General features: G+C 50.2%; 2 protein-coding genes and 1 long non-coding RNA gene across 10 annotated transcripts; 1 reads left to right on the top strand and 2 right to left on the bottom strand.

Annotated features, from left to right (window-relative positions):
- Positions 1-9,758: 9,758 nt before the first annotated feature.
- Positions 9,759-18,404, bottom strand: LOC102406860 (cytochrome P450 2D14). Of its 2 annotated transcripts, none has more exons than XM_044942480.1 (10): positions 18,252-18,404; positions 13,840-14,130; positions 12,943-13,114; positions 12,256-12,408; positions 11,991-12,151; positions 11,427-11,603; positions 11,125-11,266; positions 10,721-10,908; positions 10,159-10,300; positions 9,759-9,998 (listed from the first exon to the last, which is right to left on the bottom strand). In XM_044942480.1, the coding sequence occupies exons 2-10, from the start codon at positions 14,026-14,028 to the stop codon at positions 9,919-9,921; spliced, it is 1,404 nt and encodes a 467-aa protein (XP_044798415.1). In that variant the 5' UTR covers positions 14,029-14,130; positions 18,252-18,404; the 3' UTR covers positions 9,759-9,918. The 2 variants fall into 2 exon arrangements, with proteins under 2 accessions (XP_044798415.1, XP_025138544.1); XM_025282759.2 differs by having other exon boundaries at positions 9,759-10,059; positions 18,252-18,403.
- A 2,902-nt stretch (positions 18,405-21,306) lies between these two features.
- Positions 21,307-115,623, bottom strand: TCF20 (transcription factor 20). 6 transcript variants are annotated; one of them, XM_044942479.1, is made up of 6 exons: positions 115,472-115,623; positions 65,896-71,604; positions 36,279-36,372; positions 29,422-29,471; positions 28,279-28,406; positions 21,307-22,590 (listed from the first exon to the last, which is right to left on the bottom strand). In XM_044942479.1, exons 2-5 carry the CDS (start codon positions 71,566-71,568, stop codon positions 28,323-28,325), a joined length of 5,901 nt encoding a protein of 1,966 aa, XP_044798414.1. In that variant the 5' UTR covers positions 71,569-71,604; positions 115,472-115,623; the 3' UTR covers positions 21,307-22,590; positions 28,279-28,322. The 6 variants fall into 6 exon arrangements, 5 of the variants coding, with proteins under 5 accessions (XP_044798414.1, XP_044798410.1, XP_044798411.1 ...); XM_044942475.1 differs by lacking the exon at positions 115,472-115,623 and adding an exon at positions 73,042-75,075; XM_044942476.1 differs by lacking the exon at positions 115,472-115,623 and adding an exon at positions 73,042-75,075 and having other exon boundaries at positions 28,279-28,373.
- On the top strand, positions 114,973-120,250 carry LOC112584435. Of its 2 annotated transcripts, XR_003108593.2 has the most exons (4): positions 114,973-115,111; positions 117,732-117,823; positions 118,527-118,637; positions 119,508-120,250. It is a non-coding gene; the product is annotated as an uncharacterized LOC112584435 (long non-coding RNA). The 2 variants fall into 2 exon arrangements; XR_003108594.2 differs by lacking the exon at positions 117,732-117,823.
- Positions 120,251-142,397: the final 22,147 nt, after the last annotated feature.

Genomic DNA, 142,397 nt, shown 5'->3' with positions numbered 1-142,397 from the left:
GACCATGTCCCTGTCCTGCTCCCGAGGGGCCTTCGCCTCCCAAGTATGTTACTGCTCCTTGGCCCGTGCTGGCGGGAGGACCGACTGCCCAGAGGGACCACCGATAGAGTTCTCCGTGTCCCTCACTTCCCACTGGTGCACTCAACACACACTCAGAATCACCCACTCATAAACCACATTTACACACATTCGCATCCTGACTAGCCCACGCTCACATGCATATCTACACACCCACACAACCCCATCCATGAGTCCTGGGCAACCACTTTCCCCTCGGAGACCAGCCCCAAGGGCTCCAGTTCTCAGGGGCTGCCTGGACTCCGCCGACCTCCCTGGCCCTGGAGGCTGCTCTCGGTGCTGCCGGCACCTGCACCTAGCTGGCTGCTGCCTCAGTTTCCACCTGTTGTGGCTGAGGGAAGTTTGAATCTGGGGCTAGGGAGGCAGCAGCGTTGTTTTCTAAAACCCATGCATCCTCCCAAAGCACAACCTCGCAAACTACCCCCTCAGAACACAGATAACCAAGTCACAGCCTGCAGCAGTGGTCTTCACATATTTGCTTATATCTTCTGAACAGCTGTCCCCTCACTCATTGTAAGCTAATGTCTAATGTCGTTCATCACACATCAAAATACTTAAAAATATGCCATTCTGCCATATTGTAAACACCGACATTTAAAAATAATTGTTGCTTTTTAAATGTTTTAACTAGTCTCTCCTCGTCTACCTGCAGGCGTGGTGCACTACTATTTTCAGGGGCCTTTGGGGAAAACAGCCCCTGCCCACGAGCTCACTGTGGAGTCAGCACAGGTGGGCCTCTGTCAGGGGCTGAGGGGACCGCCTCATGTAGCGCAAAGAGCAGTCACACTGCTGGGTTAGAAATGCTTGACCAACTGTGCGTGTGTGTGTGAGGACTCTGGAGAAATTCCCTGTGTTCTCGGCAACTCGTCAAACAAAGCCCCCCCTACACCCCCATGCCCGCCCCTCCACGGGCTGGCTGTACGGTCACCTCAGGGCTCTGAGGCCATAAGCTCATCTCAGGGCTCCCTGGCAGGAACCTAGACGGACCGAGAGGAACAGATGACATATGTTGCTTCCATTATGTTTTTTTTTTTTAAGTTTACCAAACTTTCATTTTAAAAAGCTTTATTGTCATCAAAGACATGTGTATACATAGTTTGATGAGTCAAAGTTTTAAGACTTGAGTAGTCTTGGAATATGGTTCCACATTTGTACGTGAAGGGGGTGGTGGTGAGCAGGACGCCTGCCTGGGGTCACATACCCTCGTGGACATTGCAGGTCCAGGGACCTGTGACTGAAGCCCCCTCCCAGCCCTCTGTCAGGAAAGCACACATGGAAGCTGGATGGCCACTGGGGGCCGCGTGCCAGATTAGGGGTGCCCATCGGTGAAACCTCAAAGCCCCCAGCAGCATTTTGTGCGTGTGTGTTGGAGTATAGCCAGGAAACATGACAGTTTTGGGTGAACGCTGAAAGGAAACTTTGTTTTGTATTGGGGTGTAGCCAATTAACATGTGACAGTTTCAGGTGAGCAGAGAATGGGCTCAGCCATACATGCACGTGTATCCATTCTCCCTGCCTCCCACCAGCAGCTCCCACTTTGTAGAGGAGGAAACTTAGGCTCCCAGAGGGACAGTGACTGGACCCAGGCAGCCCAAGGTGACATGTTAGAGTCACATGCCTGGTCTCTGGAGGCCCCCTGCTCTCCCTCTGGCGCTACTGGGAAGAGAGGAATATCACGGGGACAAGCAGCTTCTCTGTGACCCAGCAGCATTGGAGACATGTGGGCTACGTAGTTAGGGAGTGACTGTCAGAGGTTGGAGAGCCCCTAAGAAGGCCCAGGTGGGCAGGTGCCTTAGGGCTTCCCTGATAGCTCAGTGGGTAAAGAATTCACCTGCGGTGCAGAAGACCCCATTTTGACTCCTGGATCAGGAAGATCGACTGGAGAAGGGATAGGCTACCCATTCCAGGATTCTTGGGCTTCAATTGTGGCTCAGTTGGTAAGGAATCCACCCGCAATGTGTGAGACCTAGCTTCGATCCCTGGGTTGGGAAGATCCCCTGGAGAAGGGAAGGGCTACCCACTCCAGTATTCTGGCCTGGAGAATTCCATGGACTGTATAGTCCATAGGTTTGTAAAGAGTTGGACATGACTGAGTAACTTTCTCTTTCAGAGACAGTCTTATGTTGCTTCCATTATGTTTTTTTTTTTAAGTTTACCAAACTTTCATTTTAAAAATCTTTATTGTCATCAAAGACATGTGTATACATAGTTTGATGAGTCAAAGTTTTAAGACTTGGAAAAAATCTGTTGTTTGTCCCGATGCTCTTCACCCACAATTCTCACAGCCCAGGGTGGAAATCTTTCTAGCTTCCAACTTTCTAGCTGAAGCGTTTGATTTTGCCTCCACTGTTCTAAATAGAAAGCTTATCCTGCTTTGTCTTGATTGTTCAGATTTAAACAGTGTCATTAGATACATTAGAATTCTTTCAAGAAAACATGAGGATTTAGCTCTGACAACAACTGAACACTTTATGCCATCTCAAACACACATTTCACCTCTCTCTAGTCTTCCACTATAATTATATCCTAGGTTTTGGCATTCTAAATGTTTTGAGTGATGACATCTTTCAGTGCAGTCGCTCAGTGGTGTCCGACTCTTTGCGACCCCATGGACCACAGCACGCCAGGCCTCCCTGTCCATCACCAACTCCCAGAGCTTGCTCGAGCTTATGTCCTTTGAGTTGGTCCAACCATCTCATTCACTGTCGTCCCCTTCTCCTCCTGCCCTCAATCTTTCCCAGCATCAGGGTCTTTTCCAATGAGTCAGCTCTGCATCAGGTGGCCAAAGTACTGGAGTTTCAGCCTCAACATCAGTCCTTCCAATGAATATTCAGGACTGATTTCTTTTAGGATGGACTGGTTGGATCTCCTTGCAGTCCAAGGGACTCTCAAGAGCCTTCTCCAACACCACAGTTCAAAAGCATCAATTCTTTGGCACTCAGCTTTCTTTATAGTCCAACTCACACATCCATTCCTGACTACTGGAAAAAGCATAGCTTTGACTAGAGGGACCTTTGTTGGTAAAGTAATGTCTCTACTTTTTAATATGCCGTCTAGGTTCGTCATAACTTTCCTTCCAAGGAGTAAGTGTCTTTTAATTTCTTGGTTGTAATCACCATTGTCAGTGATTTTGGAGCCCCCCAAAATAAAGTCTGACACTGTTTCCATTGTTTCCCCATCTATTTGCCATGTAGTGATGGGACCAGATTCCATGATCTTAGTTTTCTGACTGTTGAGTTTTAAGCCAACTTTTTCACTCTCCTGTTTCACTTTCATCAAGAGGCTGTTTAGTTCTTCTTTACTTTCTGCCATAAGGGTGGTGTCATCTGCATATCTGAGGTTATTGATATTTCTCCTGGCAATTTTGATTCCAGCTTGTGCTTCTTCCAGCCCAGCATTTCTCATGTTGTACTTTGCATATAAGTTAAATAAGCAGAGTGACAATATATACTACTTTTCCTATTTGGAACCCATCTGTTATTCCATCTCCAGTTCTAACTGTTGCTTCCTGACCTGCATACAGGTTTCTCAAGAGGCAGGTCAGGTGGTCTGGTATTCCCATCTCTTTCAGAATTCTCCACAGTTTATGGTGATCCACACAGTCAAAGGCTTTGGCATAATGAATGAAGCAGAAATAGATGTTTTTCTGGAATGCTTGCTTTTTCGATGATGCAACTGATGTTGGTGATTTGATCTCTAGTTCCTCTGCCTTTGCTAAACCCAGCTTGAACATCTGGAAGTTCTTGGTTCAGGTACTGTTGAAATCTAGCTTGGAGAATTTTGAATATTGCTTTACTAGCGTGTGAGATGAGTGCAATTGTGTGGTAGTTTGAGCATTTTATGCCATTGCCTTTTTGGGGAATGGAATGAAAACTGACCTTTTCCAGTCCTGTGGCCACTGCTGAGTTTTCCAAATTTGCTGGCATATTGAGTGCAGCACTTTCACAGCATCATCTTTCAGGATTTGAAGTAGCTCAACTGGAATTCCATCACCTCCACTAGCTTTGTTCGTAGTGATACTTTCTAAGGCCCACTTGACTTCACAGTCCAGGATGTCTGGCTCTAGGTGAGTGATCACACCATAGTGATTATCTGGGTCATGAAGATCCTTTTTGTACAGTTCTTCTGTGTATTCTTGACATCTTTAGTTGTTAAAAATTAAGTATCATTTTTGCTTTTTTTGCTTTTATATCATTGTGGCTTTTAAATCCCTTTCCCTCACAGTGGGCACTTTTTAATTCATTTCTTAAAAATTAAGGAGCTATTCAAATAGAGTGAAATGCATTCTTTTTACCGTACGGATCTCTGAGTTTTGACACATATATACAACTGTGAAATTGCCAGTACAGTCAAGATAGAGAACAGCTCCAGTCAGTTCAGAAAATTCCCCCATACTCACTAATACTCAACCCTTCCCCCGCTCCCAGCCCCTGGCATCCAGTGAATGGTTTTCTGGCCCCATAGTTTTGCCTTTGCAAGATGGTCGTATCAATGGAAACATGCCAGTACCTAATCTTTATTTATCTGCCACGCAGCAGGCTTGCGGGATTTCAGTTCCCCGACCAGGGATCCAGCGCGGGCCCCCTGCAGTGGAAGCACAGAGTCCTGACCACTGGCCACAGGGCAGTGCCCAGGATGTGGTTTTGAGTCTCTCGCTGAGCACAGGGCACCTGGTTGTGTGTCAGGTGGTTTGTTTCTTCTCATTGCCGAGTAGCTGTCCCGTGTATGGATGTACCGCGGTCTATCCGCCGACCGGATAAGAAGCATTTGGATTGTTTCTGGTTTTGGCAGTTTCGGATAAAACCACTATAATGTTCATGTACAAGTTTTGTGCGAACATAGGTTTTCCTTTTCCTTAGGTAAACACCTCACGGGGGAGGAGGGGGGCGCACGGAGGGGTGGTGGGGTCACGTGATAATGTGTACTTAGTTTTCTAGGAAACTGTGAAACTTTCCAAAGTGCTGGTATCCACTTTGCATTCTCACCAGCAAAGAATGAGAGGATCCGTTTGATGCACATCACTTTCGGCATTTTCCTTTTTTAAAGTCATTCTAGTAGGCTTGTGGCATCGTTTTGTTTAGTTCAATATTGAGGGTTTACATTTTAAAACTATGTAAACAGTATTCCTGAGTCATGTAGTATATTATCATCAGTCTTTGTGGAGAATTTTGCCTTTTTCCTCTTTTTTAAACTTTAGTTTTCTCTGTACCTATAATACATCTAAACTGTCTATTAAAAAGAATTAATCTCCTTTCTATACACTTAAGACAAGTTAGGTTGTTTATCAATATGATCATTTCCCTGGGGACATATTTCATGGGGCCCTCCGCCCTTTTCCCTCCTGGACGCACGTCCTTGAGGTCGGAGGCTCAGCTCTCCTGGGACCTCCCTTCACCGTCATACTGGTGAGTATGTCACTTTTTTCACGTGTGGGTGCCCACGTTATTTTATTTTGGAGGGAGCACAACCTCCAGTTGCTTCCTGAGGGGTAGTCCTGAGATATTATTACCTGTCTGAAAACGTCTTACTGCCTATTTAACTCAGTGTGACTAGGTACAGAATTTTAGACTAGAAATAATTTTCTCACAGATTTTGAAGATCCTCATTTTCTTCTTGCTTCCAAGGTTGGTGGTGAAAAGTCTGATGAAACTTAATAGACTTCTTTCTTCATGTCTCTGGGAGTTTTTCGGTTCTTCTTTTCATCCTAGGTGTTTCAATATTTACTGATGACATCATCTGGGGTGGGTCTCCTTCATCCACTTTCCTGGACACTTGGCGATTCCTTCTCTCTACAAACTCAGGTCCTGCATCTTTGGGAAAATTCTCAATAACACATGAATGATATTTATTTGGGATCTTTCCCTGCCACCCCAGTTTGTTGATTCTGTTCCTTCTTTCAGAAAGATCTATGATTTAGCTGTTGGAGCTCCTGATCTCTCTATTCTGGGAAAACTCTTTTTCAATTTTATCTTGTACACTCTGATTGGATTTTTAATTCCCATGATCATATTTCTGTTTTTGAAGAATTAGAAGTTGTAGGGATTTCCTGGTGGTCCAGATGTTAAAAATCCACCTTCTAATTCAGGGGATGCCGGTTCGATCCCTGGTCAGGGAACTAAGATCCCACACGCCATGGAACAACTAAGCCCATGGAGAGCAACTACAGAGAAGCCTGTGCACTGAGCTAGAGAGAAAAAAATAAAAAGCTCAAGCTCCAAAATGAGGAGTCCATGCACAACGCACCCAATGTAATCAAAATGCAAAAAAAAAAAAAAAAAAAAAAAAAGAATTAGCAATTATTGTTGGAACATTTTTATCTCAGCACCGGTCCTTGTTTGTGAATGCAGCGTTTTGTGTCTAAAGACATCAATCATTCGTTAGTGTGAAGCTTCCTTAACTCCCCGTAGTCTTCGTGTCGGCAGCGTGCACTGACAGTGGACCATGCATGACTGAGCCCTTGACGTGTCACCTCAGCCTTCTCTCTTTCTCCTGGTCATACAGCCCATCGGGGAGACCTTAAGGCCAGTGTGGGGGCCGATGGATAAGTGCTACCCCGTGACCGCTCAGGTGGGTAAGGGCTGGGGACTCCTCCTCCCCTGGAGTGGGGTGGCTGCCCTGGGCCTCCTTGGTGGGCACACACAGCAAGAGGATGGGCCAGGCAGGGAAGGACCCCCGGGCACTCTCAGCTGTATGTGACGGCCCCTGTTTCCCTCTGTAGAGACGCAGAGTCAGGAGTGGGAAGAAGCACGACTCTGAGGTAAGTGAGGCCTGGCCAGGAAGGGCCGGGGGCTGGGGACTGTCACCTGTCAGGGCTCCCTGAGACAGGAACCCTGTCCAGCACGTGGTCGGGGCCCCTGAGATACCAGGGGGGCTCCTTTAGGACACTTACAACCCGACCACACCTCGAGCTGAAAAGGGAGGGGCTTCCCTGGAAAAATAAAGAACTACACACTCCAAGTGTGAACAGAAGCAGGGGCTATACACTGCAAGTGTGCACAGCAGGAGGGGATACACACTGCAAGTGTGCACAGCAGGAGGGTAGGGGTAGGGCATCAGAGGGCCTTTCTGCCCATATACCGCCCTCTTGCCCCTCCTTGCAGGCCATGGGAGCACCAAACGATGCTGCCCCCAAGGAGGAGACTGCTGTCTTGTCTAGGGAGGAGGGGCAGGTGGGGCCCCCGGGGAAGGAACCAGCCAGCCTCATTCCTGGTGCGAAGGGGGTGACTGAGAAGGAAGAGGTAGCAAGGACCTCAGGATGGCAGGTAAAGAAGCCTGGGGCTCAGCTGGAACACTGTCCCCGTGTGGGTCCTCCTGGGAAGCCCCCGGGCTCTGCAGGGTGGAGTGCAGAGGCCAGGCCCATGCCACCATGGCAACGGTGCAGGGAGGCCAGGGCACCCCAAGACCACTGAGTCAAACTGCCATCCCGGTGGAAGAACAGCTCTGTGTGGAGCTGAGAGGTGCAGACACGGTCTGAGCAGCGAGTGGATCTGAACCCTGGCCTCCCCCGATTTCTTGTGAAGTGAGGCCTGTTTCCCCAGCTGCACAACGTAGAACCCGCCTCATCTGACCCCGTGCCCCTTCTCCCTTCCTAGGAGAATAACAAGGCCCGAAAGGAGATGGCTGTGTACGTTTCTGGTAAGACAGCAGACCCCAGCTGTGCAGCAGGACTGCCCTGCTCCCTCACCTCAGGGACCCTGCAGAGGTCACAGATAGCTGAGCTCCTCCCTGACCCTCCAGGACCAGGGAGGGGGCGGGGATGAAGCCCAGGTAGCCCGATGCCCAGTCTTTCCTGAACGAGCCCCTGGGTCCTTCTTCCTTCTTGGTTTGGCAGGACTTGAGGCCACTCCCCTTGGCCTGGTGGAAGGTTTCCGCCCTTTTAGCAATGCTGACCTGTTCTCCTGGCAACAGAGGATACCTTAGCCCTGGGCAAGGTTCCCTCCAGCAAGGTATCCACAGGGTGTGTCTGATTGTGCTTTTTATTTATTTATTTATTTTTTACTTTTTTTTTTTTTAAATTGCTCAGTTATGTCCAACTCTTTGCGATCCCATAGACTATATGGTCCATGGAATTCTCCAGGCCAGAATAGTGACGTGGGTAGCCTTTCCCTTCTCCAGGGGATGTTCCCAACCCAGGAATCAAACCCAGGTCTCCTGCATTGCAGGTAGATTCTTTACCACCTGAGCCACAAGGGAAGCCCTGATTGTGCTTTTTAGAGGCTTCCGAGGAGGACGTCATGGAGGAAAGGCCCGGGGGCTGGGTCCCCCAGCTCTTGAGGAAGCTTTGGCTGGGATGGTTCCCCGCCTCTGACATCCCCAAGACTCAGAGCCACCAGTGACACTGCGTCCAATAAATCCACACTTGTTGCTTCTGCAGCCCCGTTTCCTCCTTTCAGGGCCCTCAAGTTTCTACAAACTCAGTGTGGCTTTGTCCACCGCCCCTGTCCCAACAAGCTGCAGGAACACCACCTCCTGCCATTAAGCGCTTGACATGGGTATGCTGGAGACTCAAGGGGCCCTGGCTGGTTTTCTGAGTCAGTGCCAAGGGACAGACAGGGCTCCCTGAATGTCGAGAGCTGACTGTCATGAAGGCACTACTGGCTTGATCAGGGGCTTGGGTCTGACCTGTCTGGGTCTCCAGGCTCTTAACCTCAATGTGCCAAGGAGTCTGCCTAAGACTCAGGTGACCAGAGAGTCATTGGAGCCCTTGGGTGGTGTCTGTGTGAGCTCAGTCCAGACCAGACTGGGGGCTGGAGGTGGAGGATGGGGGTCCCTGCCCTTGGCCGGGGCTCCAGGCTGAGAAGGTCACAGCCTCAGAGGCGGCGCAGGAAGACAGGACTCGGCTGCCATCAGAGGCAAACCTCCTGCTGGCTGAAAGGGAAACACAAGCCCAAGGTCACATGGTGTCATAGCACAGCAAGGACGAGAGCAGGGTGTCCTGCTCTGAGCTCTGCAGGGCTTCCTTCTGCTCTGCCATCCCACTGTCACAGGATCCAAAGTTAACCCTGCCCCAGGGCACGCCCACCATCCACAGGGGCTCATTTCCGGCCCCTGCCTAGGCTCCTGAGAGCCTGGCCTCACCTGGCCACTCAGAGGATTGAGCCCCAGGTTGGAGCCAAGCTCTAGCATGGCTGTGAGTGGCAACTCCTACTGGGCAGGGGCTGGGGGATGAGTGTCCTTAAGGGGCAGGGAAAGGGGGCCCATCCTATAAAGAGGCCCAGGGAGGTGGCTCCCTCCTGGGAAGGGCTCCTGCTTCAAAGCTCTGAGCGCTGGGGGTTACCCGGCATATCACTTCCCAGTCCTGCCCCCATTTTCTGGAGCCGCAGACTTGAGACACTGGCTGAGGCTTGTAGAGCCAGGTGGCTATGGCTAGGCCTGAAATGTGGGTGTCTGAGCTGATGGGCCCCCTTATCCCATGGGGGCCTGAAATCTCTCCCCCAGCCTATGTGAGCTCCTCCCAGCAGTTGCCAGGACCTGTTTATATAGGTTTGGTCCTACGTCCAGTAAGGGAGGTTGGGTCTCCCAGGGTGTCTGGGTGTAAGCCTCAGTATACCCATCTCACAGTACACCCTCGTACACTCTGAGCCTCAGTACACCCATATGTTAAATGGGGTCAAATGCCAGGTAAGGATGAATCAGGCCGTGGGGTGGGGGCTGGTTTTGGGCAGACTGCTGAAGCCACATGACTGCCAGGGGCTGGTCAGGTGTCCCAGGTGGACTCAAGTCACGATGGAGCCACCAGACCCTGGTTTATTGACCATCAGGGCTATGGCTGAGGAGCGGCTTGACGGCTGGATGCCTGCCTCTAGCGGGGCACTGCACAGAGCTGGTAGGGGGCTGGGGTCACCAGGAAGACAAAGACACCGTGGTCGCTGGGGCGGGACTGCCCGGCAGGCACCGAGAAGCTGAAATGCTGCAAGAGGCTAGTGAAGAAGAGGAAGAGCTCCATGCGGGCCAGGGGCTCCCCGAGGCACGCGCGGCGACCTGTGGGTGGGCACGGGGGCTCTGTGAGCCTGGGTCTCCCCCTCCAAGACCCCCTCAGGTTGGGGAAGCAAACTGGGCACCCCCCCACCCGCAAGGTACCTGCAGAGAAGGGTATGAAGGCCTCCTGCTTGACGAAGCGGCCCTGGGCATCCAGGAAGTGCTCTGGGTGGAAGCGGAAGGGCTTCTCCCAGACGGTCTCGTCCTTCAGCACTGACGAAAGGTTGGTGATGAGTGTCGTCCCCTGGTGGCAAATGTCTGGCATGGGTGAGGTCTCGATTGGTGGGGGGGTGCCCAGACCCCTGCCACCAAACACACATGGGCACACACACTGCCTGGCACACACCTGGACTCTTCAAGTAACCCTCAGCCCAAGACGTTTCTCAGCACCGTCCCTGTGCCCATGGCAGGGTGCCCTTACTTCTCCTCAGTGCCCGGGCTCCTCCAACACTGTGACATGTTCTAGTTTGTCTTCCTTGCCCGACCAGGGGCTCTTGAGTGGACAGAGCCAGCCCTGTTCTACTCTCCTGTCTACGCCCACCCAGGCTGGGACATTCAGTACCTGTGGCCATGAGGACGGGGTGATTTGGATTCCAGTCCTGGCCACACCTGGCGACACTCACTGCGGTACCAGGTGGCAGGTGGTGCGGAGCCGCAGGCCTACCTTGGGGACGTGGAAGCCCTGCACCTCGATGTCACGGGATGTCATGTGGGGCAATCCCAGGGGGACGATGTCCGCAAAGCGTTGCACCTCATGGACCACGGCCACGGTGAAGGGCATGAGGGCCTGATCCCCCATCTCTGGTCGCCTCACCTGCCCTATCACCTCATCGATTTCCTGCTGGACCCGTCCTGGAAAACAAGTATCCTCGTGCTGGTCAGACCCAAGGGCTGGGACCCGCCTCCTCCTGAAGCCCGGGTAGCACTGCATCCACTCAGAGGAGGCGCTGCGACATCTGAGCTGGGGCTCAGCCCCTGCACAGAGCTGCTGCTGGTGGCCAAACCAACTGAGCTCAGAGGCCTCGGGCTGTCCTCGTCCTCCCACCACCCACCCCGGGCTAGACTCACGCTGCACATCAGGGTGAAGGATCATGAGGAGGAGGGCCCAGGCCAGTGTGGTCGAGGTGGTGACCATCCCGGCGGAGAACAGGTCGGCCACCACCAGGCGCAGGTTCTCATCATTGAAGCTGCTCTCGGGGTTCCCCTTGGCCTGGGTCACACCGGGAAGGTAAGCTCAGGGACAGAGGTGAAGTCCCCACATGGCCTCGCACCCTGCTCCGGTCAGCCCAGGTGCCTGATCCCTGGGTGATACAGAGGCCTGAGTTTGCCTCCTGGGCCCTCAACAGACATCCCTGTCCCGATCACCTTACCTCCTTCACCTCATCCAGGAAGGCGTCAGTCAGGTGTCGGGGTGGCTGGGTCGGGTCCCGGGTCATCTTCTGCTCAGCGATCAGCTCATCAATCAGGGCCATGAAGGCCTTCTGCGCCGGGAAGACCCTGGCGGCCAGCCCTGGGATGCGCAGGAGCACTGGCACAGCTTCCACCACCTGTGCGGGTCACCGCCGTGGGGCCCTGGGAACCTGGGACCTCCTGGTGCCCAGGCGCTCACCAGTCAGGTCCCAGCCTCCTCCAGGGTCCCCATCATCAACCTTGTTGCTCCCTAAGTTCAGACCTGCCTCTCTCCTGGCCCTGGGCCCAGAAAGATAAACCTAAAATGTACATCTCATGGTGACCGGTCCCTTGCAGTGAAGGGGTACTCCCACCCCCAAGCGCACTGACCCCCACCCAGCCTTTCCGATCTACGCTGTCTGCCATCTCCCCACTTCCAAGCCTTTTCCTTGCAGGTACCTTTCCCGGAAAGCCCTTCCTCCTTCGGGAGGGGGGATGGGCCGTTGGAGGACCGAGGCCGCCTTTACGGAGCTCTCTTTCCTCACCTTGCGCACTAAGTTAAACTCTTCCTTCAGCCCATCCTCCGTCAAGTCCAACAGCTTGATGATGCGAGGATCGTTGTACTCGAAGCGGCACCCGAAAGTCAGGGAGGCGATCACGTTGCTCACTGCTTTATTCAGGAGGTCCACGGGGCTAAAGGGACGTTCTGGAAGGGGACGGTGCAAGGTAGGGCGACGCCTCCATCTCTTCTCTCCTAGGCCTCTCCAAACCCCCAGACCTCCGTGTCCCTCAGCCACAGCACTCACTCACCGGCCTGGTCGGCGAAGGCGGCACAGAGGCACGAGGCCTCCTCGGTCACCCACTGCTCCAGTGACTTCTTCCCCAGGCCGAAGTTGCGCAGGGTGGATAGGGAGAAGCGCCGCTGCTCGCGCCAGGCGTCCCCATATCGCGCCAGGATCACACCTGGGGGGTGGGGCGGGCACGTGGGCGTGGCTCGGATCTGGCCCCGCCCCTCCTGGGGATCTGCTCACAGCCCCGCCTCCATGGGGGAAGTTCTCGGCGCTGCCCGCCCACACTGGTCTCGCCCTCCAGTCCTAAATGCCGCCCACTTTCACACCCACTTCAGTCTGGAGACTGCTCCCATTCTCTGTCGGCCCACACTGTTCCCGAGTCTCCCCTGCTAGGCGCCCGTCTTGGCTCCACTTTTTATTTTGCCCACGGAGACCCCGTTTGCCACGTGGGGAAGGTCCTGGCCTACCCCGACATTGTCCTCTTTTCCTGCCCACACCGACGTCCTCTTCGGGTTCGCAGTGGCCCTGGGCCGCCCTCTCTTAGTAAGGCCCCGCCCTCTGCCTCATCCAATTTCTCCTCCCCCAATGCTTGGCACAGTCTCCTTTCTCCACCTGCCGCGCCCTCAAATTCGTTGGCTCTTTCCTGCACCGAAAATCCGCGACCCTGCCTCCGCCTGCAGGGACGCGGCGTGCCCTCTCCGCTTGCCTTCGGCGTGCGGCCCGTAACCCAGGTGCTCGTAGACGGCCGGAGGTGGACGGTCGGCAGTGTCCTGGCTGCGGTACACCAGCGCCTCGCGCACAGCCGCCAGCCCGTTGAGCACGACTACCGGCGTCCACACCTGCTGCAAGCTGAACACGTTCCCGAAGCGGCGCCGCAGCTGCAGGCCAAAGGTCGAAGGTGTTTGGCAAGCCCAGGCCCCGCCAGGCTGTGGGCCGAGTCTCCTGGCATTAGCCTCAGGGCACCTCTGGGTCCCCTCCAGCAGCGAGCAACTGCAAGGACTTTATCTAGTCTTGTGAGCCCAGGGGTTACATTCTCTGGTTTTGAGGCTCTCCGGTTGGATGAGACCATCCTACTCACAGAGCCAGCTATGGCTGTGCAAGTGCCACGAAAGGGTCGGCAGGCCAAGTCAGCGTCCTGTTTCACAGGTGGAGAAGCTGAGGTTCATAGAGGGCAGCAGGGAGGCCCAAGGCCTCCTGGAGGCAAAAGATTTGAAGCAGATCACTGTGCCTCTCTCAACCACAACTCTCCTGATTTAAAAGGGCTCATAACCAGACATCTCCCCCATCCTCAAGACCTTTCCTCCAAAGGTGACCCTCAGAGAGTCATGTTCACATAATTTAAGAGATGGCCAGCTGAATCCCCAGCCTGTTGCCATGTTGTAAAAACCCCACCCCCGGCCTTGTCCTCTCTGACCTCTGTTTGGAAACTCCAATCTGTTCTCGGGCCCTGAACAGACGCCCTCCCTCAGGAAGCCTCTCGGATCCGCCTCCTCTTCTTGGCCTAGTTCCTCTTCCGGCCTGCGGCTTCACCCAGCGCCCACTGTCCGCTGCTAAGTGGGGCCCTAGGACCACCGCTGCGCACTCCCCACCCCTCCGTCCTCACCTGGTTAAAGCTGGGACGCGGGTCCTCGAAGTCCACCTGCAGCAGGTTGCCCAGCACCGGCAGCGGCGTGGGGCCTGGTGGGTAGCGTGCGGCCCAACGTGAGCGTCGGTGCATCAGGTCCAGCAAGAGCAAGAAGATGAGCACGGCCACAGCCAGGGTCCCCAGCGTGTCCCCAGACAGCAGCCCCATGGCTGCCTCCGTGAGCGCTGGGTTCCTCACCGCGCCAGCACCCAGGACCAGGCCAGCAGGGCACTCTCACTCCACCTCCGGGGCTCCACCAGTCCGGGGCCTCTGTATAAAGGGAGCGGAGGACCGGCCTTTGGCCTCTGCCCTGAGCTGTCTTGTCGGGGAGATTGTGCTGCCAGAGGGTACAGAGAGGGGTCAAGGAGAGTCAGGCGCACGGGCGGTCACTGTCCCTCACGTGTGCTCTCCAGGTGCTTCCGGAAGGTGGCTGGAGAGCACAAGAAGTCCCCCTCCCGCGGCCTGACTCCCCAGCTTGGCAGATTCGACAAAGAATCCGGGGTCTTGGGAATGGGTTCTGCCGCCACCTGTCGCCTGTCAGCCTCTAATGCAGCCACAGCCCTGTTCCCAGACCTTGTCCCTGTCCTGCTCCCGAGGGGCCTTCGCCTCCCAAGTATGTTACTGCTCCTTGGCCCGTGCTGGCGGGAGGACCGACTGCCCAGAGGGACCACCGATAGAGTTCTCCGTGTCCCTCACTTCCCACTGGTGCACTCAACACACACTCAGAATCACCCACTCATAAACCACATTTACACACATTCGCATCCTGACTAGCCCACGCTCACGTGCATATCTACACACCCACACAACCACATCCACTTTCCCCTCGGAGACCAGCCCCAAGGGCTCCAGTTCTCAGGGGCTGCCTGGACTCCGCCGACCTCCCTGGCCCTGGAGGCTGCTCTCGATGCTGCCGGCACCTTCACCTGGCTGGCTGCTGCCTCAGTTTCCACCTGCTGTGGCTGAGGGAAGTTTGAATCTGGGGCTAGGGAGGCAGCAGGGTTGTTTTCAGAGTTCCCTAGTCACACTGACCATCCAGTTTGGTGGCCCAGAGGCCCTTTCCTAAGTTTGTTACAAATTGGTCCTTGGACTTTCCTGCTCTTTTGGCCTCAAGGTGATGTATCTCCTCACGTAGGTGTCCATTTCCTGACTTGGAAAAATGTAAGGTGGGTAGTTTACTTTGTTGACTGGGCTGCCAGTAAGCTCAAGGTATTAGGGTGGGTTAGCATAGGCTGTGACTGTCCTTAGAGAAGTGGGCCTGCTTCCTCCTCATCGATTTGTCCTTTAGTTCAGTCGCTCAGTTGTGTCCGACTCTTTGAAACCCACCGACTGCAGCATGCCAGGCCTCTCTGTCCATCACCAACTCCTGGAACCTGCTCAAACTCATGTCCATCAAGTCGGTGACGCCATCCAATCATCTCACCCTCTGTTGTCCCCTTCTCCTCCTGCCTTCGGTCTTTCCCAGCATCAGGGTCTTTTCAAGTGAGTCAGTTCTTCCCATCAGGTGGCCAAAGTATTGGAGCTTCAGCTTCAGCATCAGTCCTTCCAATGAACAGTCAGGGTTGATCTCCTTTACGATTGACTGGTTTGATCTCCTTTCAGTCCAAGGGACTCTCAAGAGTCTTCTCCAACATTACAGTTCAAAAGCATCAATATTTTTGGCTCTCAGCCTTCTTCATAGTCCAACTCTCACATCCATGCATGACTACTGGAAAAACCATAGCTTTGACTAGACGGACCTTTGTCAGCAAAGGAACATCTCTGCTTTTTAATATGCTGTATAGTTTGGTCATAGCTTTTCTTCCAAGGGGCAAGCATCTTTTAATTTCATGGCTGCAAAATCATCATCTGCAGTGATTTTAGAGCCCAAGAAAATAAAGTCTCTCACTGTTTCCACTGTTTCCCCATCTATTTGCCATGAAGTGACGGGACTGGATGCCATGATCTTAGCTTTTTGCATGCTGAGTTTTAAGCCAGCTTTTTCACTCTCCTCTTTCACTTTCATCAAGAGGCTCTTCAGTTCCTCTTTGTTTTTGTCCTTGAACATCAGCTGTTAAAACTTCAGAAGACAAGGGAATGGAAACCAGACGGGGATGTAGTTTCTTGACCCTCTCACAGGCCTGCCGAGGACCTCAAGGAATGGACTCCTGGGCCTCCCTCCTCTCTATGGGTCCAGTCCACTCTGGCTCCGGCCCCATACCCTCCGACCCTGACTCTCTGGTTCCTTCCAGTCCTCCAGCAAAGGTGCAAATACAAACCTTGGTACCACCCTGCACAAGTACGTGTCGCCTCCAGACTGGAATTACGGCTACCAGGCACTTCTTCTTGGTCAGCCTCTTGCCTCCTCCAGGCAAGGGGTTGGTCACATTATGCCAGGGTTCTGCTAGCCTCAGAACCCTCCAACAACTCAAGGGGTAAGATTTGAGGTTGAGAAGCTGATGGGAACTCAGAGGCCCAAACCCATTCAAATGTAAAGGCATGGGAACTCAGAAGGAGGGGAAGGGGCATTTCCAGGGCAGGCCTGGTCAAGGCCGCTGCCCCCCACCCATCCCCGGAGTATGTGAGGCAACCTTTCTTTCTGAACACAGCTGGAGTCGTTCAGGGTCCTGGAGGCTCTCCCCTAGCTTACTGAGACCCTGGAGGAGGCACTCTGCCCTCCTGTACCCCCTCTTACCCTGTTCCCTCCCTCGCACCCCACCCCCAACAGTGAGAGGACAGTTCTTCCCAGGTTGCCTTCAATGGGACAGAGTGCTTGTGGTCTCCAGGTGGGGGTCGTCAACATTTGCAATCCCTGCTTGGCTTGTGCAAGCAGCTCCTTCCCCTCCAAATTCCCACATCCCCACTCTCCTGCCAGGCCCGGGGCCAGCGGGCGGGGCTGGCTGGGGCTCAACTGGCCCTCTTCAGCTTATCCAGCCTTTCCTGCGTCTTGCCTTGGCCAAAGCTGGGGGGAGGGATGGCGAGGGTGGGCCCCTGCTTCAAAGTGCTCACAACCAAGAGGAGGCGGGGAGCCAGGTGACACCCCAGGCCAGCAGTTGCAGGGATGGCTTTGAGGGCTGTGGGGTCATTTCCCCAGGCTGGAGTAGACTTTCTGGGTAAACCTCCTGGAGGTCTTCGGGTGGCTTGGGACTGCAAACAGGTAACCTGACTGCGGGATTAAGGCACCGCTGCAAAGCAGCAGGACGGTGGCAGCTCCAGGTGGGGCTTTTGGTCTGGCAGAGGACTGGATTGTGGGAAACTTGGGTTCTTGGGCCTCAAGGAGGCAGGGAGACCAGCTCTGAGGCCACTGAAAAGACCAAGAGGGGAAGACCTGGGGGGAGCCCTGGGGACTTCTCAGAGCCAGCCGGTGGTCTCCCATCGGCCTCAGTCGAATGTTTCTGTCCATTGGCAGCAATCTTCCACCCTGGACGGGCAGAGTCCGGTGGCACTGGCGGGGCTGGCAGGATGGTCGTCACAGCTTTGTCACAGCGGCCCCGTTACACTGCCATCTACCCTTTGTGTCATGCTCTCTGCAGTCACTCTACTGGGCGTATGAAGGGCAGTGACAGGTAGCTTGTAATTCAGGCAGTGCCTTCCAAACACCGGGGATAGGGGCTCTAGTCCAGGACAGGGTGGCCTTGGGGAAGGCCTCAATCGTGAGGCCAACGCCCTGTTTCAATCCTTGTGCAATGGTAGCCTTGGATTACCCTGCACTCACACACCACGCACTGCTGTTCACGCCCCATGCTCCCCACCCCATGTAAGATCGGCGGCTTTATGGTTTCCAAGGCATGGAGTCTCAGGGGTCACAGCAGTGGGTCAAAGTCACAGAGCATCATTAGGGTCAATCTCAAAACTCAGGCTCTGGACCACTGCTCTACAGCGGAAATACACTTCTATGAGGCCCGAGGGCCAGCATTTAAGTTCCTGCAGGCTTACTATTTTAGAAACACGCTCAGGCGGCCCTTGCTGGCTTCTGCTCTGGTGAAGCGGAGGGTGTTTGAGGGAAGGGCACCCCCCCACCCCCACCCCCGCCACGCCCCGCACACCTCGGGGTCGCAGGTGTTGGCCCCGGCAGGGATGGGAGGGCGCCTCCGACCCCAGACCCGGCCTGAGTCCTGAGTCCGGGAAGACGTCAGCAAGATGGCGGGTGAGCAGCGCCCGGGGCCCGAGCCCCCAGGCACGGAGTCCCGGCCCTGGGCCCCCAAGGCTACACGGAGCAAGCTCCCTGGAAGCAGGTGGGCAGCTGCAGTGCCCAGCGAGGGCGCGGGGAAAGTTGGTGGCATTTCGCTCGCCCCCTGCCCCGCCCCCGCGGCAGACACCCCCCTCAGTTTCCGCTGCTGCCTGCGGGGCGGGAGGAGTGGGAGCCGGCTCTGTGGTCGGTGTGGGGGTTCCCGTGGGCCCAGAGGTCTCACCTGACTCCGGTACCGCCCGCTGGGGTCCAGGCTGCAACCGCGCTTGCAAGTCTGGCCGGCGGACAACGGAGGGGCGGGGCCGGGAGCCGCGGGGTGCAGGCAGATTCCTCCCGTGGTTTTCTGGGAACTGGGCTGGGCAAGACGGGAAAGTTCTGGGGCTTGCCCGCACAATGTGAACTTGCCTCAGGCTTCCCTGGTGGCTCAGAGGTTAAAGCATTCTGCCTGGAATGCGGGCGACCTGGGTTCGATCCCTGGATCAGGAAGATACCCTGGAGAAGGAAATCGCAACCCACTCCAGTACTCTTGCCTGGAGAATCCCATGGAGGGAGGAGCCTGGTAGGCTACAGTCCATGGGGTCGCAGAGTAGGACACGACTGAGCGACTTCACTTCACTTGTAAGTTAAGGTGGTCACCTAAACCTTGTGTTTTTGAACCGCGGTTTAAAAACTTAACTCTTACAAAATACACCAACACTGCACACTTATCATAGAATGATCAAAACCCAGAACGCTGACACCACCCAACTCCGACAAGGGTGAACTCTCATTCCCTGCGGGTGGGTGGGAATGCAGACTGGGGCAGCCACTTTGGAAGACAGTTTGGCAGTTGATTATTTAAAAAAAAAAACCCTGCACACTTGTGTTTATAGTAGTTTTATTCATAATTGCTAAAGAGTGGAACAACTGTCTTCCAGTAGGTGAATGGATAAACTGGGGTGCATCCCGGCAACAGAATATTCAAGAGAAGAGAAACTGAGCCTCTCAAAGCTGAGAGTGAAAAAGCTTAAAACTCAACATCCAGAACACTAAGCTCATGACATCTGGTCCCATCACTTCATGGTAAATAGATGGGGAAAAGAAACGGACACAGCGACACTTTATTTTTCTTGGGCTCCAAAATCACCGCGGATGTGACTGCAGCCACGAAAGTAAAAGATGCTTGCTTCTTGGAAGAAAAGCTACGACAAACCTGGACAGTGTATTCAAGCAGAGACATCACTTTGCCAACAAAGGTCCATATAATCAAAGCTATGGTTTTCCAAGTAGTCATGTATGGATGTGAGAGTTGGACCATAAAGAGGGCCAAGTGCCGAAACACTGATGCTTTTAAACTGTGGTGCTGGAGAACAGTGTCTCTTGTACAGCAAGGGACCAGTCAGTCCTAAAGGAAATCAACCCTGATTATTCATTGGAAGGACTGATGCTGAAGTTGAAGCTTCAATACTTTGGCCACTTGATGTGAAGAGCCAACTCATTGGAAAAGACTCTGATGCTGGGAAAGATTGAGAGGAGAAGGGGATGACAGAGGATGAGATAGTTTGATGGTATCACTGACTCAATGGACATGAATTTAAGCAAACTCCGGGAGACTGTGAGGGACAGGGAAGCCTGGGGTGCTATAGTCCATGGCATCACAGAGTCGGACCCTGAGCAACTGAACAACAACAAACAGAAATGAGCTATCATGCCATGAAAAGACATGGAGGAACCTTAAATGCCTATTACCAAATGAAAGAAACCAATGTAAAAAGGCTACATACTGTGTAACTCCAACCCTATGACATTCTGGAAAACACAAAAACTATGGACACAGTAAAAGATCCGTGGTTGACAGGGTAAGAGGAGGGAGGGTTAAAGACAGGCAGCACAGAGAATTCTTAGAGCAGTGAAGCTGCTCTGTATACTGCTGGTATGTACATGTCATTATGGGCTTCCCTGGTGGCTCAGAGGTAAACAATCTGCCTGCCAATGCAGATGTGGGTTTGAACCCTGGGGTCGAAAGATCCCCTGGAGAAGGAAATGGCAGCCCACTCCAGTATTCTTGTCTGAGAAATCCCATGGACAGGGGAGCCTGGTGGACTACAGTCCATGGAGTCACAGAGTTGGACAGGACTTAATGATTAAACAACAGCAAACCCATGTCATTGTACGTTTGTCCAAACTCAGAGCGCACACCACCAAGAGTGAACCCCAACGTAAACTATGGGCTGTGGATGACCATGATGTGTTGATGCAAGTTCACCAAAGAGAAGGCACTGCCCTGGTGGGGAGCCTTGACACTGGGGAAGGCTGTGCATGTGTGGGGGCAGAAGATTCATGGGGAATCTCCGTACCTTCTGCTCAACACTGTGATGAACCTAACACTGCTCTAGAAATAAAGTCTGTCCAAAAAACAGAGAACTCAAAAGAGTGGCAGGAGCTGAAATGCCCATGAACAGTTGAGGCTTCTTACAGAAGTTGGAAAGCTAGAGTTGGGAGTGAGGCGTGGAATAGGGCCACTCCCCAGTGAATGGTCATTTCAGGAGCCAGTTTGAGGAACCATCACCAGGGTTTTACTCAAAGTATCATCAGCCCAGTCAGAAGAATTTAAAAAAGGCAAAATGAAGAACCAACCATCTGCTGTCAGGAAAGTATTTTCCTGAAGATATGTTCAAGGTTTGTGGTTTAAGCCCAACACCTGCAATCTCTCAATCTCATCTGAACTGTGTTAATGCCAAGACCAGACAGGATGCCAAGGAAATAAAGAACCATAATTCCTATGCAGGTTCCGTGGCGCACACAGCACACCCACCCACACCTCCATCCTGGTGGAGCAAAATGAGCATTGGACCACACTGATGGATGCAGCCATTGTAACCAAGCTAATCTGCCATTTCTGCAGCCTCAAACTGATAAGCACACCAGAACTAATTTATAATTGCTTATTTCTACTTCACAGCATTCCTTCCAGTGTTTCTGTTCTTAAAAAAACAAAGTCCATTAACATTGCATTATTTTTTTATAAGCTTTAAAATTCACATTGATTGGAATTTTGTCCTCCTCTCAAGTAATCTGGCCATCTTCACACACGGCTGAGTTTGACCCACCAGGCTGAGCGGCTAGAACTGTCCTTGGTTGGGATCATTCCAGGGTCTGCTGCAAGGGCCCTGGGCCTGTGGGAGGTGTAGGTGGCTGGGCCAGTCTGATGGCAGCCACCTCCGCAGCAGAACCAGAGCCAGCCTGACGGCTGGATTGGGAGGAGAAAGAGACGCGTTTGCTTCAAACAAAAAAGGAAACAAGGTTAAAATGAAGTTTATTATTTTTTTGATTTTTTTTGTTTTGTTTTTTAAATAAAACTGTTTGTGAAACAGCTATTTTATCCCCACGGCAGAGTGACCCCTGAAAGATGCACTAACCCCTTCTTAAGGCCTTAACAAGATTTTTTTTTTTGTACTTTTTTCTTTTTTTAAAACTCAGATATTTAAAAATTATACAATTTACAAAACAAAACAACACAACATAGAGAATCATGTAGCGGGGGGCTGCTCAACTGGCAGGCTCCCTTTTCCTTTATAAAAGTGAAAGCAAAGAAGAAAGGGTGGAGTGGGTGCTCCTGGTCAGCTTACCCCCGTGAGCACATCTGACACTGTCCTTCCCTGTGTCCACTCTTACGGCCTAGGTTCATCCGTCTGCCCTGGGGGTCAGGGCACAACAGCTGCCTGGAATGCGCCCGGGGCGGCCATCCCTTGATCCTGCCGGCCAAGCCGCTTTGGTGGGACCCTCGGGGCTCTCACCGGCCAAGGACCCAGGACACAGTTGTGACCGTGGGGCCTCCGCCTTGGGGCATCCGCCAATGTCCCCTCCCCCGAAAAAAAAATAAAAATTAAAAAAATAATAAATAAATAGTGTTTCTGGAAATGAAAAAGATTTATTTTTGTGTTTAAACATCATTCTCCCATTCTTGAAAACATGGACCATCCCCCACTCCCCTCCCCCTCAACCTTCCCACTTTGAGACAAATTACTGACAAAGACATGGTTTGGTGTGGTTCGTCTGTTCCTCTGACCCCGGGTATAGAGTCTCTGAATTGTGTGAGCTGTGCCAAGGATCTAAGCCACCCCTGTCCTTGTGAGATCAGAGTTTGTTCGGTTCAATTTCACATTTAAATTTCACGTTATTGGAACAAATTTGGAGTTCTTTAACTAGATAATTTTAAAATAGAATCAAAAGGGATAGCGCACCTTTCATTTAAACAAAGTCTTTCCAGACTAAAAATAGATTTATATATATATATTTTTATCCCTCCCTTTTAATTCCCCCCACCCTTTCCCATCATCCCACCCCTCCCCCCTCCCCCCACACTGTCACTATGGAGATTGTGTCCATGGAAACAGCCATTCCAACGTCTTGGGTCTTTCTTTCCTGTGGTGTCACCGGTTTGAGAGTGATGTAAGAACTTAGGAAGGAAGTGCTGGCGCGGGCAGGCACGCGGGGTGGGGCGGGGTGGGGTGTGGCTGCACAGGAGGACCGTTTCCATTCCATCACGAGTATCCACCACCTTCTCATCTCCACAGTCTCACCTGCAAGACAAGCAGACACTGGGTGCTGGGAACCTCTGCATGGCGCTGCAGCCCACAGCCCCTGCTCTGTGGTGGCGCGACTCTGCAGGGTCTGGCAGCCGGCACCGGAGACACCCAGGGCCCATGGCAGAGCCGGCTGTGTGGCTCTGGGCCTGAAACAGGGTAAAGGCAGCAATGACCTGACCAGCTGCACTGGGTATGGACTCGGAGTGTCCCTCCCCAGTGCGTGGAGGGAGCCGAGACCAGGAGAGACTCCCCTGACCCCCGAGGTGGGGCTGCCTGGAGTGGGGCAGCTCTTGGGGTGACCCTTGCTCAGGATGCTGCCCCCTGGGGCCTATAGTGGGACTCAGCACGTGGGCCCCGGGACCTGTCCTCACAGAGGTGGCCAAGCACTCAGCTGATGTGGAAGAACCTGCTCAGGACCACGCCCGGGTCGCCTCCAGCCGCGGGCGGCGCTCTCACAGCTAACAGAGAACACTCCTGGGAGCTCCAAGGGGAGGGCGGCTCTCAGGTCACTCTCTGGGGCTCCCCAGGCCCTGCTACTGGCGTCTGTCTCTCCTTCTGGCCCGGGCTCCAGGCTTAGGAAGGCTCTCCTGGTGACCATCGAGGGTACGTGGGCTTGTACCAAGGGCCTCCTCAGGATACTTCATGGATCCTTACGTGTGCAAGGATCTCAAGAGACACAGCAATTTCCGAGGAATTCAGTCCAGAAAAATTAAACCAAGAGCCACGTGTGGTGACACCCCTGTGTGTGTGTGTGTGTGTGTGTGTGTGTGTGTGCAGGGGCTCACCTGGCTTCTTCCTCAAACCCTTTCCGGTGCCCTCCACCAACCGATAAACCTCAGGAAAACCCAGGCATCACCAGTCCCTTTTCTGCTTCTGTAAAACTTACTAATACACAAACTAGTTAAGGCTAGCCTGTGTATACAAGCTAAGAACAGACATTCCCGCCAGCCTTTGCCAAAAAAGAGATTCCTAGCTGCTTGGCAGAAAACATGAATAACAGTAAGGGACTTGCAGGGCAGCAGGACAGCGTCGCCACCCTCAGGCAAAAGCAGACCCTGCGCCTCCGGCTGCCAGGGCCAGGAGCTGAGCCACCCTGCCATGGGCCACAGAGTGGCTTCCCCCACACCCAGGGGGTCACCCCAGCACCCCCTCCCCCAGCACGGACTCTCTCCACTCTGGTTTCCTGAGGCTGAGGCTGCCAGGAAAAGGGGAGAAGAAGCAGCCTTCTCTGGTGCAGGGACCAAAGACCCTCTATCAAGGCGATGCCAGGGCAGGGCTGCCAGGGGGCCTCAAACAACGACCAAAGGGGTCAAATCTTGCCTGGGATGTGGGCCACGGGCGGGAACAGAAGACAAGTGCCCGCACATCCTGCAAAGCTCAGCTCATGGAACGAGGGCCAGGGGCACGGTCTGCCTCTCCCCAGCACTTGGCAGTCTTCGGCCTGCACCCTCTAGAATGCAGGTGGTCTCCGCACCAGGGTCTGCCTGGCTGGAGGGCTCCGCAGGCCGCTGGCCTGGGCTCCTTCCCTTGGTGCCACTGGGGGGCCTGGTGGTCCGTCCATATCCCCTGCCAGTGCCTGGCCTTCCGGCCTTTCCCACAGGGACCTCCCCAGGGTCTGATACCTGACTGACCCTGAATATAATGGGGCCCTAACTTCTCCGTTATTCCTAAAAACTATTCCTTTAGTAGGAAGAATGGGAAGAAAACTCTTGAAACATCTAGTAGGGGTCAGGCACTATGCCAGGAGCCCTATAGACACTTCTTCACTGTAACACTGTGAGGCCTGCCGTCCCTGCCCCCATCATCTTGGAGACAAAGCCCTGAGGGAGGGGACCTGTGCAGCCCAAGCCCTGGGCTTGTCAGGCTTGGGGCTGGGGCTCACGGCCAGCAAGCTCTCCTGACTGGGCCCCTGGGACTCTGCCTCGGAGCCTCCATCGCTCAGGTCTGTCCAAAGGTGCCAGAGGTGGCTGAGGAGGCAGCACCCGGGCAGAGCCGTGGCCCGTGAGCGAGCGGGCAGCCCTCTGTGCTGAGGCCGCTCTCTACCGGCCGAACACGCCGGTAGAAAGGCACCGGCGTGTTCAGCTCTTGGCGAACAATCGGGCCTTCATCCCAGGCCAAAGCGTTCCCATCAGCCTCTTCCTGCTGCCCTTCAGCTTCACCTCGGCCGCCTGGACCTGGGCGGGACCCCCACCTGGCTGAGGCTGCCCTCACCTTTGTAAGCTGAGACCCAAGCCTGCTGGGGAGCACGTGAGGAGCCTGCACCCGCCCGACGCCATCAGGTCAGCGGCCTCCTCCCTGGGCCACCCCATGAGGACAGGAACTACCCTGCATGCCTTCCTCCCCCCAAATCCTGGGCCAGTGCATGAAGAGGCCGAGACAGCCGTCCCTGTCCTTGTGGGAGGACAGTCTGGTGGAGACTCAGACGGTTCATGAACATACCAGCGACTCGAAACCGTGGTGACGCCAGGGAGGTGGCAGAGTGGGGACAAGGGGACTGGGAAGGCTGCTCTGAGGACGTGCCCTGAAGCTGAGACCCAAAGAGGAGACGGGGCACAGCACCGTGGCCTGGGAAGCCGAGTGTGGGCACAGGACCCCTGAGGGAGGCAGCCAGGCACTGAGGAGTCAGAGAAGGTGACCCCAGGGCCCTCGGAGGTGAGCTGAGGAGCTGCACTTGGCCCTACAGATGGCGGGAACCTCAAGTCAAGGAGAGAAAGGAGCTGGTGCAGAGCGGCACTGCATGCGGGGCCGCGGGGTGGGCGGGAAGGGGGACCCGGGACATGACCCTGGGCACTAACCTGGCACCCAGGACAAGGCAGAGCTGGATGGAGGTCACGGCTTCCCGCCACTGGGTGGGCTGGGTGGGAATGGGGCCTCCGTGTCTACAGCCGATGAGAACGAGGGACGGGCAAGGAGCCTTGTCCAGTAGCTGCCTCGAGCCGGGGAGAGGGCGGAACTGGCTGGCCAAGGCTCCTGCACCCGCAGACCCGGGAGGGGGCCGCCCACTGACCTTTCCTCCCTGGCACAGCTGGCCTGGCCAGGTACCTCACGTGGCAGAGGGAGATGAGAACTCGCATCTCCATGCCCTCAGCCCTGGCGTTTTCTGCCAGACAGGGCTGCGCTGGGCACGGTGGAGACATTTCTTAACTGCATCCTCACAAGGCTGACCACTGTTAGTCCTCTTTTCACAGAAGGAGGAACTGAAGCACAGAGATGCTAAGTGGGCTGACGCTGTCACACAGCACTCTCCACACCACAGGAATAATCGCTGCCCGTTCCCCACCTTGTGATGGTGGATCTGCGCCCCCAGCACAGACCCCAAGGTGAATGCTCCCTGAGGGGAGGGGCTGTGTCCGCCCCTCACGCTGGGGCTTCTCACCACCTGCAGAGGGCGGGCAAACCCAGGAGAAGGGCCCTGCCTTGACAAGCACTTCAGGTGCACGAGACGGCGCTCTGTCCCTCCCTTCCCTCCAAGAGGGAAAGGTCTGACCTCAACAGACTTGAAACAACCCCAAACGGAGGGACAGGCCACTCGATCACTCAGCGCCTCGTTTCTTTGGTATAAACATGACAGCAACACCCACCGTGTGAGGAATAAACCATGAGGCTTGTCATCCTGTGAGAGCCGAGGGCTCTGGCAGCTGGCAGAGCCCAAGAATGGGCAGAGAGGAAGGCGAGGATGAACAAAATTAAAATTTCCAAGAGGAAACTGGGCCCAGACTTCCTATTTTTCTCAAACACAGGCTGGGATTCCAGGACAAGAACAAAAGGCCCCAAGTAACTCATGGTTCTCTCCCAACCAGCTCTTCCCGGACACTTCTGGGAATACTCCCCATGGCCTCCGCTCCAAGTGGCTCTAAACACTGGGGCCGGGAAGGTGGCAGAGCCGCTCAGAAACAGTGACACCATCAAGCCCAGGGACACGCGGAAGGGCCAACAGAAACAGGCCTGGAAATCCCCCGGACTGCTGCTGGCCTGAGGGTCACTGGACCCTGCAGGTTCTAGACGCGGAGAGCTCCACGTGATGGCCAGCCTCCCGCCCCCACCCCCGCGCCCTCCATTCCCACCCCCACCCCTGGAAGAGCAGGAGAGAAGAGAGAGAGTGCGGAGTCCTCACTGGACACCTTCATGAGAGCACTGTAACCCCCACGGGCTTGTTACCCAGCCGAGGGCCTTCTCTGGAGGCTGGTACTGGGATCCACCTAAGAAACAAGTGACTTCCCAGATGAAAACTGCCATGTCCCGGGATGAATTTTAGGCAGACTCCCATCCCTTGTAACACGGATGCTCAGTCGTGTCTGACTTTTTGCGACCCCGTGGACTGTAGCCCTCTAGGCACCTCTGTCCATGGGATTTTTCAGGTAAGAATACTGGAGTGGGTAACCATGCCCTCCTCCAGGGGATCTTCCTGATCCAGGGATTGAACCCAAGTCTTCTGGCTCCTGCACTGCAGTGCAGGTGGATTTTTTACCCGCTGAGGCCCCGGGGAAGATTTGTAACAAGGGGGAGGGAACATTCCAGAGACTCAGGCACACAGTGCTGCCCCAGAGAGCCAGGCCTTGCACACCAGTGTGTGGGTCGCAGACGCCTGGAGTAAACACAGATGCTCTCACCTGATGAATCCCTTAATGAACATTTCTGAGACAACTGGCCGCCCACCCCATCCTGTAGAACCAAGTGCTCCAGGTTAGTTACATTTTGCTTCTTCTTCTCATAATCTGTTTTGCTTTTCCCTCAGTGACTCAGTACGGACGGGGAGGATGTGGAAGGCAGGGTGGAGGTGGGCACTGCGGGCCCATTGCTTCGAGAGACCCAAGTCATATAATCCTGCTTTCACAGGCACATGCTACCAGCCCCGACCACGAACCCACAGACACACTCATGGAAAGCACAACTCAATCTCCTGAGAATTTTAAAAGGAAAATTAAATGTGGTGCTAAAGTCTACTGAATCTTTGAGGGGATTTTCTTCCCTTTGTACTTATATGAAAGGAATCTTTCATAGAACCGGGAGGCAGGGGAAGATTTCACATAACAAAACTTGGGGAATTTTTTGTTTTTCAAAGGAGAACTCACTCAAAGGTTTAGAGCTGTGGTGGTGGTGTAGTCGCTAAGTCGTGACTCTTTGCGACCCCATGGACTGTAGCCCACCAGGCTCCTCTGTCCATGGGATTTCCTAGGCAAGAATACTGGAGTGGGTTGCCATTTCCTTCTCCAGGGGATGTTCCTGACCCAGGGATGGAACCTGCATTTCATATACTGCAGGCAGATTCCTTCTGGCTGAGCCACCAGGGAAGCCCAAGCTTTAGAGACATCAAGCAAACTAAAAAAGAAAAGATCTCTGGTGAGAAGCCTTTCTGAGACGGGGAAAGAGCGAGGGCTGCAGGCAAAAGCACCCCCACCTTAGAGGCTCCGTCCCAGAAGCCAGCTGCCCCCAGGAGCCCCACCTAAGGCCTGCCTTCAGGAACAGCCCCCTGATCCCTAGTGGATGATGGAACCATTTTAAAGCCCCACATTATCTTTCTACACATATTCTGGGGGGCTAAGCAACAAACAGAGAAGTGCTTTATCCACCGGGTGTTGGCCTCATGCAATTAGATACCCAGGTGCCGCCTGGCCAGGGCGAGCAGGAGGCAGAGGCCACGACACCCCATCACAGTCCGCAGGGGCGGCGGCCCCGACTCACCTGTGCTTGCTGTACTTTCCATTCCCACGAGCACACTGCCCCCCTCACCCCCGCTCCGACTGCTCTGTGCTGAGGCTGCCTTTCGCTGTCTTGTTCTGCAAGGGGGGGACAGGGCATGGGAGGGGAGGCTGACGCCAGCAAAGCCAAGGAGACGAGACAGGAGGGACAGAGAACGAGCGTGCGGGTCAGGGTGGGCGGAGGTGAGGCAAGGAACGCACATGGAAAAGGAAAGAAAAAGCAGAGAGTCAGTACTGAACGACATACAGGAGATACTCAAGACAGGGTTTGCTGATGCAAAATGTAACCCTTCAAAAAGGGAAGTTTAAAAAAATAAAATATAAATGAAGTAAAAAATAAAGAGAAAATTGTAAGATCCAAGGATCCATTTCGGGAAATAATTTTTAAAGAAAAGCATCAGTAAGCATCCTTCAGAAGCAATTTGAGAGCAGACTGTCAAGATGACCTCTTTCTAGTACCTTCTGGCCCCACTGAGCGGAGACTGAAGACTGTGAGCACCAGAGAGTGGCCACCAGGGGTCAGTGTGACCTCAGCCAGAGGAGAGCCGCCGCTGCAGGAGCGCCAGGTGGAGGCCTCCACCAGCCCAGCCCTTCCCGGGGGTCCCTTCTCCACACCCTCCCCTCCCCACACCCGTGAGTGGTGTCTTGGAAACAGGCCATTCACACACTCCGCCCACATCTTCCTTCCCTTCCTAAATTTGAGAGGCGACCAAGAGACCAACTCTTGAACCAAATGCAGACACCATGGGCTGTACCTGCGGAAGCAGAACCTGGCGGGGATGGCGTTTCCCCGAGAGCCGGGCGTCAGCTCTCTCTAATCGGGGAAGACGCCTCTGCTCTGCATCCAGGCCTACAGCCAACCTCACCCCACGCCAGTCTGTGGTCTGGGGTTCCACTAAACTAAGGCGGAAACCAGGAGTTTCGTGCGTTTCTCTTAACAGACAAACACCTTCTCCCCAGCTCCGCCACCACACGGTGCTGACCCCACATCACAGGGCTCCCTCCTGTCTGCCCCTCCACCCACTAAGCCCTGGCCTGAGACTGAATATCAGGTCTCCAGGTCTTTCGGGAGGAGCCCCCGACCCCCTAGTCCTGCGGGGAGCACCGGCTCTGCAGGCTGACTCACCTTGTGCTTGGGGCACCTCACCGAGAAGTTCTCCTCGTGGAGCAAACAATCTGCAAGACAGAGGGGACAGTCAGGAGGAGCCTGGCGGGGGCACAGCCCGAGGGGCGTGGGGTGGGGGTCACACATGGAGATAGAGGACCCCGCACTGTGATTTCTAATAGGAGAACATGAGAGACACCCCCAAATAGCCTGTGGCACCTCAACATGGTGGACTATCAGTCGGTTAGACAAGGTTTCAGAATAGGTAACAGCATGGGGAAACACGATACACACTGCTCGGATACACACGTGGGCAAGTACAATCCCATTTGTCACAATGTTTATATGCATGAAGGACAAAGGAGATCTACCAAAATATGACAGTATCCAAAATCTTACTCTTTGGATAGTAAGGTTATAGGAGACACTAATTTTATTTTTTCTGTATTCCCATGATCATATCCTGTTGTTTTAACAATCTCCAGTAAATGTTCTTTTTAGAATTTCTTATCCTAGGCTAAGCCCACTCCACAGGCCCACACCAAGGCTTCCTTGTGAAAGCGCTAAATCTGCAGGCCTCTTTCCTCCCGTCGAGTCACAGGTCAGAGGCGGAAAGGAGGCCAGGCCCAGCACTGCTGCCTGCCGCCTTCTCCCCCGAACCATGGAGATGCCGGAGAAGCTCCGCAAGCCACGCTAGGGCTTCAGGGGAAAGTGAAACCCCATGAGGGGCTGTGACTCCTCAGCCCCAGAGCCAGAGGTGGTGGCAGGATGTTAATACTGGTCACGCGTTCTCAGAGAGCTCCCGGACACCATGGCAGGGGGTGGCACGGTACTTAGCCTTGTTAAATTTACAATTTAACTCAGCTTTAAAGCGAGGTCCAGATGAGCGGCCTGTGTAGCCACAGATTTCAAGTGAAATAATAATAAGCAAGGGGATACACAAATGGAAACTTCTGAGGCCCTCTACATTTTATACAAATCAACGGAGACCCTCTCACAATCTGGCTGAGCCACCTCCCCTCCGGAGTCCCAGGATCCTCAGACTGGGCGGGTTTAGTCCTCTCAGCCCCAGGCAAGCCTGAGGGCTTGGGAAACAGCAAGTGCTGCTCATCTGTGCCTCACCCCACACCCCCAAGCAAACAGCACAGCAGTAAATGAAAAGTGCTAATTTACAACCCACAAGTACACGGTGTAACCCAGGCTCCTGCCGCTCCAGTTGGCCAGAGAGCTCCCGGACAGCAGGGACGGACAGCTGGAGCCTGAAGGAGGCGCCTTTGCCTCACCTGGGCAGTGGCCACAGCATGCCAGCAGAGATGGCACAGGCCATGCGGGGCGAGGCCACCCTCCCACCCCAGGGGTTTACAGAAATGAGGAGGGGGTGCGTGAGTTGGAAAAGATACCATCAGGAAGGCAGAGGTCTGAGAGGGCCCTCACACAGCCATGAAACAGTGACCAGCAGCAATGAACCATTAGTAAAATGTGCTTCTAGTTAGGAAACATGTTCCCTTGAAGTTAAAAAGCAGAAAAGAAATAAAACAATAGAAGTGAACGCTAAAGGCAATTTGGAACTAGTCCCTGGTACTTCTGGAAACGGAGTGTCCTGAACCAATCTACGAAACCTTCTCACAAGGCCTCCCACGCGGGCAAAGGCGCTCCTCATTCTGGTGAGGTCACAGGCCCACAGGACATGCACTTCCCCCTCCTGGCAGGACGAGAAGCACAGCTGAAGAGCGCAGACAACTGCAGGGGCCTGGGAGCCTCTTCTAGACTGCCTCCCGCCAGCCTCCACCAGGGGAGAGTGAGGAGGGGCGGGAGGCTCGCAGCAGGCGCCGGCAGCTCGCTGGCTCGCTGGCTTCCGTGAGCCCCTGGCCTACCCAGTGCAGAGGGCCCGGTCAGCACCTTCCCACGGTGAAGTCAGAGCACCACACAGGCCAGCAGAGACTCACCAGGCTCCCAAGTCAGCAGGGTGGCTTCCAGACACGGACGCCAACACCCCAGGCCGGCGCTCCGCTTTGAGAGTCCTCTCTAGGTGTAGGGGCGGAAGACTCTGCTGAGCTTCTCGCCACAAGCTATGTGGAACCTCAGATACCCACATGCACCCACATACGCTCCAGCTAGGGTGGTGAGCCCAAGGAGGGAGAAAACGGAAGGACGTCTCATGTCCTTGGGGTCCGCTGAACCCCAGCAGCCTCCAGCTCAGCTACGGTCTCTCAGGGCTACACTGAGTGCTCACACTGGCAAAATCAGGCTGGGACTGGGGGGTCCGCCAGCCTCACCCCACCTCACTGAGCAGCCTCACCGAGCAGCAGTCTCCTGGGGCCGGAGGAAGGGGGAAGAGGGCAGAGGAAGGCCTTGAACTGGCTTCTGTGATGCAGACAGCTCCTTTCCAGGGAGTGGCCAGACCACCAGTCATTTCACAGAGCCCATCAGGGACTCTAAACCCCCTGCCAAGATCAAAGTCGGCAGAGAGAGCAGCTTTAAAATGCTGCAGGAAGGGGGGCCGCAGGTGAAATTCCCAGCTGTGTCTCCTCATGAAGCCCCTCCAGGCAAGACCGCTAATGCACAGTGGGATTACTGCCGAGCCACAGCAGGCCTTCTGTCTCTGGCCTCTGTGTCGTGGCTCGCTGCGGTAAATATGTTTCATCTTTTTCTGTTTTAACTGGTGCTCATGCCCTTATTATTGCCTCTTCCTCTGGGAGATAAATCTCGTGTCTGTGACGTAACAAGCAGCACAAAAAAGCGAACCACTACGTCACGAGTGTGTGACCGCGGTTAGCTAGAGCCACAGATCCTCAGGTTTCCATGGAGACGTGCCCAGAAGTAAAAGTTTTCCCTTCACCACCAACGGCTCTCTAAGGTTTGGGCAGCTGGCAGGAGGGCAGAGATGAAAATGCTAAACTGTTCCTTAGTCTACACAGAGACGGGGGACTTGACTAGAGGACTTATTTTTATTATAATTAGAAAGAAAAGAAATCAATGAAGGCTTTTCCAGACACAAAGACTCACCACTTACAGAATTCCTGGGAAGACTGTGGATAAATCCAGGCATCAGTCCGCACAGTGACACAGGCTCTAAGTCACTATGACTCAGGTCATCAGAGAGACCAACACATGCCCCAGACATGGTCACCCTGCGAAGCTGCTGCTCTGGGGCCAGTCCCACATTGAGGAGCAGTGTGTGCAGCGGCTGGGGCAGCAAAGCCAGAGGGCCAGGGCCCCAACCCAGACAGCCCCCGTCTGCCTGGACACTCGGCCACCAACTTCTGCCAAACAGAGATGTTACCAGCTTACCTGGCAGGCCACACCAGACAGGCTCAAAGAGAGCAACGAGGAAGTCATTGACTTCCTAACCCTCAGCTGGCAAAGTCGGCCCTGCCTCCTCCATCAGAGGGAAGAGAGCCCAGGGCCTTTCCCAAAGAACCCCCAACGCCCGTCTTGACCAAGGTGGCTGGGCCTGTGCTGCCAGCCACCAAGGGAAGTAAGACAAAATAAAACCTCAGTCTCTCCCTTCCACTAGCTATCTTCCACGCGCTCACACATGGCTTGTGGCTGCTGCATTGGACAGTACAGGTCTAGAACATTCCCCCACCGCAGCAAGTTCATCGCGCAGCACTGCTCAATCCCTGGAGGCGCTGCCTGGATGCAGGTGCCCAAGCGCGCCAGGAGCACGCCTGCAGAGGCGAGGCGGCCTGCCCGCGGCCCGCCTGGTGCTCCTGCGCAAAGCCCTGTGCAGGGACCTCCGGTCACTGGCCACTAACGGGAGAGGTAATTCTTGCTGCCTCTCGCCCATAAAACTTACAAACCACTGCCCAAAACCCGAGACTTAAAAATCTTCATTTAAAGACCACGAAGCTTAAACTGGAAAAAGAAACAAAACATTCTGACAGAACCCTGACTGCATCATGAAAATGAGCAAAGGCAGTGGTTGGCCCTGAGAGAGAAGGGTTTAGCGGCTGTTCTACAGAACACCCCAGACCATGGTCCAGGTGAATTACAGCTCAGATTCAACCTGGAAACACACAGAGGAGGACAGGACGGAAGGGACGGACTGGAACCCAAACTCCCTGAGCTGACATTTCAAGGCTCTCTTCTCATGCCCACTTTCCCCTCTGGCCACACAGGGTCCTGGCCACCAGCTGCCCTTCAGTGTGTGCAAACACACTTTCACCAGAATCTAACTTCAGCATAAAGTTAGAGCATTATCTTTCTCTATCTTTCTTGTTTTTTGGCTGTGCCATGTGGCTCGTGGGGTCTTAGCTCCCAACCAAGGACTGAACCTGGGCGCCCGGCAGTGAAAACCCAGAATCCTAACTATCCTGGACTGCCAGGGAATTCCCTTTCTTATTCTTTTCAGCTGCAGCCCCTACAGAAACCTGGAAAGGAGAGAAAAGGGAGGGGGAAAGGAGGGACAATGAGAGGCAGGGGGGCGCGCTTCAGCAAGTGTAGGTGAGCGGGGTGAAGTGTGGTCGAGAGGAACTTGGACTCCTCCTTGCCTGCCAGATCCGACTCCAAGTGCTCTGCGCTCTGCATGGCTGCCACCTGCTCAGCCCCCAGGCTCCGTCAGCACTCTCGTCTGTCTGCCCCTTTTCTCTTCCTCCATCCTGACTGCCACATTATGAGCAACCTGCTAGGTGAAGGTATCAGACCCATCTAACACTCAAAAAGGAACTGGTGAAGACAATCAACAAAGAGCTATGAGTCAGGAGAAAGAAAGAGGATTCTCCCAGGCACTGAAGCTCTGAGTCAGACTCAAGTCTCCTGCACTGCTCACCGGATGGCACTTCTCAGACAGAAGGGATCCTTCTTTCAACACTTGTCGCAGTGCAAAACACCACTCTGATTACCTCAGAGAACTGGGAAAATGTCTGACAAAATCCAACACCAGTTCATGATAAAAACACACATCAAACTAGGAGCAGAAGGGAACCTCCTCAGCCATATCAAGAACGTCTCTGAAAATCCCACTGCTATCATCATAAGGGGTCAGAAACAAGGCAAGCGCACCAGTTCTTGTCACTTCTACCCAACGTTATGTGGAAGATCCAGCCAGAGAACTAAGGCATCTATCTGACCTGAAAAGAAGTAAAATGGCCTATTTGCAGGTGACATATCTTGTCTATAGAAATCCACTAAACCACTATTAGAACTAATCAATGAGTTGAGCAGAGTTCCAAGATCCATGATCAATACATATATCTCAGTCAATTATACGTCTATACACTCACAGTGAACAACCTGAAAACTGACTTAAAAAAACAATTCTATATATAATTGTACTAAAAATAATAAAAATACTTAGGAATAAATTTAACAAAGAAAGTGCAAAATGTCTACTCTGAAAATTACAAAACAGTATTGAAAGAAATTAAAGACTGAAATAAATGGAAAGACAGATACCTCATGATCATGGATTGGAGGATACATTATTACCAAGATGGCAACACTCCCTAATTGATTTTCAGAATCAGTGTAATCACCATCCAAGTTTCAATGGCTGTTTCCTCTCTCACCCACAGGAATGGACAAGCTGATCCTAAAATTCAGCACTGAACAGCAAAAGATCCAGAAGAGCCAGAACAATCTTGAAAGAATGGAACAAACCTGGAGGACCGACACTTTCCACCTTCAAAGTCTACTACAGCCCGCATAAGCAGGACGCGCGGTGCTGGGGAGTCCAGAGAGACCTATGCACCTACAGGCAACTGGTTTTCGACAAAGGTGACAAGGTCAGTGAATGAGCAAAGAGTAGCCTTTTCCACAAATGGTGCTGGGACAACTGGGATCCTTGTGGAAAAAAAGGAATGAACTGGATACCATATACAAAAAATAGCCAAAACGGATCAGACTCGAGTAAGGGCTAAAACTAAAACATAGATATAAATCTTGGTGATTTTGGATTATGCAATGGTTCTCAAATGTAAGAAAAGCAACAAACAGCATAAGCAGGAAAAGAAAAATAAACTGGATTTGCTTAGCGTCATTAGCCACCAGGGATGTGCAAAGCCAAATCCCAAAATGAGATGCCACTTCATGCCCACGGGGATGGCCACGGTGAAAAAGAAGATAAAACAGGTGCTGGTGATGATGGAGGAACCGGAACCCTCACACACTGCTGGAGGGATGTAAAATGACTCAGCCACTTTGAAGAATGGTCTGATCATTCCTCAAATGGTTAGAGTTACCACGTGACCCAAGAATTCCACCCCCAGGGGTATGCCCAAGAGAAACGAAAACACTAGGTACACACAAAGCCTCGTCTGTGACAGTTCACAGCACTGCTGTTGATAATAATAAAACAGTGGAGAACCTAAATGTGCATCAATGGAATGATAAAATATGGTGTAGCCTTACAATCCAATACTGTTTGAAAATAAAATGAAGTACTGACACACGCTGTGATGTGGATAAATCTGAGAATCATGAAGCGGAGTCACACAGAAGCCCGTCATGAAGACCACATACTGTGTGATTCCACGTACATGAAATGTCCAGAACAGACAAATCCATGGAGATAGAAAGTAGACTCGTGGTTGCCAGTGGGCAGAAGGCAAGAGAGACCGCCAATGGGCAGGAGTTTAAGAGGTGATGAAAATGCTCTAAAATTAACTGCGATTTGTGCCTGCACCACTATGTGAATGCGATGGTAAAAATCACTGAATTGTACACTTAAATAGTTGAATCTTTTACGAATTACAAAACTTATATATAAAAAAAATCACCCCATTTAATTCATTTTTAGTACCTTCTCTGCATTCCTTCAGAATTTACAAATAGAACAGGGTTAGATGAGACAAAACAAACAATAAAGAAGACAGAGAGTCACAGTGCATGTCCTACCCTTCAGATGTTCTGAACAAGGGTCCGTGGTCCCACCTTACCTGCGTCAATGGCACACGGGTAATGGTATCGGAAGGAGCAGCCTTTGTTGTAGCAGCCCAAGGTGGCGCCTGCCTCCTGGCAGTGGGAACATTTCTGCAAGGGAGGAAGAAGTCAGGCGTGTCAGCATCCCAGACACCCTCTCCTCCAGGCCTGCCCCAGACCCCGTCGGTCAGACCTCAGCGCGTGTCTCTGCGGTTACTGGAGTCTGGCGGCAGGACGGGCTGTCAATTTCTAACCGCCACTCGCTGACCACATCGTGGACGCCATCCAGCAGCAGCATTTCAGGCCAGGCCTCCCGAACGTCCACAAATAAATCAAACAGAGCGCACAGGCCCCCAGCCCTGCCTCTGGTGTTCCTGCTGCCCGCTGCCCGTGAGTCTGCTGCCCGCCCCCCCACCCTCACCGCTTTGGTGAGCTGCTTACAGATCCTGCCTGTCTATTTCTGCTGTGGAAGTCTGGGGTAGGAGGAGACGGTGAGATAGTAGAGTTATATATAAGTCTTTTAGAATTAAAAGTGGAATTTGGTTTCTAGTTCCTATTTTTGTAAGAAGAATTTATTTTTATTCTGCTTATCCCAAATGCCCAATACAAGTATATTTCTCTTTTCAGAAAATACGGGCTCCTGTGTGCACACGGTATTTTTACACCCAAATCCTATTTTAAAGGCACTAGGAAACCTGCCATGAATTTCTGGCTGAGACATGATCCTGTAATTGAGACGCTCCTCCTCCTATGCTCAGGTTTTCATGAAGTGGGGCACACCTCTAGCGTGTGATGCGGTTGCCTGTGCGTGCTCGTTCTGTGTCAACAAGAATCACATTTGTGAAATGAGCCCCACTGGCCCCACTGAGCAAAGGCGCAGACTCTTCTGGTGGCTGAGGCCACATAGATGAGGCTACCTGAACGAGGTGGACGCTTGTTCTTGATTCTAGGAAAAATAAAAGTGCTCCATAAGCAGTTACACTTGTGGAAAATGGCCCCCCCCCAACACACACCGCACCCCTCCAGGGACAAAGGGGACCAAAGGGCACCCTTCCATCTTTGCTCTGTTGCCTGGGATGGCAGCCCGTCAGGGTCCACATGGCTCACAGGCCTGCAGCAGTCGGGAACGCCTCATAGAGCGGGGTTCGTGAAGCCCGCCTGGACAGAGCCATGGAGTGGACGCCCCTAACCCACAGCGGCAGCAGTAGGGTGACAGAGAGCTGGATCGAGTGCCCCTGATGCTGATGCCGACGGAGAACTACACGGATGCAGCCACAGCGCGGCCCAAGTCGCCCTGCACCGTGTGGCGGCCATCGCTGGATGTGCCCCGTCTGGTCATAGCCAGCCTGTGACAGCCCCGCTCTCAGACGAGGTGCCTGGAGCCTCAGAAGGGGAGAAACCCGCACCCGGTCAGAGCCGGTCCTGGCTGACCACACCTGGCCTCCTCCAGAGGCAACTGGGGCAGGAACAGGGTGCTGAGAGAGCCCTGGAAGAGCGACATCCTTCCGGGTGCTGATAACCACGTGCCCTCACACCCTTGCCAAGAAATAAGACTTCCTGGCCCAGGGTAAACCAAGGGCGGTTGGCAGCGTCTCAGGCAGCCCTTGTCAGTGCCACAGGGTCCCTTCAGAACACAGGTCTCAATCATCAGCCGGAGAGAAGGAACGTGGCTAACTCCTTCACGGTCACCCACAGGCCTTTCTGCTACACCCGTTCTCCTAAACGAGCCCTGAACAGTCAGCCACCCAGGGGGCTCACGCTCCGGGCCCTCCCTGCCCTGGTGGCCATTGAGGAAGGGGTGTGTCAAACATTTCTGGCAGTAAAGTCTGAAGAGAACAGAATTTCTGAGAAAGTTTAGGCCTCTACCAAGGGACAGGAAACAGGACAGTCAGTCGCCTCCTCACTCGCCCTCTGTGAGGAGGGGATGGTGAGCTCTGTCACACCATCTCGTCACCACAGGGAGGCAGCCCGGGAGACAGAGCCCAGCGTGCTGAGCGCTACAGCCGGACAGGGCGGGCAGAGTCTGCATTTCTGGAACATAATTGAGCACTGGACCACCTTGTGTCCAGACCTGTTGAGGAGGAGGACACTTTTCTTAAAACACACACACACACACACACACACACTCTTTAGTTTAACTCTGTAACTTGCAGTCCAAATATCCTGACAAGCAGGAAGGGACCCCAGTACTCGAGGTCTGGCTGTATTTGGCTACAGGTGTGGACTCTGGAATCCAAGTCACTCCTTAGTTAAGTGACTCGACTGCTGCCCATCTTTGTGCTGTTCTTGGTCACAGTCCTAACCTTCGTCTCTTCAGTCTGCAGACGTGGACCTGCTGGTATGATCTACCTCACCGAGATGTTGGGAAGGTTGAATGTGTTAATCCAGGCTTTTAACAGTGGCTGGATCAAAAGTGCTCAGCAAACCTGACCCAAGACACCCATGTGCCAGACACAGGCCGACAATGAGCTACCAGCGGAGCAGCCTTGTCATCCCCTTGGGTCTGAACACTGTCCATTTCCTTCCCACCTCAACACATGCCCCTGTGTCCCTGGCAGGGCTTCACAAAACTTCTTGCCCAGAACCAGCCCACAGGCCCCATTTTTCTCATTAAAAAACAAATTAAAAAATCAAACTCCCTCACCAGGAAATGACATCAGTAAAATGATGCTTCTAAATTAAAAAACAAAACAAACAAACAAAAAAAACATGCAATTAATTTACTGTATTACTTCCAGAGGAGAAAGATCCTGCAGGGCCTATTCAGGCCTTAGAGAAAGGACCTTATAGCATTTAGTTCAGGGCTTCTTAAAGTGTGGTCCCTGGACCGGCAGCGTTGGCATCACCTGGAAACGTGTTAAAAATGCAGATTTTGGGATTCTGGGCAGACTATAGAGTAGGCAGCACCGGGAACCTGTCCCCACGCCCAGACAGTTACTGCACTGGTGGAATCTATCTGGTGGAACAGCTCCAGAGCCCTGGAGTCTGCTGAAGGCCTGCGACTTCCCAGAGAGACGTGGATGGAAAATGGCAGTTGATTCTGCCCATCTCCCACTCCCAGCCAAGGGCAAGCAACCTAACTTTATAACTTTGTAAGTTAAGGAACCACAAAAAGAACAAACTAAACCCAAAGCTAGCAGAAGGAAGGAGATAGTAAGGATTGAAACAAAGATAAACGAAACAGAGAAGAACAGACTATGAACAGAGAAAGACCAAACTGAGGATGTCACTACTGATTCTACAGAAATAAAAGGATTAAAGAGAGTACTGTGAGCAACTGTACACCGGTAAGCTGGATAATACATGAAATGGACAAATTTCCAGAAACACAAAATCTACCAAGGCTAAATCACAAAACTCCCGAAAAAGAAACGCCCTGGACCCGATAATGGCTTCACTGGTAAATTTCACCCAGTGTTTAAGAAAGAAATAATACCTGTCCTTGTGAAACTTCTCCCGAAAACTGAAGAGAAGGGGATATTTTCAAAATCATTCTAATGAGGCCAGCACTAGCAGATACCAAAGCCAGAAAAAGACAAACACACACACAGAGACACACAAACCCTACAGACGAATATCCTTTATAAACACTGATGCAAAAATCCTCAACAAAACACTAGCAAACAGAATTCAACAGCACATGGAAAGATTATATATCCTGACCAAGTGGGGTTCATTCCTGGACTGCAAGGATGGTCCAACAGACCGAAATGGATCAGTGTACACGCTACATGCCGTCTATGGGGTCACGCAGAGTTGGACACGACTGAAGCGACTTAGCAGCAGCAGCAGTATGATGAAAACACTCAACAAACTAGGAATAAAAGGAAACAAAAGAAACATATGAAAAACCTACAAGGAACATCATATTTAATGGTGAACGACCAGCAGTGTTTCTTCTAAGATGAGGAGCAAAACAAGGACACTGGCTTTCACCACTTCCAACCAACAGAGTAAGTTCTAGCCAGGACAATTAAGAAGGAGAAGGAAATGAAAGGGGTTCAAACTGGAAAGAAAAAGGTAAAATTATCTGCTTGAAGATATGAATCTTATGTTTATAGAAAACTCTAGAGTTCACACACACACATAAACCCCTAGAACTAATAAATGAATTCAGCAAAGTAGCAGGATACTAAGTTAACACAGAAAAATCAGTTGCCTTTCTATACATGAACAATCTGAAAAGGAAATAACAAAAACAGTTTGATTCTTGATAGCATCAAAATTATAAAATACTTAAGTATTAACTATGGAAGTGAAAGACTTGTGCAATGAAAACTACAAAACATTGCCAAAAGGAATTAAAGAAGATACAAATGGAAACACATCCTATGCTCATGGATTAGAAAATTCAGTATTATTAAAATATCTATAGAGTGACCCACAGAGTCAACACAATCAAAATTCCAACAAAGTTTTTTGCAAAAGTCAAAAAAGCTATCCTAAAATTCATGTGGAATCTTTTTTGTTGTTGCTGGGCCTCATATCTTGCAGGATCTTAGTTCTCTGACTAGGGATTGAACCTAGGCCCTCAGCACTGAAAGCATGGAGACCTAACCACTGGACTGCCAGGAAATTCCCATGTAGAATCTTAAGGAAACCTGAATAGTCAAGACAATCTTGAAAGAAAAAAAACAAAACTGGAGGACTCATGCTTCTAACTTCAAAGCTACAGTAACCAACAGCACGGCATTGGCATTAAAAACAGAGATATTGCCCAACAGAAGAGAATAGAGAGCCCAGAAATAAACCCTTCCATATATGATCAAACAATTTTTGACAAGGGTGCCAAGATCATCCAATGGGGAAAGGACAGTCTTTGCAACAAATGGTACAAGGAAACCTGAATATTCACATGCAAAAGAATGAAGTTGGACCTTTTCCTAACAGCATATACAAAAATCAACTCAAGATGGATGAAGGACCGAGATGCTATGCTATGCTATGCTAAGTCACTTCAGTCGTGTCCGACTCTGTGCAACCCCATAGACGGCAGCCCACCAGGCTCCCCTGTCCCTGGGATTCTCCAGGCAAGAACACTGGAGTGGGTTGCCATTGCCTTCTCCAATGCATGAAAGTGAAAAGTGAAAGTGAAGTTGCTCTGTCATGCCCGACTCTTAGCAACCCCATGGACTGCAGCCTACCAGGCTCCTCCGTCCATGGGATTTTCCAGGCAAGAGTACTGGAGTGGGGTGCCACTGCCTTCTCCAGAAGGACCTAGATGTGGGACCTAAAACAACAAAGCTCTTTGAGGAAAACGTGACACCAATGTTTCATGACACTGGACTGGCAATGATTTTTTTTTTTTGGTTATGAACCCAAAGCCCCACATAACAAAAAGTAGACAAATTAAACTTCATGAAAATTTAAAAATGTTGTACATCAAAATACACTGTCAACAGAGTTAAAAGGCAACCTACAAATTGGGAGAAAATATTTAAAAATCATGTATCTGATAAGGGATTAATATCCAGAATCTATAGAGAACTCCTAAAACTCCACCAAGTAATAACAACAAAACCCCCAAGCAAAGCAAAAAACCCCAACCTATTTCAACAATGGGCCAAGGACTTGAGTAGATACTTTTCTAAACGAGGTAGACAAATGGCCAAAAAACAGGAAAAAATGCTCAACATCACTCATCAGTAATGAAGTGCAAATCAAAACCAAAATGAGATACCACGTCACACTCATAACTACGATCAAACAGGAAACAACAGTGTTGGCGAGGCTGTGGAGAAACTGGAGCACGTGGGCACCACTGGTGGGCATGTGAAATAGCACAAACACTGGAAGACTTACAGCAGATCCTCAGGAAATTAAACACAGAATCACCATGTGATCCAGGAGTCCACTTTGGAGTGTGTATCTCACCAAAATGAAAGCAAAGTCTAAAAAGTATCTGCACAGCCTTGTTTGTAGCAGCATTATTCACAACACCTAAAATGTGGAAGTAACTCAAGTGTCCACTAATGAATGAATGGATAGTGAAGTTCAGTATACACATACAATGGAATATTATTTGGTCATAAAAAGGAAGGAAATTCTGACACACGCTGCACCTTGCGGACATTGTGCCAAGTGAAGTAAGTTAGTCAGCAAAAATCAAATAACACGTGACTCAACTTATATGAGGTATTTAGAATAATCGTAGTATACTGGTGGTTGCCATGGTCTAGAAGGAAGAGAAACTGTGGAGTCTTGTCTAATGGATACAGAGATTCAATTCTATAAGCTGAAAAGAGCTATGGGAATGTATGGTGGTGACCAGTGTGAAAGTATTTAACATCATTGAACCATGTACTTAAAAACAGTTAAACCAGGACTCCCTCGGCCATCCAGTGGTTAAGATTCTGTACTCCCAATGCAAGGGGTGTGGGTTCAATACCTGGTCGGGGAACTAAGAGATCCTGCATGATGTGTGGCACAGCCAAAAACAACAACAAGAAGTGGCTAAACCTACAGCTAACATCAGACTCAGTGGTGAACAGCTGAAAACATTTCCTCTAAGATCAGGAACAAGACAACGATCCCCACTCTCTCCACTTTCATTCAACATAGTTTTGGAAGTCCTAGCCACAGCAATTAGAGAAGAAAAAGAAAAGGAATTCAGGTTGGAAAAGAAGTAAAACTGTCACTGTTTGCAGATGACATATTAAATATAGAAAATTCTACAGATACTAACAGAAAATTACTAGAGCTCAGCAGTGAATCCAGTAAAGTTGCAGGATACAAAACAAAATTAAGACACAGAAATTTGTTGCATTGCTACAAATACACACTGACAAAAAAGATCAGAAAGAGAAATTAAGAAAACAATCCCACTTATCATCACATCAAAAAGAATAAAATCAGGAATTCCCTGGTGGTACAGTGGTTAGGACTCCATGCTTCCAATGCAGTGGGCATGGGTTTGATCCCTGATCAAGGAAGATACCACATGCCTCGGGGCAACTAAGCCCATGTATCACAACTACTGAACCCGCACGCAGAGTCTGTAAGCACAGCTACTAAAGTCACTTGCAGCGGGGCACAGCCACAAAAAAAAAGAAATTAGAACATTATCTAACACTATATACAAAAATAAACTCAAATAGATTAAAGACCTAAATGCAAGACTGGATACTATAAATATAACTCCTAGAGGAAAACATGGGCAGAATACTCTTTGACATAAATTGCAGCAATATCTTTTTGGATTCGCCTCCAAGAGTAACGGAAATAAACAAATGGGATCAAATTAAACTTAAAAGCTTTTGCACAGCAAAGGAGACCATAAACAAAATGAGAAGAGAACCTACAGAAGAGGAGAAAATATTTGAAAACGATGCAACTGACAAGGGATTAATTTCCAAAATATACAAACAGCTCATGCAGTTCAATATCAAAAAAATAAACCACCCAATCAAAAAATGGACAGAAGCTCTAAATAGTCATTTCTCTAAAGAAGACATACAGACAGCCAATAGGCACATGAAAAGATGCTCAACATCGCTAATTACTAGAGAAATGCAAATCAAAACTGCAGTGAGGTACTAACTCACTCTGGCCAGAATAGCCATCATAAAAAAAAAAAACTGCAAATAATAAGTGTTAGAGAGGATGTGGAGAAAAAGGAATCATCTGGTGGGAATATAAATGTATAGCACAGGGAATGATATGTAATATTTTGTAACAATGTGTAAGGGGAAAAAATGTAAGAATATATATATATAATGTATATACACACACATACAATATATAACTGAATCATTGTGCTGGACACCTGAAACTAACATGATATTGTAAATCAACTATACTTCAATAAAAAATAACAAAAATGGTTAGTATGGTAAATTTTATGTTGTCTATTTCACCACAAAACAACAAAAATCCAAATTCTCAAGCCCCGTGTCAAGCCTCCAGGCAATTCTGATGCTCCAATACAGTTTGAGAATCACTGGTCCAATTTCAACTCCCAAACTTTTTAGATGAGGGAAAACAAAGATGCTATGACTGGCTGAGGTAGAGTTTCAGGTTTCCTGGGTGCCAGTGAGTGCTTTTTCCATTATGCTTCTGCCCCTTGCAGACTCATGCAGACAGTGGGCCACAAGAGGTAGACCGGACGCCCACAGATTTCTGACCTCATCCTCAGAAGCTCGGCCTCATGGCCACGGACCCTGCAGATGTGGTTCAGTCAAGGACCTCAGATGGGGAGTGTTTGCTGGATTATCCAGGTGGCCCCAATCTAATCACGTGGGTCCATAGAAGGAAAGAACCTCTCCCAGAAGAATCAGCATCACAGGTGCCAGGGAGATGGCAGTGACGAGAGCAGGACCAGAGAGATGCAGCCCTGCTGGTTTTAACAGTGGAGGAAGGGGCCGTGAGCCAAGACGCGGGCGGCCTTCAGAAACTGGAAAAGACGAGAAAAACTCTGGAGCCTCCAGAAAGGAGCGCAGCCCTGCCAACACCTTCGCCTGAACCTAGTGAGAGCGTGTGGGACTCATCACCTACGGAACTGCAAGATAACACGTGTGTTCAGCCACTGCGGTTGTGGTAGTACACTGCAGGAGTGACGGAAACCAGTGAGGGGCTCTCCTGAGAAATCACAGCAAGACAAGTGACTGTTTATTTTCCTCTTACGTTCCTCGATGGAACAAAGTTTCACTCACGTTTTCTTAGGCAAATTCTGGCGTCAGATCAGTGACACTGGAAATATAAGGGGCCCTGGGTCTGTCTTCAATGACTTTTTTTTTCCTGGTTCAAGAAACAGACTAGAAGCAAGATGACCTGCTGCGGATCACATAACTAGAAGTACCAGGCTCAGAACTGAAGATTCTCTTCTTCTGAACTGCAAGTTCAACCACTCTTTATACCACACAGTGCTGCCTTCCAGTCCCCTTCATTTACTCAACTACCTAGCATTTGAAAAGTACTTCCTACATGCCAGGTGCTGAAGACAGAAGATAAAAAATTTCTCTAACAGCTTCTATGTCTGATCACCCTTTCTATCCTAAAATCAATACCCAAGCCAATACTGCTTCCAACCGGATTTTTATTCTTCACTTTTTACCTGAAGAAGTTAGGATAACATTCTCCCATAGTGCAAATAATGTGATAACATCAGTGTACAGCTAAATGTCCTTGTTTTTGATGCCACTGTTGTTACAAGTTTAATAATATTCATTCCTAGGAGAGTTAAGTCCACACAGTACTGCTCCCCACACAGGGCAGACACACAGTGGGACTCTTCAGTCATGGTTGCTATTAATAACTCAAAGTACTTTTTCAAACAAGCAATGGTCCAATTATTTCAACAGTCACTCTTTCATTTATTTAGCGGGTAGAATAAAGGTTATTTTTTAAGCAACTCCGCATTTTGTGATACTGTAAATCTTGGGAAATAAACTATAAAATATATCCTTAGCTTTAGGACATGTTTAAACAAGAGAAAGTGGCCAAACACCCTCCCTAACCCTTTCGCCAGCGCTCGTCACTGCCCAGAGGCAGGGCTCATTGACTGGAGGTGGCAAAATGCAGGGGCAGAATCTCAGAGGGAGAATTTTACATGCCTCTCCACTCATAGAAACGTCTTTCCTGTGAGATGTACCAGTGACCTGAATAATTGCTTTGTTTTAATGAGCATCTCTGAGCAGCCTCTGTGCACCAAAGCATTTGGGTCAGGGTCTTATTAGTGCTGACGACAATCGGTTCTATTAGAGCTTCAAAGATCACATAGGTTGCCACTACTGTGCCCAAATGGCTTTTACCCAGCACTGCACATACTTCTGCTCGTGCTTACAGCATTAACCTCTTCATATCCGCCCACCTCCCAGAAATTGCGAGACTCATTCTTGTATCCCCGGGGCCTGGCACACTGCAGGAACTGTGAATGTGGCCAAACGGAATGAACACGATGCCTGACACACTTGAGCGTGGAGAAGACCAACGAGGCTACTCTTCAACGGGCTACTCTTCAACATGAACTAAAAAGCGGCTGCTGGTAGAGCTGGGAACATGTGGAACATGGTACATGTTAATTTCTGGCCACCAGTGAGAGCTTCCTTTCCTCTTAATTCCACCTTCTGTATCTAGGACAGACGCCTCTGCCCCTAGCAGTCAACTCCAGCCACGTGGCAGGACAGAGTCCACCTGCAAGGAGCTGCCCTCTGTGTTTTGGGTTCTTGCTTCTTCGGAGTTAGATAATCTCTTTATGTTCCCCGAAAGCCCGTGAGACGAGCTGGGAAGTTCTGCGGCCACTCACCATTCTCACAGATGTGGATGGAGGGCGCGGCACCAGCACCTGGAGCTCACCCCACGGCCCAGAGCGCCATCAAGGCTTCTGCCCGCCTCCGAGGGGAGAGACACTGGGTCTTTCCACGTGCACTTACTCCATGCTACGAAGAGGTATATATTACAAAGTAGCATCTATGTCTCATACGTGTTCCAGCAAAACCATTACATCTTGAAAAAAGTCTGACAATACTAGTTTAAATGCCATCATTCATGTCAGCAACGTGCACTGGCTAACAGCTAACTGTGTGCCTTAAGACAAGAGCTTCAGGTCCGTCTGGCTTTTTAGAACAAACACAGATGGTCTGATGAAAACACTACCCACGTGTGAAGCAGCACAGGGGCCAAAGGTGTAAAAAGCCAAAAAAAGTTACCACCTCAATTTCATCATCTGCAAAGTGGGGATAACAACACCGCTGACCCTTGAACAAGTCAGGTTTGAACTGCTGGCGATTATATGCGGATGGTTTCGACAGTAAACACTACAGAATTACACAGGCCACAGCTGGTTGAATCTGCAGAAGTGAAGACACCAAGGATGTGGAGAACTGACCATCAGCTACACTGAGGTTAACCCCTGTGCTCCTCAAGGGTCTACTTGTCTTCCTTTTTATAAAGTTGTTCAAAGTAACTGTGACAGTGCTTCATAAACTAGAAAGAGTTTATATAATTGTTAGGGCTTATAAAAACAAGTCGTCTATAATGTGTCATGTTTTTGGTAGTTACGTCAAAAATAGACATAACATACCAAGTAGATCCTATTAAATTAAGACAAATTAAGTTTAAAAACTGCTTTTTGGAACGAATTTTTTCCTTTAGAATACTGCCTGAAACAAGCAGACCCTGGGTGGTCCTAAGTGTCTGCTGTCAGTCTTTCTGTAACTTGATTTGCTGTGTGTCTGTTTCCATAGTATTTCACCTCTGAGCGTGTGTATGAGCAGCTGTTGGCCAAATCTCTGAACACTGCATCTCTTAGCTACTATTAGCTATTGGTGGAGGGTTAGTTGCTAAGTCGTGTCCGACTCTGTGTGATCCCATGGACTGTTACCCACCAGGATCCTCTGTCCAGGGGATTTTCCAGGCAAGAATGCTGGAGTGGGTTGCCACGCCCTGCTCCAGGGGAGCTTCCCGACCCAGGAATAGAACCCAGGTCTCCTGCATTGGCAGGCAGATTCTTTACCACCACCAGGGACTCTCAGTATCAGCTATGATTTTCATTTCATTTCTCTTTCTACTTCTATCCTTGAACAATACAGATTCGCGGGAATTTTAATGTTTTGTGAAGCACTTCTGCACTGGAAGGGAAGGTGTAAATAAACAAGGAATAAGGCAATCACGTACAAATTAAGCACTAGCAGGAAGCCACAGTGTCGTAAGCTGAGCGCAAGCGCCGTGAGCAGGGCCCTCAGGCTGGCCCGCCGCCTGTGCCAGCGTCACAGGCGCCCCGCCACGGGTCTCCAAGGCCGCCCCGCCCTTGCCATGCAACTCCCTCACTCACCTTAGAATAATCTCATTTCCGCCACTGCTTCTGGATCCCTCACTAGGATGGGCTGAGGCCCAGCAGGCAGTCCTGCTCCTCTTCATGACGCTCCTGGACCTGGCAGTTCATCTCCCCCCACCCCCAGGACAGAGTCCTCTGCTTCCCCTGGAAACCAGGAGTGAAAACACACACGCACAAACTCTCTCGAACCCGACTGTGATCCTTCAGATAGAAAAATCTGGACTGAAACTATTCATTCAGATTCCCATTCCCCTCCCATAAAAATCCAAGTCAAAATGAATGGTTCTGCCGCTGAAAATAATAGTTTCTGAAAAATATTAGTTTCTCTGAGAAAGCTTTTTAAACCACATTATAAACCTAGAAAACATGTGGTTGAGTGGGGTTGGGGGCGGGATGACTGGCCTCAGAAGTGGAGCACAACACCGACAGCGTGACCACGGCCAAAGTCAAAGTGCGGCTGTTGAGGCAGCGTCTCCCAGCACCGCCTGGCCCCTGTTCCCTGGGTTCCCTTCCTGCTGTCTTTGCACTTGCAGATGGGTTTACACCGAAGTTACGATGCTTTGGATCATGGTACGAGGTGTGAGATTTAAGGACTGTTTTTCTGTCCTTTCTTATTTTTTTGCACTTCATCTGCTGAACAGAAGAGGCCAGAATTTACCCTCAACCTTGAGCACATGAAAAATATTACAGTGCACACGCTTTTCTATGACGGATTTGTTCACTTTATCATTTAGCAAGCAAATAATGAAAACATTAGGGCGCAGCTGGGGAAGGATGTCTTTTCTCTAGAAGATTCTATCACACACCTATCTTTTCTCGTGGTTGCTGTTTCACAAGTCTGATTCTCACGTGTCAGGTGTGTTAGAAGTAAGGCACACCTGTTGTACTTTCATCAGATGCAAAGGTCAGTAACCACTGGCTGACAATAAAAACCCAGGCTGGTACTTCTTTACAGAATCATGAAGTACAAGTCACTCTACTAAAAATGAAGAAAGGATTCTGACTTCCTAATGAGCTGCTCTTGGGACTTTTAATTTGCCTTATTAACATGTCAATTCTGCGTCTACAGCGTAAAACTGCAAAGCCGAGAAACTGGAAACACGGGTTGGAAGAAAATTAGTAAGAACCCAATTAGTTTAGTCTTTACTGGCTCAAATGTTCTCTATTCCTTATCTTTCCCTCTAATATTTCAATTGCTCTAAAGGTTGAAAGAGACTCTCAAGGTGCCTTTGATTATCAGTGGCCTTTGCTTTGATATTCTTCTTAAATGGTATGAACTTCAGAAATATAATCATTTTTCCTTTCTATTCTTTCAACAAATTTTACCTGCCTGCGTGCCAGGGAAGGGGGCTGAACAGAAAATCAAAAGCCTGCCCTCGGGGGGACTTACAGAAGGGCTTGCAGGTAGGACTCCAAAACTGTGATGTGTCAAGATATAAATAGTACTTTAGAGCTTAGAACTGGGGTCCCTGACTTAGTGAGGCAGGTCAGGAAAGCACTCAGATGTCAGGGCAGAAGGAACAAACTGCCTTGTAGGAACAAGCACTTTCGCGTGTGGAGGGCTGACACAGTGGAGCAGGTTCTGAAGGGGTGGAGAGCTGATGAGCAGAAAGGTGGGATCAAAGATGGCCCACTGTTGAGTTAGGGGTGTCATGGAAGAGTCTAGGGATGGGGGATGGGGGATGGGGGTGGAAATGCATTCAAGAGGCTGCATTTGGAGATTTTGAGATAAAACCAATAGGATTTGGTGATAAGTGACAGCCATGGAGGTCTGAGACAGGGGTCTGAGATGTGTCTCGTGGGTCCTAGGTGTGTGTGGAGAAGTGGGGGTACCCTCCCTGGGCAGGCATGGTGGAAGGGGAGCCCTTCCAGCATCTGTGCAGCTGGATTCTGAGGAGGGGAGGACGCAAGGGGCCTTTGAAAAAGTCCATTTAAGAAGAGAATGCTTTGGACTTTGGAATGATGAGGAAAGGGTTTAATTCCACATGACATTTTCTGGGTAACTGAAGGTAAAACTAGAAACCTTTCTGGAACACATGGGTCTACATTATTTTGAATTAAACTGATTATTCTCTATTGCCCCAGTGACGATTTTATTATTAGGGACAGTCTTGTAAGGTATAAGGTAGAGACTAAGCTTTTTCTTTTTAATCAAAGTGACTCCCAGATATAACTTAAACCTTGCTTTTAAAAATAAATCCCTGCTAGTAAGCTTTTTTCCTGATCATTTTCTTATTTATCCTAAAGTGGAAGGAAGGGAAAAAAAACCCAGTTAAAGACATGTTCTGGTTCGTTGCTGACATCTCCTGGATTTGCCTGCCTTACATTCAACGGGCTCTTTCTCTCCATTCCTGCCTCAAACACAGGCAGCCTAAAGACAGACAAGACACAAAAAGAGAAAAATGGAGAGACAGTGGGCGAGGAGAGGAGGCTCCAAGCTCCTTCCTGGGGTGAGCTGTGCAGGGAAGCCGCGTGATGGTGGGCTGGCAGGCAGCGAAGGACTCCGCAGGAGAGGAGACCAGGGCCACCGGCCACCCCGCTCCTCCGCAAGACCAGCCTAGGGCCAGGTCATTAGTTTAAGCCTCAATTCCCCACCGCCACCCCCCGCAACAGTAAACTGGGAACAATACCCAGATGGGGAAAAAAGGAGGAGGATGGAGAATCTTTCAAGAAAATTAACAAGAAACACAAACCAAAAGTCTCCCCAATCAACTGAGAACATGATTGACAATGAAGGGGAAAAAAAAAAAGAGTTATCTGTTTAAATGACGTGGAGGGGATTCCTAAGACACTGTATAAAAACAGAAGGGAAAAAGAAGGCCCAGCAGCGTTCCTGGGACAGCCCTGAACAGGAGAGCCCTGTGGGCCGGCCTGGGAGGCTGGGCACGCGGCAGTGCAGACGCCCGGGAGGAGGAAGCCTGTGAAGCACCGCGCTGCCAGCGCCGGCACCCAGCACTGCTGCCGTGTTCATGCTCTGGCTTTGAACATTTATCTTTTTATTACAATAGCATTTTTAAAAACCAGCCAGGCACATTCTTTTTCTTAACCACTTTTTTTTTCTCCACCGATAATGTTCTCTAAACATGTACTAGTATTAGTACAGGTCCTAGTAATTATTTCTACCAAGGCGCCCACAAAGTTGAAAGTTTTAATTACCACATGTGGTATATGAACTTCAAATGTGGCTGTGGTGGGCACAGATACTGGCCGTTCACTGTGGGTTTTAAATGCTCTATAATTTCCTGTCTAACTCTAATTCTCTTGTGTTTATAGTCTCCAGGTTCAGCAATAACACATTTACAGAGGCAAAGTCAAAGCAATACAAAGCAGGTTTCCCAAGAAAATACATCCACTCACCACGATTTAAGTTAAAACCAGTCTTCATCCCCACCCCCTTCTAGAATATTAAAGTATATAAAAGGCTGGGTTTAACCATTTTTCTCCTGCTCTTGAACTGTATATTGTTACGTTAACATGTATTCTTCATAACTCCACTTAAGAGAAAGTCAATACTGGCCTCACTAATGAAGTTTCTTTGGTTTAACCAGACTTTGGTTTTTTCCTGAAACATAGTTTGCATTTTTTCTACCCACAGGTACATATAGTCCATTAAAATAATTCTAATCAGAGGCTTTCTTTGATATCTGGAGAAGAAAGCTGTAACTCTGTCGAGAACATTATATAGTTTGTCTAAGGGGAGTCTCCACATGGTAGGAAGAAAAGGGATGTGTGCCCTTTAAGAAGTTAGAAAGGAGGTTTGAGGCAGTAATTAGCACCTTTGCTCTGAACTGCAGCTGAGAACCTGAGAAAGGCCAGCCCAGCGGGAGGAGGAGCACTTGGCAGCCCAGTGAGAAGAAAGACGGGCTTTTCTCTAAGTGCACAGATAAATGCTTATACACAGAGTTTAAAAGAAGACTACATACTAGCTTATTTTTTACCCCTTGCTCAAAGAGTGGATTGGCTCACAAGGAGAAATGACTGCTTTCTGAATCTAAAAAGGCATCTTTTAAAAGAAATTACCTGTTAGGAAAGTGACTCCCACTCCTTTCCAAGGTTCCTCCAACCCAGGAGTTGGGTCTATGCATCTAGAGAGGTGCTCGTGTTTACCTGTTGTATCATTTCAGCGGCAGGAAAGATGGCTTCCTTTAACAACATCTCAAACCTGCCCAGCTTATCCTGGAACTTCTATCTCCGAAGACCTTCCAGACTCTGGGAGATCTTCCCCCTTATTCACGGCCTCTCTCCCTACTTGCATTTGTTTTATCCCTTCTTGACCAGATCTGTCTCTACCTCGTCCATCCCCGAGTCCCCAATAGAACAACGGAGTTCTTTCTGCAAGTCCAGATCTTGCCAGGCAAGGCCACCCTATTCCTGGAAGCAGCAGGTTCTTCAAGCGGAGGGCAGCTTGAACAAGCACAGAAGGCATGGGCACTTGTACACAGGGACACAGTGCCAGCAGAAAGGAATTTTAAAAATGGGGTCATCTTGGCGTATTTAAGCACATTGCTGCTGCTACTGCTAAGTCGCTTCAGTTGTGTCCGACTCTGCGCGACCCCATAGACGGCAGCCCACCAGGCTCCCCCGTCCCTGGGATTCTCCAAGCAAGAACACTGGAGTGGGTTGCCATTTCCTTCTCCAATGCATGAAAGTGAAAAGTGAAAGTGAAGTCGCTCAGTCATGTCTGACTCTTAGCGACCCCATGGACTGCAGCCTACCAGGCTCCTCCAACCATGGGATTTTCCAGGCGAGAGTACTGGAGTGGGGTGCCATTTAAGCACATTAAGCCGGTGTAATCATCCACAGGGTCACTGGTCTCCACATCCAAGAGCCAGATCCCACCAACCCTCTGAGTGAGCTGCACGGGGCCACTTAGTGAGACAGGGCCTATTCTTCCCAGAAACCTTGCACTTGAAGGGAAAACTTGGTCCAAACCTAGCACGGAAACTTTGCGACCGAGTTAGTCGACCAGCTTACGATCGAGCTTTAGTCAACTAGCTAAACACTGAGTTTTCAGGGTTGATTCCAGTCTGCCGCCTGCCCTGGCATCACCACCACCCAGAAAGACTGAACGTGCAGCAGCCCAGTGTTTCTTCCACCCAAGGAAGTCCAACAGCTATTGGCTAAATCCACCTTCATGGATGTGGACACTTTACTTCTTCAAGAGCAGGAAGATACTCAGCAAGAAGCCACTGGTCACTTCAGCAGATGGAAGAAATGGGAACTTAGAAATTATATGTCCAGGGTCACAATTAGTTAAATTCAACAACTACCTTTGCCACTGCCATTTTGCCATTTTTTAATGTCAAGTGACTGCTGGACATATTTTATCCCTACAACAATCTGACAAGGTAGCCCAGTTTCTACCTCCACTTCACAGGTTAAGAAATGAGGCTGGCAATGGGATTTGCTGTATGGCTCAGGAAACTCAAACAGTGGCTGTGTGTCAACCTAGTGGGCTGGGATGGGGAGGGAGACAGGAGGGAGGTTCAAAAGGGTAGGGATATACGTATACCTATGGCTGATTCATGTTGAGGTTTGACAGAAAACAGCAAAATTCTGTAAAGCAATTATCCTTCAATTAAAAAATAAATAAATTTTTAAAAATGAAATGATGGGAGAAAAAGACTAGAAGAATAATTAGGCTGGGATAGGCTAAAGTGACTTGTATTCTGTTATAATTTTCCAAGAACTCAATCCTTATCAATATTTGGATGAAGGAAAAAATGAGATCTACAAAATTCTGTAACCATTAATGCTCCCCAACAATCTCTTTCCGTGTTTTCAGAGGCATCAGTGGGGTAAATCCGAGAGCCTCTTCCATTCTCCACTGGTCCCTGTTCTCGGGGCAGCCTGTGAAGTGATGTGATGAACAGCGATGCGATGAAACATGGTTCCACCACATATACGGGTTTTCTTCCATGAGTGAGATTACAAAAAGACAAGAGAAAATGGGGCTTCGCAATTCCCAAGTCAAAGTAAGGAGCTAAAGGCAACAACTGGTATTTGCTGCCTGTGTGTATGTGTCTCTCTCTCTGTGTGCGTTTCTGGATCATTTCCTGGGCTTCTGAGAGTTAAATGGGAAGGCTGTGAATGGAGTGTCTTCCAGAACTGAGCGATGAGATCTTGTTGGCATATTCACCTTAAAAGGAACTCTCTTTTTTCCAAAGTGGGGGTGGGGTGGAGGAATTCCCCTGCTGGAGAGGCAGTGCCCGGAGGGGAGGGGCTTTCCTGAGGAAGGGGTCTGCGGCGCTGCAGGGCCTTGCCTGCCAGGAGGCAGCAGCAACTCACAGGGACGCCACCGGCAACCACACTGTGGCTTTGGTCCCGTTCCTCAGGGCTGCCTTTTCAAGGCATTAATATATTTTGATTCCTTCCAGAGAGAGCTCTATCAAGAAACAAGCAAAGAGAACCATCTGGCAATTATCCTATTCCGTACCTTAATCAGTTTAAAGCAATTTTTGAATGAAAAAACGAAGTCACTCTCAAGTAAACCAAGGACCTACATCTGACACCCGTCTGAACCAAGATTTAAACTTCTTAGACTATTTTCCAAGTCTGGAACCACCTGGCATCTCCACGGAGCCAGTCACAGGGAATATGCCTGACAATTGCTAAATGAACATACATTTTCCTAAAACTCTTCCACTAGCTGCTTAGTGAAACAGAGAAGAAATTAAATGCCTTCAAAGTTGATGTCACAGGAGAAAAGGTAACCCTCCTACACTGTCTGAGGGAATGTGAACTGGGGCTGCCACTTTGGAGAACAGGATGGAGGCTCCTTAAAAAACTAAAAACAGAGCGACTATATGATTCAGCAATCCCATCCCTGGGCACATACTCAGAGAAGACCGCAACTCGGAAAGATACACGCACCCCAATGTTGACAGCAGCGCGATTTACAACAGCCAAGACACGGAGACAACCAAAGTGTCCATCAACAGAGGAATGGATGGAGAAGATGTCACACACACACACACACGGAGACAACCAAAGTGTCTACAACAAGACGCCACACACACACACACACACACACACACACACACACGGAGACAACCAAAGTGTCCATCAACAGATGAATGGATGGAGAAGACGACACACACACACACACACTCACACACACAGTGGAATATTACTCAGCCACAAAAAGAACAAAGTAATGCCATTTGCGGCAACACTGATGGACCTAGAGACTGTCATACTGACTGAAGTAAGTCAGAGAAAGACAGGTATCGTGTGATATCGCTTATAAGAAGAATCTAAAAAGGTACAAGTAAACTTCTCTACAAAACAGAAACAGTTACAGACGCAGGAAAGAAACTCGTGGTTACCAGGGGTGAGCCAGGGAGATACACCAGAGATGGGGTTCGACATACACGCACTGCTATACATAAAACAGATAACTAATGGGGACCTACTGTGTGGCAGAGGGAATTCTATTCAGTGTTCTGTAATGACCTATATGGGAAAAGACTCTAAAAAAGGGACTATATACACACACGTATGTGTGTAACGGATTCACTTGGCTGTACACCTGGAACTAACACAATGTCGTAAATCAACTATACCCCAAACGACAGAAAGGCTGGCATCGCTGCAGTCACTGCCCTCAGAATGCACCACTTCAGACTCCAAGTCTGCTACTCTGCGGGCCCTGGCTCAGGCATCTGCTCTGTGGCAGCTCCTTACTTCCGTTCCCGCGAGCGCATTACTTCACAGCAGTGTGCTGTGGATATATTCACATCTCGTGTCAGCTGTAAGCATATACAGACTGCCTGGCTTCCTGGGAATTTTCTCTTCAGGCTGACTTCTACCCAATAAGCTTAATGACAGGAACACATCTTTACTAAAATGACGCGGGGCGACACCTCCTAGGACTGACATCAGCCCACAGTACTTGTTTTGTCTAAAAACCACAACTCAAAAGCCTCTAGGAATAGTCTGGAACCCACCAAGGAAGCTACCTGATCTCCAGCGAAGTTAATTTCACCCCAACAGCCCTCGGTCATCTTCCTATTTATAGTTGAGAAAACCATCTAAGAGCCTTCCTAATGCCTCACTCAGGTGGCGCTCCTGAAGAAAGGGCTTTCACACATCTGACATTTCCAGGTAACCAAAGTTATTCAGACTGGGGAAAAGATGCACAGAAAAAAGGCACCACCCTGAGGAGAAACTTTAAAGTTCTAAATTAATGATCATCAGGCATAAAGCTTTAAAGCAGGAAACAGCCATACCACCAATACAAGAAATAAAATTAAAAAGAATAAATTTAAAAATTTTAAATATCCAATGTCATGAGACTGTAGTGAAACATACACTCACATGGATGAGCAGTTTGGTATGATCCTCTTCAGTTAGACCACAAGATGATGCCTATCAAAAACCATAAAATGGCCACTTTTTGATTCAGTAGTGGACATCTTAAAAATTTCCCCTAAATAAACCTCTATGAATAGAAATGTATACTCATCTGTTTGCATAACAGAGGAGCCTGGCACGCTGCAGCACATGGGGTCACAAAGAGACAGACAGGACTCAGCGACTGAAGAATACAGACAGTAAACTAACCAGAAACCTCAATGTCCAACAAGAACACTTGCAGAAATTACAGCACATTAAAACAACAAACAGTAACACTGCTATTATTTACCTTTATGTAGATAAGTAACACCTTTATAAATGGTATTTCATACGTGCACAACAGGGGAGTAAGGCTGGGAACTTCGACCCCAGGGACCCTGCCAGGTGCCTCCTCCAGGCCCCGAGGCCAGTCTGCCCGGTTCTCTCTCCGGCTGCCCTCCTCCATGTCTCCTGTGAGTGCAGCTGCCTCAGACCCTCAAAAGGCAAGTGTCCGTCCGTGGACAGAGCCTCGGAGCCCAACAGACCATCTGGTAAGGTGCATGCACTCTGTCTAGTCTCAATTCAATACAGAAGGCTTAAGCTACATCCTGGAACCCTGAGAATACGGGTGCCTCCATGCACCACAGAGCCTTTTTCAGACCCATCTATCAGCCAGCCCTTTCTCACCGTAACTATATGCAATTCGGTATTCCACTGTGCTGTCCATTATGTCAGTATCTCGGAAAAAATTATTCAAAAACCAAAACCAGCAAATTTCCCCTTCTGCCCCATCCCATCCCTCCGCAATCATATCTTAGGCAATGATTACAATGATAAGCTTAATTTCTTTCTTTGACTCCTTTTCAGGGTTCGCTACATGAGATTTTTAAAAAATGACACAGATCTCATGATTTCCTATTTCCCCTCCACTTTCTTGCAACTTAGATTTAAAAGTTTCCTAGTTTTCATATTAATTCAAAAAGCTAAATACAATCAACAAGTCTTTATTAAAGAGGCCTAGAGTGCTGACTCCTGTGAACTGCTTTCGTACCAGTATCTTCGGTCTGCATCAGACCGCCCTTCTCTTTCTCAGCCTCTCTGTGGTTGCTGCCCTGCTCACACTCACACGCCCACTGAGGTCACTGTCTCTTACCTGCCAGGCTAGTCAGTTTCTAGATGCTATGAACTTTAAATTCTAAAACGTTGTTAGCATATGCCCACTCCTTTGATTCCTTCACCACCCCTTCTTCAGCCCTTACCATCTCCTGTATAAATTAAAGCCACAGCCTCTCACCTGGTCAGCTTGCTCATCTCTCCCCATGTCCTTCCTGAATCTCTTTCATACAACACACACCTGATCATATGACACACGCTTAGAAACTGTCAGTGGTTTTGCGTTGCCCATAAATTAAAGGCTACGACAGAGGCCTCTGCCATCCATATACAAGACACATATTAACTATTTTTGGTGGGAGACGGAGTGTGGCTGTCCCAAATCATTCCATGAATTATTTTGCATCTCTGTTTATAGGGCTGACCTGTCAAAAATGCTTATTCAAAGAACCTTATTACTAGGTAGACTCTTTACGTGGCCTTAGGTAATCACTATCAACATTGACCAACTCACAAGAATATTAATGCTTTTACTTAGTGTGCAGGCAGATTTTATTCTCTTCCTTCTGTTCCTCTCCTTTGAGGAGTCTAACTCCTGAGGGTGTTCATGTGGGCTAAAGCTATTTCATGAGACAGTAATTAATACTGCACCTTACATACCAGAATCCTTGCTCCCCTCAAACGAGAGCCTCCCACAAGAGTAATAAAAATGAGGAGAAACTGTTTGTTTTATGTGCGGGGCCACTTTGCTATCCAGGAGGATATGTTCTGGACACTGCCGGGACGAACCACCAATTGTGCTAGGATGAAACGATACAAACCAGCACTGAGTGAGTTCACAACGGGAATACATCTCCGCCAAAACAACACGCGAGAATGCCGCTCGAGGGCAGACCCCAGCCCACGGCACAGGCCGAGCCCTTCTCCAGGCACTCTCCAAAGAGCACCTTGTTTCACGCTCAAACTGATTTACGGCAGGTGCCGTCTGCTTCCATATTTCACAGGTGAGGAAAGTCAAGTACAGAGGTCAGTGGCTTGAGCAAGTGACCAGCTAGGAAATTCCCCAGAAGCAACGTGATTCCAGGGCTGACCTAGCCCCCTCCACACAGCCCTCAACACACACGCGCACGCATGGTGGCTGAGCCACATGGCGAAGGCAGGAAGGGGAGGAGGGTCTTTGGGGGCAACCAGTAAGCTGACTGGATTTTCCCTTCTCAGACTTCTTTCCAATACATGGGAAGATGGGAAGAAACTGGCCTGCACCTGTGACCTTCAGGGTCCTGTGAAACTGGCCTTGGCGTGGGGAGGGCAGGGCTGGGGGCGCGGACGCCGCACCTCCGTCGTGCAGGAGTTGTGTGGGGCACCGCACCGCTTTCTGCAGGAAGCACACAGGCCTCCCTGAGGCCAGGAGCCCCTGCATGTGCTTCTGTTTGCACCCCAGCCCTGGGGCCGGGCCGAGAGCCCCTCACCTGCGAGGGACAGAGGTCCTCAGCTCACCCTAACGTCAGACTCTTGGTTTTCTAACATGGACTCGGACACGTGCTGAACTGAAATGAATACTTAACTTTTATGTGCTATTTGATCCTGTGAGCTCTTTAACATTAACAATATACCTAGTTTAACCTCTCAGGGATGAATTATTCGGCCTAATATACAGTGACCTGTCAATATTATTTATGGTCCTTTAGCATTTTCAAAGAATAGTCTGAGCCTTATAAGTTTTATTTAAAAATCAGGGGTAAAACTTCTCTCATCATCCCTCCACCCCTAAAAGAAATAAAGAACCAGACTGTAGGAAAACTCTTCCAATGTGTAAGGTAATATAAGCAATAAGATTAAAAACTTCCAAGTTTCACAGGAGAGTCCCTAGAATTCAGAAAAGCCAAATTCTGAAAGAAAATTAACCCTTTCTCTGGAGGTTTGGTCTCAAGGCCATTATGTAGGAATAGAAAAATAGAAATCTATCACACGGATAAAATGTTAAGAAGAATAGGAAATAAGATAATTACACAACCTTCCGCTGCGTGATAACATGGCCACAGAGAGATGAACAAACCTTGGTGCCTTAATGTTACCACGGACAGGCTGTGCCAGCTGTGGGGGCTGGGGGCTGGGGGTGGTGGTGTGTGAGGAAGACAGAAGAGGAGGAGGAGGACAGAGAATAATGCAGGGATGAGGGGGACGGAGAGCAGCGTGCGGGGCAGGGCAGGGGCAACGGCAGGCACAGTCATAGGGGAGGCAGGAGGCTGGAGCCGAGGGTAGAGGCCAGGAGTCAAAGGACGGCTCAGGAGGCCCCGCGCTGGTGGCTGCGCCCTTGCGAGGCTGCTGGCTTACGGAGCACACAGATGGGATTCAGGGAGAATGCGGGAGAATGTCTTTATTTTAGGGATAACAGGAGAAAGTAACCAACCCGTTTTTGACATTTTAACATGCAGTCACTTGTTCAAGGTAATCAATGCATTAGTACTTTTACACTTGTCAAATTATGTTTTTTGTCACAGTTTAAAGTAAATTAAGGGGGATGTTAGCCTGTTAGATGTAAGAGGGCAATTGTTACTGCCCCTTATTTACTTACAGACACTCAGAAATGTAAAGAGAGCGAAAGCCGTTTGTACAGGAATGTTCTATAGCTTTCAGCTGTTTTCAGGTTAGACAGGCTTACAGGGAGAGGAACTAGTGTGTTTTGAAGACTTTGTATTATTTTGTGAAAATATCACACTTGTCAAAACACCTGATAAATACCCGGGCCAAAATGGGTCTTTAGTCAAATACACGTGGCCTCATCTCACATGGCGGGACTGAGGACACGCCGAGCAGACCGGAGCTGAAGGTGCTGCTGAACCTGAGGGGAAACTGGGCCCAAAGTGACCCGACAGACTGAAACAGCGTCCATCAGACTAAAAAAAGGAAGTCAAGTCAGTGTCACTTTAATTTGTTCTCAAGCACATTACGGAGCAAAAAAGCTAGACAAATAAAACTGAAAAGGATCTCGCAGTCATAGTGGAACATCAGTTCCAAGAGCCAAGAAGCATAACTTTTTAAAACAGTTAAAAACCAACACATCACTGGGGACAGCACTTCCTAGGCATGTGTCACTGAAGCCAAGCCAGCCTGCATTCTGAGCGTAACGGACTGTGTCTTCTCTCCCCCTATCTCACTGGGAGGCTTGTGAAATAACACAGACGTGCAGCGTATTGAAAACCTAAATTCCATATACCAAGCTAGCTCTCTGTTCTAAAAGAGGGATGGAAAATACAGAATGGGGTCAAGGGAAGAGAAATGTAATATTCTTAAAGGGCACTGGTAGAGTGAGTGAGTACAATACAAGAAGATAAAGCGGCAGTATGAGATTTATTTAAGAGATTGGTCATGAAAGTAATATAACGTTCAACATGTCAATTACATCTCAATTTTAAAAAACAAAAGTAGGCCAACTGTTATGAAACCTGTTACTAAAGACGACAGCGGAACCTGCAGTCCTGATGGCACCACCATGGAACCTCCAGGTCTAAGTTCGGGTCTCTACTGTAAAGAGAAGTGTAGGGTCAAAAAAACCTGTTTTCGTGCCTTTTACCTTTAAGTGAAACATCCCAACTGAGACAATTAAGGCTGCAATTAATATTTTAAAAATAAAAAACTACTTTCAATGTTCTCTACCTAATGTGCTGCATGTTATTTAAACCATATGAGGGATGGGTTAAAGAAAGAGACTGCTTTCTTACATTCAGTGTATTTGTTTCAATTATAATGTTCCAGATTTTATTTTGGGATCAAAGCTGACAAGTAGAAGACTAAACTGTTCCTTTCGGAAGACAGGATTCCTGACTAGGAGTTTCTCACTCCTGAAGATGGAGGGGCTGTGATTTAGGGTGGTCGCATCACTGTAGGGTAATCTCGACCTTCTGTGAACTAGGCTTGAATTGAGACAGAGGATCTAGTGATCTGCTGAGAAGGATTTAGCCTGCTGATTTAGGATTCAGGCCATCACTGGACAGGAACACACACCAAAAACTAACAACAAACCAGCCCACCAAATACTATAAGCTTCAGAGGAAAGCTGGCCATCAACTGGGCAAGATGATGATTAAGAGGTCACGAAAAGCAAAGGAGAAAAGGAAAGATATAAGCATCTAAATGCAGAGTTCCAAAGAATAGCAAGAAGAGATAAGAAAGCCTTCTTCAGCGATCAATGCAAAGAAATGGAGGAAAACAATAGAATGGGAAAGACGAGAGATCTCTTCAAGAAAATTAGAGATACCAAGGGAACATTTCATGCAAAGATGGGCTCAATAAAGGATAGAAATGGTATGGACCTAACAGAAGCAGAAGATATTAAGAAGAGATGGCAAGAATACACAGAAGAACTGTACAAAAAAGATCTTCATGACCAAGAAAATCACGATTCACATAGTCAAAGGCTTTGGCATAGTCAATAAAGCAGAAATAGATGTTTTTCTGGAACTCTCTTGCCTTTTCCATGATCCAGTGGATGTTGGCAATTTGATCTCTGGTTCCTCTGCCTTTTCTAAAACCAGCTTGAACATCAGGAAGTTCACGGTTCACATATTGCTGAAGCCTGGCTTGGAGAATTTTGAGCATTAAGAGATGGGAATACCAGACCACCTGACCTGCCTCTTGAGAAATCTGTATGCAGGTCAGGAAGCAACAGTTAGAACTGGACATGGAACAACAGACTGGTTCCAAATAGGAAAAGGAGTACGTCAAGGCTGTATATTGTCACCCTGCTTATTTAACTTCTATGCAGAGTACATCATGAGAAATGCTGGGCTGGATGAAGCACAAGCTGGAATCAAGATTGCCGGGAGAAATCTCAATAACCTCAGATATGCAGATGACACCACCCTTATGGCAGAAAGCGAAGAGGAACTATAAAGCCTCTTGATGAAAGTGAAAGAGGAGAATGAAAAAGTTGGCTTAAAGCTCAACATTCAGAAAACGAAGATCATGGCATTCAGTCCCATCACTTCATGGGAAATAGATGGGGAAACAGTGGAAACAGGGTCAGACTTTATTTTTTGTGGGCTCCAAAATCACTGCAGATGGTGACTGCAGCCATGAAATTAAAAGATGCTTATTCCTTGGAAGGAAAGTTATGACCAACCTAGATAGCATATTCAAAACCAGAGACATTACTTTGCCAACAAAGGTTCGTCTAGTCAAGGCTATGGTTTTTCCTGTGGTCACGTATGGATGTGAGAGTTGGACTGTGAAGGAGGCTGAGGGCCGAAGAATTGATGCTTTTCAACTGTGGTGTTGGAGAAGACTCTTGAGAGTCCCTTGGACTGCAAGGAGATCCAACCAGTCCATTCTGAAGGAGATCAGCCCTGGGATTTCTTTGGAAGGAATGATGCTAAAGCTGAAACTCCAGTACTTTGGCCACCTCATGCGAAGAGTTGACTCATTGGAAAAGACTCTGATGCTGGGAGGGATTGGGGGCAGGAGGAGAAGGGGACGCCAGAGGATGAGATGGCTGGATGGCATCACTGACTCGATGGACATGAGTCTGGGTGAACTCCGGGAGTTGGTGATGGACAGGGAGGCCTGGCGTGCTGCGATTCATGGGGTCGCAAAGTGTTAGACATGACTGAGCGACTGAACTGAACTGAACTGAGCTCTCAGAACCAACTAAAGAATTTTGTACTGACTTGGCCAAAAAATTTGTTACAAGAAAACCCATAAGAACTTTCTGGCAACCCAATACTTAAGGTTCTTAAACGTTACGTCCCTTCAGGACTGTCACAAATGCCACTGTGGGGGAGTTCCCTGGTGTCCCAGTGGTTAGGATTCTGGGCTTTCACTGCCAGGACCCAGGTTCAACCCCTGGGCAGGGAACTGAGATCCTGTAAGCCAAGCAGTGTGATCAGAAAAAAAAAAAAAAGCTGCATGTCTAGGAAGCAAATCTACTTCAAACTCGGCGTTTGGGAGTGACACTGATGGTGGAGAGGGGAAGGGGAGGAAAATTCCTGCAAGGAAGTAAAGGGATATGGCAAAGGTCTAAGAGGGGAAGGCGAGACCCTTGTGAGGCAGAATTAGAATGTTCTCATCTAAAATATATGTAAATTTCACACTGATTACATCCTTGACTATAGTTTACAAGTACTTCCTTTCTCTCAGACACTGTTATAAATTCTGGGGATAATGCAGTGATTAAACAGAGCTTTGTGGGGAAGACGTAGTGGGGAGGGAGAGGACAGTATAAAGTGTCCAAGAATACTATGATCTTGGCTGATAAAACACTTACTACGTATGACTGAAAGTCATCAGTACCTGTGTCAAGTATGTTTTAAATATAAATCAACACAAAAATCTCTCATCTGACTATACATCACAGACTAAACAAACATGTACACATCTGTTTCCTTTCCACACACACAAAAAAAGGAATAAACTTATCAATGGAATAGACAAATTAATGAGGACATGAAGAAAGGGCAGGGAAACAACACACAGGAGATGTCCAAATTCTAAAAACCAGAACCAGAACAGACAGAACAAGCGCTTCAGCTGACGGAAAGCAAGCAGAAAACGCGTGCAGGAGGGGAGCCGCTGAAAGCCAGTCGCCTCGCGGCCTGGAGCCTGGGAACTGCAACACTCAGAAAGTGGGGGTGTGAGACAGGGCTGGAAATCAGAGCATTCGCTCCAAGTTTTTATGAGGAACTAGGTCCCTGGCACCCCACTCCAGTACTCTTGCCTGGAAAATCCCATGGACGGAGGAGCCTGGTAGGCTGCAGTCCATGGGGTCGCTAACAGTCAGACATGACTGAGCGACTTCCCTTTCACTTTTCACTTTCATGCATTGGAGGAGGAAATGGCAACCCGCTCCAGTATTCTTGCCTGGAGAATCCCAGGGATGGGGGAGCCTGGTGGGCTGCCGTCTATGGGGTCGCACAGAGTTGGACACGACTGAAGGAACTTAGCAGCAGCAGCAGCAGGTCCCTTACTTACCCCAATTTAACCAGGTAACTGTCCCCTCAGAGAAATAGTCAGAGAAGAAAAAAGTTGTTGAAAATATCAGAAATGAAGATAAATAAGGGTTGATCAGATGAAGAAAGCATGGAGAAATCAGAACAAAAGGAGCTAGAACACAGAACGAGAAAGAGAAGACAAAGCTGGAAGGTTAAGCCAGGAGGTACATTCCTAATTAATAGGAATTCCAGCAGAAGGAGAGAATAGAGAAAACAGGAAGTTATCAAAGAAGTAACACCTGACAATCTTCCTGATCTAACAGCTATGAGTTACAGATGGCAAGATCTCATAGCAGCCACCCACCCAGTACATGAAAAGGCCAACAAAGGCCTATCGTTTGAGATTTCAGAACTCTAGGGAAATGAGAAGATCCTCAGGCTTTCAGAGGAGAAAGACTCAAGGCAAAATTAAGCCCTGAACATGAGAGCAGTTCCAGTCAACTGTAACCTCCTCTAGGGACCAGAGAACAGGTCAGGAAGCACGATTCTAAGACAGTGAGAGGCAACTAGACTCTATACCCAAGCAACCTTCTGTTAAACAAGAAGATGGAAAAAAGACATCCGGATTCACACAATCTCAACATACTGCCTCCCAGGCATCCTTTTTCTCATGAAAATGCTAAAGCATGATGCACACCATTAAATGTGGCCCAGATCAAGTACGGTGAAGACATGGGTAAGAAAACAGCATTCAACAGAGGAAAGAAGTAGATGATGACGACGATGAAGAATGCCCCAGAAAAACAGACCTGAAGAACAAAAACCCCCTTGGAAAGTCTGCATTGGAAACGTGTGGTCCAAGAAAATAAAAAGCAAATAAAAACATGAATGAGTAATTCTAGGGAAGTAAAAAGTTTTAAAAGAAAGAAGTTATAACCACAGTATTAATTTCATCAATATTACAGAGACAGATGTTGAAAAATGAAAGAAAAGATCCACAGATAATTCAAACAGCAGTAAAAGCTTATTTTGTTCAGAAACAGAGGAAACTGGCAGAGGACAGGTTTGAGAAGGGGTAAAGCACTGACGTTTGTTTTAATGAGCCGGAGGAGACTAATATGACCCTGCATAACCTGTGAACACAAATTACTGATAAAAATGAAAGCTAAACAAATGTCTAAATTACTTCATTTTCTGTCCATCATTTGGGTCTAGGGGCTTTATTATTATTGATGTACTTACTGTATAAGTTACAGGTATACAACACAGTGACTCATAGTTTTTAAAGGTTACACTCCTTTCAGAGTTATTACAAAGCACCAGCTGTATTCCCTGTGCTGTCCATTAGTCTTGGGGCTTTACTGTGGAGGAATTACCGTGCAATTTGTAAGAATAAGAAGTACGGCTGAAACAAATGAAGGTGGAAGAAAAAGAACCCAAAGGAAGTAACCGAGAGCCGCGGCGGGGGGGATTTCTCATACTCACCATCTCTCTGGCTATTTCCAGCGCTTCCTGCAGGCCATAGAGCCGGCCACAGACCAGGTAGATTCCATTGGCCCAGAGAATACAACCCTCGTGGACCCAAAATTCATTGCTGTCGAGAGGTAGTTCAGGGATTTGTAACTCCAACTCGGGGCCACCTTCTGAAGTGGTGGGCACGGAGGGCTTTGAGTCCAAAACAGTCTTTTCGCTGCTGCCCTCGGTGGTGGCTTTTTTACAAGGGAGCCCCCTGGACAGGGACCGGGGGCCTCCGGCACAGTCTTCCGAGCGGTGTCGCCGCTTAAACCTGGGGTGAGCGGCCAGGCTCCTCTGCTCCTTCTGCTGCTGCTGCTCTTCCTCCTCCTCAGTGTCCGTCTTGGAGCCGTTCGAAGCACTTTTGTGCCGGACCTTCACCTTGCTCTGCGTTTCCGCAGCCCTCTTGGGAGGTGGATTCTTGGGGAGAGTGGCTGCATAATCTTGGGGGTAAAAGGGTCCAAAGAGGTCGCCCATGTTCCGGTAACTGGCCCACTTGCCGCACAGACAGCAAACCAGGTGCCCCATCACAGAAGACTCTGTCACCACGGGGCCCTGCAGCACGAAGGACGAGGCTGGGAGAACCTTGCTCTCGGTGCTGCTGGGCGGAGGCGTCAGGGACCGCTGGCCCTTCCGCCCCCTCACCAATTTGGTCTGCTCCTCCTCCTCGGCATTGATGATTGTACACACGGCTCCAAGTTCACACTTATTCACTACGTGGATATAAGGGAAAAAAGACTTGTTCTTGGCATCGGTTTTATCCAGGGGCTGGGTGGCGTACTTCAGCTTGATCTCCGGTTCTTGGGGTTCTACGATGGGAACGGCCTGTTTGGTTTTCCGCTTCCTGGGCTGCGCCCCAGGCTTCCTTCGCTCCCTCCGCTGCCTCTGCTTTTTTGGCTTTGGCTCTCCATCGGCAGAACCCTCTGGTATCTGAGGGGGTTGAGGGGGTGGCGGCGGGGGCTGCTGTTGTTTCTTCTGCTTATTCACGCTACCAATGGGTCTCCCTTTTTTCTTTCCTGAGGGGAAGTAACCCTTCGGGGGGAAGCCCTCCTGTTTGGGGGAAATCGTCACAGCATCGCTCTCTTTCTCTTCAGCCTTGGGGTTTGCCTCGGGAGCCAATGTGCCCACAGGAGGTACACTCTTTGAGTCAGGAAAGATTAAAGGTGCTGTCCCGCCCAGGGACCCATCTGGTCTCCCTTGGTTACTCCCAGGCTTCTGTGAGGTTGCGGATGCCATGGCACCAGGGGGCTCCTTCCCAGCGGCGACCGTGTCAGGGTGCGTCTCCGTCTTCACCTTGTCATCCCCACCACCGCGCCACTCCTCCGAAGACCGGGCCAGAGGCTTTTCTCCGCTCAGCTCCTGGCTTGTGGGACAGGCCAGCTCAGCTATCACCTCGCCTTTTCTCTTCTCCAGCTCAGCGTCTGGAACAGCACCGCTCCCACCTTCCGGAGGGCCGCTTTTCAAAGACAGGATGTCGTCAAGAGTAACCGTGTCTCCCCCGGCCTCTGCGCTGTTCGAGGACGCACTCCTCCTAATGTTTGGGGATGTGATCTTCTGGACGATAGCTTCCAGTTTCAACCCCCGGCCTTTCCTCGGGGGCAGGATTTTGGTCTTAGCAGGACTTGTAAGGGTGACCGCAGGGCAGTTCCTACTATCTGGACTTGGAAGGTCCTTGGAGGACTCCCTCTTAGGGATGGACTTGATCTCCTGACTGTGAGAGAGATGGGCATAGGAATTGTACGCTTTGTCAGTGCCTTCTTTTGATGGGTGAAGGAGGCGCCCTTTATCTTCAGTGTTACTGTTCTTCACGTCCTGTGACTGTCTCTTACTGGGAATGGGAGAGATAAAAGAACGGACACGCCTCCTCATGATTAAGGGGTTTTGAGAAGAATGATCCTCTTGACCTGGAAGTCTCAGCATAACGTTACTCGGTTTGGATGACTGCGTAGACTCTGCGAGCCCGTGTCCGTCGGTCTCGTGGGGTGGTCCATACCTTTTCTGATTGGACATTCCTGGGGGGCCGCTGCTTTTGGCTGGAGAAGTCTGCCGAGAGAGATCCCAACAAGATTCTTGCTGTAACTTCTGGGAGCTGTGCTTCAGTTCAATGCCTTTGTTAGAAAGACCATCACTAGACATGAGGCAGCGCCCACCGTCCTGACCGCTGGGGTCGTGGTACGTCCCCATCGGTGGGCCATACATCATGCCATCTTTGTCATTCTTCAGGGGGCTCCGGACTCGGTCGAGAAACTGCTGCTGCCGTGGACTCTTTCGGGGTCCCTCCTGCCTGTGCTGAGCCGCAGCGATCACTCCCTGAGCAGAACTGCCACCCCAGTCCTTATATTCCTCTTGCTGCTGTTGGTACATCTGTCTCTTGTAATGGAGCTGGGAATTCAAACCTGCACTGGGGTCCCCATAAGCATGAGCACGCGTGTTTGTGTGATAAGCAGAGGCCAGGCTTTCCGAATTGGCAGAAAAGGGAGCGTGCAAAGAACTCCTGTTGGCCCTCTCGGAGAAGGTCATGTGTGGGCTCATGTGATGAGGGTCGCCCCCTGGGCCTCTGCTCCTCCCAGGGGACATCTTCAACTTTTCTGAAAAGTCATGATACTGAGAAGGGGACCGACCCCTCATGCCCTCCCGACCACCAACTCTGCCGGGGACTCGCCGCATTGGTGTGGGTCTGCTGTCCTGCGGGCCGTAGTCTGAGATGGAATCGTGGGTCGCCGCTCCGGGGCTGGCGTTGCCTCGGTAAGACTCGTGCTTGATGCTAGCAGGGTGGCAGTGGTCTCCCGATTTCTTGTTGTTGAAACTAGCTTGGGACTTGGACTGTTCAAAGTCTTCCTCTTTTATCTGCCCACTCTGGGATTTCAGCTTTGTTTCCATGGACACCAGCCCACCTGGAAGAATGACCGACTGACTTAAACTGGGATTGAGACGCTCATTCCTCCCAAGTCTGGTATCAGCGCCCATGTGTCCTAGCGAGTGAGCCCCCGGGTCTCTGACAATCTGTCTTAGTGGAGAAATGTCACAGATGACTGATCTTCTCTCAGAGAGGGAACCCCCGGGCTCATGGGCTGATGATGGAGGCTCTATTTCAAACTTTCTGGGAATTGGGTAGTCGGCCAAATTGATCTGTTTCATCTCAGGAGCTGTGCCACTTGACTTTCTTTCCCAGGGGCCCCAGTGGGGGTTTTCTAACAGGGACCCAATGCTTTTGTTCAGAAGGCCCCTGCTAGCTAACTCATTGGTCTGACTCACTAAGACATTAGGCCTTGTGGCTCCTTCGAGGCTGCCAGCCATGGCCTGGTGCTCCTGAGAACTCCGGGAGTACCTCCTGTCGGGGTGGTGGTGGTAACCCTGAAGCACCTCCTGCAGGAGGCTGGGGAACTTTTCATTTCTACCCTTTCGCTCCCCGTGGCTGGTGAAGTCCGCTTTATCTTGTCCTGTAGGATACTGAGCAAAGCTGCTAATGTTTCTCGGCACAGCTGACCCAAAACTGTCTTTGTAACTATAGCGCAGGCTTCCGGGAGATTTGCTGGGCTCAGTCCTGCCTGTGAAACCAGAGCCCCCTGCGGGGTGCCCACTCTGGCCATTCCCTTCCCCATTGTGGTTGGAGTTACTGTCTCCACTCTTGTTTCCTTTACTGCCTCCTCCCGGAGGCTCTGGCTGTGGAAGTGATGCGTGGCTGGTTTCCTTTGCCCCCCCGGTGCTGGGTGGCCTCTGTGTGGCTGCAGGATCCTCTTCCTGGGAGCCTTTGTCCTGCCCACCAGGCTTTTCCACCCGGCCTGCCATAGCTTCCCGGGAGACAATCACCCCGACTGTCTTCTCGTTGACTTTTGGGTTGCCCTCAGATGACAGTGGTGTGTCCTTGGCACCCGGCGAGGCGGTCTCTTCTCGGGCTGCAGGACTGGTGCTGAGTCGGGGGGCTTCGTTCTGAGCACCCTGTGCTGGTGAGGAGCCTGCCTTTTCCGAGGCCCCGCCCTTGTAGGTGGTGTCCGAGCTCGTGCTCTGGCCACTCAGCTGCCTCACCCTCTCGCCTTGGTCCTCAGAACTGCTGGAGCAGCCTCCATCCAGCGACTCCGCCATCGGGGACTTCAGTTGCTCTTCGGCCTGTGAGGAGCCTTCTGAGTTTGGGCAGCTGTCTGTTTTCTTGGATGACGAGGAAGGCCTCTTGGAGGTCTTCTTCTGAGGGGTCAGGGCGTCAGAAAGTAGCATGTGCTGAACCGTATTAGGAAGGTTGGCCACCTGCGTACTCAGGGCACTCAAACTACTCAAGCCGGGATCAGTCAGCCGCTTTTCAGGCACCCCTTCCAGCCCAAACCCTTTGAAGCCCGCAGCGTGAGAGTTGGGACTGGGCATCATCGACGGGGTTGGGCTGAGCTGAGGCATTAACTGCAGGATTCTGTTTCTGGAGCCCATTGGCACATTGCCTTGCCCACACTGGAGGTTCTCCCCACTCTGCGTGAGAGGAGACGGGGTAGAGCTACAGCTTGGAGACTGAACCACGGAGGCAGCTGGGGAAGGGTTAGAGATGGGGCTGAAGTTCTGGTGAAACTGCATGGGGGACCTCACGGGAACCTCGGGCTGGCTGTACTGCCCGACCTGGCTTTGCAGGGGCAGCTTGGTGGCAGCGTTGGAATACTGCATCACGTGCTGAGGGGGGTGCTGCTGCTGCTGCTGCTGCTGCTGTTGCTGCTGCTGCTGCTGCTGCCCCTGCTGGGTCCCTGGTGGAATCTTGGCCTGTTCGAAATTCTTCATAGATTGAGGCTGATAGCTGTAATTGGATTGTGTTCCATAAGCCTGTGCGTTGGAGCCCACGTTATGCCCTTCGTACTGTGATCCGGCGTTCACACTGTAACTGCCGTCATAGCTCTGCCCAGACTGGCTGAAACGCTGTGGTGATGGGAAGGAGGAGGAGGCGGCGGTGGCAGAAGACTGGTAGTGCTGGCCGAACTGCCCCACTCTCAGCTGGTAGCCGGCAGCCGAGGCCGGCAGAGCTGAGGGCCGCTGCATGGGCTGCAGGTGCGAGGCGCCGGACGCCGGCTGGCTGGCGGCCTGCGGCAGGGGCTGGTGGGACTGGTAGAGCTGCTGCCGCAGCTGCTGCACTTGCTGCTGCTGCTGCTGCTGCTGGCTGGAAGGCTGCTGCTGGTACTGAGCGCTCCCCGGAGAGAACGGCCCCGTGTAATCCTGCGAGTAATGAGACACGCTGCCAAGGGCAGAGTGCTGTGCTTGAAACTGGCCCACGTGACCCTCACTGCCATACTGATTGCCAAAGCTGCTCCCCTGGGGGGGTCCGTAGCTCTGCACCGGCCCGGAAGGCCTTCGCGGAGGAGGCTGCGGGGTTCCTGTGGCCACAGGGTCCTTGTTGCCTGCCATGTAGTAAAAGTCTCCAGCCTCCTTCCTGAAGCCCTGGTAGCCCTGATGGCCGGAGGTCTCGCTGGCCATCGCGGCCGCCGCCGCCGCCGCTGCTCGTCGTCCACCACCGCTGCTGCCGCCGCTGCCGCCACTGCCACCACCAGCACCCCCAAAATTCTGGAACATCTGGGCCTGGCGAGGGCTAAACTCCTCTATCCGGGATGAGCCGTGCACCTCCTGGGGGTAGCTCTGCTGGTTCCCGTGGTAACTGCTTTGCTCCCGGAAGGACTGCATACTGCTCAGCAGCGCAGCAGCAGGCCAGCAGCCCTCCTGGAACCAGAAGGAGAAAAGAGAAGCATTAGACACACATCTCCCCAGGACAAACAAAGCCAAGTTTAGAGACGGAGAGGACACGGAAATTCAGATGCCCAGGTGAAGTTAATTATATCTTCTTTATTTCTTATCTGGGCTTCCCTTATGGCTCAGCCTGGTAAACAATCTGCCTGCAATGTGGGAGACCTGGGTTCAATCCCTGGGTTGGGAAGATCCCCTGGAGAAGGGAAAGGCTACCCACTCCAGTATTCTGGCCTGGAGAATTCCATGGACCGTATAGTTCATGGGGTTGCAAAGAGTCTGACACTACTGAGTGACTTTCACTTTCCTATTTCTTATCCTATCCGTTTCTAAAGACGCAAATACACAGAGAAATGGCCATAAGTGTGAGGCCAAAGTCTGTGGTAGTAGGAAAAGAAAACACTCTGGGTAAACACAAACTACAGTACACTTCACTACAGTAAAGACCTCACTCTTAAACAAAGGAGCCCCATTCAACTGGGTTAAAATATGGGGCTATATTATTATTGTCAATAAAATATCCAGCTATTTTAGAATAAGTCTTCCGGTTATGGTGGGGGAGAGGTGAGAAAAAAACACATTCATTTAGTTTGTTCCATATGTTATTAGACTGATCACTGAACATCACGTAAGAGCCTCACATAATGACGAGGCAGTCACTCCCCTGGCCTACTCCCTCCCCAACTTAAAACAGAAGTCAGCTTCGTATATCCTAATGCATGATCTTGAAGGTTTACTATAACTACCAACAACCTGTGATGCTGGGTGACCCCAGGACACTCAACTCTTATCACCGCATGGGTGCCTTACTGCTTCAGCCAGACATAAAATCTTAGGGGGTTAACCTCTTCTTGACACTTAAATATGTCCAAGACCCGCCCCCACCCCCCTACCCCGTGCCCCCATCCTCAATTCCCATGCAAATGGACTAGGCAGCATCAGCCAAGTTTCAGTGATGATTCTTCTAGATTTTTCTGGAGGTGTGCAAGAAGTTTTAGCATCTCTGACCCCCATGTGGTTTCTGACTCGCCAATACAGTGTTCACAAAGTTACTATGGCCATTCCTATGAAGGAGGGGATTCAAACAAGTCACACAGGAGGGCAGCAAAAGATACAGAGGAAAATTAGACTCCACCGAGCTTAGGACCTAGACTCTTCCCAAAGTCATCTGCCTCGGTCAACGCTGCATTGCCTTAGTCAATGTAATTCTCATGTAATGTAATAGTCTTACACAATTAATCAAGAGCTGATTTTATTTTGCCTTTCACCTGGGCCTGTCTCCTTCTCAGAGTCAGAGATGAAGAAGACAAGGCCAAACTGCTCCAAAGGATTTTAAAATAGATTATTCAAAACAGAAATTACAAAACACACATGGGTAGGTTAAGACAAAGTTTTCCTACAAAGTTTTCCTACCTTTTAAATTCCCTCTCAGGGGAGCTGAAAAAGGAGTTGCCAGCAGGAAAGGCCGTGGTGCTTTTTAAAGGTTAAGTCGATTCCTCATGTCCAAGCCCTGCAGTAGCTCCCCATCGCATCCCAAGTGGAGCTGGCCTGGGAGGGCTGCCGCCACCTCATAACCTCTCTGACCTCCTCCTCTGCCACTCTCTGCTCTAGTTCTGTTGTCGTCTCCTTGCTTCTGGGACAGGCCACCAGCCTTTCCACACGGAAACTTATTAGCTCTTCCTCCAGGCACCGGCTGGCCCCTTTACTTCCTCCCCAGCCTCTGGACAAACATTCCCTAACCGGTTTGGCCTTCCCCTGGCCAGCCTATTAAAGAACAGCTCCCTCCACACGCTCACCTGGGCCTTCCTGATTCCCATGCTAGTTTCCTAGCATGTTCATTCCCAACAACACAGACACACAGCCCCCACCCCAACAGCACGCAAACTTCCAAGGGCAGAGACGTGGCGCCTTGCTGTGGTCCTCCTGTCATGAAAGCAGTACGGAGCACACGGCAGGCGTTCTGTAAGCCTTGGAGAACCAGGCTACAGCTCCCGTACAGTGGCGGCAGAGGGGCACTGACTATGAGAGGAGGGCAGGGAGGGAAGGCAGAATATGACGGGTCTAAAGCTAGATGACGCTTAAGACTCTGCCTGTAAAATTCTCCAGTTCCAGGGGGAAAACCCAACTCAAGTCCACATGAGGGCTGTGAGGAGACTGCAGAAAGCGAACAGGGATCAGAGCTGAAGATGATCAGGTAACTCCAAACTCTGAAAAGCTTGAGCCACTTCTTCCTGAAATATCTTAAGTCTAAACAGCTAGACAAGAGTCTACTACTTGGATATTAAGTTTGATGATATGATCACATGACCCAAAGTCACCCTTAAACGTTCAAGTACAAATAATCTCAGCATCTAAAGGAAACCGCTTCTCAGCCTCCTAGACTGCTATTCTCTGTGTTGCAGCGGATCTGCTGGGCACCAGGTAACTCGTACTGGAGGGTCTGCTGCAGTGCCTGACACTGTACCAGCACTTTACAAGCACCAACTCATCGAATCCTCACAAAACCAGTATCCTCATCTTCCAGGAGAGGAAACTGAAGCCCAGAGTTCACAAGGCTGGCCGGGCAGTCTGCCCTTCAGGCCATGTTCTCAGCACCTCAGACCAGAGGACGGAAGATGAGGTCAGTGGCAACTGTGCTGTCCAGTCACAGGCCGGCCTGGAGAGTGGGGGCCTCCACCGTCTCTGCTTCCCTCTCATAGGAGATAAGCCACCTGGGTAGGGGTTAAGATGATCAGGATCGCTTCTGTCCACACAGGTTATCCTTCCTGTTTGTGGTGTTCTTCTACCCTGGCTCTCAGAGTGATAATAAAAGGCAGCTGAAAGGCTGTGGACAGAGGAGCTGGCCAGCTACAGTCCATGGGGTCACAAGAGAGACACAACTGTCTGAGTATGCATGGCTTAAACCGAACAAGAAGACTAAATCTGGCAGTTTAATGGAAAGCTTCCTTGAGACATAATCTCTCCATAAATAAATACCTTACATGTAGTTTAATTAATCGTTCTGCAAATAAAATCAGGCTTCTGAAAACTGAATATATAAACAATGTTTCCACTTGCTCCAAATTTTTCCTAAATAAGCACTGCTAGAAAGCAAAGAACCCTTAGCATCAGCACTCCCCACCCCTGGCTGCCAGGCTCCTTGGAAAATCCCATCTCCAGAGAGGGAGACAGGTGTGCGTGCGGTTCCTTCAGAGGTCTGCTCTTGGCCTTACTTGGAGGTCTCCTGTCCTGTATAACGATGTCATCCTCCCTACTATTATAATTGTGGTTTCTGGACTAGATGAAGGGGAAAAAAATCACTCCCCAGTGTACTAGCGATTGAAAATGTAAACCCAGAATATTTTAGTTTCAGCATTAGCATTCAAATAAGCTACTAATCGCTAGTGATAAATGCAGAGACGCAAGAGATACGGGTTCAACGCCTGGGTCGGGAAGATCCCCTGGAGAAGGAAATGGCAACCCACTCCAGTACTCTTGCCTGGAGAATCCCATCGACAGAGGAGCCTGGCAGGCTACAGTCCGTGGCATTGCAAAGAGTTGGACACAACTGAAGTGACTTAGCAGGCAGTGGGCAGGCAGGCAAGCTGCTAACACATTGATCCAATACCGTCCCACCATTTAAAAGAAGCAAAGCCGTCAGCGTAATCAGTTTTACCGCATCGTGATTAACAGTGATAAACATCTGAATTTCCTCGTTTGAATGAGTATACATGTGGTAAAGAAAATGAGATCCTTTAAAAGGAAGCAAGCCACACAACTGAAAAGTTTACTAATGCTACCTCCCTCCCCAATTCTCCCCTTTCCTGGTTTTCTCCCCTTTTCCTAACCTCCTGAATGGTTTCAGGAGGGCTAAGGAGGCGCACTGGTGAGGTCCAGAATTAAGCCTTTTTTGTTTCAGGGGCCATGACCCAGAGTCCACGTGAGACCTCAGGACAAGCACTGCTTCCTGCCTGCACCCACACTCCCCACCCTGCCTGCACCAGCGACCTTGCTGTCTGGTAGAAAACCGACACTAATCTTCTCTGTCTTCCTTCCTGTGTCCAACACTGTCCCACTCCCCAAACCATTCTCTTCTCCACAGTTTTCCAAACTCTCTTCAGATAGTTTCCTTGAGGGATCTTTTCAAGTACCTGCTTCCTCTTTTATTTCGGGTTAACCCTTGATTTTCTGCTCATATCCTTCCTTGCCTTGAAAAAAATGTTTTAACCCCAAGATGTTAACAACACATAAGGCTCTTGTCTGGTGGATTATTCTGCTTTCTCTCCAACCTTACTCCTCACCCACCTCCATCCTACTCTGTTCTGGGAGGGTCACCCACAGGGACTCAGGAGGCTGCACTGCCCCTCTGGCTTCTGGTCCAGTTGTCTGGGAAGAGGCAGGAAGAGGTGAGAGGAGGAATTTACCGTCCTGGTGCCCCCACTACAGTGGCTGAGATCCCTCCTCTCCAGCCTCCAGAACAGCTTCCTCCTCCCGCCTTCCAGGCGCAGGGGTAGCAACCCTTCTGCTGCCAGCCCAGGAGACGCCGCTTTCTCCACTGGTGTCCCCAGTCCCTGCTTGCCCTTGGTAAACAGTCCCAGTCTGCACTGTGGACAACTCAGCAGCACTGTGAACACCCTCTTTCTAAGTTCTCTGCAGATCAGAAGCTGGAAGCTACCTTTCCAGAACCCTTTTCCAGCATAATCCAGACTAGAGTTTACAAAGAGAAGCACAAGAAAGATTTGAAAGGCAGAAGAAAACGCGAGGTTTTACACTCCCAGAGGTGGTTGCAGTAGACACGGATTCATGGCAGCTTCCCCATGAGCTCCTGAGAACCACTCACTGGGGGGCTTCAGTTTGAATGGCCAGGAGAGGCTTCCCTGACCATCCCAATTGTGGTTCTCCCAACAGCCGGGCAGATCCTAGTTCCTCTATCACAACTCTTCATATCTGGAACAGAAGCTTCCGGATGCCTGAAGGAAACAAACGCTCCTGAAATTATTCAGTTTCTGCGTGCCATCTGTTTCCTACCAGGACTCCGACTAGTACTGCTCCTCTCTCAATCCTAGGATTTCAGAGTAACATATTTTTTTATTTGGGGAGCGAGAGACTTCTATTTCATGCAATATACCACAAGGTCTAAAAGTCCTCCCATAACAAAACACCTAGAAACGTCAGACACAATGCACAGCCAAGCTGTAAGGAAGAAAGAAATGCCCAGGATTCTAAACTGTTGGAACCCTGACCACGAGGGATGGGTTGGGTCAGGTCTACAGGACTTATTAATTGCCATGAACATGGTAATGATTTTAATGATCACACAGAGACAGCAGACAAGGCCTCCAGCCCTCTTTTGGTGGTGGTGCTGGTGAAACAGAACAGTCCCTTTTGCACATAAAGACTCTAGACAGTGTCACTTGTGGATGGATTAATCTCTATAAAGATGACAAGATACATTTTTAGGCAGTCACCAACTCATTCTCAACGACAAAAATGTTCTTTCCTCAACTGACCCAACTTCCTATTCCCAAGGAGAACCGCGAACATCTCTTAGATACTCTAAGGAAGATGCCCTAGAGTGACCCCAAACTCATTTTTTGCTTGAACTCTCTGTAATTAAAGTGTTATCTAATCCTGCAACTTCTCCGCCACCTGTGTTTGCCCTTTACCTCTCCAGCCTTGTCACTGCCGTTTTCATCTTTCTTGGGCTAGAATAACATCTCTCTTCCCCAGGACCAATCTCTTGGAACAGCTTTTCTTCACCAGCTGTTTGGGTAGCACTGCCTCTCCACATGCCTGTGGCCCTCCAGCATCTTCCCCTGCCAGTTTCTGCTCCTCTCTGCCCTTTTAAACAGACCTGCTCAGATCCCTCTGTGCTGTCGCCCTGCCCTCACCTTGAGGCCATCTCTGAAACATCCCTAGGTCCACAGTTCCTTCCTGCTAAGTCAGGTCACATGGTTCCCAGAAAGAGTGCTGGAAATGTGACCTTTCCCACAAGTCTTCCTTAAAGCAGGTCATCTGTTGGCTTTTCTCTGTTAATAAAACAAACGGTGATGTGCATTTGCCTTTGTGCTTAGTCGCTCAGTCGTGTCCGACTCTGCGACCCTATGGACTGTAGCCCACCAGGCTCCTCTGTCTGTGGCGATTCTCCAGGCAAGAATGTTGCCTGGAGTGGGCTGCCATGCCCCCTCCAGGGATCGTCCCAACCCAGGGATCAAACCCAGGTCTCCTGCATCACAGGCAGATTCTTTACCATTTGAGCCACCAGGGAAGCCCTTTAACCATATGGGAAGGATTTGCCTTTAACCACTATCTAAGGTATATGCTATTGATGATAATATCTACCATTTATTCTGTGTGTGAGGTGCTGGTAGTTTTACATGTATTTCAACTTATGGGAAAATATATATATATATATATATATATATATATATATATATATAAATTATGTTATTTGCCAAAAGTCACTCTTGTAGGGTAAACTGAAGCTGATAACCTATAGCTCAGATTCTTTTGGTTCCAAAACCCACCTTCCCTTCTCTCACTGTACCATAAACTGAGCAGGGAGCACTTGTTCCAGGTTTTATAAGTTTCTAATACTTTGGGACTTCCCTGGCGGTCCAGTGGTTAAAACTCTGCACTTCCACTGCAGAAGGTATGGGTCTGCTCCCTGGTCAAGGAACTTAAGACTCCTCATGCCATACAGCATGGCCAAAACCAAAAATCCTAACAGACAATAACCATAGCGATTGCCTATTTTCTTCATGTCTAACTCAAGTCACACACTGCACGAGGCACTTTATATAAATATTAATGTATTTAATCCTCACCATGCTCTAAACAAGTATTAGTGCTCCTTTTTGTAAAGTGAGGCTCAGAGAAGTTAAAACAAGCAAAACATTCATAGTAAACGTCCAGGTGGGATATGGAATCCCCACCCCAACCCAGTCTGTAATTCTGGCAGAAGCCTTCCGAGAAACAGCAGTAGGACTGGCACAGATTGGGAGGCATTTGATAAAGGAATCTGACATTTCCTAGAATTGAGTTTACTGTCTGTACCTGGATAGTTCTATGCTATTTGCTCTATGTATGTGCAAACATGGGATCTTAAGTAGATCAGGCAAAAAGATTTGCTTGAAGATTTGACTTGGTATTTCAAATTCTATGTTCTATTTGCCGATGAACAGAGCTTGGATCTTTCTCAGTGGCTTACAGGTGTCTCAGGACAATCAGGCCTTAAGAATAAGATAAGGTGCTGATGGTGCTGGCTTGTCCCCTGGTTTGGGAGCCTAGAAAACAGCTTAAGGAACCAACTCAATCAAAATGTGCAAGTCAATAGTCTAGAGGAAAAAACACCCACTAGAATGTCACAGGAGGTTCGTGACATTGTACAGGGGACAGGGATCAAGACCATCCCCATGGAAAAGAAATGCAAAAAAGCAAAATGGCTGTCTGGGGAGGCCTTACAAATAGCTGTGAAAAGAAGAGAAGTGAAAAGCAAAGGAGAAAAGGAAAGATATAAGCATCTGAATACAGAGTTCCAAAGAATAGCAAGAAGAGATAAGAAAGCCTTCCTCAGCGATCAATGCAAAGAAATAGAGGAAAACAACAGAATGGGAAAGACTAGAGATCTCTTCAAGAAAATTAGAGATACCAAGGGAACATTTCATGCAAAGATGGGCTTGATAAAGGACAGAAAAGTATGGACCTAACAGAAGCAGAAGATATTAAGAAGAGGTGGCAAGAATACACAGAAGAACTGTACAAAAAAGATCTTCATACCCCAGATAATCACAATGGTGTGATCACTGACCTAGAGCCAGACATCCTGGAATGTGAAGTCAAGTGGGCCTTAGAAAGCATCACTACAAACAAAGCTAGTGGAGGTGATGGAATTCCAGTTGAGCTATTTCAAATCCTGAAAGATGATGCTGTGAAAGTGTTGCACTCAATATGCCAGCAAATTTGGAAAACTCAGCAGTGGCCACAGGACAGGAAAAGGTCAGTTTTCATTCCGATCCCAAAGAAAGGCAGTGCCAAAGAATGCTCAAACTACCGCACAATTGCACTCATCTCACACGCTAGTAAAGTAATGCTCAAAATTCTCCAAGCCAGGCTTCAGCAATATGTGAACCGTGAACTTCCTGATGTTCAAGCTGGTTTTAGATAAGGCAGAGGAACCAGAGACCAAATTGCCAACATTTGCTGGATCACGGAAAAAGCAAGAGAGTTTCAAGAAAACATTTATTTCAGTTTTATTGACTATGCCAAAGCCTTTGACTGTGTGGATCACAACAAACTGTGGAAAATTCTGAAAGAGATGGGAATACCAGACCACCTGACCTGCCTCTTGAGAAACCTATATGCAGGTCAGGAAGCAACAGTGAGAACTGGACATGGAACAACAGACTGGTTCCAAATAGGAAAAGGAGCTCGTCAAGGCTGTATATTGTCACCCTGCTTATTTAACTTATATGCAGAGTACATCATGAGAAACATGAAGAAACACAAGCTGGAATCAAGATTGCTGGGAGAAATATCAATAACTTAAATATGCAGATGACACCACCCTTATGGCAGAAAGTGAAGAGGAACTCAAAAGCCTCTTGATGAAAGTGAAAGTGGAGAGTGAAAAAGTTGGCTTAAAGCTCACCATTCAGAAAATGAAGATCATGGCATCCAGTCCCATCACTTCATGGGAAATAGATGGGGAAACAGTGTCAGACTTTATTTTTCGGGGCTCCAAAATCACTGCAGATGGTGACTGCAGCCATGAAATTAAAAGACGCTTACTCCTTGGAAGGAAAGTTATGTCCAACCTAGATAGCATATTCCAAAGCAGAGACAGTACTTTGCCAACAAAGGTCCGGCTAGTCAAGGCTATGGTTTTTCCTGTGGTCAAGTATGGATGTGAGAGTTGGACTGTGAAGAAGGCTGAGTGCCAAAGAATTGATGCTTCTGAACTGTGGTATTGGAGAAGACTCTCGAGAGTCCCTTGGACTGCAAGGAGATCCAACCAGTCCATGCTGAAGGAGATCAGCCCTGGGATTTCTTTGGAAGGAATGATGCTACAGCTGAAACTCCAGTACTCTGGCCACCTCACGCGAAGAGTTGACTTATTGGAAAAGACTTTGATGCTGGGAGGGATTGGGGGCAGGAGGAAAAGGGGACGACAGAGGATGAGATGGCTGGATGGCATCACCGACTCGATGGACATGAGTCTGAGTGAACTCCGGGAGTTGGTGATGGACAGGGAGGCCTGGCGTGCTGCGATTCATGGGGTTGCAAAGAGTCGGACACGACTGAGCGACTGAACTGAATTGAACTGAGAATGTCACAGATCTAAAAAGTCTTCTCTAAGGGTGAAAACCTGAATTATATTAGCCATGCAAGCTACAAAAAACATCCACCTTCACCTGTGATCAAATACATGCTGGCAAAAAGTGGGGACACAAAACTACAGCTTTAAATTTTCAAAAGAAGAAATTATATGATACCTGATGAGGTTGGGGTGAAGCTGGTACAAACAATAACAAAAGCAGCATGAATTATTACAACCATTTGGAAAAGCCATTTGGTAATAAAAATATTAATATCTTTCAACCCAGTAATTCTATTCACTAGATTTTTATCCTAAAGAAATCTCAAAACAACCAAGTAAAAACCAAGGTACCAACATATTCACTCTAGTGATATCTACAAGCAGTAAAGACAGGCAAGAATCTAATTTTCTATCATCTGAAAATGATTAAATATATTATGGTATTTTCACTCAATGAAATGGTACATACTCATTGAAAACAACTGTGAAGATTCTAGCACCATGGGAAATGCTTATTTTATATACTAAGATGGAGGAAAATAATCTGTGCTATGGTTGCACCTATCTAGAAATTATTTGGTCCAGGGCCAGTCAGCATGGGACAATGAAAACCCTTCCACTATTCAAGGTGGCAGGATTGTGGATGCATTTTCATCCTTTTCATTTCTATTGACATTAATTCTTGTGTAGAAAATAACCACTTTAAAATTTCATTAACCTTATTTTAAAAATACACCTCTCACACTATCTCAAAAATACCTCAGCCAGGGGCAGGTGGGGGAGAGGCACTTGTAGGAATCCGCACTTCAGAACGCCGGGCAGCAACACCGCACAGGCACCGAGGCACCCGAGTGAGCGTGCACACACAACACCGTCTCTGAGCTGTTTCTCAGAGTCAGGCATAAGAACGACCGAATTCCACCCCAGGGTGGGCAGTCCTATTTGTAGACATGATCTCAAATAGCAAAGAGACTGCAGCATCCTACCAGTGCTCGCTTCTGTAACGGCGTGGAGACGCCACACACCTGCTCCCGGGCGGGCCAAAGGGGTCCCAGCGCCATCCACGAGACAGCTGCCTGTCCATACCTGCAGTATCAGCTTAGATGACCCCCTCTGTGGGCAGGATGGCCAAAGCTGCTGGAAAAAGGGCAGGGTCACTGGCGTCGGTGGGGCCCGCGGAGCACAGGCTCCCTGTGGGTTTTTCCTAAGTTAAGCCTGAGGGGTTCTGAGATGCTATTAATTTTTTCCCCTCACTTAAAGGCTGTATGAGTATATAATTTCTAAACCTTCACAGACAAAAAGGGTCACAGAAAGCAATCCCTGCCACCACTTGTAGGCAAAAACAGCTCCATTTTATAACAGCAACAACAACAAATACCAGAGGACTAATTAAGTAGAAGAAGGCAAAAGCTACATGCATAGATAAACTACTGAAGGACCCCAAAGAAGAGCTCAAAAACAAACCACCCACCAGAGAAACACACAAATGTATCCACACGCAAAGACTCAGTATCATACACAGGTCAAGTCCCTACAGACTAGCTTATAAAACTAGTTAGTAACATGCCAGTCAGAATCTCAGTAGGGTCTCAGAATACAACTTACTTTGAAATAATTTCAAATGGTACAGAAAAGTTCAAGAATAGTACAGGGCTTACATAGCCCCTTCAACAGGATTCCCCAACTGATAATATCACTTCATTGTTAATTTAATGATATTTTATATCATTCACTCCATTACCTATACATACTCATTACCTTACAGTCAGCCCTCTGTTAACTATGGGGTCTGTATCTGTGGATTCAACCAACCACAGATCAAATGTATTAGGGGAGAAATTACAGAAAGTTATAAAAAGCACAACTTGAATCTGCCACATGGTTAGCAATTATTTATACAGTACTCACATTAGGTTTGTAACTATTTCTGTAGCATTTACATTGTGTTAGATATTATAAGTAATCTAGAGATGATGTGTGGAAAGATTTATACGCAACTACTATGCCATTTTATATAAGGAACCCGAGCACCCACAGTTTGGTGTCTGAGGGGGCCTTGGAACCATTCCCCTACAGATACTGAGCAAGACGATACACACGCTGTATAGACACCCATTAGCTTCTTCCTGACCTCTTTGAGAGCAGCCTGAAGACTGACGCCCAGTCACCCCCAACCCGTCCAGTGTACATTTCCAAAAACAGGAACATTCATCTACATAACCAGCATGAAACCCTCCACACCAGGAAATTACTATTCCTTTACCACTGAGCCTCCTGAGAAGATCCCCCGGAGAAGGAAACAGCAACCCACTCCGGTATTCTTGCCTGGAAAATCCCATGGACAGAGGAACCTGGTGGGCTGCAGTCCATGGGGTCACAAGAGTCAGACACGCCTGAGCGACTGAGCAGCAGCGTTGCTGTGCCACCAGCCCAGCGCAGAGCCCGTTCCACTTTTGCGAACTGCCCCAGCAGTATTTCCTTTCCCGTCTGGCCCAGGACCCCATCCAGGGGCACAAGCTGCCACGCCTCACCAGCATCTCGCCAATGTGAAATGCCCCCCGTGTTCTCCTGACTCCAGTGTCCCCGACAGAGCATGGTCCTCTCGTTCTGCAGGATGCACATCCAGCCACGTCCCCACTTTCTTGGCAACGATACCAGAGATGTGGCACTGCGCTCTGCTCAGGGCACCACATCAGGGAGGGACGGCAAGTGCACCCTCCACTGGCGATGCCAATCACATTCACCCAGTCAAGCTCATCCCTGCCAGGCTTCCCCACTGCAAACTTACCACTTTACCTTGGTAATCAATCAAGTATCTTGTGCCAATAGTTTGTTCTTTGTCAAACCTCCAACTATTGATGACTCCCATGTCAGCCAGGCACCACTCTGATGGGTCGTTGTTTAGCTGCTCAATCATGTTTGACTCTGTGACCCCATGAAATGTAACCCTGCCAGGCTCCAATGTCCATGGAATTCCCTAGGCAAGAATCCTGGAGTGGGTTGCCATTTCCTTTGCCAGGGGATCTTCCCAACCTAGGGATCGAACCTGCATGTTCTGCATAGACAGGAGGATTCTTCACCACTGAGCCATCTATGATGGATGCCAAATGGTGATTCTCTGTCCATCATTATCGGGCAGAACTTCCCCTCCTAACCCACATATCCACTCACCTACTTGATTCTCAAACTATCCAGCTGTGGCCAGTGGAGGCCTCTTCAAAGTGGCCCCTGTACCCTTTGGACATATTCCCTCTCTTGAGCAGGCCCTTGCTTCCTGGCACAGGTGTTTCAGGCTCATACTGCCACCCCCAGGAACAAGCCATATCTCCAAGGACACGATTCATTTTAGAGAAGGATAATATATAGAAACAAAGATCTGGATGCTAGGATTGTTCACTGCTGCTGGGATGTCACTGCCTCCAGCTAAATACTATGTATGAACACCCACACCTATAACCATCTCCATACCCACAGCTGTATATACGTTTACGAACCATGGGTTCATCTTGAGACCTCCAATTCCAACCGAACACCCTCTAGGATCTTTCCAACCTTTTCTTTCCATGTTTGCAATTTCCTCTTCAAATAGTTAAGGCACCTGGCCCCGATCAGCCTCAATATATACTTACATACTTGCTTACTCAATTTACTTATTTGGCTCATTTGTTCAGTAAAACTCATCTCCCAAGCTCTGCAGCCTCATCCTTCACGTCTCCTCACCGTCAGCCCCTCAACCAGAAGACTCTCCACTGCCTCTGTGAGGCTCTGATAAATGAATTATAAAGTTCGATTTAAGGAAATACATGAAGCTAGTCAAGAAAATTTGGGAAACTACGGAAAGTCAGAAGATACTTGCTCTACCATGGATTGTAATTTTTTCTAAATTATAATCAAAATAAACTAAAGGGTATTGGGATAACATGCTACCTTTCTGGTGTTTTTCAGGGAGAAAAATAATTGTGTTAGACCCATCTCATGATATCCATAAAAATAAACTTCAGGTGAACTAAAAAGCTAAACATCACACAGGCAGTTTTAAAAGAAAACGTTAATAATTCAAGGGACACAAGCAGACATTCAGTATTGAGTTTATAAATGCCATTCCTCACTAAATGGAACCCAGGCTAGAAAAATGTCTGATTCTCCAAGGCGCAGACAAGCACAAGGCATAAACCTATAATACTTGAACCATGCCAGAAAGCCAGGATACTCTTTCAGCTGACTGCAGATACGTCAAGACGAGACTGAAGGGGTTCTCTTCATTTGGTGGGATCAAGCTTTTATTCCTTTTACTGGATTAGATGAATTAGCAATGGAAAACTTCCAAACTAGTTCTGTAGCTCTGTATGTATGGACATGGATACATTTTAGAAACAATATACACAAAGACAGTGAAGAGAGTCAGACACGACTTGGCAACTGAACAACAAACTCACGGAAAAGGCCTGGGGTTTGGGATACGGGTCTGAGAGGAGGGACGGGGACACTCAGAAGGATCCGGTGCGACACTGTTAAATCCGGGTGATGGGTATACAAGTGCCACTAGTCTCTGTGCTTTTCTGTGTGTCTGACGTTATTTTGTAAATAAACAGAATTCCTGGTCTCCCACTTAACCAGATTGAGGAAACATCACCGGTGCACGGCATGGAATTTAAGATCCTTCAGCTTCTGACACGAACAGAATTTCTAGCTCCACATCTCATGACCTCATTTTGCACCTCCTACTCCAGTGGGCTTCCCTTGTGGCTCAGCTGGTAAAGAATCTACCTGCAATGTGGGAGACATGGGTTCAATCCCTGAGTTGGGAAGATCCCCTGGAGAAGGGAACAGCTACCCACTCCAGTATTCTGGCCTGGAGAATTCCATGGACGAGTTCATGGGATTGCAAAGAGTCGGACACAACTGAGCAGCTTTCACTTTCACTCCAGTGGACAGTGAACTTCTCTCCATTCCCCAAAGGTGCGTTGACCTCCAGGTCTTTGTCCAAGCTGTTACCTGTCCAGAATGCTAGTTCTCTGCCCACTTTCACCATCCGATTAATTCAGATGCTTCTGTGATGACCTGCTCAAACATCCTTTCTCCAAAGCCTCCTTCCAGTGAGTCAAGCACTCCAGTCTCTCTCCCCACAGCTCCTGGGAGCATGAAGTGGTGGAAGGGGCATGCCTGGACCTTGAACTCAGACACAGATAGATTCTGAACTGCGTTTTGCAGCTTAATGCTAGTGAGCTCTTGAGCAAAACTGCTCACTTCTTAAGCCCTGGTTTCCTCAACAGAAATGCCCTTGGCGTTTGCCTGCGGTGAGGTGAAACATACAGAGCACTATTCCACTAAGAAGATTTCTGATACTGGAAGCAAAGCAAGTCCCTGCCCTCTTTTCTTTTATTACTGATACATTTCAAAATAGCAAGTGGGGAAAATGGCTGGAAAGGATACATAGCAACATTAGGGGAGGAATGACTTTTTAATTTTTTATTTTTAGTAAGACTATAGTCATGTGTTATGCGAGAAGGAAATGGTAACCCACTCCAGTATTCTTTTCTGGAGAACCCCATGGACAGAGGAGTCTGGTGGGCTATGGTCCACAGGGTTGCAAAGAGTTGAACACGACTGAAGCGATTTAGCACGCACGGATGTGTTCCTTACACAGAAGTACGGTTGTAAAACACATAAGGTAATCAAAAGCCCCTAGCAGAGCGGCCTGGCAAATACCAGCTAACCATCACTGAGGACTGCTGCTCTGAGGGTGAGGCAGGCTGAGAGGCCTGGAGTGCGGATGCAGGCTAACCACCTGAAAACAGGAGTAAGGAAGGCCCCTCCCTCCAGGGGCCCGTGTCTAACACGGGGAACTTTACACACATGCACAGTCAACCTTCAATACACATTCTGAGCAAATATCACATTCCAGGCACTGATTCTAGGTTCTGGAGATACAGCTATAACAAACAAGTCTCAAAAGTCCCGACCTACCACAAAAACAGCAAATAAAGACTGAACAATTACAAACAGACATTGGGTTGGCCAGGAACTAAGCAATGCTTAGGGAAAACTACGGAGAAGGTAATGGCACCCCACTCCAGCACTCTTGCCCAGAAAATCCTATGGACGGAGGAGCTGGTGGGCTGCAGTCCATGGGGTCGCTAAGAGTCGGACAGGACTGAGCGACTTCACTTTCACTTTTCACTTTCATGCATTGGAGAAGGAAATGGCACCCCACTCCAGTACTCTTGCCTGGAAAATCCCATGGACGGAGGAGCCTGGTGGGCTGCAGTCCATGGGGTCACTAAGAGTTGGACACGACTGAGCGACTTCACTTTCACTTTTCACTTTCATGCATTGGAGAAGGAAATGGCAACCCACTCCAGTGTTCTTGCCTGGAGAATCCCAGGGACAGGGGAGCCTCGTGGGCTGCCGTCTACGGGGTGGCACAGAGTCGGACACGACTGAAGCAACTTAGCAGCAGCAGCAGCAGCAGGGAAAACTAAGGGAGGCTAAGGGGACAGAGAAGCGTAGAGGGAAAGGGTGGGACTTGAACAGGATGGTTTACACAGGACGACAACCCTCCTTAAGGAGGTGACAAGCAACTGGAAGGACGGGCGGGGATGGGCTCTGCAGAGACCTGTGGAGAGGTGGGCAGAGAGGCGAGGTGGGGATGGGCTTCCAGAGAGGATCAGCAAAGTGGCTGACGCGGCAAAGGCCAAGTGCAGGGAGGAGAGAGAGGGGTGCAGCCAGAGAACGGGACCCTGAGCACACAGGCCCTGCTCTCGAGGGGTCCACAGACCCGCGGCACGGCCGTCTGGGTTCTTGTTGGGGATGCAGAGTCTCGGGTCTTGGGGAGCGACTGAACCAGAATCCGCGTGTTAACATGCTCACCAGTCAGTCACACACACGTGACAGTTTGAGTACAGATGAAGGGCCTTTTAAGCCATGTAAGAACGTCGGATTTTATGAGGCAGCTTTGGAGGGTTTGAGCTAGAGAGCAACACCCTCTGGTTTCAATTCTCAAATGGCCAACTCGGGTCTGGCTGTTTTGCAGAAAACAGGCTTTGGGAGGGGCGAGGGCAGAAGCAGGGAGTTAGTGAAGAAGCTATTTTGGTCGCCTGGGTAAGGGGTGTTGGCTGCAGAGACGAATGTGGTGTTGATGGAGGTGGTGATATGTGGTCAAAGAAAGGACATATTTTGAAGTCAGAGCCAATGGGAATTGCTAATGGATCAGAAGTGGATGTGAGGGACTTGATAACGATGACAAGCTGCAGCAGCCATGTGACAGTCGCCGCTCCATGTCCTCTACAGGTAAAAATCTACTCAGGCTCCACAGCAGTCCCAGGAAAAGGTACAGCGGAAAACCCTGCTTTATTAAAATGAAGACAGCCGGGCAGAGGGAGGTTCAGTGGCTGCCCAAGGCCCGTCAGATGGCAGCACCAGGAGCATGGAGCTTGCGCTCAGGCACTGTCCCGTACGGAGCGGCCGGACCACGGCGCCATCTGTGGCGCGGGGCGAGGCGGGGGGAGGGCTGAAGGAGCCGAGGGTGCTTTTCTGGACACGTTAACTCTGAGATTCCTGGTGACGTCCACATGCAGACGTCAGGTAGACAGCGGGCGTGTCTGGACCTCAGGGGAAGGTGGGGATGGAGATACATATGGGAAAGTCATCAGCACAGAGATAGGACTTGAAGCCAGAAGAGTGGATGAGATCACCCAGAGCAGTTTTTCAAACTGGAGGTTGTGAAATCAATTTAGTGGGTCATGAACAGCATTAAAAAAACAAATGAAATAGAACGGAATGAAAAATAACAAGAGACGACGGCTCAGAGTAAGACGAAGCATGAGAACTTTATTGGGAAGCTTTTGTTTCAGGCTTGAGTTTAGCTGCAGAAGGAATGCAGTGAGCATGTACCAGGCTGGTGTGTAGTTTGGTCAAACAACGGTGTAAAGCCACTGGTCTAGGGACCGAGAGTAGGACTGGTCCCTGAACCCCACCAACATCTGGAGGCTGGGAAAGAGGAAAAGGAGCCGACAAGGGACAGTGAAGGGAAGACATGGCTAGAGGAAGAAAGGCCATGCGGGTCCCCGGAGCTGTGCAGGTGGGCATGCTTGTGGGAGCCCACATGGGTGTATGCAGATTATGGGATGGAGAGGTACGTGGGTGCTCAGGGGAGGGGGACCTGTTTGAGGCCTCGCGGCTGAGGGCAGAATTAAAGGGAGAGAGAGATGACACTAGGCTTTTTATTTGGACCTTGATTTGTGGGGACAACAGGGTATCCAGTCATAATGTCCATAAATAGCAAATACTCGGCTGTTCAGTTGTTTTTTTTTTTAAAGCATTTACTATGTACTGGGCCCTTTACCAGGCTTGGAAGCACAGGGATGACTAAAACTCTGCTGTCTTTTTTAAAAAGCTTACACTCTGGAATAGGAGAACAGTGCGGTACAGTGAGGTCAGGGCCACGGGGCAGAGCGTGAACAGGTTTGACGAAGGCCCCAGTCACTCTGCTGGCCAGATGAGGCCCACCACTCCACCCGGACCGACTGTCAATCCTGCTCTCCTACCTCTTGACTCATGCTTTGCCCCTCCCAAACACTTCCCAAATCAGAGTCACTCTTTAAGGCTTGGCTCACACCAGCACTTCCTGTCCACACGCCACATCAGTGCCTGGTCCCTGCCTGGTCCGCACTTCCCTGCCTCAGGGAGCACCTCATTTCCCCAACGAGGATCACATAACGGTTGGAAGCAGGTAACAAACCTTTTCAACATCTGCCTAGCACTCGAACAGCCAAGCAAAAACTTGCTTCCCCACTACAAGCCGACTCATGTTATTATTCAGCATTATTATTGAAGCCGAGCTGATCATACACTTTGGCCACCTGATGTGAAGAGCTGACTCACTGGAAAAGACCCTGATGCTGGGAAAGACTGAAGGCAGGAGGAGAAGGGGACGACAGAGGATGAGATGGCTGGAGCGCCGACTCGATGGACATGAGCTTGAGCAAGCTCCAGGAGTTGCAAGTGATGGACAGGGAGGCCTGGCGTGCTGCAGTCCATGGGGTCACAAAGAGTCAGACACGATGGAGTGACTGAACTGAACTGAGAGCTGATCATGTCACCCGACTCTAAAACCTTTGCTGGCTCCTAATTATTAGCACAACACATAGTCAGCTAAGTCCTGTCTTCTAGAAACACCACACAGCCTTGCCCTTCCCTGCCTCCCAAACTCCCTAATGCTCGAACAGACACAATCAAAACAAATATGAAAAAGATGTACAGAGTTGAAATTAGAAAGAAGACATTCCTCAAACTGTTGACAACAGCTGTCTTTGGAGTAAGACTGCAAGGGACCTTCTAGGAACTGATTTAATGAACATGTTAACTTTAAAACAAAAGTTAAAAAGCAAAGAAATTTACTGACTGCAGCTGTTAACTTATGGAGTGTTTACCCTAGGTACTAGACAACGTATTACAGTCTCATTTCATTTTCAGAAGTCTGTGATCCAGGTAACAGCCATTCTGCAGAGGGAGAGACTGAAGCACAGAAAGCTGGAAGTAACTCACACAAGGTTACACAGCTCGTCTGTGAAGAAGAAATGCTGGGATTTGAACCCAGGTCTAATTAAGAATGTGGCCTTAACCTCTCCTGTCCTTAGTCCTGCTCTGTGCATCACCCAGCACCCCTCATGCACCGTGCAGTCCTTCCTTTGTTCCAGCTGGCTCTTCTGCCTGAATAAGTGAGCTGTGCTGACACGCCACTGGCCTTCAAGGTCCAGGGCAAATCCTGCCTTTCCCTGGACTCCTCCCCTCCCTAGAGGTGCTTACCAACACTGCTCAGTGATGTCCGACTCTTTGTGACCCCATGGACTGTAGCCCACCAGGCTCCTCTGTCCACGGGATTTCCCAGGCAAGAATAGTGGAGCGGGTTGCTACTTCCTACTCCAGGGGTTCCTCTCCACCCAGGGACTGAAGCAGCACCTCCTGTGCCTCCTGCATTGGTAGCTGAACTCTCTTCCCACTGAGCCACCTGGGAGCCCTCACCAACATTACCTGAGCGTAATTAAACCCTCTACTCCCCCACAGAGGAAACATACGAGCATTCAAATCCTGGGTGAATTAAGTTGACAATGTAATCTCTTTCTGACAAAAGCAAAGAAAACAGAGACCAAAAGTTCTCATCTGTGAGGGAAGTTAATCTTAAGAAGGGAGTTTCTGTGAGCCCTCCCTCACCCCTTCCCCCACTTTCAGCCTCAGCTTCCTGCACTTATTAAAGGAGCTGAGCATTTTAGATCGCCACTTCTGACGAATAAAAACCACTTACTATTTAAAAATGTAAACAGTGTAAATCAAAAGGTTTTCTTTTTAAACATCTCTTTAAAATTGGTTACCTTTTCCCAAAGGCTCTGACCTTTGAAAGAAAGTACTTTTTAAGTTCAGCACAAAGTGTAAAAATATTAAGATACTTTAAATACACATAAACTTGGAGAGACGTGACCCTGTGAATCAGACATGCCTAAAAATGCAGAAAGCTCTTTTAACACATCTGACCGCATCTGAATTTATGAGCAGAAGTAAGGCCAAACAAACAACGCACGGTAAAACAAAAGCACTGCCCCGGCAATCTTAGGAAGGAAATACAGGATGGAATGAACAGATTCTAACGTGTCCTTGAACTTTCTGGGCAGAGCGATGAGAAATGCAGTCAACCGAGCATTAAGATTTGATTTTACTGGAGGTACCAAGACCATAGGTCAGCCTGTCAAACGAAGCAGAGGCAGAGCTGAGCGCTAAGGGTGCAGTCCACTCCCGATAAAAGCCAATGGGCCTTTTCACAGTTTATGGGATCCTCTGCGTATGGCTGGGGAGGCAGGCATGGGAGGAATACTGCCTGGATGACTGCTTCCTGTGAAAGAGCACAGGTGTCAGGAGAAGCTGGGGTGAGCCGAGTGTCGACAACTTGGACCACTGCCTCAGACTCACAGCTGGAAAACACTGAGGAACAACGCATTAGTACTCGGTAAATGCATCTATAAGCCAAGTGTCCTAAAGATTACTGAGTTTTCCACTTAAAAACAGAGAAACGAAAAATAAAACAAAAAACCCACAAAAGTCCCACACCTATAAATAGCTAAACGATTGTTCTGAACATGCTAGCAAACTTCTAAATTCGAACTCCAGACTAAAGAGAGTCACCTCTAAGCCTCCAAGAGCCTCAAGAATCAGCAAATTAATTTGGGGTTGGAGAACTTTAAAGAAACAAAAAGCAGATCATTTCGGTAGTATAGATATCTCAGTGAGTGGCTTTAGCTCTGCCCTGTGTTTTATGTTCTCATTTCCAAAAGGAAGCAGGGGGAGGGTGCCAAGTGCACAGGGACAGTCACGACACACAGAAGCAGCCGCTTCCGGCAGCTGTGTGTTGGCTTTCTCCAGAGGTGCGCAAAGCAATGGCCATGAAACCCTCCCTGACGACCCCCACCCCGTGAGCACAGCGTCCTCTCTCCCCTACGGGAGACTGCAGCACCAAACATCGCTCTCCCCTAACCAGAGGCAAGCCAGATGTCTTGAAGAAACCAAGAAAAACATGTTTAAAAGACCTTCTGGAAATAGAATTTTATTTTAGCAAGCAAGATGAGCAAAAATACAACTTTATTTTTGCAAGGTACAATTGCTTTCCCTATTAAACCTGTTTTCAATGGATTCTCCTGGGTGATGCATTGGAAAAAAATACTACATTCAGAATCAGGAAACCTATATTTAAATGCTGGTTTTGCCACTTGTTCTGTGACTTGGGCAACTTCCTTAACTTCAAAGTCCCACTTTCCTCATTTGCAGAAACGGCGTTACCTACCTTACTGCCTCACAGGAATGCGCAATAATAAATATGTAAGCCGCTAAGCACCATATAAATTCAAGCGATCGTTATCAGTATTACCATCATCTCTTTCCCAGATAAAAGTCTGAACGAACAACAAAATAGGCAAAAGACAAACAATGAGGAAAAACAATGGGAGAAGTTACTTATCAATCAAACAAAGTACAAGCAAACAAACCCCAAAAACAAAACAACTAATGACTGATAGAAAACCACTCGATGATGGCTAATTTCTGTGTCATTCTCTCCTGCAATGCGGGAGACCTGGGTGCAGTCCCTGGGCTGGAAAGATCCCCTGGAGAAGGGAGAGGCTACCCACTCCAGTATTCTGGCCTGGAGAATTCCATGGAGTTCATGGGGTTGCAGAGAGTCAGACCCGTCTGAGCGACTTTCACTTAGCTTCACTTTACTTCTGTAATTAAGAAAGCTCCCATACTCTGGGGTCTATAGTCCATTCATAAAAATCGCATCACAGTTAATCAGTGCTCCTAATTCACAATCAAAACGCCAATGGAGCGCGTTCCTACTCTACAGGCAGGAGCCACCAGCCACAAGACAAATCCCTTCCCTCCCCACCAAGAGGGGGACCCACTTGGAGGCAGTCGGTCTCCCGACAGCAGTGGAGTGTCTCTTTCTTCCCTGACCACTGGCATGGAGTTAGCAAATACCAATCTCAGTTCTTTTGAAATAAGCCCAAAGAGAACAGGTGGCTAATAAACAGGCATCACCACTTACAATTCCAAGTTTTAAAAATAAAAGTCAAAACAACAGAAACATTTTCTGAAAAATCAGCAATTTCCAAATTTTCTAGATGGTTATGCTGCTGCTGCTGCTAAGTCGCTTCAGTCGTGTCCGACTCTGTGCGACCCCATAGACGGCAGCCCAACAGGCTCCCCCGTCCCTGGGATTCTCCAGGCAAGAACACTGGAGTGGGTTGCCATTTCCTTCTCCAAAGCATGAAAGTGAAAAGTAAAAGTGAAGTTGCTCAGTCGTGCCCGATTCTTAGCGACCCCATGGACTGCAGCCTACCAGGCTCCTCTGTCCATGGGATTTTCCAGGCAACAGTACTGGAGTGGGGTGCCATTGCCTTCTCCACTAGATGGTTATAACAGTAACTAAACTTTATCTGGTGATTACTATGAGTTAGGCAATATTGTAAAAGCTTGAGTTATTAACATATTTAATCAGAGCAACCACAGGTAAGCCCATTCATGTCTTCATTTTTTACACAAGAAAACAGAGGCACAGAACTTGCTTACGGTCACGCTGCTAAGAAGTGGCAGAGCTGGGATTCAAAAATCAGGTAACTGGCTTTGGAGACCATCTCCAGATGCTGATTGCTGGAGAATCCTCCAGCCAACAATGCCTGGTTTTCCTGATCAGCTGTGCTACCCTGTGCTTGGTGTCACACTGAGTATGTAACCGAGACTACAGCGTAGTGTCTCTCACCTTGTGGTCACTTGTGTCAAAGTGAACATTAGAAAAACACGAGCCCATGGAAATAGGGTTTCCTTTTCTGCATTCAAAAATGATGGATTAAACAATCTGGGGGGGAAAACTGGATGAAATACACATACATCTTTTAAAAAGTAACAAGAAGCTAACAGGATAGTGAGGCATTACCTAGTTAATATCCTAGAAGGAATGGAAACCCAAAGATGTGATAGAGACTCGAGGGCACCTGCTGATCTGCCAGATGTGGCCAAGAGGCCCAGGGCATGTCTGCCCTTCCAGGCCCTGCAGAGGAGACGCTCAGTAACCTCGGCCTGGCCCCGAACCAGGGGACTGAGCGAACTAGAAGTAAACCAGTCTTCTCATGGACTCAGCATCCAATCAACTGGATAAAATCTCAAACTCTCAACCTGGATTAAAATAATCCTGGATTGCTAGTGCCCTCAGGCACCTGAAAAAAAGTAAACAAAAATCTTCCCTGGAAAAAGACATCCAAGGCCTCTAATTATTTCTATAAATAATGTTTCAAATACTACATCCAGTGCACAAACACATGACTAGAGAAAACACCATGAGTAAAAACCATCAAAAACAGTCAAAGACACAGGCAGGTAACAGAGCCAAGAAAAGGAGATCATTGAAAGAACTACTTTACTCTGTTTAGGAAATAAAAGCCAAGCTTGAAGAACTTAGCAGGGAACAGGAATCCATAAAAAGCAACACAGCAAATTTGAAAGGTCCCAAACGTCTCAGTTTTTGTTGTTATTTTTTCAAACTTATCCATTGAGTGCTTATTTCAGTTAAACACAGATTAGACAGAAAGAACTGGTTAGATCGGAATACAGATCAAAAGAAACCACCCAGAATGAAAAACGGAGAGAGCAAAAAATACAGGAGAAAGGAAGAGTGCTCAAAAGGAAACCCTGAGAAGGTCTAGCATATCCACATAAGTGCAGCTGCAGAATGAGAAGAGAATGGGGCCAGAGCAGTGTGTGAAGAGCTCTGCTGGGAATCCTCTGGGACAGAGGAGAGGAGTCAGGCCACAGACTCAAGAAGCCTGCTGAATACAAAATCAATGATCTTTATTATCCTGGAAGGTCTTCTAAAAATAATACGGCCTGTGCTGCAAGGTTAGTGCCACAGCTAACTGAGCATCCACTGCAGTCCTACAAGGGGCCAGACATGGACAAGAGAAAGACATAAAGCTCCTAGCCTGTGAAGAACTCAAGTCAAGCCCTTAGAATCACAATCATCTAACACTCTCTCTACATCGGCATTACTGAAAATAAAGCGGGTGGGGTGGGAAGAAAAGGAAAAGGCAGAAAAAAATGCTAGAGAGAAGTATTTAAAAAGAAAATGGGTTAAGCTTAAAAGCAATAAACTAAAAGGTGCTTGCAGGAGTGAAAGTAAGGACATGCCAATGAGCCAAGGCCCAGGCCTAGACGCTGCTTCTGTTCCGTTCACCACACTAACGAGGAATCCTCACAAGCTAAACTCAAGTCCTTGGCATGAGAAAGTCAAAGAATCGTTTCTTTATATCTCCTCCTCAATCTAAGTAAATTTTTTTTTAATGTTAAATCTAAACAGACAATTCTTACTGAGAAGACCCTGATGTTAGGAAAGATTGAACGCAGGAGAAGGGGACGACAGAGGATGAGATGGCTGGATGGCATCACCGACTCAATGGACATGAATTTGAGTGAACTCCGGGAGTTGGTGATGGATGGGGAGGCCTGGCGTGCTGTGGTTCATGGGGTCGCAAAGAGTCGGACACGACTGAGCGACTGAACTTAGCTCTATTAGTGGTGACATTGCAATTATAATGACCATCTTCTCCTCTATTACTTTTGAGACAACATGGAGAAGCTGGCTCTGGAGGATCAGGCAAAGGAAGGAGTGTTCCACCAGGAGCTGAGTGAAGAGGAGAAACAAGCAAAAACGTAATACATGGAATCCTCAAGTTATAGGAAAATCAGATTTGTGAAAAGCCGAAGGTCTCTGCCTTCTAGAAAGCTCTAAGTGCGCAGGGGACTCCCTCATCCAGCGAGAGGGGTCAGGGAGGGAAACAGCCTGCATTGTTGCCGTTCTCGCAAGCTCCCGTGGCACGTTCATCCCCACACAGGAAATCAAGTGGAAGAGGCACTGGCTGAAAGGTTAACGCAGAAATCCTGCTCCCGAGTCGGAAAGCTGACATGCAAAGAAGCAGGTGATACAGTGACCAATCTGTTGATGACATAAACCCTTCCTGAAGCCTAGTGCTACCGAAGTTTCAGGACAGGCTGTCCATCACTTGGGAGCACTCCTGTGTTTCTGTGTTGGAATATGACCTTCAGACTAAAACACAGAAACATGATTCAATACATAACTGTAAATGTCTGTCTTGGGAATAAAGTGGCTTAGAATAAATATCTTATGTATGCTAGGTCTGCCTCTCAAAGCGTGGTCTCTCTAGATCTCATGAGTCTTGTGAGCTGTATAGACTTCCAAGAGATCAGGAAAGGATACAATGACTAAAATAAGTATACAGACATCAAACAAACTTCAAAATTTCTTCTATTTCTGGGATGCAAGTACTGTTCAAATCTGCATACAGGCTTATTCATATCTAAACCAAAGTGTCTCAGGAATTCCCTGGTGGTTTAGTGGTAAGGACTCAGCGCTTTCATTGCCAGGGCACGGATTCAAACTCTGGTCAGGAGGACTAAGGCAACGTGTCCAAACTTGTTCAGATGATACTGGAAAAAAAGGATCCCAAATTCCCAGACAATGTAAATCACATATCTAATATCTGATAAGAGTAAACATATAAAGAACTCTTGCAACTCAACAATATAAAGACAAAAACTCAATAAAAAAATCAGCAAAGGACTTGAATAGACATTTTTCCAAAGATACGAAAATGGCATACTATAGGACATGAAAAGATGCACAACGTTATCCAGCTCAGTCACTCAGTCATGTCCGACTCTCTGCGACCCCATGAATCGCAGCCCACCAGGCCTCCCTGTCCATCACCAACTCCCGGAGTTCACTCAGACTCATGTCCATCGAGTCGGTGATGCCATCCAGCCTTCTCATCCTCTGTCATCCCCTTCTCCTCCTGCCCCCAATCCCTCCCAGCATCAAGGTCTTTTCCAATGAGTCAACTCTTCGCATGAGGTGGCCAGAGTACTGGAGTTTCAGCTGTAGCATCATTCCTTCCAAAGAAATCCCAGGGCTGATCTCCTTCAGCATGGACTGGTTGGATCTCCCTGCAGTCCAAGGGACTCTCAAGAGTCTTCTCCAACACCACAGTTGAAAAGCATCAATTCTTTGGCACTCAGCCTTCTTCACAGTCCAACTCTCACATCCATACATGACCACTGGAAAAACTACAGCCTTGAATAGATGGACCTTTGTTGGCAAAGTACTGTCTCTGCTTTTTAATATGCTATCTAGGTTGGTCATAACTTTCCTTCCAAGGAGTAAGCGTCTTTTAATTTCATGGCTGCAATCACCATCTGCAGTGATTTTGGAGCCCAGAAAAATAAAGTCTGATGCTGTTTCCACTGTTTCCCCATCTATTTCCCATGAAGTGATGGGACCAGATGCCATGATCTTCGTTTTCTGAATGTTGAGCTTTAAGCCAACTTTCTCACTCTCCTCTTTCACTTTCATCAAGAGACTTTTTAGTTCCTCTTCACTGTCTGCCATAAGGGTGGTGTCATCTGTATATCTGAAGTTATTGATATTTCTCCCGGCAATCTTGATTCCAGTTTGTGCTTCTTCCAGCCCAGCGTTTCTCATGATGTACTCTGCATAGAAGTTAAATAAGCAGGGTGACAATATACAGCCTTGACGAGCTCCTTTTCCTATTTGGAACCAGTCTGTTATGCCATGTCCAGTTCTAACTGTTGCTTCCTGACCTGCATATAGGTTTCTCAAGAGGCAGGTCAAGTGGTCTGGTATTCCCATCTCTTTCAGAATTTTCCACAGTTTATTGTGATCTACACAGTCAAAGGCTTTGGCATAGTCAATAAAGCAGAAATAGATGTTTTTTTTCCTGGAACTCTCTTGCTTTTTCGATGATCCAGCGAATGTTGGCAATTTGATCTCTGGTTCCTCTGCCTTTTCGAAAACCAGCTTGAACATCTGGAAGTTCACGATTCACATATTGCTGAAGCCTGGCTTGGAGAATTTTGAGCATTACTTTACTAGTGTGTGAGATGAGTGCAATTGTGCAGTAGTTTGAGCATTCTTTGGCGTTGCCTTTCTTTGGGATTGGAATGAAAACTGACCTCTTCCAGGCCTATGGCCACTGGTGAGTTTTCCAAATTTGCTTGCATATTGAGTACAGCACTTTCACAGCATCATCTTTAAGGATTTGAAATAGCTCAACTGGAATTTCATCATCTCCACTAGCTTTGTTCGTAGTGATGCTTTCTAAGGCCCACTTGACTTCACATTCCAGGATGTCTGGCTCTAGGTGAGTGATCACAATCGTGATTATCTCGGTCGTGAAGATCTTTTTTGTACAGTTCTTCTGTGTATTCTTGCCACCTCTTCTTAATATCTTCTGCTTCTGTTAGGTCCATACCTTTTCTGTCCTTTATCGAGCCCATCTTTGCATGAAATGTTCCCTTGGTATCTCTAATTTTCTTGAAGAGATCTCTAGTCTTTCCCATTCTGTTGCTTTCCTCTATTTCTTTGCACTGATCACTGAGGAAGGCTTTCTTATCTCTTCTTGCTATTCTTTGGAACTCTGCATTCAGATGCTTATATCTTTCCTTTTCTCCTTTGCTTTTCACTTCTCTTCTTTTCACAGCTATTTGTAAGGCCTCCCCAGACAGCCATTTTGCTTTTTTGCATGTCTTTTCCATGGGGATGGTCTTGATCCCTGTCTCCTACACAATGTCACGAACCTCCATCCATAGTTCATCAGGCACTCTGTCTATCAGAAATGAGACACCACCTCATATCCACTTGGATGGCTATAATCAAGAAAAGGAAAATTACCAGTGTTGAGCAGGATGGAGAGAAACTGGAATCCTCATATATTGCTGGTGGGAACGGTATAGCCACTCTGGAAAACAAGCAGTTCCTCAAAAAATTATACACAGAATTACTACACGACCCAGGAATTCCACTCCTGTATACACCCACAAGAACTAAGAACAGCCACACAAACAGACACCTGTATGCCAATGTTCACTGCTGCTGCTGCTGCTATGTCGCTTCAGTCATGTCCGACTCTGTGCGACCCCATAGACAGCAGCCCACCAGGCTCCCCCATCCCTGGGATTCTCCAGGGAAGAACACTGGAGTGGGTTGCCATTTCCTTCTCCAATGCATGAAAGTGAAAAGTGAAAGTGAAGTCGCTCAGTCGTGTCCGACTCTTCGCGACCCCATGGACTGCAGCCCACCAGGCTCCTCCATCCATGGGATTCTCCAGGCAAGAACACTGGAGTGGGGTGCCATTTCCTTCTCCAATGCATGAAAGTGAAAAGTGAAAGTGAAGTCGCTCAGTCGTGTCCGACTCTTCGCGACCCCATGGACTGCAGCCCACCAGGCTCCTCCATCCATGGGATTTTCCAGGCAAGAGGACTGGAGTGGGTGCCAGTACACTAACAGTAACACTAAGAGCTAACATTTCACCATCAATGTTCTAAAATAGCTTTGAGATGCCCTCTGTGATGCTCATTTAATGGGACAAGACAATGGATGTCCTGACCCTAAGACTGCCTCCTGTTGCATGATACCAACCTTTCTGTCGACCTGTCAGGACCACAATCTTGCTAAGACTGCTGGTTCTTAACTGCTATCACTTCTCTAGAACCAACAACCATATTGTAGCACCTTCCCTTCTCTGTGGCCAATTTTTTTACAATGTATAATCACTGATCTGCCTGTTTGCTTCCTCACTACACTACTGAACACCCTGAGGATAAGTGCTAGGACTCATCCCAGAGCCCTGAAAAACAACTGCTGATGCTCACCTGGTCATTCTGGCTTTGTGTTGTACACAATGTACGAGACCTGCTACACTTCATTCTTTACCTACCTCCATCCTGATTTCTTTTCCAAAAGGTTCCTAACCACCAAAACAATCTTTGGATAAGGACAAGACTTCCCTGTGCCCAAACCAAATACAGTTGGTTCTCTGTATCCACGAATTCAGCCAACCATATGAGGGGAAAAAAGATTCCAGAAAGTTTCAAAAAGTAAATACTTAAGAAGTCTTCAGGAGATGAACCACCTGCAAACAGAAACCTCAGAATATTTTGTAGAACAGTACTAAGAACCACCTTCATTTGCAAATAAAAAGACAGTTTTGTTACTGAGTGCTAAAAAGGCATGAGCCATCAAGCCATGAAAAGACAAAGAAGAAATGTAAATACATATTACTAAGTGAAAGAAGCCAATCTGAAAAGATTATGTACTGTATGAATCCAACTATATCATGCTGTGAAAGTCAAAATTACAGAGACAATGAAAAGACCATGGCTGCCAGGGATGACGGGGAGGGAGGGAGAACAGGTGGAGCACAGAGGAGTCTCAGGGCAGTGAGACTGCTCTGTAGGACCCTGTAATGATGGCCACAGTCACAGATTTCTCCCAAGCCACAGGAGAGACAATATAACACTAAGAGTAAAGTATAGTGTAAACTATGGACTTTGGGGGAAATGTGTCAAGGTACGTTCATCAATTGTAATAAAGGACCCACTGTGGTGGGAGACGTTAATAAACGGGGTAGGCTACACATGTGTGGGAGCAGAGGGTATATAGGAAATATTTGTATCTTCCTCTCAATGTTGCTGTGAATCTAAAACTGCTCTAAAAAAAGCCTATTTTTTTTTTAAGTACTGGATATGCACTAAGCTATAAACAACAGCTATATCCAAAGAGCAGGATTATACACCTATGTACTGTTTGAATTTTATACCAAGAGCATGCACTAATTTTATAATAAAAAGATACATTTCAAGAAAAAGAAAAAAAGTTCTAAAAGTTGTTTCAACTAAAACACTATGCTAACATTCCTGACATTTTTCTTTAATATATATAATTATTTCCATGTACAACTATTTCAACAATAGTAACTATTTTCATATGACTATTTTAACTCTAGAAGAAAAATACTGTTAAGAGTAGTAGGGCTTTTTTTTTTTTTCAAATTTTTAGTTTAGCAGATTCTAATCTTATTCTTAAAATACTATAAAGTGTATCTCAATAAAATGTTAATAAGCTGAATCAGTCAACAAGAGAACAATGCACTGGCTTACAGAACCAAGTCTTTGCTCATCTCTAGATGGAAAGACAGAATTTCCCATTGTCCTGTTCCCAAATGATTTAATTTAGAATGAACTAAAGCAGAGAGAAAACATTAGTCTCTCCTCCTCAGAACTGGTATCACCTATTAATTTGCTAATGAAATCAGATACACGACTTCTACACAGTCAATGTTGTGACTTTACATTAGCGGAGACACCCCTTGAGCTGTATTATCACAGGCTTCCGAGAAGAGATTCCCTGATGAATTACTCACCGAGGAAGATTCTTGGGCAGATACAGAAGGACTGGTATCAAACGTTAAGAATATGGCAAAAAATAGGTAAGTACAGATAATGCTTGGTCTGTTGAGAAAAGATTCAGTAAACATATAATCAACTACTATAATTAGAAGTCAATTTCAATTCTCTTTAACATTTTCAAGGTTTACATCTTAAACATAAGCAAAAAGCATCAACAAAAGAAATCTTTTCTATATAAAAAGATTTCTGATGAAATCTTAAAACCTAATATTTTGATTTTGATAACAAGCTGCTGATTTTTTTTTTAAATCCAGAGAACAGTAGACTGGGCTGGCATCCTTTGAAAGCTGAGCAAGATAAGTTCAAGCAAGTAATAAAAGCATGGAACTCATTAATTCACAAAGGGATCATGAACAGTGAGCCAAAGGGGAAAAAGAAACTGAAGCTCCTATGGCACATTCCTTTGAAAGCTGGCAGGAAAACTCTACTTCTTTTATTAATTCACACAGAAACTATTTGCTGAGCACTGCCTACTTGCCAAGCACATTCTAGATGCTGGGGATATGCTAGGGAACAGAAAGGCCCTGCCCTCACACAGTTGATGTTCTAACAAGCTGGCCCCAAAATGGCACTTCTGGACCCCACTCCATTTTTTTCTAAATCCAAACCCAAACTCTTCCCTTCAAAGGTATCACAGGGCAGGGAGTTCTGTGGTGTATCTACCCAAGCGACTAGCACTCCCTCTGACCTCACCTGCTGTTTTCCTTGTCAGAATAGAGGAACGGCAGGCCGTCACTGTTTAACATACCCTGAGACCCTCATCAACTCATTGCTGACAATACTTTATCAGGCTATATTAACTCATTTCTTTGACTGATATTGTCTCTGAATTTTTCCTCCATTCTTCAACTATTTTAGTTACTCTTAGAGACACTTTGCAAGTTTTTTTTTTAAACAACAAATTCAAATTTAACATTACTTTAATACCTACTATGTGAAGGGGACATAAAGAAATAAAGAGTAACAAAGTAAGGTGGCCATCTAAGAATACAATATTGTGGTGAAATAGACACATTCCATATTAACTGTAACACATGACACACATCCCCGTAACACATGGACAGACACAGAGGAGAAAGAGAGGCCAGTCAAGGGAGAGGCTCAGAGGCGCCCACTCCCATGCACTAACAGGCAGTGTGCCAGCTGCGGGGGCTGTAACATAAAAACGGAACACAGCCCTGACCACAAGGACCCTGGAGCCTCGTGCAGTACTATTTGAAAATATTTTGCAGTTTTTCCAGCAAAAATCTTACAGGTACCCAAGATAAGAAGAGAGAGATGATGAGAGAGAGCTGCTCGAGCTGTGGAGCTCGGAAGATGATACACTTCTTCCACTACAGCCAGGCCACCTGGGTACCCAGGTCCGAGGAGATAAGAGTAGCCCCCACCTTACCCGTGTTCACACAACACTGAGAACCCTGCCACCCACCTAACACAGGGAATGCGTGTAAGCAGTAGTTAAGTCAAGTCTGAGAGCTCTGGGGTAATTTACAAGCCACTGGTCTAATAAACGGGAACAGCAGAAGCATATGGGGACACAGGCAAGAGAAGCTGAGTCGAAATCACTGGAATCCAAATCTAGACAAACAACTGTCAAGGTCCAACCAGGTTCTCTAAAATCCCAAGAGGCAGCAAGCTCATCTTAACTGCTTTCTACTTTCCCCCTGCAGACCTTGTTTCCTCAGCCAGCCCTATCTGCCTATCACAGCAGTCTCTTCAAAGCTTCCCCTGTTCAAGCTTCCCGCTCTCAACCTTGCTCCTGCCCGCCAGCAGAGACCTTCACAGAGTTCACCCGAAAGCACTCTTGCCCGCTGCCCCCAGGCCCATGTGTATCCCACCCACACAACTTGCTTTTCCCCAGAAGCGGATATTCCTACAATTCAAAGCCAATCACCTGGATCACACAGGGCCCTGAGATCTCCTGGAAGGTCCTCAACCCAGTGATCTTCTGCATCTTCAACTCAGCCCTGTGCTGGCTCCTTCCCACATCTGTTTACACGTGCTTAATTAAGTTTTTCTTATGTCTAAAAAAACTCTTCGCTTAACCCTAGGTTCTCCCTATAGTTACTTTTTATTTTCCTCGGTGGCCAAATTTCACAAAGGCTTGACTCCAAACTTACTGTCTCCACTTCTTCACCCCACTTTCTCATCAATACACAACCACCTGGCTTTAGTCATCCCCTCTCCTTTCAAATGACATATTTCAGTAAGCTTAGCTACCACCTCTGAGGCTCTTTCTTCATGCCAGGCTGTCTGGGTTTTCCTTCTCACCTGCTGGTTGCATCCTCTCTGCTCCTCTTTAAATGCTGCCCTGCTGCCTTAAATGTTCACATTCCTCAGAGTTCTGTCCTGACCCTTTGCGCACTTGTCATTATTAGCAGCAACAATGTAGCTGGGGCACAAGGTTGGAGGGGCGGGGCGGGTGGGAGTGTCAACTACAAGCCCCGCGAGGGGCTGAGTTCTGTGAAGTCCCTGTTACTGGTGGCAGATGCCCATCACTCAGGCAGGAAAGAGGAAGGACACTTTCCTACATACGGACATTCCCTGTTCACCCTGAGAACAGCCTCATCTACTCGCAGGCTGGAGCAGACAGGCTCACCCCCACGTCTCACCCTACAGCCCAGTCCCTTCCCCTAATGTCCGCTGTGTGCCTCAAACACCTGATGCCATCCTTACAAGCATTCCCAATTTAAGTTCAAAATTAAACCGATCACTTTCCACCACACCCCAATCTGCTCATTCCCCACTGTTTTCTATCTCGGTGACTGGCACTGCCATGACCTGGCTTCCGAGCTAGAAGTCTGGACTCTCCTTGTTCCTCCCTCTCCCTCACAAATCTACTTCCCCGTCGGCCTGTTCTCATCCCATATCACCAGCATCATTACCATCACTGAGTCAATACATAGGGCCTTGCTGTTCATTTAGTCACCAAGTCATGTCTGACTCTCTCCCTCTTGCTCTCAATCCTTCCCAGCAGCGGGGCCTACTATGTGCCAAATCAACCCACTCCAGTATTCTCGCCTGGGAAATCCCATGGACAGAGGAGCCTGGCACACTACAGTCATGAGGATGCAAGAGTCGGACACGACTGAGTGACTCAACCACCACCACCACCTCTGTGGGCCAAACACTGCTGCTGACATTGAGTGTACAATGGTGAACAAGCCAGGCTCCATCCTGGAGGAAGGGACGGGCAAACAAATAAAAGGACGAGATAACTTCAGGTGGTGATAAAAGTTATAAACAAAATAAAGCAGGTTGACGTGACGGAGCACTACTTCAGACAGTAAAGGCTAGAGAAAACGCACAGAGAAAGAAATATTTAAATGAAACCTGGGGACTTCCCTGGTGGTTCACTGGTTAAGACTCCCAATGCAGGGGGTATAGGTTCGATCCCTGGTTGGGGACCTACGATCTTGTATGTGGCTTGGTGTGGCCAAAAGACTAAGATAAGCTGAACCTGAATGGCAAACTGAAACAAGTCTCACACAGGTTTGGGAAGCAGGATGCCCCAGGCAGAGGGAAGGCTGAGTGAATAGCTCCTAAGGTAGAAATGAGCCTGAGGTGTTCAAGAAACAGAGGGAAGGCCAAAGAGGCTGGAACTGAAGGGAGCAAGGAGGAGGCCAGGTCAGATGGGCTCAGAGACCCTTGTCGGTCACCATGAAAGCAATGGAAGGCTACTGAAGGGCTGCAGGAAGACAACTGACAAGACCCAATGTGAATTTTTAAAGATCATTTTAGCTGAAAAGCAGAAAAAATTATTTGGGAGGGCCAAAAATATTGGGGGCTGAAAATCCAGTCAGGAAACTAGTAGTACAGTGGCCTGGATAAGAGGAGATGGTGTTGGCGGCAGGGGGACAAATTCAGAATGTGTTTTGGACATAAAATGAACAGAATCTGCTGGGAGATTAAATATTGAGAGTGAAAGGGAAAAAGAAACCTAGGACAACTCTTAGGTTGTTTTTAGGTATAACCTACAGCAAAATTATAGACAGTGTATCACTCAGTAAGATTTGGTGAATGCTTATCAAGGTGCAGAACATTTTCATCACTCCAGAAAGTTCTCTCATGTCCCCTTCCCAGTGAATCCCCATCTACCCAAGAGGTAACCACTGATGTAATTTTTGGTATCACAGACTTTTGCCTGTTTTAGAACCTCTTACAAATGGGATCATCCATCATGTGCTTTTTTGTGTCGGTATGAAATTCTTCCTTGTTACACGTGTCAGTAGTTTCTTTTTGTTGCTGAGTGGTCTTCCACTGTAAGAATATACCATTCTGTTTACCCATTCTCCCAATGATGGACAACTGGACTGTTTTCAATTTTCAGCTACCATGAACAAAACTCCTATGAATATTCTCGTACAAGGCTTATCTGTGGCCGTAGGTTTTCATTTCTCTTGGGTAAATACCTACAAATGGAACTGCTGGGTCACAGGGCAGACATATTTAAGCTTTTAAGAAACTTTCAAAACAGTTTTCCAGCAGAGTGGCATCATTTTAAAGTCACATCAGCAGTACAGGGAGTTCTGGCTGCCTGACTCCTAGGTGTTTTGCTTGAATAACTCCACCTGCGACACAACCAAACTCACACTCTTTTAGCTCTTCAAACATTTCTCTTCTTTTTAAGACTTTGTGAAGCTCCAATGAAGCTCTGGTACTTTGGCCACATGACAGAAGAGCCAACTCACTGGAAAAGACCCTGATGACAGGATAGATTGAAGGCAAAAAGGGAAGAGCGCAGTAGAGGATGAGATGGTTGGATGGCATCACCGACTCAATAGATACGAATCTGAGCACACTCTGGGAAATAGTGGGGGACGGGGAAGCCTGGCATGCTGCAGTCCATGGGGTCGCAAAGAGTCAGACACGAGTTGGTGACTGAGCAACAACAGATGCACTTGAAGGACACTTTCCTCCTTACCCCATCCCCTTTACTGCTGTGTATTTTCATTCCACAAATGTCCTAAGGATGAGGAAAGGCTGGGCTGGCCAGTGTTCTGAGCAGAGGACATAGCATATAAAGAAGTCCCTGAGACGAGAAAGAGTTTGGGGCCTTCTGGGACAGAGAGAAAGTCAATGTTGCTCAAAGATGGCAAGCAAAAGCAGCAGACAAGCAACCAGGGAGGTGGGCAAGGGCCGGGGTATTCAGAGCCTTGTGAGAAATGAGAAGTCTGGATTTTCTATTTAGTGCTATGAGAAACCACTGAATGATTTAAAGTGGAGGAAAGACAGGTGACTCTGGCTGCTCTGGGCAAGGCAGAATAGAGTCAGATGGGCAGAAGTCAGGGGGCCATTTTAAGAGGCAATCACAATGTTCCAGGTAAGAGATGATGGTGGCTCAGAGACTGTAGCAAGAGAGTGGACAGATTCAAATCATACTACGGCAACTGCACTGACAGTAACGTGCTAGATTAGATGTGGAGGGTGGCGAGAGAAAAGGAGGAATGGGATCTGAGAAGGTGGTTAGATGTTAAAACCACTTACGCAGGAGGGAACAAACGGAGGAGAGTTTAAGGAGCATGTTAGTTTTGGACTTACAAAGCTCAAGCTATTGATGAGCTATCCAAATTGCAGCATCAAGTAGGAGGAGTTGGAGGAGCTAGGAGTCTGGCTGAGATATTAACATGATGGTCATCAACTTATGGGCAATCATCAAAGCCTAGTGATATCTGAGAGCACCTGGAGAGCGAGTGCAATGAACTAAGAGGATCCAGAGAATGCCAACAGATAAGCAAAAGCGGAGGAACAAACCACGGCGGTGGAAGAGACTGTTGAGAGAAAGACAAGTGTCAGGACAAAAAAGCCAATGGCCCTCCTTTGAGAAGCCTCGTAGGACCATTTGAGTCAGAATAATATGTCTTGGTTCAGCTCCATGTATTTCCCCATTAGAGCACTTCCAATAGCCCTGTTTGAATTGCCCTTCTCTACTGAGCAGATGGCTTCCCAGGTGGCTCAGTGGTAAAGAATCTGGCTGCCAAAGCAGGAGACTCCGGTTTGATCTCTGGGTCGGGAAGATCCTCTGGGGTAGGAAATGGCTACCCACTCACTCCAGTATTCTTGCAGGGGAAAGTCCATAGACAGAGGTGGGCTACAGTCCATGGGGTTGCAAAGAGTCTGACACAACTGAGCATGAGCACTGAGCAGATCTTTGAGGATGTAAAATCAACAGGATTGGCAGGAATCAGTCAGTCAGTTCAGTCACTCAGTGGTGTCCGACTCTTTGCAACCCCATGGACTGCAGCCCACCAGGCTTCCCTATCCATCACCAACTCCTGGAGCTTACTCACACTCATGTCCATTGAGTTGGTGATGCCATCCAACCATCTCATCCTCTGTCATCCCCTTCTCCACCTGCCTTCAACCTTTCCCAGCATCAGGGTCTTTTCCAATGAGTCAGGTCTTTGAATCAGGTGGCCAGTGTATTGGAATTTCAGCTTTAGCATCTGTCCTTCCAATGAATAGTTAGGGTTAATTTCCTTCAGCACGGACTGGTTGGATCTCCTTGCAGTCCAAGGGGCTCTCAAGAGTCTTCTCCAACACCACAGTTCAAAAGCATCAATTCTTCGGTACTCAGCTTTCTTTATTATAGTCCAAAGTAATGTCTCTTCTTTTTAATATGCTGTCTAGGTTGGTCATACCTTTTCTTCCAAGGAACAAGAGTCTTTTGATTTCATGGCTGCAGTCACCATCTGCAGTGATTCTGGAGCCCCAAAAATAAAGTCTGTCACTGTTTCCATTGTTTCCTCATCTATTTGGCATGAAGCGATGGGACCGGATGCCATGATCTTAGTTTTCTGAATGTTGAGTTTTAAGCCAACTTTTCACTCTCCTCTTTCACTTTCATCAAGAGGCTCTTTAGCTCTTCTTCACTTTCTGCCATAAGGGTGGTGTCATCTGCATATCTGAGGTTATTGATATTTCTCCCGGCAATCTTGATTCCAGCTTGGGCTTCCTCCAGCCCAGCATTTCTCATGATGTACTCTGCATATAAGTTAAATAATCAGGGTGACAATATACAGCCTTGACATACTCCTTTCCCGATTTGGAACCAGTCTGTTGTTTCATGTCCAGTTCTAACTGTTGCTTCTTGACCTGAATACAAGGTTTCTCAGGAGGCAGCTCAGGTGGTCTGGAATCAGCTCTGCTCAAAGGAAATCAATTCTGAATATTCACTGGAAGGACTGATGCTGAAGCTCCAATACTTTGGCCACCTGATGCAAAGAGCCAACTCAGTAGAAAAGACCCTGATGCTGAGAAAGACTGAAGGAAGGAGGAGAAGGGGACGACAGAAGATGAGATGGTTGGATGGCATCACCAACTCAATGGACTTTGAGGGAGCTCCGGGAGATGGTGAAGGACAGGGAAGCCTGGCGTGTGGCAGTCCACGGGGTCACAGTTGGACTTGACTGAATGACTGAACAACAAGCTCTGCTCGGTCAGTGTCTTGGCACACAGCACAGTGTGGAATGCTTCACTGGGCAACTACCATTCGCCTATAGCTGGTGCACTCCACTATATACTTTTCCTATTTTAGTTCCTTTTCCCATCGGCCCTGAGGAAGATGTATCTCCATTTTACAGACAAGGAAACTGTAGCTCAAGCAAAGTGCCCACGCTCACTCATGCTAATAAGTGATGGAGCCAGATTGAGGCCACACGTTCTCCTTCACACTCGTCTGCCCATCACATAGACTTCCTACAGCAAGAACACCCTTGCACATTACTGCAAAAGGGACACAAAACCTGCCCCCAGGCAACTGACCCACCTGAGCACTAAGGCAGGCAAGCGCCCAGGAACATAGTCCTGCTCAAGAACCCCCACTCTGATCAGGCGCCGTGGATGATCTCCAGGCTCCCAAAGGAACACTTTAGCTTAGGGTGCTTCCAAACATAAAAGTGAAATCTTCCCTGAAACTGAGGTCGAGAGGTGAAAACCTTAGGACTGTCAGGGCCTTACCTCTTTTGAATTCTAGAACTCATTTTTAGCCACGTATCAGAAATTTCTCCCTACATCTAAAGGGCCAAGCGTGAACTTCAAAACTAATGCTAAATGCGGCAGAACTTCTCCATGTCATCCATTCCAGACCAAGATAAAATGAGGGTGAGATTATGTCTTGGTGGGCCCAAAGAAACCGACACTATATATATATGTGCAAAAAAAGAGCAGCACAATTCTCTTTGTCCATACTCTGCTTCCCAGGTTGATGTGTGTCTTCTCCCTGACTTCTTAAGACTGGAACTACACAGGCTTTCCCCTAAATGAGTACATTAGCAACCCAAGGCGGCCTTTCTTTTTCTACTCAGGAGCGAATGTTAACGACCAACCCTCTGTTCAGAGCATGGGCTACAGTGGAAAGAACACCAGCCTTGCTGGCAAAGAACAGGGTCCTAGCCTTGACTGTCAATGTAAAGCTACGTTAACTATGGGCAGGTCACCACCTCCCTGGCCCCTTCCCTGAGCCGTAAAAAGGTTGTAAAGTGCTAGACGAGACGATTTCTTTCATCTCTCTAGATAACTACCAGAGAGCACAGAGAGGGTGGGTGCAGGTATCTGGGTGCCACTGGCTGGCTGGCAAAAGTGCGGAGGGCGGAGCCTCCCGGCCGTGGACAACAAAGCCTCTGACTGCGCTGTCTCCTCTCCCGCCAGTCCCCACTCTCAGATACCCCTGCTTCCTCCACCCCGCTATCCCACCCAAGGTCACTTGGGATCTTCTCTTTGAAGCAATACCTAGCAGAGTGTCCTACATTCAGATATCACTAATTTTTGCTAGCTTCAGTTGAACTTTTAACCAAGTACAATGACTGTTAACACTGCAATCCAACTTCTCAACAGAGAAACATAAACATAATTAAATGATGTTTCTAATAATACCCAGCACTCATCAATGTAACAACACATCTCAGCGGTTTTGCTTTTTTCTTTTGAGGGGCTGGGGGCACCGTGCACGGCTTTTGCAGGATCTTCGTTTGAACCCACACCCCCTGCAGTAGAGAGCAAAGCCCTAGCCGCTGGACCACCAGGGGAATTCCCTCCACATTTCTGGGTTTTATCAGAACAATTTCAATAAAGCACACACATTTTCCTTTCTTGCCCTTTATAAAGTACCACTAATAATCCCTCTCAAGTTCTCTTGACCCAGGTCCCCATTCACAAAGCAGAGATACAAATAGAGGGAAGACTTCAACCCACCCACTTCTATTCTTTGGATTAACTTCTCAAGATGTTCAGGACTAAAGCAAATCATCTACTTTGCTTAATGCCACTTTCACCCATGCCACAGGTCCAGTCTGACCGCCCTCCCAGCAGAGCACTCCCCAGAAGAGGGCACACCTTCATGGCTGCGCTGAGCGGCTTCCCTTGAGCCACTACCGCGTTGCCCTTTTATTCTCTTCATCACTATGTTCACTGCCAGACATGCTCACTCCCTGTCAACAGACCGTCTCCAGAGCAGGCTCCTTCTCTAGCTTGCCCACCACTGCGCCTTCCATGTTTTAGAACAGTGCTTACAAATGCTTGTCAATGAAAATTAGAACAGAGAGAACCTTAATCCATGTTTAGGGATGTGTTGGTCAAACACACAGAAAACAATCTTCCAATCAGGCTGATATTCAACTGTTGCAATAACTTCCACCCGTTCCCACAGAACAGCTTACATATGCAGACTGCAGTAAGGATATTTTCCCCTGTAGCTAATGTTTTCTCTTTCTTAACTTTCCCACAATGAAGCATCAGATAACAAGCCACAGATACACCAATAAGTCACTTTATGGTTCATCTTCCTGATGGGCCATGCACATTACCTACAAAGTAAATACAACTCTAATGCAGAAAGTACTGATCATGTTTGTCACCATGAGAATCTTCCCACTCATACTGCATGTACCATAGGTATTAAGACGACCTTCAAACCTAATAATAAAAAAAAAAACCTATTCAATCTAAATGCAATGTGACCAAATTATGCTTTATGAAAGGCTTGATTTCATTATATTTCAAATGTATGACTTTTATGTGTACAGTTCTGGTCCAATATAAATAGCATTATGCTGTTCCCCTTTATTTTGTTACTTTTATCTCCACAAAATGGAAATGAAGGCACACAGTCAAAAGCCCCAGACAGATCTAACGATCACCAAGGTGTCTTGAACACAAGCCCCCATGAGGAAGAGAGCTGAAGGCATACTGGGGAAGGGCTGTCTTTTATAAATGTACATTGTGAATCCCATCTGGCCAAAATGAGAACAGGCACCAGATAATGATTCCTGTACATTGTAAACCAGTTACACAGACAGGAAGGGAGACAGCCTCTTATATACTGCGTCACTCTTTGAGCTGACAGAAGTTTTCAGCTCAAGACAGAATGGCAGAACTGGGTATGAAAGAGAAACTTTTTTGATTAAATCTCAGGGGCACTGGCAAAACTGGCCAGGTATGAGGAAAGTGAGATTTAGAAAACTTGCAGGCATCACTAAATCACAAGGCACAGCCTTCCTGAGTCCAGGTTTCAAATCATTATAACTTTTAAATTAAAAAAAAAAGGAAAAGATGAAGAAGGGAAACACAGCAGTAAATTTGGACTCCAGAGCCAACCCACTAGCTGATTTGTTTCTTGAGCTGGCAGCGAGCTGTAGCGGACCTAACAAAGGCTTTGGAGTCGGGGGACAGTCACAACCAAACCCTGACCCTCATCAGCTCCTTGACCTCTCAGGAAAAGAAGAGGTGATACATCTCTCAGGTCTGCTGGGTGGATTTTGAAAGATAAGTTAAAAAGCCTTAGACAGAACATACTGGGGTATTTCTGGTTTTGTTTTTCAAAACAAATGCTCTAGCATCCTTTCTCTCCTTAGAAAGAGAAGGTTGAACTTAGAAGAAGTCCAACTCTAATTTCTTGAGCTACATTCCACTACACTTTATGAAGGTTAAAAAAAAAAAAAAGGTTACAAAATCTAAAATCCTTATCTCCTGACATCTTACCGCCTTGGCAGCCTTCTCTCACAAACGTACACACAAATAAACGTTTCCTCCTTAAGTTTTATAACTTTTCCCTCTTAAGTTACAACAAAAATGTAAATTTATGTGAGTAGGTAACTGTTTACAATTTAAGTAACTGCAAGGTTTTTAAAAGCCCACACAAAGCAAGGTCATAATTCAAATACCAACATAAATTGTTTATTTTGGAAAACTCCAAATAGTCAATCTGCACAGCCATATAAAAGCGTCTACCTATGTGACAGGCCTGATGTCAACAGACAAGGAAAAGTCTACCAATCCATCTCCAAGGTGAGCATTATGAGCATACCTCCAAAAGCTGTGACCCTTTTTGAAATGTGTGCACAGGAAGAATTAAAAAGTGGTCTAAGAAAGACATGTCACACATTAGGCACATGTTCTTCAAGAATTCCAATACTGGAAATTTAAGACAAACAAGACCAACCTCTGAGGTTGGTCCAGAAGGCCTAGCCAGTCAAAGGCATGGCCTAAGGCCCTCACACACCATAAAATCTGTGAAATTAATTGGGGTTCTTCAGCATCTGAGAGGAAGCATCCAGCTACCATTAAGGAATAAACTGGGGATGCAAATAATTAGTGCACCCTGAGGTGATAGTTAATTCCACTAGCATGCCACTTCACAGGAGATGTTATAGAATTCCACTTTATTCCTTCTCTGAGAATACTAAAGCTGGAAATTTAGAAAGTTAGCCAAATATCCCTGGAAGGAACTTTAAATAAGATCCCTTCATAATACTCTGCATAGAAAGATCTTGGATCTCCTTGAAGCTAACCAACACACACAGAATCAAATACACATTATCCACAACTCCAAGTAGTCAGATGATGACTGAAAAACCTTTTCCCTGATAACTCCTTCTTGCAAAGACAGAAAAAAATACAAGGCACATTCAGCCCAGGCTAGAATATACTTTCTGAGAAGCACAGAACAGCATCTAAAATTTAAGGGAAAACTGCACCCTGACCAAGTCGTTCACTCTGTCGGAATAGAGGCTGAAAACTAACAGATGAGACAGGCTTTTACAAGCCAGGTAAGGAACAGTCTGCATGCATCTCTCAGAAAGTCACCTACCCCTAAACCAAAACCACAAGACAGGAGGAACTACCTAAAAGCCCCGTAACGTTTGACCTAGAAAGGAGCCTTTATTGAACCAGACAAAATTGAAGCGTTGGGGAGGTAGGTGACTTGGCCAGGGTTATAGTTTACTTGGTGGCAAAGCTGGAAGTAGATTCCTGGGTCTTCGTTCAGGGCAGTTTCCCACTTCAGCCAGCTGCCACTCCCTTTAAGAGCCTCACTGAGGGTCTTAACTGAGGATCCTCCCTTTAACTCCTCACTGAGGCTGTTAACAGAAGGGTCCGATTATCATTCAAAGATCTGCCTGTTAGGTAACAGCTCGAAAATTCCATCCATTTTACAGAAGTTATCAGAGACATCTAATCTTCGCGGGGGGGGGGGGGGGGGGGGGGGGCGCGGGGTATCCTAATTTTGATCTGTCCCCTAAGGGCAAACTAAAGGGATGCAGACAGGGCTAGTGTCCACAACCACAAATACAGACAGACAATAACCCCACCCACAGGCCCAGGAAGGCGGCCGCTCCTCTGCGCCGCCTCCCCACACCCCCGCCCCGCGCCCCTCAACTCACTAAAATCCACTCCCATCCCGGCGCACGGGAGACATTCCACCTCCATCCTCTGCCAGAGCGGGCTGGGCCGGACCGGCCGCTCTCTTTCCACCACCACTCCCCACCGTCCCCAAAAAGATCAGAAGCCTAGAGCGCCAGGCACACCCCCCCCCTAAAAAAAAGAGCCGTCCGCTCGCACACTGGGGACCACCGGCTCCAACACCCACAGCCCTGCTCACCGCGGCGGGGGAGAAAAACCCCACGCAGGAAGGGTATCCCGCGCTCGGCTCTCCGCCCCCGGGGGGGCCCGGGACCTTGAGCCCGGCCAGCCGGTACCTGCCCTCCGCCCCCAACAGGCGAGAAGCAGCCGCGTCCACATGGCTTCAGGTGTTCACATGGCAAGAAGCGGGCCCTCTGCCCTCCCCGCGGCAGGGGCGCGCGACGGCTCCCCAGCTACGCTCCCGCCCGCGGGAGCCCGGCCGGCCCCTCCCCAAGCCCGGCCCTCCGCCTGCCCGCCTGCCTCGCCCCCAGCAAAGCGGCGAGAGCTGCGGGATATACCCAGGGCTGCCAGGGGGCACCCCCCAACCCGGGGCGGGCGGCGCTGACCCCGCCGACCCCTTGGGCGCCGCCCGCTCACATCCGCCGCCGGTGCACCCGAGGGCGCAACGAGCAGGTACCGTTCTCCAGGCAACCTCAGGCCAGGACCGGTGCCCAAGCCCGGTCAGACCAAGACCCCCACCCCCCACCCCCGTCTCAGCGCCCTGATGATGCCAGGCCGGGCCCTTTCCCCTCAGCGCCCCGAGGCCAAGGCAGGCCGCTCCTCTCTGCACTCCCGGGTCGGGTCGGGCCGGCCCCTGAGCACCCCGAGTCCTGGCCTCGGAGTCCGGGGGGCTCGGCGCACTCTCAGGTCGGGCCGGGCAAGGACCTCTGTCTGCCCCCAGCCCCTGAGGCCAAGACACCCGGCCTGGCCCCCCCAACAAGCCCCTCAGCCCCTGACCCCGGCCCCTCCCCCTCAGGCGCAGGCGGCGGTTACCTGCGGGAGCCCCCCGCCCGGTCCCTCGGCCTCAGCCGGGGGCGGGAGGGGAAGGAGCGGCGGCGGCGGACGGCGCTGCGCGGGGTGGGGGTGGGGGAAGCCTCCGCCGCCTCCAGCTCGGGCGCCCGGGGCCGGCGGCGGGGCGGGCCGGGGGGCCGCGGCCCCTCGACGCTCGCTCCGGCCCGCGCGCTCCCGCGCGCTCGCTCGCTCCCCGGTCGGGCGCGCCTCAGGGCGGGCTCCCCCGGCGGAGGCCGCGGCCGCCTCGCAGGGGCCGAAAGCCGCTCGGCTCGGGGTTTTTTCTCTCCATTCTCCCAACACACAGGAAATAACAGAGCGTCAGGTGACGCCGGACGGCCAATCGCGGGGCTCGGAGCCGCGGCGCGCGCGGGCGGGCGGGAGTGGGGCGCGCGGCGGGGGCGGGGCGCGCGGCGGGGGCGGGGCGCCGGGGGGCGGGGCCGGCGGGCGCGCGCGTGCCCACCCGCGTGCGGCCGCGCCGAGGCCTGCGCGCGCCTGGCCGGAGACCTCCCCGCGCCCCCCCACGCCCGCCCAGCGGCCGGGGTCGCGCTGAGGCGGCGGCTGGTCCCCCTCGGCAGCTGCGGGGTGCGGCGCGCGTGTCTCGCCGCTCACCCAGTGCCATCTTGGCCCGCAGATCCCGGTCGTCCTGGGAGTGGCCGCGATCCAACTTTCTGGGGAGTTGGTGGCCCGGAATCTCTCCTTGCGATTTCTGGAGTTCCCTCGGAGCCGCCAAAACCAGGATCGCGCCTTTGGCCCCGCGTGGGGAGCCCCACCCGCGCGGGGCCAGGGGCCCCGCTCTCTCACCCTGTAACCTGGCTTAGGGGGGCCGGCTCCTGCCCGCCCTAGCGCCCTGCGGGCCCGCAGGCCTACTTCCCTAACCGCCCTCCACCCCTTGGCGCCGCGTGTCCTTGGATGAATGACTTGGGCCCTCTTGGGACTCAGTTTCCTCCGCAATAAAAGCAAGGATGAGGAGGCCCACCAACCTCGCCTGTAAAATAGATGCTCACCAAATGCCAGTTGCCTTTGCCTGAGGCAGCCTAAAAAAAAAAGCTGCCACGCCTGACTGGCTGGACCCAGGGTCCAGAATTAATTTGGAGATGAGGTGGAGGATTTGTGGCGCCAAGGCCTCGGGCCGTTCCCAGCCTTCTTTTGCAAATCTCATGTACGTTTTATGGAGCAAAGGAATGGTTGACTTTTTTTTCTTTTTTTTTTTAAGAAAATTTCAGTTGGTAAAACAACAGGAGATGTTTCTGCTGTGTGACCCACTGTGATCACCAGTGAGATGACCAGTGAGGGTCGGTTGTGTTTGGAGTGCTTGTGATCCCCTCTCTCGCTCACCCAGAAACCTGGTCAAATTCTCTCCCCACTCTAGGCCTGTTTCTGGTTGGTACAGTGGGAAGGAGGAGCATGTGGACTAGATGTCCCTAACGTTGACTAAAACTGCTAATTCTAAATTAGGCCCCCATCTGCCCTAGATGTTAAGGGAGTATATGTGGCTTCCTTTCCTGGAGCAACCTGACTTGAAAGTAAACTGGAATTGGAAGAAGTGGGCAGCAGGTGGAGGCTGATAGGAAGCAGGTGTGGCCTGGGGTGCAGTTTCAGTGTATTTGAGGTCCACAGCTCCCCAGGGCCTGGCTCTGCTCTTTCACCTCTCACCCCACCTAGACAGGGGCATTAGCTTTGTCTTGCCCTGGGCCACCAGAAGAGGACTCTGGCTGTGGCAACACCTGCTGCCAGCAAAAGGATCCAAAGCAGGGCCTGAGTTGCTGCTGGCACCCCAGGAGGATGTGGCTGGGAAGGCCGTGATTTCTCCTGGCTTCTGTCCAATCATACAAAGTGGGGGCTGGCTCCAATGTGGGTCAGAGCTATTCTTGGACACTTGGTCCCCCAGCACCTCCTGCATGCCAGGTGGGGTGCTGGTCTCTTCCGGGGTAGAGCTTAACAGGCCGCCAAGCCCTGCCCTCTGGCTGTTCCCATTGTTCTGTGAGTTTCATTTTCAAATTCTTTGGCACCAAGACGTAAAAGACCAGTGCTGGCTTTTGTTTGAGTCAGAGCTACAGAGGGAAAGAGGGAACTCTTAGCACAGACCCATGTTTTCTGGACAAACACAGAAAGATGTGTGAGAGCTCCCATTTGGTGTTGGGAGCTCCCTCAATTTCTTGAGGGAATTCGTGAAGAAAAGGGAAGCCCATTTCCTAAGTCTCCTGCCCTCATCCTTCTCCCCTTCCTGCCCCTTCTTCCTCAGCCCCTTTGGGTCTCAGACTGAGGGACCAGAACATGAAAGGGATGGCAACAAGCCATGCAAAGCCTCATTCAGAAGGGAAGGAATGCAGACAGGTAACTGAAGTCCAGGCTTTTGTTTGTTCCTGCCTCCTGTCCTGAGACTGACCCTACAGCCCCCTCCCCCGCCACTTTGGACCCTGCTGGAACAGGGCTAGCTAACCTCTGACCTGGAAACTTCCCCAGTCCTCAGGCCGGGCCAGCCTGGACATCTTCCCCTTAGTAGCCTATCACTTTTCCTTCCAGTATCATCTGGAAAGAGAACATGTGTGGCCATTATGACCAACAGACAGGCTTGGGCTGTGTGGCCTTGGACTAGTCACTTCACCTCTCTGAACCTTGATAAAATGGGGATAATGTGACCTCACTCATAAGGTATTATGGGAATCTAAAGAGATGCGTAAAGAATTCAGTACAGTACCAGGCACACATTAGCAATAGCAACAGTTCTATGATGTGGACAGACAAGCAGACAGGTTCAGAGAGCCAGCCAGTTACCGGTCAAGACCCCATAGTGGCCGGAGCACAATTAACTGGGGGCGTCTTTGATCACATTAGTGTCTTCCATTGTTCTCTCACTGTCTCATCTGTGAGAATCCTGTTTTTCCTACCACACTTGAAGAACAGTAGATTGGTTGGGGTTTTTTTTTCTTTTTCTCCCCCTCTCTCGTCTAACCTAGTCCCCTCGAAAAATACTTATTGAATTGAATCAGTGGTTTCAATTCCAGAAGCAAAATTAATCCTTTCCCTCCTCCTCCAGCTCCGAGATGGCTTTTGGAAACCCCGTGTCACTCCCTTTATTACAAACTCCTCTGCCCTCCTCCAGGCGCCTGAGCCACTCCGGGATTACAAATGGAGCTTCTGCCTCTAGGTCAGTGATTCCGCTACCATCTGTCAGCACGGATTGATTGAGGAGACTGGCCCTGCCCGGCGTATCAGTGACTTGTGGCGAAGTGAGCCGGGTGCGGCGCCTTCAGCGGCAGGCGGATGTCCTTCCTCTGGCTCCCTGGCTCGCTCTCGAGCACACGTACCGCCCGCCCGCACCTTTATCCTTCAGTGGGCCCCAGCTCTCCTTCCTCTTGGGAGGGGCCTCCTGCTAACTGGAGAGGAAGGCGGAGGCCTCCTGGAACTCCTGCTCGCAGGCCTCCAGGAGAGGACTTACCAAAAAAAGCCTCTGCTTACCGGAAGTGGGGGAACCACCCCCCCTTCACCGGCATCCTGCAGAGCCTGTCCCCAGCCAGGCACTTTCCCCACGCAGAGCGCACACAGCAGGGGTGGCCAGAACCTCTATGGGCACGCCTTCCTTCCACACAGAGCACCTGCTCTGTGTGTGAGGCTGCGGGCCCTGATGGAGGGAACGTAGACCTCAGACAGGTCTTTCCCAGGCAAGGGCAGGGCATGCAGGGAGGCGCAGGGGGTGGGGACGGCTCCAGATAGATAGTCGGGGGATCCCAAAACGGAGCCACGTGCAGACAGCCACTGCAGTTCCCAGGAGAACTGTGTGCCCTGCAGGGCCATGGGAACCAGAGATGGGGGTGCAGAGGTGGGCAGGGGTGGGATCTACAGGGCCTTGTATCTGGGACACTTGGTTTCATGGGGTCTCCCAGTGACCTCTGACCCGGAGATCTACCCCTCAATCCTGCCCTCGCCCTCATTCCCCCAGGGCCTAAGTGGTGGCCTCCTCCTTGGCCCCTGCTGGTCGCACTGGGCTGTCTGTGCTCACATCCATTCTCTCCCACAGGACCATGAGCCCCCTCTGCTTCCCTCGGGTCTCCGGCATTCCAAGGCAGGGCCAGGCACCATCACCGTAACAACGATCCCATTAGAAATGGATCCCCAGCCCAGAAGAATCCAGGCTCACTGGGAACAGGCACTGTGGGTTTGCAGCGACACGATGAGGTTGGTACTGTTCCCATCTCCACTTTACAGATGGAACCATTGAGACACAGAGAGCTCTATGGCTTGTCCCAAGTCACACCGCTCAGAAGAGGCCAAGCTGGGATTGGAACCCGGGTCTTTAGAGGTTGCACTCTTAACCACCAGGTTTCCCAGCACTCGGTAAACACAGGAAAGATGGACGGACACAGACAGTTGGTGTGCCCCAAAGTGTGCAGGCAGACGGGGAAAGAGATGGGAGGGGACACAGCAGGGTGGGCACCAGCCTCTCCCCAAAGTAACACTGTAAATCCCTGGAGCCTGGGCAGTTTGCAGGCATTGGACCCTCAGATCCACACCTGAAAGACCAAGGCCTGCCCACCAAGCGGCAGGAGCTGGACATCAGCGTACTCAGAACACCGGAGGAGACGCAGCTAAGCAACGGGAGGCCCCTATCACACACAGGACAGATCACCCTTCAGCCCACTCCCCACTCCTGCCACCCGTGGCTCAAGTCTCCCTGGGAAGTCCCTGGCATGGTGGACCAGCACAGGGCGCTGAGCTGGGGGCCTAGCCTGGTGTTACTGACATGTGTCCTTCAGCAAATTATCTGATGGCCCTGAGTCTTATTTCTTCAAATCAGAACGGGTGGGAAGAAGGGCCGAGTGGTCTGCCTGCCTCGGGTCCCTTACGGCAACCTCAGTCACTCCTCCCACCCCCAAACCTTATGAGGCAGGGATTGCCATCTTCACAGTGCAGAGCAGGAAGTGGGACACACAGAGAGGTTAAGAAACTTGCCCGAGGTCACACAGCTAGCAAGCCGCAGAGCTCGTCTGAACTCAGCCTTCTGGCCCCGGAGCCCCCTCTGAGTCACTTGCAGCCTGGCAAAGTGTTAAACTGAAGATGAAACGATCTAACAATAGTAGTGACAAAGGCGTGTTCTAAGCGCTTCACCTTCGTTAACTTGCTTAATCCTCACCAAAGCTCCATGAGGTGGATACTATTATTACCTCATTCCGAAGATAAGGAAACTGAGTCACAAGGCAGAGACGAAATCTGAAACCAGGCGGGTCGGGCTGCGCAGCCCCTGCATGGCTTTATCACAGGCGAACAATAGGGAGGTTCCTTTCCATCGGGATTATTTCTGCTTGAAAGCTCAAGACTTTTAGCCCCGTCCCTGTTGGGCTCCACGGGAAAGCAGTGCTGCATGCTGCGGCATGCTGGGAAAAGACTTTGTTCCGTCCTGTTCTGTTGACACGCTCTTCACTTTAAGCCTGAAACCCCAGCTTCCTGCGAAGATTTCAAACCGTAGAGAAAATCTGCAGCCATGATAACAGCCATGGCTTCCCGCGCCTCCCGTGTTCCCCATGCCTGGGGCTCCGTGTATGTGTCCTCACCCTTGACCCATCACAACACCCAAGTAGCCCCCCGCTTCACAGCTGAAGACACTGAAGCCCAGAATTGCTTACAAAATGCCCCCCCCCGCAAAGGCACACAGCTACCAAGTTGCGGCTCTGCGTCATTCTCGAGAATCCCGGATCTTTGGACCGCATTGGCTGCACCCCGCCGTGCGGGGCATGGAGGTGGCCCTGGTGTGCTGGGCTTCGATGGAGATGCTGCTGTTGCTCTTCAACCACACAGTGTCACAACTCCCGGGCCACGGGGAAAGCACGGGGACACAGGTGTGGGAAGCGTGGACATTAGCGTCCGCTCCACTCCACCTCCCTCCCTCCAGGGACTCAGGCGTGGCTGCCCCGAGGTGAGAGCCTTCTGGAAGCAGTCCCGCCCTGTGAGGCTCCACATCACTGTCTGCGTCTCCCCAGGAGCTCACAGGATAACTCCAAGGCACATGTGTGATGCCGGGGAAATAGAAAGCAGCCAAGTCAGTGGATTCTCCAACTCCCAGCTGGTCCTCTGGATGGCAGCCTCTCTTCCCAGCCCACCCCTCCCTGCCGCAAACTCATTACAGTTTCCAGAAGCCAGCTTTGACCCTATCCTCCCCCAAACCTCGGGCTCAAAGGTTGTCGGTGGGTCTCAAGGAGATTTCAGAATTTAAGTAAATTCTCAAAGCCCTTGTCTGGCCCCTGCCACCTCTCCAGCCTTCTCTCACGTGTCCCATCCTGCTTCTTTGCCAAACCAAACGAGTCGTGTCCCCACCGTATGCCTGTCTGCCTATCCAAAGCAGGAAGCCCTTCCCTCTTCCCTACAGACTGAAATCATACCCTCTTTCAAGTCTCTTTCAAGTCTCACGCAAATGCTACCACCTCCATGAAGCCTTACCTTAACACTCATCATAAATTCATTCAACAAATAGTATTTGAGCCCTCACCATACATGAAGTCTTGAGCTCAAGGGTCTCTATTGTCATGGAGTGTATAGTCCCCTGGGATCATTAGAGCAAAAACCATCACACAAATGAATCATTTAGTAATAGCCACGAAAGAAACACAGAAGATGCAGGTTTGATCCCTAGGTCAGCAAGATCCCCTGGAGGAGGAAATGGTAACCCACTCCAGTATTCTTGCCTGGAGAATCCCATGGACAGAGGAGGCTGGTGGGCTGCAGTCCATGGGGTCGCAAAGAATCGGACATGAATGAACGGCTAAGCACGCACGCACGCACAATACACATTGATAAGAAAGCGGGCAGGCGCACAGAGGGTATGTAATAAGAGCCGGTTCTTGGGGGATCCAGGACATTTGAGCTGAGACCTGCAGGACAGATAGGAAGTTGCCAAGCAATGAGGTTGGAGGAGAGAGCTCCAGGCAGTGGGCACAGCACGGGCAAAAGCCCTCAGGCAGGAGGGAGCGAGCAGATTTCCAGGAAGGGAAAGGAGGCCAGTGCAATTCAAATGAAATGAGTAAGCTGGAGGTGCAGCTGAAGCAAAACAGTGCAAACCACGAAAGGCTTGGGGACTTTATCCCAAAGGCAAAACGAGGAACTGCGGAAGGTTTCCAAGCAGAGAAGAGTCAATGTTCATTTATAAACAATCCCGCCAATTGCTCCATGGCTGAGTATCTTCTGAAAAGCCCATGCTTTGCATCCAGCCACCCCTGACCCTTGGCCGTCTGGTCATTTAGGGGTGGAGTTTTCAATCCCTTCCTCCTGGACTGAGCTCTCAAGGGTAGAGCTGACCTCCAGTTCTCCAGCATCATCCCCCGTGTGTGGAGCTGCTCCAAAACCATTTGTGGAATGAGCTAACAGACACGACACTTACCAGCTTTTCCCCTGGAAGGGGCCAGGCTGCCTGGGGGGGCCTTCCACAGTCTCTGGAAATCACAAAGTCCAAGGGTTTCAGTGAGGTCACTCAGGGAGCCCTTGCAAGTGCAGTCGGCATCGCACTGAAGCCCGCGTCCAGGGCCAGCGCCCAGCAATGACACCACACAGGCGTCTGCCCGTGACCGTGTCCCGAACGACCAGAAATAGAACCGAAAGAGGTGCTTTCGAGCTTACAAAGCACATTTCACACGCACAGCCTCACACAGGGTCAACCCTCATGGGTGGACTCGGTTCCTGGCCTGTTTTACAGATGGGGAAACTGAGGCCCGGGCAGGGGAGGGTCTCTGAAAAGTCATCTCAAAGCCAAGACTGAAACCTGACAACCATTCAGGCTACGTATGGTCCCCATGAGGTTAAGAGAACGTTCCGGAAACTTCTTCTGAAAAATGCTTTAAAGTGACATATTTCATCAGGATGTCTGTCACGCCAGCAGTGGGAGCCAACACACCAATTCTCGCAGGCCGTTCCCCCTGCGTGTCAGATCTGTTGCACGCGGGCCCTGGAGGCTTAGCCCAGGGCGTGGGAGGGGCCTGAGTGATGGAGCCTCAGCTCCCTGGGCTGGGTGATGGCACAAAGCAGGTGCCTGGGAGACTCTGAGAGTTCCCCAGGGCAACCCAGGCGGATTGGAGGACTAACAATAGAGAACATTCCTACAGCTCTCCTGTGTGCCAGGAGCCACGCTCAAGAGTTACCTGCATTGGCTCAGGTCTTCCTTACAACAAGCCTTAAGAGGTGAGTACCACAGTTACCTCCACTTCTGTTGTTTAGGGCTTCCCTGGTGGCTCAGAGTCGGACACGACTGAGTGATTAACACTTTCTTTCACTTATGTTGTTTAGTCGCTCAGTCATGTCCAACTCTTTGTGAACGAACCGTGGACCGTAGCCCACCAGGCTCTTCTGTCTGTGGGATTTTCCAGGCAAGAATACTGGCGTGGCTTGCCATTCCCTTCTCCAGGGGATCTTCCCGACTCAGGGATCGAACTCATGTCTCCAGCGTTAGCAGGAGGATTCTTTACCACTGAGCCCACTAGGGAAACCCAATTATCCCCACTTACAGATGTGGAAACTGAGGCTCAGAGCAATAACCAATTAGTCTTCAGTCCCACAGCCAGATTGGCAGAGCTGGGACTTGAGCCCTTTAAGAAACCCCACGCCCTGGCTAAGTAAAAGAGGGCAGAGACGTCCCTGGCAGAGGAAAGGACAACTATGCATCCTCCAGGACTGGGACCACATGGGGCATCCCTCCCTCACACACCTGATGACCATTACTTTTTCCTTTCTTTTCTGTTTTTTGATTTTTCTTTTTTATTTGATGATCATTATTTGGGGCTTCTCTGGTGACTTGAGGACTTCACTGGTGGCTCAGATGATAAAGCGTCTGCCTACAACGCAGGAGACCTGGATTCGATCCCTGGGTCGGGAAGATCCTCTGGAGAAGGAAATGGCAATCCACTCTAGTACTCTCGCCTGGAGAATCCCATGGACGGAGGAGCATGGTAGGCTACAGTCCATGGGGTTGCAAAGAGTCAGACACGACTGACCTACTTCATTTTCTTTCTTTCTGGTGGCTCAGTGGTAAAGAATCAGCCTTCCAATGAAGGAGATACATGTTCAATCCCTGGGTCTGAAAGACCCCCTGGAGAAGGAAATGGCAACCCACTCCAGTACTTTTGCCTGGGAAATCCCAAGGACATAGGAGCCTGGTGGGTTAGAGTCCATGGGGTCGCAAAAGAGTTGGACGTGACTGAGCGACTAAACCACAACATTCTTGTTCCAGTGGCGTGCTGGCATAGTAACTACCTCATTGCAGGCTTTGCGTCTCCCCAGCCTCCTTCTCCCACTGTACCCCATGGTCTCTGGGCTCCCTTTACCTGTCCTGCTACCTGTGAGCTCCCAGCATTAGAATCTATCCCATCTCCTTTATGGTAGTTAGGTGGGGTGTACAACAGCCTTCCCAGGTCATTCAAATGGTAAAGAACCTGTCTGCCAGTGCGGGAGACATGAGATTTGGGCTTGATTCCTGGCTCAGGAAGATCCCCTGGAGGAGGGCATGGCAATCCACTCCAGTGTTCTTGCCTGGAGACTCCTACAGACAGAGGAGCCTGGCAGGCTACAGTCCATAGGGTCACATAGAGTCGGACATGACTGAAGAGACTCAGCACGCACGCATGGGGTATACAAAAGAAAGGGAGGGCAGAGAGCGATGCTGCCTTGAGAAGCTTCTTAAGCTCTGGAGCTTCAGCTTTTTCATCTGAGAAATGGGGACATTAACATTGCCCACCACAGAGGGCTGCATCCACGCAAGTGCTTACTCTGCGACCTCGCACCTAAGCGCTGGTTCTCTATTTCTGACTTCAGGTGCCCTGAGGTGGAATCACTCATCCTGTGAGCAGGCAGGCTCACGTTCAGGCAGCATTGGTCACCCAGCACAACACAGTGCGACAAGGAGTGAGCAGTCTGTTCGACCCCGAAGTTCGAGAGGAGGGAGGCAGATGAACCATTTGGGTCTTCCAAGCAGCTCAGCGTCACCCTGCTGGGTGTGGCTGGATGTCCCAAGTCCTGTACCCGCCCACTCCCAGGACCGTCCCCAGACGAGTGGTGCACATTAAGTGGTGTGGGGGCAGCCCCGTGCCCTCCTGGGCGCCCCTGTCTCACTGGACCTGATCAGCCCCCTCCTCCAGCCCAGGTGAGGGATGCTGGTGGGGCAGGAGGAGCAGTGGGAAGGCTGGATGCCCACGTTGTTCAACTGTGGGCTAACTGCAGAATGGAAGGGAGGAAAGCATCCTTTCTGGAAAAATCAATGGACAGAGGACACCCCCCCAAGTCACAACCTTCATGGAAGCCAGCCAAGAAAACCAAAGAGACCAGAGAAATGGGGGGCCCTTACAGCAGCTGAGAGGTGAACGAGCCCAAGCCCCCATCAGACAGGAAGACTGAGACCTAGGGTGGGGCCACAACTGACTTGGGTCCAAGGCTCTGCCCTGTATAAAGGGGTGTCTGGTCCCACATGGCCCGTTCACAGTGGTGGGTGGGCCCTTGTGTTCCTCATGCCGCACACTCCAGCCTTCCAAACCCTCTGGTCTGGCTCACAGTACCAAGGGTGCCAGCTTAGCCTTGCCCAGAAAACAGCAAGTCTCTGGGGCTCTTCCCTGTGTGCTTCTGGCTTCTGGGATCCCCTGCCCACCCCACCCCCACCCTCACATGTTAGTCAGTTACTATATTCAATAAGATAACTACATAGTTATACAATAAGAACAGAGCCTGCCTGACTCACAGTAAGAGCTCATGTGTGTGTGTGTGTGTGTGTGTGTATGTGCGTGCGTGCTAAGTCACTTCAGTTGTGTCTGACTCTGCGATCCCATGGACTGTAGCCTGCCAGGCTCCTCAGTCCATGGAATTCTCCAGGCAAGAATACTGGAGTGGGTTGCCATGCCCTCCTCCAGGGGATCTTCCCCACCCAGGGATCGAACCCGCGTCTCTTACATCTCCTGCATTGGCAGGCAGGTTCCTTACCACTAGCACCACCTGGGAAGCCCAAATGCTCATAAATATTAGCTATTATTACCAGGCATGATTATCTTCCCCACTTTACAGCTGGGAAAACCGAGGTTCAGAAGGATTGAGTGACTGGCCCATAGACACGAGATGCTACACTCTCTTGGGCTGACTTTTCTTTGAGCTAACAGTTCTTGGGTGGCTTTTGGGGAGCTGGGCTCTGGGCTGACTCCTCTGTGAGAGTTATCTCCACTAATCTTCACCACAGCCCTGTGGCCAGGAAATCGAGGCTCAGAGAGGGCAGGTGATTTGCCTGGGGCAACCAGCTGGTAAATGGCAGCGCCCAGGTTGAAGCAGGCAGCCTGGCTCCTTTTGTGAACTGGAGAGAGTAGTGGCCCTGGCCTCTTACAGGAAGTTCTAGTCACGTCAGTGTCCCAGGCTAGAGAAGCTGCTCCAGGAACCCTCGCTCAAGTTGGGGACCAGGCGGCTACCCTGATTCCCCGACAATGTTGGCCCCGGCTCAGAGAGGGGACTGGACTGGCTCTGGGCGCCAGAGATGTCCTGAGACTGCAAATCAGAAGGAGACCCAGGCTGGTCCTTAAACTCCCAGGCAGTCCGGGAATCCCAACAGTACAAGGCCACCCTGCGAGGCTGATTTGGGAGGAGCTAGAATGAGCCAGCTTTGTGGGCAGCCTGCCCACTCTCAAGTCAGTCTCTCCTGCCTCCAGAAATGGCTCCCGCTGTCCCTCCCCCTTCCCCTTCCTGGGCTTCAGCCACTGGAGGTGACTGGCCTTTCACACCTGCAGCTCTGCTGTTGCTCTTCCTTCCGGTGATACACCTCCCTCTGCCTTAGCCTGGCAAACTCCTACTCATTCTCCAAGACCTTCAAATGGCACCTCCTCTCTGAAGCCCCTCTTGAGTGACCTGTCAGAATTCACAAGGGGAACTTTTTGTTGTGCCTCTAGGTTGCTGGCCCAGCCAGCTCCCTCACAGCAATGGCTGCCATTCGCTGAGCACCTGCTGTGTACAGGCACGGCACCTGTAGTCTCCTTAACCCCGTAACAAGCCTGCAGGAAGAGCTTACTACTGGTAAGTCACTGCATCTCTGAGAGATTAAATAACTCGCCTAAAATCATATAGCTAGAGAATGGCCAGGGAGAACTGTAACTCAGGTCTGCCTGCAAACTCCTGGGGTCCATCAAATTGCAGGCATACAAAGGAGAGGGGCTTGGTGTGCATCTCCCCTCTATGTAGGCCGGGGGGGGTGGGCACACAGCTCCAAGGGGGCAGGCTCTGTGAGCCTGAACTGGGTGAAATGAGCTGACTGGCCAGTTGGAACCTCGCCTGGTGCTTCCAGCACCTCTGGCAGAAGGCTCTGGAGCCCAGGCCTGGAACGGACCCAGCACCTCAGCCTTGAGGAGAGTCTATCAACTGTTCTTTCCTTTTCCATCTGGCAAAGGAAGCTCCATGGGGCACCAGAGCCCCGCAAAGGAAGCCCAGGTGGGCAGCTGCCCCTCACACACAGCTCCTGGCTCCCCCACGCAGGTTGCCTGTGGGCCTAGGACCTGAAGACAACTCTGGGGGAGATGAGCAAACCCACCACCAATTTTCAAAGGGGACATTAGCCACAGGACGCTCTCCAGTTCGGGGCAGATGTCCTGGCCACAGGCATAGCTGTGGCTGGTCCCCACAGGTCAGGCTCCATGGGGAAAAAATCCCCTTCTGGGGGGTTTGTCCAAAGGAAGTGAGCCCATGACCACTTCCGGGGTGCAAGGCGGGGCAAGTGTTCCATCTTGGTGGCCCGCCTTCCTGGGATATAGGCAAGTCTGGACCTGCGCCCACCCCACCGCCTGCCCCTGGTTTCCTGGCACAAACCTCCTCTGTGCTCAGCTGTGGGCAGGTGCTGGGAACACTGAGGATGTCTTAAAATTCCTGTCACCCAGGACCTGACAGTGACTATGCTTCTCACAACACTGTGTATGTATGTGTATGTGTGTGTGTGTGTGTGTGTGTGTGGAGGCGAGGATGGGCAGGCCCCCAGGTCATTCACACTGAAGGCAGGGAAGACTTCCTGGAGGAGGCTAACTGAGTCCAGAAGGACTTGACCAGGTGAGAAAGGCGGTGAGGAAGCAGCTCTTGAGGACGGAGACCCAGAACGAGGCCCACAGCCTGAAGCCTAGTGTGTGACAGGCCAGACCGAGAGGCTCACAGCCTTCCCCTCGACCCTCCATGTGAGGTGGGCTCCCACCTCGACTGCTCAGCTGGGGTCCTCCCATCCCTACTAGGGCCTGAGCTCTATGGCCCAGCCCTCTCTGTGTCCTCTGACCTGCTGTGTGCTTGCTTCTGCCTCTGCCTGAGCCCTGTTGGCAACCACAGCTGAAGGGCTATGGCTGCCCTCAGCCGGGGTCAGGCTCACGCGCTCTGCCCTCAGGGCTCCGTCAGAGGAGACAGGGGGTGCTGGGACGCTCTGTCATCACCCACATAGCCACAGAACCCATGGCCTGCCTCCTGCAGCAGGGGCAGGCCCATCTCTGGCCTTTAGAAACCCCATCTGAGCCCCAGCCCCAGGCTGTCTATCTCTGGTTACCGTGGGGAAGCAGCTTGGGTGGACGTAGCCTTCCGAGACCTCAGGCCGCCCCAGTCAAGCGCATGACAGGACGGCGACCCTGGCCTGGAGAGAGAGCCAAGACGGGCAATGGCTGGGGGTCAGGAAAACCCCCGCCAGGGGCCTCCCGCAGAGTGAGGAGGGGGCTGGTGGGCCAGGGAGGAGGGGGAATCAGCTCCTCCCCGCCATGCTAGCCTGTCTGTCTCCAGCACTTCACTGTAAAAATAAATGGAAGAAGCACACGCCAGACAGGAAAAAAAAAGGAGGAAAAAAAAAAAAAAGCCCCAAACCGCCCCACATGGGGCTCCCTCGGCGGGTTTGGGCCAAGGCCTTGGCCTGGGTTACTCACTGCCGCTTCTCCCGGGGAAGCTGCTGGAGCCAAATTTGCATTTACCACAAACAGAGACAACACAATGTCATAATCCTTCTCCTGTCATTCTCCCCTCTCTTCCTCCTCCCACCTCAGACACACACACACACGCACACGCACACGCTAACACAAAATGACGGCTCCCTCGACAGCCTGAATGAGCAAAGCCCTCGATCGGCCTCTTAATTGTCGGTGTTTCTCTCCGGCCCGGCGCTCAGTGCCCCTCGCCCAACTTGGAGGGGACCACCCACTGCCCCCTCCTTTGTCCCGAATCACCGCTGACAAATGGCCTGCTGGAGGGGAAGAATAAGCCTTGGAAATAAGGGTGGTGGTGGTGGTGGGGTTGGGTGGGGGGAGCAGCCAGCACCCGCCCCCTGCCGCCTCTGCACCCTCAAGGCTGGGGTCCCGGCCCTAGGATGCTGGGCCGACTGGAGGGGACCGGAGGGGGTGGGCAGCGACAGTGACTCGGCCCCTGGGACTCTGACCCGGAGCCCTGGCCTTCACGCCCCTGCCCTGCCTCTGCTGCCCTGGGCTCCCAGAGCAGCGCCCCCAGCCCGCCTCTCTCGCCCCTCCTCTCCCGGCCACCCTCCAGGCCCTGCTCTGAACATCCCCCGCGCTCCCCTCCCGCTATCGCTCTTTATGGCAGTTTCAAAGCTGCAGCCGCCACTCGAGCAGCTGCGGCCTTTGATGGGGGACAAGGCAGTGAAGGCCGCCCGGGAGGCCCCTGCCCGCCCTGCCCTGGCCCGCCCCGCCCCCGCCTGCCCCCCCCCGCCCCCACCCCCCCGGGAGCCTGGGCCAGGCAGCGCGGCGCGGCGGAGCGCCCAGCGGGCACGCCTCACACGCCAGAGCAAACTTTCGTGACCGGAGGGAGAGACACGGCACACACGCCGCCTTTACCTTTGCAGCAGCATCCTTCCGGCCACTTGCTCCAGACCCCTCCAACAGCTCCCCCGGCCCGGCGAGAGGCCGGGAGGAAAACAACTCCGACGCGAGGCTGGGGAGGAAGGGGGCGGAGGGGGGGGGGGAGGAAAGGGAAACAAGGAGCAGGAAAAGGAAAGGGGGCAGTTTCTCTCGTCTCTCAGCCTCCTCGCGGCGCCTCCTGCCCGAGCCGGCAAGTGAAGTCACAGGGCCGGGGCGGTGACATCAGCTGAGCCTCTGACATCACGGGCCCCTGCCCGATCTCACCTCTGCAGGGTGGAGATGGAGGAGCAGCGGGGAGGAGGGATGAATGGAGGAGGGAGGGGAGCACGGATCCCTCTCCATCGCCCTCAAATGCGGAGAGCGTGCCAGCGTGGTGGGGTGGGGGGGCTGGGGAGGGGCGGGCAGCTCATCTCTGAAGAATTATGTTTTATCTCTATAGATAGGGGAGATTATGTGTCTATTTATAATTGGCCCTTGAGGGAATGGCTTAAAAGGGGCAAACACCCTCCAAGGCGAGAAGCACAGCTCACCCCACCGTTCTTGGTGCCCAGCAGGTAAAGGCCAGCATGTCATGAGCAGGTAAAGGTCAGCGGTCATGAGCACCTACTATGCGCGGGAACTCACACTCAGCCTCTTGGGCGGCGTGGCAAAGACCTGGTGTGGCTCCAGGAGGGGAGGGCCTCCCCGAGGCAGCGCAGCAGGAAAATGAGCTGGGATTTGAGGTCAGGGGCACAGAGGGTGAGAAAGGGCCGGTTCACAGCCAGCACGGGGGCCCAGAGCTTGAGGAGGGGGCAGCCAGGCAGCACTGGGGCCTCCGGAAGCCTTTCCCCAGCTGCTGGAGTGAGGCATTGGGTTTGATTACTCAGCCTAGGCTGCCTGTCCCCTCCACCCTCCCAGGAACGATGGGCTTCCCAGGGGCAGGCAGAGTGCCCCAGATGGCATCTCCAGGGGTGGCAGCAACAGGCGGCCTGCCTTCGGTGTGCGGCCAGCGGCACCGGTTCAGGGGGCTGAGCACCCACTGCCACATGCGGTCCTGCAGCAGGCGTTCACGCCCCCTCCTACTCCGTGGCCGTGCCTAAGAGGGAGACACCAAAGCCCCATATCAAGACGGGGAAACTGAGGCCCAAGGTACGGTGGACAAAACAAAGACCCAGGCATTTAGTGCCTAGACGCCAGACCATGGCCAGATTCTTGGCTCTGCAATGCCCTCTGCCCGAGCCGCCTCCTCCATGGCTGTGCAGACCATCCAGATGCCCACTTCCTTTAAGGAAACTGTGTGCCTGAGCCTCTGCCCTCAGGTGAGTGGCCGCACAATCCGCTCTGCTGTGTTCCCTTCAGCTCAAGACCCCAGCCCCGCGGTCCCCCAAGGCAGCATCCTCCTCCTGGCACCATGGGGCGTCTGGGCTGCTGACCACTGGCTGCCCCAACTCAGCTCACAGCTTTGTCCGAGCTCCAGGACCTGGCATTGGCTGAGGACCTATGAAGCGCCAGGCTCCAGTTATCTCACGTCATCCCTCCCGTGTCCCAGATGTCAGGGGTAGAGGCCAGGAGGCCGGGCTGCTCCCGCTGTCTGGAAAGTCATTCCCTTTCTCCCAGGCTTTCCTTGAAGCCCAGAGCGAATGGCTCCACCTGGGTTCTCAGGACTCCAGCCATGCTTTGCACTGGTCCTTTCCCCACCTGGTGGCTCAGCTGGTAAAGAATCTGCCCACAATGCGGGAGACCTGGGTTCGATCCCTGGGTTGGGAAGATCCCCTGGAGAAGGGCAAGGCTACCCACTCCAGTATTCTGGCCTGGAGAATTCCATGTACTGTACAGTCCATGAGATGGCAAAGAGTCAGACACAACTGAGCGACTTTCACTCTCACTTCCACCCCCCCCCCCACGGCCTGACATGGTGCAGAATCTACACCAGGCACTCGGTGAATTGGCCCTATTCACAGAAAATGTGCACACAAGTGCAAACCCCAGTGAGCAGACCCAGGAGAAACAACACCATTCAGTCCCCTAAACAAACCATGTTCCCTCTCACCTCCAGGCCTTGGCACCTGTGGTTCCTCTGCTTAGAACACCTCACCCCACCCTCCCCCAGTCCCTGGCCACAGGAGGGTCTCCACTGAGACATCGCTTCCTCTAGAAGCATTTCCTGAATCCCAAGTCCAAGTGAGATGTGACTTTCCATGTTTATCCCCCGTTGTAGCTCTTACTCTGTCCTGGGAGGCAGCAGGAAGTGATGAAAAGGGGTGGGGCTCCAAGGCAGCGGGCCAGGGTTCAAATCCCGGCTCCCCAACTCCCTCACTGCGTGACCCTAGACAAGCACTTGACTCCTCTAAGTCTGTTTCCTCATTTGTGAAGTGGGGCCAAGAACAGCAGCACAGTGCAGACCCTCAACAGACCCAGCAACACCGTTCCTCCCTGTTCACCTGCCTGCCTCGCCAGCCAGGCTGCTACACCAGCCAAGGAGATGGCTCTGTTTGGTTCTCTGACCCCTGGCGTGGTGCCTGCTCACAGTGGGCACTCAAGAAGTATGCACTGAGGAAACCAGGCAAGGTTGGTTGACACAATGGCTTTTCATTTTAATTCAGTTCAGCAGTGCCTGGTTTTAAATCTTGGTTCTACCACTTCCTTCCTGTGCGATCATGGGCAAGTTACTTAACTTCTCGGAGTCTCATATGTTCCACCTGTAAAATGGGTATAAGACTAGACCCTACCTTATAAGGTTGTTGAGATGACATGAGAGAAGGGATGCAAAATGCCTATTAGCCCAGTGTAAACTCGTAGCAGAAGCCAGATCTGTGTCGGCTACCATCGTTATTACTGGGCTCTAACACAACCTCCCAGTAATAATAATGGGAAAAAGCAGAAGCAGTGACAGATACCATTTTCCTGGGCTCCAAAATCACTGTGGACGGTGACTGCAGCCATGAAGCTAAAAGGATGTTTGCTCCTTGGAAGGAAAGCTATGACAAACCTAGACACTGTATTAAAAAGCAAAGACATCACTTTGCTGACAAAGGTCTGTCTAGTCAAAGCTATGGTTTTTCCAGTATTCGTGGACAGATGTGAGAGTTGGACCATAAACAAGGCTGAGCACCAAAGAATTGATGCTTTTGAGTTGTGGTGCTGGAGTAGACTCTTGGTCTTTCAGTCCCTTGGACTGAAAGGAGATCAAACCAGTCAATCCTAAAGGAAATCAACCCTGAATATTCATTGGAAGGACTGATTCTAAAGTTCTAATACTTTGGCCACCTGATACGAAGAACCAACCCATTGGAAAAGACCCTGTTGCTGGGAAAGACTGAGGGCAGAAGGAGAAGGGGGTGACAGAGGATGAGAAGGTTAGATAGCATCACTGACTCAATGGACATGAATTTAAGCAAACTCTGGGAGATAGTGAAGGACAGAGGAGCCTAGTGTGCTGCAGTCCATGGGGTTGCAAAGAGTCGGACATGACTTAGTGACTAAACAGCAACAACACAACCTCAATGAGCCTCACCTTCCCACTCTTGAAGGAATGTAACTAACACTCCTTACTTGGCTGAGTTTCTGAGTGGGTAACTGCAGACAAGGAGGATGAATGAGCCGAGCACAGAGTGGGCGCTTAGTAAATACAGAATAAATACAGGTTCTCTTCTGTTTCCTCAAACTAGAGACACACATGGACAGTTATTCAGTAACTTTTCACAAACATGAGTGAGGTGGGATCACAAGTCAGGAGCAACAGATGCAGAGACAAGGCTTAGGAGGAAGGGCAACTAGGGGAGGAACCAGGAAAGGCTTCGTGGAGGAGGTGTGTGATCTGGGTCAGGAAGGTGCAGGGAAAGCAGGGAGGTGGGAGTGAATGTATGGACAGAAGAGTTGGGGCACCCACCCCCGCAAAAACAAAGGATTTCAAAGCAGCATCTCAGAGGGTAGGGGAGATGTTTCCATTGTCTCTCTTTGTGAACTTGGGGTTTGGTAGCACAGTGGCTGAGCTGGAGGGCTCCATGGGCACGGAGCCTCTGTGCTGGGAATGTTGTCATGGATACAGGCCAACAACACAGACAGCAGAATAACTGAGCTGGGGCCGGGGGGACGTGCTGGAATCATCTGCCCCAATCATTCTTTAGATGTAGAAACTGAGGCCCAGAGAGAGGAAAGGACTTGATCAAGGTCACACAGCAGGTCAGCAGCAGAGCTGAGACCTACGCTCAGTCTCCTAATGGCTAGGTCAGAACTCTTTTACTGACTACGGCAATGACAAGTTCATGGTACTTGTGTAGTGCTTATTGTATGCACCTGTGTCTTAGTTTCTTAGGAAGATGAAGTCATTTGAGCCCCACAACTACCCTTGAGTGAGGGACTACCATTACTCCCATTTTGCAGATGAGCAAACTGACGCCCAGGGAACTCAACTGAGTTGCCTGAAGTCACACTGCTAATAGAGAGCAGAGCCAGGATTCAACCCCAGGCTACAAAGCCACAGAGTCTGGGTGCTTAACCAGTACACTCAGCTCTTCTCAGCATGCATCCATCCCATCACACATGCGTGCACCCATCCATCCAGTCAAGCATGCCTGCATTCATTCAGGCAGTATTTACTCTAGCGCCTACTATTCCAGGCACTCAGGAATTGGCAGTGAATGAAAGCCAACCCCACAGAGCCCTGCCTGCCCCTCTGTGACTCCTGCTGCCTTCTACTGCGCCCAGCCATTTCAGCTCGCTAAAAACCGTCTACCTGTAAAGCCTGGTCTCAAATGTAGCTGCTCAAGACCACAGACCGCTGTACTGCTGGGAAACCACAAACCAACCCCCCTTCAAAAGCCATTCTGTCACTTGCTTAGGAAAGGGTGAGTGAAGATGATTGATCCAGTATACACTTCTGGATAGAATGATGAGTTGCATGGAGGACCAAGGCCTCACTGGCAAAAGAAAAAAAATTCTTCAAATCAGATTTAGAAATAGTACACAGGGCTTGAAGTGACAGAGCGAAAAAGTGCAACGGTTGTGTTTTGCCACCACAAGAGCTTTCAACAAGTCCAGAACCCTTGGTAGGGAGGAAGCAGGTAAGTCACATGCCCTGGACAGTCTATCAGGTATCTAAGTACTCTTTCGGGGCTCCCAGAAGACCCAGACCTCCTCCTGCTTATAGTAGAATGCCTGCTTGGTTCCAGGCCACGACACTGTTCTGCCCTGAAAGGCTGGCATGATTGTCCCACTTCCCAGAGGACGAAACAGAAAAAGGAAGACTTTCCAAAAGTCAACACAGGCCTGGCTCTCCAAAGACTGTGGTCCCCCCTCAACATTGCCACTTGAGTACAGCCTTGGGCAGGCCTTGTGGCTTCTCTGATCCTCCAGTTTCTTTTTCCTTAAAGTGAAGACACTGAGACACAAGAGCAGAAAGCTCCCTGCCAGCCCTGGCATTTGGTGCTTTCATCTGATGAGGCTGCAAGATCGGGGCCAAGGACAGGAAGAAGGGCCAGGCAGATGTTTCCCCAACCCACATCACCTCCAACACCTTCATCCCACCTCCACTAGGACCCTGAGTCAGCTTGTAAACAGTCCCAGAACAAGGGATCTTAAAACAGAGATCCAATTCAGGGAAGTGAGGTGTTTTATGCCCATTCTACAGATGGGACTACAGATTCAAATCTATAAGAGAAGTACTCTCTCCCTGCCACTGCCTTCCCTCAACACACTAAGAGGTTCTGAACCTCCTGTGCCATTTGACCATGTGAGAGGAACTGAGTGGCTACTGAACTCAGGTTACTAATAGAATTAAGTTGCTGACTTAATTGAGTTGCTGCCGTGTCTGACTCTTTGTGACCCTATGGACTGCAGCCCACCAAGCTCCTCTATCCATGGGATTCTCCAGGTAAGGAGTGGGTTGCCATTTCCTTCTGCAGGGGATCTTCCCAACCGAAGGATCAAACCCATGTCTCCTGCATTGACAGGCGGGTTCTTTACCACTAATGCCACCTGGGAAACACATGCATGCACGCATTACTAATAATCCCCAATATCTGCATAATTTCCACCTCTTGGCTGTGCCAATGCTCACAGACTCAGTTTCCTCTTCCACAAAGCGGGAATACTCGTCATTATTCTTCCCCGAGATGGCAGGACAGGAATCACGTGTCCCATTTTGCAGATGAAGGAACTGAGGCTCAGAGAAATGGCATTCAGTGCACTGAAGCCACAACTCGAACATGGGTCGGTGACGCTTAATGTAGGAGGCAAAAGGCGAGAAAAGATCTGGGGTGGGCTGAGATTGTGAACCGAGCACACTTTTATCTGCTGGCAGTCTGCCGATGGTCACAAATGCGGGGTGATTGGCCCGCCCGGGGGCCATCAGGGGCCTGCAGCCTGCCCCGGGCACAGCTGCCGCCCTGGCAGACCCCCAAAGAGCCCCCCGAAGAATCTCTACGCTCTCAAGCTTTTTTCCCATTCCAAACATGCCAGAGCCCCACGGACCCCGGAGGCTGCTACTTAGCGCCAGATTAATCACACCGAATTCTCCATCCAGATATTGCGTGCAGGCCGAATTCCCACCGCTAATCGCCGTAATATTCTCCTCGGCGTGTGCAGGCGGCCGGGGCGATGTTCCAGGAATATTAATTCTCCACCGCTGGCTCGCTCCCGCCACACGCATGCGCCCCCTGCACCGCCGGCTGATGTTCGGGGATCAGGGGGCCAGGCAGGGGGCCAGGAGACCAGCAGGAGGCAGAGCCCAGGTGGGAAGCCCTTCCTGGGGCCTGGGGCCCCCTGGGTGGGAAGCAGTGGCCCCAAGGCCTGGCTGACAGTTTAACTTGAGCCAGTACAGGGCTAGAGGTGGCTCACGCCTGCGGCGGGGGTTGCCCCACTTACCCTGTCTCTCCTTCCAGTTTTGCCCCAGAGCCCCCTGTCCCTGGATCTGCAGGAGTCTCAGGGCTCCTGAGAAGTCACACGGTACGAGTCCTCTGATGTTCTCTCAACACAGCAGAGCTTTGAGGAAATGGGCAGCCAGGGACCAGCTAATCCCAGCCAAAAAAAAAAAGCACACACACAAAAAGGAGTGAAAATCTTTCATCTGCTCAAAATATAAAAATGTGGGCGGCAGAGGGGACTCGGGTGAAAGAAGTTAGGCTCCACTGTGGGCCTGTCCAGCCTGGAGGGGACAGGCCTCTGCTGCTGGCAACACGGACCCTTGCCTAGCACATGTAGGGGACCCCCTCTCCACACAGTGTGATCCTTAGCAGAGGAGCCTGAGAAAGGCTGGTGGGGACAGCGTCTAGCTTCTGGAGGGTCTCTAAGGAGAGCAAGCCCACTGGTTCTGGTTGAAGCATATGTGCATATGGACAAGACACTGGCCTGTCCTCAGGGAGTGCCCAGCAATCCAAGAAAAACAACAGTCCTCCTGAGCACAGGCCCTGGGAGCACACCTCCTGCCCACCCTGGCCCTGGGACGCCCAGAACAGCACTGGGAAGAGCCACATACTCAGGGGCTTCGCAAAACACCCTTCTGACCTTTGTTGTTCAGTCGCTAAGTTGTGTCCGACTCTTTGCCACCCCATGGACTGCAACACGCCAGGCTTCCCTGTCCTTCACTATCTCCCGGAGATTGCTCAAACTCATGCCTGTTGAGTTGGTCATGTCATGCCCCTGATCTTATCCTGGTTCAAACTCAGTACCACCAGGGGAAGCAGTTTCACACGCAGTTCACCGATAAGGAGCCTGATGCATGGCCTGCTGAAGTCAACGGCCAGAGCGGTCCCCAGGCCGACAGAATCCAGAGCCAGTGCCCTCTCCTCTCCAAAGCACAGCCTCACCCCACACCCCAGGGCTCCTCTTCTCAGAAATGACTTTTAAGGTTCTTCCTGCTCCCACATCCTGACCAACAAACAAAAGCATTTATTGAGCACCTACTGTGTGCCAGGCCCAAGGATCCAGAAATGCATGAGGTTGTATTGTTCAAGGAGCTCACCGTCGGGTGGGAGGAGAGAAAAGTAAACCAGTGACCACGCTCCAGCCTGAGCTCCATGGGAATGGGGCCTTCCCCTATGGGTTTGGGGGTTAGGGAGGCCTTCCCGGGAGAGGAGGAGGAGGAGGAGGAGGAGGAGACAATCCTAGAGGAGAAAGTGGGGGTGGGGGAGGGATCCCTATACTGGTGTTTCTGGACCAGAGCGGACCGATAAGGCTGAGAGTGATTTCTGTGAGTGGTTCAGTGAAGGCAGCCTCCGTGCATGGGATCAGATAAGAGCAGGAAGGACGTGGCTGCTGGTCGGATGGTGTGCTGGGCAGGGCAGGGTCCTAGGCCCAGTGTGGGTCCAGGTGAGCTGAGCCAGCCCTTGGCCAGGCAAGGGCAGGGCCCTGGGCTACAGAGGGCTGAGGAAGGGGCCTCTTGACCCCAGATCTCCTGACTCCTGGTCCAGGGATCTGACTGGGAGGTGGGCCTCTAAGAACACCCCCAAAGATGGGTCCAGCCTAACAGAGTGAGCAAAAGGGGGTGGTGTGAGGGTTTGGGGCTCAACCCAATTCCTTTCTGGCACTAAGAGATTAATAAGAGAATCAAGGTTTAAACCACAGAGGTGGGAATTCCCTGGTGAATTCCAGAGGTTGGGACTCTGTGCCTTCACTGCTAAGGGCCTGGGTTCAATTCCTGGTCGGGGAGCTAGGATCCCACAGATCGTGAAGGGCAGCCAAAACAAAACCCACAGAGGTGAGGGATGGAGTTCAAGCCCCCGGCCTCTCCCACAGCAGCCAGCTCCTGTCCAGCCCAAGGGACACTAGTTGCCCCCCATCCCCCATGGACCTGAGGGGCCTGCCTGGGCAGGTGCCCAGTGCCTCTCACGCTGCCTCTGGTATCGGCCTCATGCGCGAAAGAGAACCAAGGGGACTCTCGCTGGTTTCTCGATGCAGACACGCCACTGGGAGAAAAAGCGCAGGTGGAAATAAACACGCGTGGGCCTCACACGTGCCGGGCGCTCTGCCCGTGATCACAGGGTGGCATCCAAGGAGGGGGCTCACCCAGGTCCCGCTGGCAGCAGGAGGGAGCGTTTCATGGCTCTTACGTTTGTGCCTGGGTGTTCAGGCCACACTGTTCCCAATCAGAACAGGCACACAGAGGCCAGGATGAAGCAAAAGGACAGCTTCTCACTCTGCTCCTGCCCTCACTGTTGCCAAGCACCAGTCCTGTGCCTTGGACTCACTTTGAGAAATGCAAGGCAGGACGGAGACTTAGCTGAGACCCAGCAGATACTCTGAGAGACTTGGCGGGGGGAAGCCAGGGCCCAGTCCTGCCCCCAAGTAACATCCCAGCCTGTTAACTATAACCGAGGTGTGCCAGAGGACCCCAGGAGGGTAGACAGAAAGTTACCCTTGGAAAATCCCTGAAGGCTTCCTGGAGAAGGGGGCATTTCACAGCAACCTAGAGGGCAAGGAAGCCTGTGTGAGCTGCAAAGCTCCAAACACATAAGACACGGGGCCTTGTAACTTCAAGGGAGACTGGGTCCAGTTTCAGTTATCAGCCCTGATCTCCCTCCCAAGCCCATTCCAGGCCAGCCCCTTCCCATTCTCTGTACCCCTATCTTCCACCTCCAGGTACCTTATAACTGTGGCTAGTCTCTGTGAAAGTAAAGTCCAACTGAATGACTAATGTGACCATGGAGGCACAGACATGTACTTGGTGTGCCCTTGGGCTCCGGTCCCACAAACCATCTCCCCTTTGGCACTGCCCACCGGGAGTGGCAGGGCCTGGGTGTCAGGTGCTGGGCCCTTGCAGGCAAGATAGATGGACTAGCGAGTCAGGCTCTGGGCTGTCTGTCCCTAGACCCAGCTCTGGAGCAAGGCAGAGGACAGGGCGCGAAGGCTGGATGAGCCAGGAGCCCAGTCAGTCCCCCACATGAGGCCTCTTGGTCAGGCCCGGGCTCCTGGAGGAGGCTGACAAGTACCATTCCTGAGCCCCAACCCCCAAGAGAGCCAACAGCGTCAAGCGTTGGCCCTGGCTCCTCCAACCAGGGGAAGACCGGGGTCTGGGCTCAGCCTCCCCACTCCTGACTGAGACTGAGCAAACCACCTCTCGGCTCCAAGGCTTAGTCTGTCCATCTGGAACATGGACTGGCCACACCGATCTTGCAAGTTTATTGTGAAGACTCTGATGAGTGATGCGAGTGATGCATTGTCTCAAAGTGAGTAACAAACAGGAGAGGTAAAATGCTGGCTCCTTCCTCAGGGCTGGGCATTTAAAGAGACCCAGGCAAACAAAAACAGGGCCTCTCCTGGACAGGGGAATTCACACTGGCCTCCTTTATGGCTCATAACAGCCCAGACAGGGAGAAACTACTCTTCTAATTGTACAGGTGGGAAACTCAGGGCAGGCAGGTGAGGGGCTCGCCCAAGGTCACGGAGCGCCAAGTTCCCAGGTGTTCCGTGTCTGACTCTTTTACATGGGCGCTTTCAGGCAAAGGGGTGGCAGAGAGGCCAGGGGCACCAAAAACCAGCCCTCTAAACTCCAGCTAAGAGATTTAGTTGGCCCCAAAACCCTGAACCCTAGCTCAGGAAGAAGACCCCCACTGCCAGCCTCCCCAAGCCTGCAGCCCTCCTGGGCTCTGGTGTTGTGGGTGGGTGGGTGGGGGCTTGCCTTGAAAGCCAGGAGCTTTTCAGCCCTAGGATGGAAGCCAGGAAGGGGCTGGGAAGTGGGGAACAACCCTGCAGGATGAGCCTCCCGGTGAGGAACCACCCCCTGCCAGCACCCTGCCCGCCGAGCCTGCAGTGCGGTGCATTAAGGGAGCTCAAGGCGCAGGCAGGCACCTGCCAATCTCAGCCCACGGCCCCCGCCCCGGCCCCCCTCTCCCGGAGGACAGATAATTCTCTCGCTCTCCCAGCCTGACAAAATAACTAATGCTAACTCAATAAAGTCCCCCTTGAAGGTTTTTAATTACCAGACTGTGCCGAAGACTAAAGACTCCGGAGCGGGAGGGAGGCCAGGGGGAGGAGGCTGATGGAGGTCGGAGGGGCGGAGGCAGGAAGCAACTCCCCTTCCAGCTCGGGGAAGAGGGCAGGGCCAGGCCCGCTGCTGTCCAGGGTGCTGCGCTGGGCGGTCACAAGGATTTTTAGGAGTCATATTCGCAACAGCGGCCACTGATGGAGACAAGGCTAGTTACCTAGCAGGGACTTGATGGAGATCATCTGCTCTAAGCCTCACAGCTGACCGCAAGGTAGCCTCTCATGTCCCCACTGTACAGATGAGGATAAGGAGGCTCAGGGGGGAGAGACGGGGGTAGGGGGCGGGCAGCGGTGTGCTGTGGTTACACAGCCAAGCCAGGATTGTCCAGCTATATTTGGTGACGGGCAGAGTGCCTGGCTGCTGGCAGAAGGAAACTCAACCCAGGGATGCGGTTGGAGGGCACAGGAATAACCCTCAGGGAAGGTCAAATGATGTGCCGTGGCTTCTATGCAATAAGATGGGCTGGGCCGAGGACCCAGACAGCAGAGCCAGGAGCTGGCTGGCTACAGGCTCTGCCAGAGGGGACCCAAGCCAAACCTAAAGGTGGGGGTAGAACATGACATCACAGGGCAAAGGGGGGGCTCAGACACGCCCATGATGAACCCCCATGGTCACCCAGGGAGATGATGAAGGAAGGGGAAGGCACCCCAGGAGAAGGGGTGGTACGTGAGCCATGCCCCCCACCCCTGGCCTGAGAACTTCCTCTCTGAAAGACAGTAACACCTGACTGGACCTGCATGGCTGCCTCTGTTCCAGAACACCCCCAAGCCCCTCCCTGCCCCGCCCTGAAGGCACCCACCCACCCACTCCTCTCTCCCAAGCCAGGGGCTTTCCTTCCCACTTGCCTGAGCCTGTTTCCACCTCACAGTTCCCTCCCCTGGCACGGTCTGCCCTGATATCTTTACCCCCAGGTCACAGCCCAAAGGACCCCTCCTTGGATAAGCCTTCCCTGGGACTCCCTACCTCGGCCTTCTCGCTCACAGGCCCCCTCCAGAAGCTGCCGGCAGAAATGCTGCGCAGCCTCCAAGGGTCCCGACCCCACACCCATCCCCTCCCCTAGGCAGCCTTCCCAGGCCCCAGGGCAGTGACCAGCTCCCCACTCGGTACAGGGTGCTTGGGCATCAGT

This window comes from Bubalus bubalis, chromosome 4 (genome assembly GCF_019923935.1).
Source record: "Bubalus bubalis isolate 160015118507 breed Murrah chromosome 4, NDDB_SH_1, whole genome shotgun sequence".
Taxonomy (NCBI): domain Eukaryota; kingdom Metazoa; phylum Chordata; class Mammalia; order Artiodactyla; family Bovidae; genus Bubalus; species Bubalus bubalis.
The sequence above is the reverse complement of the archived record's forward strand: the minus strand, read 5'-3'. Positions and strand labels throughout refer to the sequence as shown.

What these genes read in the sequence shown, in the direction of transcription:
- LOC102406860 (XM_025282759.2), bottom strand. Translation starts at nt 14,028, where the DNA reads ATGGGGCTGCTGTCTGGGGACACGCTGGGGACCCTGGCTGTGGCCGTG. An exon ending in CCTTCACCCTGATGTGCAGC is followed by an intron (nt 10,909 to 11,124) that starts GTGAGTCTAGCC and finishes CTTGTTTTCCAG; the next exon opens with GACGGGTCCAGCAGGAAATC. An exon ending in CTTCATACCCTTCTCTGCAG is followed by an intron (nt 10,060 to 10,158) that starts GTACCTTGCGGG and finishes GCCCACCCACAG; the next exon opens with GTCGCCGCGCGTGCCTCGGG.
- TCF20 (XM_044942479.1), bottom strand. Translation starts at nt 71,568, where the DNA reads ATGCAGTCCTTCCGGGAGCAAAGCAGTTACCACGGGAACCAGCAGAGC. An exon ending in CCCGTGTGCCATTGACGCAG is followed by an intron (nt 29,472 to 36,278) that starts GTAAGGTGGGAC and finishes TCTGTCTTGCAG; the next exon opens with ATTGTTTGCTCCACGAGGAG. An exon ending in TGAGGTGCCCCAAGCACAAG is followed by an intron (nt 28,407 to 29,421) that starts GTGAGTCAGCCT and finishes TGCTGGCGTCAG; the next exon opens with CCTCCCCTCCCATGCCCTGT.